General features: G+C 35.7%; 15 protein-coding genes, 1 long non-coding RNA gene and 2 pseudogenes across 31 annotated transcripts; 5 read left to right on the forward strand and 13 right to left on the reverse strand.

The window, feature by feature from the left end:
• Positions 1-6,240: 6,240 nt before the first annotated feature.
• LOC143913060 (uncharacterized) lies at positions 6,241-10,017 on the reverse strand. Of its 2 annotated transcripts, none has more exons than XM_077432576.1 (6): positions 9,517-9,635; positions 9,273-9,439; positions 8,979-9,203; positions 8,087-8,406; positions 7,786-7,997; positions 6,241-7,702 (listed from the first exon to the last, which is right to left on the reverse strand). In XM_077432576.1, the coding sequence occupies exons 1-5, from the start codon at positions 9,536-9,538 to the stop codon at positions 7,952-7,954; spliced, it is 780 nt and encodes a 259-aa protein (XP_077288702.1). In that variant the 5' UTR covers positions 9,539-9,635; the 3' UTR covers positions 6,241-7,702; positions 7,786-7,951. The 2 variants fall into 2 exon arrangements, with proteins under 2 accessions (XP_077288702.1, XP_077288701.1); XM_077432575.1 differs by having other exon boundaries at positions 6,501-7,702; positions 8,057-8,406; positions 9,517-10,017.
• A 2,977-nt stretch (positions 10,018-12,994) lies between these two features.
• LOC143913061 (protein obstructor-E-like) lies at positions 12,995-14,938 on the reverse strand. 2 transcript variants are annotated; one of them, XM_077432578.1, is made up of 5 exons: positions 14,780-14,938; positions 14,462-14,646; positions 14,177-14,392; positions 13,907-14,092; positions 12,995-13,840 (listed from the first exon to the last, which is right to left on the reverse strand). In XM_077432578.1, the coding sequence occupies exons 1-5, from the start codon at positions 14,787-14,789 to the stop codon at positions 13,775-13,777; spliced, it is 663 nt and encodes a 220-aa protein (XP_077288704.1). In that variant the 5' UTR covers positions 14,790-14,938; the 3' UTR covers positions 12,995-13,774. The 2 variants fall into 2 exon arrangements, with proteins under 2 accessions (XP_077288704.1, XP_077288703.1); XM_077432577.1 differs by having other exon boundaries at positions 12,996-13,840; positions 14,462-14,664; positions 14,780-14,832.
• Positions 14,939-16,029: 1,091 nt separating this feature from the next.
• Positions 16,030-19,652, reverse strand: LOC143912546 (uncharacterized). The gene is made up of 9 exons (XM_077431833.1): positions 19,562-19,652; positions 19,328-19,494; positions 19,089-19,259; positions 18,682-19,020; positions 18,271-18,609; positions 17,859-18,197; positions 17,448-17,786; positions 17,027-17,365; positions 16,030-16,934 (listed from the first exon to the last, which is right to left on the reverse strand). Exons 1-9 carry the CDS (start codon positions 19,650-19,652, stop codon positions 16,815-16,817), a joined length of 2,244 nt encoding a protein of 747 aa, XP_077287959.1. The 3' UTR covers positions 16,030-16,814.
• Positions 19,653-20,296: 644 nt separating this feature from the next.
• Positions 20,297-23,131, reverse strand: LOC143913057 (uncharacterized). Its single transcript, XM_077432571.1, has 7 exons — positions 22,539-23,131; positions 22,037-22,215; positions 21,747-21,959; positions 21,224-21,664; positions 20,897-21,157; positions 20,545-20,826; positions 20,297-20,464 (listed from the first exon to the last, which is right to left on the reverse strand). Exons 1-7 carry the CDS (start codon positions 22,543-22,545, stop codon positions 20,390-20,392), a joined length of 1,458 nt encoding a protein of 485 aa, XP_077288697.1. The 5' UTR covers positions 22,546-23,131; the 3' UTR covers positions 20,297-20,389.
• A 1,659-nt stretch (positions 23,132-24,790) lies between these two features.
• Positions 24,791-30,733, reverse strand: LOC143913053 (uncharacterized). Its single transcript, XM_077432565.1, has 13 exons — positions 30,697-30,733; positions 30,404-30,582; positions 30,119-30,331; positions 29,574-30,032; positions 28,725-29,384; positions 28,406-28,657; positions 27,837-28,325; positions 27,237-27,764; positions 26,772-27,164; positions 26,202-26,699; positions 25,635-26,129; positions 25,020-25,424; positions 24,791-24,936 (listed from the first exon to the last, which is right to left on the reverse strand). Exons 1-13 carry the CDS (start codon positions 30,701-30,703, stop codon positions 24,859-24,861), a joined length of 4,656 nt encoding a protein of 1,551 aa, XP_077288691.1. The 5' UTR covers positions 30,704-30,733; the 3' UTR covers positions 24,791-24,858.
• Positions 30,734-38,456: 7,723 nt separating this feature from the next.
• Positions 38,457-42,771, reverse strand: or (AP-3 complex subunit sigma-2 or). The gene is made up of 6 exons (XM_077432739.1): positions 42,622-42,771; positions 42,014-42,105; positions 41,815-41,926; positions 39,937-40,116; positions 39,747-39,854; positions 38,457-39,670 (listed from the first exon to the last, which is right to left on the reverse strand). Exons 1-6 carry the CDS (start codon positions 42,688-42,690, stop codon positions 39,656-39,658), a joined length of 576 nt encoding a protein of 191 aa, XP_077288865.1. The 5' UTR covers positions 42,691-42,771; the 3' UTR covers positions 38,457-39,655.
• A 2,682-nt stretch (positions 42,772-45,453) lies between these two features.
• Positions 45,454-53,741, forward strand: LOC143912547 (G-protein coupled receptor Mth2-like). The gene is made up of 11 exons (XM_077431834.1): positions 45,454-46,523; positions 47,248-47,492; positions 48,884-49,064; positions 49,191-49,269; positions 49,486-49,681; positions 49,723-49,937; positions 51,981-52,171; positions 52,229-52,329; positions 52,450-52,565; positions 53,417-53,489; positions 53,682-53,741. The coding sequence occupies exons 1-11, from the start codon at positions 45,587-45,589 to the stop codon at positions 53,739-53,741; spliced, it is 2,394 nt and encodes a 797-aa protein (XP_077287960.1). The 5' UTR covers positions 45,454-45,586.
• A 180-nt stretch (positions 53,742-53,921) lies between these two features.
• On the forward strand, positions 53,922-62,380 carry LOC143912828 (uncharacterized). Its single transcript, XR_013260661.1, has 3 exons — positions 53,922-54,907; positions 57,223-57,752; positions 61,925-62,380. It is a non-coding gene; the product is annotated as an uncharacterized LOC143912828 (long non-coding RNA).
• A 3,422-nt stretch (positions 62,381-65,802) lies between these two features.
• Positions 65,803-69,552, reverse strand: Ack-like (activated Cdc42 kinase-like). The gene has a single exon (XM_077433128.1). The coding sequence runs from the start codon at positions 69,550-69,552 to the stop codon at positions 65,902-65,904; it is 3,651 nt and encodes a 1,216-aa protein (XP_077289254.1). The 3' UTR covers positions 65,803-65,901.
• A 1,504-nt stretch (positions 69,553-71,056) lies between these two features.
• On the forward strand, positions 71,057-72,442 carry LOC143913392 (baculoviral IAP repeat-containing protein 5-like). Of its 3 annotated transcripts, none has more exons than XM_077433129.1 (3): positions 71,057-71,253; positions 71,463-71,816; positions 71,893-72,442. In XM_077433129.1, exons 2-3 carry the CDS (start codon positions 71,532-71,534, stop codon positions 72,019-72,021), a joined length of 414 nt encoding a protein of 137 aa, XP_077289255.1. In that variant the 5' UTR covers positions 71,057-71,253; positions 71,463-71,531; the 3' UTR covers positions 72,022-72,442. The 3 variants fall into 3 exon arrangements, with proteins under 3 accessions (XP_077289255.1, XP_077289257.1, XP_077289256.1); XM_077433131.1 differs by having other exon boundaries at positions 71,181-71,205; positions 71,893-72,426; XM_077433130.1 differs by having other exon boundaries at positions 71,218-71,291; positions 71,893-72,426.
• A 2,952-nt stretch (positions 72,443-75,394) lies between these two features.
• On the forward strand, positions 75,395-83,114 carry LOC143912900 (cilia- and flagella-associated protein 52). Its single transcript, XM_077432348.1, has 13 exons — positions 75,395-75,443; positions 75,511-75,773; positions 77,220-77,424; positions 77,502-77,637; positions 78,692-78,831; positions 78,901-79,046; positions 79,168-79,358; positions 80,476-80,770; positions 80,851-81,002; positions 81,091-81,235; positions 82,503-82,595; positions 82,672-82,815; positions 82,902-83,114. The coding sequence occupies exons 1-13, from the start codon at positions 75,395-75,397 to the stop codon at positions 83,112-83,114; spliced, it is 2,172 nt and encodes a 723-aa protein (XP_077288474.1).
• Positions 82,466-85,830, reverse strand: Atg12 (Autophagy-related 12). Of its 3 annotated transcripts, XR_013260666.1 has the most exons (4): positions 85,564-85,830; positions 85,358-85,494; positions 84,202-85,278; positions 84,076-84,116 (listed from the first exon to the last, which is right to left on the reverse strand). XR_013260666.1 is itself a non-coding variant. In XM_077432350.1 (3 exons), exons 1-3 carry the CDS (start codon positions 85,703-85,705, stop codon positions 83,362-83,364), a joined length of 396 nt encoding a protein of 131 aa, XP_077288476.1. In that variant the 5' UTR covers positions 85,706-85,803; the 3' UTR covers positions 82,466-83,361. The 3 variants fall into 3 exon arrangements, 2 of the variants coding, with proteins under 2 accessions (XP_077288476.1, XP_077288475.1); XM_077432350.1 differs by lacking the exons at positions 84,076-84,116; positions 84,202-85,278 and adding an exon at positions 82,466-83,478 and having other exon boundaries at positions 85,564-85,803; XM_077432349.1 differs by having other exon boundaries at positions 84,083-85,278.
• A 3,330-nt stretch (positions 85,831-89,160) lies between these two features.
• LOC143912883 (uncharacterized) lies at positions 89,161-90,996 on the reverse strand. Its single transcript, XM_077432325.1, has 3 exons — positions 90,785-90,996; positions 90,289-90,603; positions 89,161-90,212 (listed from the first exon to the last, which is right to left on the reverse strand). The coding sequence occupies exons 1-3, from the start codon at positions 90,914-90,916 to the stop codon at positions 89,376-89,378; spliced, it is 1,284 nt and encodes a 427-aa protein (XP_077288451.1). The 5' UTR covers positions 90,917-90,996; the 3' UTR covers positions 89,161-89,375.
• Positions 90,997-92,377: 1,381 nt separating this feature from the next.
• Positions 92,378-101,921, reverse strand: LOC143913062 (uncharacterized). Its single transcript, XM_077432579.1, has 4 exons — positions 101,696-101,921; positions 101,213-101,539; positions 100,515-100,728; positions 92,378-93,948 (listed from the first exon to the last, which is right to left on the reverse strand). Exons 1-4 carry the CDS (start codon positions 101,819-101,821, stop codon positions 92,684-92,686), a joined length of 1,932 nt encoding a protein of 643 aa, XP_077288705.1. The 5' UTR covers positions 101,822-101,921; the 3' UTR covers positions 92,378-92,683.
• Positions 94,498-98,473, reverse strand: LOC143913064 (uncharacterized). 9 transcript variants are annotated; one of them, XM_077432583.1, is made up of 4 exons: positions 98,376-98,473; positions 97,625-98,305; positions 96,515-97,057; positions 94,502-95,154 (listed from the first exon to the last, which is right to left on the reverse strand). In XM_077432583.1, the coding sequence occupies exons 3-4, from the start codon at positions 96,645-96,647 to the stop codon at positions 94,538-94,540; spliced, it is 750 nt and encodes a 249-aa protein (XP_077288709.1). In that variant the 5' UTR covers positions 96,648-97,057; positions 97,625-98,305; positions 98,376-98,473; the 3' UTR covers positions 94,502-94,537. The 9 variants fall into 9 exon arrangements, with proteins under 9 accessions (XP_077288708.1, XP_077288709.1, XP_077288710.1 ...); XM_077432584.1 differs by having other exon boundaries at positions 97,814-98,305; positions 98,376-98,449; XM_077432589.1 differs by having other exon boundaries at positions 96,717-97,057; positions 97,814-98,305; positions 98,376-98,436.
• Positions 101,922-104,043: 2,122 nt separating the features above from the next.
• Positions 104,044-107,180, reverse strand: LOC143913063 (uncharacterized). The gene is made up of 2 exons (XM_077432580.1): positions 107,067-107,180; positions 104,044-106,893 (listed from the first exon to the last, which is right to left on the reverse strand). Exons 1-2 carry the CDS (start codon positions 107,172-107,174, stop codon positions 105,742-105,744), a joined length of 1,260 nt encoding a protein of 419 aa, XP_077288706.1. The 5' UTR covers positions 107,175-107,180; the 3' UTR covers positions 104,044-105,741.
• Positions 107,181-108,077: 897 nt separating this feature from the next.
• On the reverse strand, positions 108,078-110,109 carry LOC143913066 (heat shock protein 70 B2 pseudogene; annotated as a pseudogene). Its single transcript, XR_013260685.1, has one exon. The product of XR_013260685.1 is annotated as a heat shock protein 70 B2 pseudogene (transcript).
• Positions 110,110-112,854: 2,745 nt separating this feature from the next.
• Positions 112,855-114,842, forward strand: LOC143912548 (heat shock protein 70 B2 pseudogene; annotated as a pseudogene).
• The last annotated feature ends 7,965 nt before the right edge of the window (positions 114,843-122,807 follow it).

The raw sequence follows: 122,807 nt of genomic DNA on the forward strand, positions 1-122,807 counted from the left end.
GTAAGGGAAATATTTACAGTAAAAATGGTTATTTTTAAAGATATAAGATAAGATATATATGAATAATATATATTCGATCGATCCTCGAACCTCCCAGACCATCAGCAATTTCTCCATACACACCTATTCTACATACAAACATGTGAGTTGTTTACTTTGAGCTGTTGTGTTAATTGTGCGACACTTACCATCAGACGGAAGGGGTTTCTGGCGCAATAGGCATAGATACATTTCGAAAATATTATTCCAAGTTAAGTGCCCTTATAGACCCTCTCTAGATGGGTCCCTTGCCAGTGGCAATCAATACATTTAATAAGTAAATGAAGCGGAACCCCTACGAGCCACGAGTCCGTGTCCCGTGGCGAATGGGACGAGGGGATGACAAATGTTGCACTCGCGGGGTTACACCGACCCCAGCTGAATTGTCATCATATCTTCGGACAAATCTTCACTTATTCGAATAAATCGTACGCCGATACACTTTTATCGGATTGTGGCGAATTGGAAACTTTGTGTAAGGATCCAATATGTATGTGTAGATTGCACTCTGTATTCTACTTTATTATACATATGTATATAGGTATGTAGAAAAGGACTGCCTTTTATATATATAATATGATTGATTGATTTATTGGGTGTGTAAAAATTACTATAGTAGAGGGAGAAATGTATTGCTGATAAGAAAATTGATAATATAATAAATTGCTTCGTTTATTTATTTACAAAAAAAGATTTTTGGCATTAAAACAATGTTGTTGAAGTCCAACTATAATCATATCGGCCATATCGCTACAAATTTCAGATTTTATTAAGAAATACATGATTTTAGTTTAATATGCATGTATTTATATGTAGTTGGAAAAATGGAGAACGGATAATGTATTATACATGAAAATTTATATGATATGTATTAAGGTATATTCACAGCACAACACGTACCGGTAACTTCAAGTAACCAGCAGTATTAAAAGTATTCTTTGATACATTTTATATGGACACATTCATGTCTAACGTGGCGTAGACGTAACAGCATGTAACATTAGTAGCCGACAAAATCTATTCATATTATACAGTAGTGCATGTCACGATTACGTATCAAGCAAAACCGGTTTTTTTTACCATTGTGGATTTTTTCTCGCACGTGGTGACGTCATAGTAGCTAGTGTACGCGCACTAACGAAAGTGCGCATGCGCATTTGATTTTTTTCAGCAACGTCATATTGTGACAATATTTACTCGATAATACGACGCAAGCAATATTGCGCCATATCGTCGCGCTCTGTAATGTATATGTAAGTCGATTTTTCCTTACACTTGGCCAAAACTTGTCTGTAGAGCGTGAATAAAAACTGTCGTTTACGTGAGCTGCTGTGCTGAGTTTTAGCCGAGATTTTCTGGATAGACATTTAGAATTAATATTCGAATATATCTAGAATAAGTTGAATATCACGAGACTCAAAATAACGACAGGAGCGGTCTATTGTTATTTAAAAAGCACCAAGCCAACACTCAAGTCTAGTAACGAGTTATAAAAATCATTCCATGTACTTTGATTTTTTTTTAAATTATCCACATTTAATCATCGATAATTTGTTTGTACTATATATCCAATGTTATAAACAACTTTGGACTTTTTATTGAAATTGTATTATTTTACATACATACATATATACATATTTATATACCAGGAAGGCCTCACAGGTAAACCTCAATACCTAATTTTTTATTACCTAAGTCGCTGAATTACGAGACACTGAAAAACTAAAAAATAACGAGAAATCTATGAATTTTAAACTTGTAAATAAATCATATTGAAATAGTGGTGACATAGTAGGTAGGATGGTTTTTAGCCAATTTAATGGAGGAATCGTTGGTAAACTCGGAATAGGAAACGATCGGCTTGAAGTTGCAAATATCCAAGTCTGACTAGCAGCATTACAGATAATATATTCAGAATAAATTCTTTTTAATCGAGGTCAACTCACGGGATCAAACGCCAAACCCCAAAAGCCCAACCACCGACCCATGCTGCTGGCTGAAATGTATGTAAATGTATGTAAATATGTAAATTACACATACAAGCATCCATTAGAAATGCATATAAAAATAATAAAATTACTAAGAAAGACTCATTTTATATGTAAGTAAACAAATACTATTGAAAAAATTTGAAAAAGTTAAAAAAAAAACAAACGAATATCACGTATTTTTTCTTGTGTGAAAAAATACGATTAATTTCACGAATGAAACCAAGCTATTCAGCGTCATTCAAATGTAAATTATATAAATCTGAAATACTGATAACATATAAGGTATGTGCTGATTTTGTATGTATGTATGTTTGTAGAAACATTTTGATAGCAATATTCCTGACCGCTAAAATGAAGGTTATGTTCGTCTTATAAAAGTTATGCGTAAACCAAGTGATTAATTTTATCTTGATATTATTCTAGCTCGATAAAATCAAAAAACATAATTGATGTTTTTCACCTTTGATCGTTATCGACAGATATGGTTAAATTGTTTATTATTTTAATCTCGATTCCTCCTACATATTATCGTACGGCGGCTAAAACGCGACGATAAAAACAGGGGTGGATCGTAAAAAAGGCAAGAATAAATAACAGTAACGATTTCAAGCGGCGAAAGCGCATGAATGCCTTTATTTATGTATTATTCGCAACGAGACACGAGGGGAGCTTTTGATAATTGCTAATTGCATTTGTGACGATTCGCTTGTAATGGACCTCGGTGGAACTATTACCGACCGTAATGTCAACATTGAAACTTTCCGCTCATGTAATTTTGCATAATGATAACTTTTCCCTTTTGGATTCAACTTTGAACATTTATCGGCTCGAGCTCGGTTTATTTTTACAATTGGTATATTGCACGCGTGGAAGAATGGATTTTATTTTTTTTTAGTTCTCGATGTGTACGTTTCTCGAAAAAAGCTTTTACGCGCGAAGGAAATGCGGCGAGGCGCCATTTTGCCGCATTGGTCGGCCATTTTGTTCGTCGCCATATAGACGTGGCAGCGAGACGAAGATGCGAATAGAATAGGGGTGGGAGGGGTTGTTTTCAAGGCAAAAAAGCCTCCTTCATTGGGAATGGGAAGTCGCGGAGCGGTTGATTCCGTTTCGTGCAGGAAAATAGGGAAAAAGGGATGTGAGAGGATAGTCGTCCTGGCGCCATTTGGACACTCGGCCATATCGCTACAAATTCACGTCAAGAGCAATATAACATCTCTTTAAGTGTGTTTTCTACTATAATTATTTTTAACTTTCCGATAAGGCAGCTTAAAATATACTCAAATCTGAATGCTTCGTATTATATTAACTAATATATAATTTCGAAAGAGACTTTGTATGTATATGCAGTGGCGGACTGGCCATACAAGCGTACATGCCCGATGGCATGTGGGCCCCACTATCCGTTAGAAAATATGGGCCCTCAGTAAAATTAAATAGCTTTTTAACTATTTCACGTGTGTAAAAATTTATAGCATATTGCACTTTGGGACCTAGAGTTTGGGTATTTCAACAAAACAAATTTCTTACGATATACACAAACAACTAATACCTGCTTTAACAGCCCAAGGATCGGTTACCTTTTTTTATTAGGCTCGAAATGTAAGTTTCAACATTTGCTTGGGCCCTTTTACCGGGACCATTTCCAACCTCAAGGTTATTTAATATTTCCAACCTATGTAACAACTACCTAATGAAATAAAAATGGGAATAAACAAATTTCCGTGAATAATATAAACTGAATTGCTTAAAACAATTTTGATAGGACGATTCATCATCAACCAGCGATTTAAATTTACTTCATACATACTTTCAAAATAACATTTGATTATACTTCGACGATATAGTAAGATTTAAATACACAATTTTAAACAGTTTCCGAATATAAAATCTATTCCTAATCTAGACACATCCATGTATATAGAAATAAGGATAGGGGCCCCTCCCCAAAATCTCGATTTTCGATTAACATTAATTGAAAATATTATGCATTTTTTGTTTTCAGGGACGTAATTTGGGGGGGGCACTCGCCCCCCTAAATTAAGAAATAGGTGAATTTAGAAAATATTATGAATTTAATGATTAATGAGATACTATGGATCTATGAATGCTGCGTTTATTTCTTATATTATGTTACTTTTGTGTAACTAATAAAATAATCGCTGCTATGTGCTTTGAAAAAAAAAGATTTTATTATTTTGAAGCAAATATATTTTGGTTTTTAAGTGGTATGCCTTGGGTAACATTCTTAGAAACTGTTCATCCCATTGAGCGAATCGTTAGAAAGGTCGCCTTTACTTTATTTTGTCTCAAAAACAGATGTGTATCGTTTATTTTTCCGAAAGTTTGTATATTTTTTTTATATAGTGATACATTTTGATGGTCGACTTTTGTTAACCATTTTGCGACCATGTGTAGATTTTTGGAAAAAAATTTTCGCCTGCGGCGCTTTTTTGGCTTTTTACATAAGATATTTTTATATATATATTTTCAAAAATAAGCTTATTTTTTTCATATTGTATATTTTCCATTTTTATTCCGATATAAAAAAGATTTTTTGAAAAAAAATTCAATTTGACCAATCTTTGCCTGCCCCCCCCCCCCCTCCAAGAAAAAGCTGAAATGACATCCCTGATTGTTTTCTACCGAAAGTAAAAGCCGCTTTTATGCCGCATTCTTTTACGATGCATTCTATTTACCTAGGACAAGGATTAAAACGAAATATACAATGTAATTTATGGATCTATTTTGCTTTTGCCATTTTTCTTGTACCTAAATTTTTTTATTCCCATTTTTGAAAATTTTATTTATTTTTTGCCCTTGATTTTTAGCGTGATGGAAAGAAGAAAATTTTGTTATATGGGGGGGGGGACAAATTTTTTTAACCCTGGGTGGGGCCCCCTTTGACTCCTGGCATGCACTGATTTCAGTCCCAGTCCGCCACTGTGTATATGTATTTGTTTGTTTGGTTCGTAGAATCCATGACGTTCAATTTAATAAAAAAACAAATTCAAATAAATTTAAATAATATAAAACTATTCAAATAAATTTAATCAAATGTTTACTATTAGATTAGTCATGTGTAAGCGGTTTATGCTACAAATACTGAGCGAAGCCGGGTAAAACCACTAGTTAACTATAAGTTGCTCTTAAATATAAAGTTTTATACCTACGTTATATTTTTATAGGTACGTATTGACTTATACACAAGTATTACCTATATCCATATATGTACATACATATGCATATTCCAGCAACATATGATACCTCAGTGGTTAGTGAAAAATGCTAATAACTGAGGGGTCACCGGTTTGAGCTCTGATCTCGTGCTGCTGGCCAGACATTGGATCGACCGTTTCCTATCAGTGATTTCCAACTTGAATGATTTCATTGTTGAAACGGTTTCGACCACATTGACTTTGACATTATTTTTAAATCAAATAAAAATATCAAGTAAATATGTACATATGTACATATGTATGTATACGTTTGCTTTTTGATGCTTTTTAGTCCTAATAGTTCTTTCGTTCAATTATAGTTTTTTTTTGATTATTGCGACAAATAAATTCACAACTAATATAATAATATATTATTTAATTTCAATATGTTATGGGTAGAGTGACCATACGTCCCGTTTTGGCCGGGACGTTTTTTACGTACTTTGAGTTCGTCCCATCGTTTTCACGAAATTATTTAATTTGTCCCGTTTTGTCCTTGTTTTTCCAAAAACAAATATTATTGTATAAATATACATCTTCACACAATATATTAACTTTAAAGTAAAATTAAAATTTTTTGTTACATGATTCATTTTACATTTTCATGACAATTATTTTTAAATAACTGTAAAATACAATACTATAGTCTATATTATTTTCGTTATTTTTATATCGTTTTATTTTCTTCTTTTAAAGAAATATGTGTTCTGGTAAAAGTTGTATTACTAAAGAAATCAAAATTATAGAAATCAAAATTTTTACAATTATTATATGTATAAGAAACCGACAATATATTTTTGGAAAGTTTGTAGTTATTTTATCTGCTAATTTTATACGTGTCAGAAAAAAAATACACGTTTCATTTGCTCGCAGGTGCACGAGCATCAAATTAATTAATTAATTAACTATAAACTACATATAAATAAACTATATTGAACTATAAACTACGTACATGTAATCAAACTATACTTTTTTTATCTTGTTTCTATTTTCCTTGTACACAAGAATTTTACATTCTGAAAAAATTATAATTCCTTGACAATATTAATAGTTATTTGAAAGAAAAATTATAAAATTTTTAGACGAGTGCCACAATTTTGATTCCTAAGAAATATGATCAACTTACCTATAACAATTTGGTTATGCTATGTCTATTCAGAAAAAATGTATTCATTTTAGAATTCTAAATAATATGTATGAGTTGGCATTTAAAAATAATGCTGTCTATCAAAATGATGAAAATTTAAAGAGTATATCTTCATAGCTAGTAAAGCCACTTTAATTTGATAAAACTAATATAAAATATAGCATTTATTTATATTGTAGTCATATAGATAAGTGAAATTACCTACTGAAAAAGTGAAATTAATCATAAATTTCGGGTTATATGTAAATAAGTTTTTCCAATATGCATAAATCGCACACTGCAGTACGGCATAGACAGTTGTAGACCAATTTAGTTTTTATTTCTAGGTCTTAAAAACGGTTATCGCTTATTATACAATACGTGCAGTGGCGGGAAAAAAAAGCAGTGTAACGATGCAATAAAACAAGACATTTTCTCGTATTGTGCGGAGTTTCGGGGATGAGAAAACAGGGGATGGGAATGGATGGGATGGGATGGGAAATGGGGAGGAGGTTGCTTTTGAATGTCGGCAGTTTGTCAGTCGGCGGCGGGGAACAAACATTCCCATGGCGTTTGTTACGAAAACAACTTAACTACCCCGCAGCGAGGGTGATTCTCCCCACCAGAGATGATGGGGGTGTAAGGGGAGGGGAAATGGAGATGCGAGAAACCCCACGCGAACCCCCCGATGAACTGAAAAATAAATTTAATTGATGAGTCGTATTGTTGTGAGCGCGCGCGCCATTCGATCGTTGTAAACCAATTAGGATTATCTGATTTTTCCACAATAGGGGTATTTATGTGATGAATGCATATGCACGTAAGAGACCGGAGCGAAAAGTGAACAATTTCGACCTTCGATGTACCCAATTGATTAATGTAATGTATTTTTTTTTCGAAAAACAAAAATTAAGTTTTTTTTTGTTTTTTATATTCTTTCTATACTTTTTTTTAAATACAACCGATTATAATATGTTGTTGTTTGAATGGGTCGGTTATGAAGAGTCTACTGATTAACGATAGTTCAAAGCCATCGTATCTTTTTAGTTTTTGAAGATATCACTAAGTTTAATGGGTCTATTATAATTGTAAATATGTACATACATAAGTCGATCGACATTGAAATATGAACACTTTTTATTGAAATTTATTTACATACAATGTTTTTTGTTAATATATCATAAATAAATTAAATGTTGTCGTTTCGATGAGTCGATGAGTTAGTTTTTTATTTTGTACACAAAACTGCCATATTGAATGTTCAAGTACTTGTAAGATATTTTCGATTGAGAAGCGGTGCATCCGGTGTCAGAAATCTCTACGCAAAGCTGAAAATTTAAAAATTATTTAAAATCGTGCCATTTATGTATGTATATCCACATTAATTTGAGTGACATTGAAAATCACTTACTTGCAAAGTTGGATCATATTCCAATCCACTGCCGCATTCATAAAGTATTGGAAATCCGCTTAAACAAAAGTAATATTTTTTACAGTCGCTTTCATGGGGAATGAATCCCGAAAAGGATGGGTCCGAACAAGGTGGTGTAGGCGTTGTCGGTTCCGGAGTTGTCGATTCAGGAGTTGTCGGTTCCGGAGTTGTCGGTTCTGGAGTTGTCGGGTCTGGAGTTGTCGGTTCCGGAGTTTCGAGATCTGGAGTTGTCGGCTCTGGAGTTGTCGGCTCTGGAGTTGTCGGCTCTGGAGTTGTCGGCTCTGGAGTTGTCGGCTCTGGAGTTGTCGGCTCTGGAGTTGTCGGCTCCGGAGTTGTCGGCTCCGGAGTTGTCTCATCTGGAGTTGTCTCATCTGGAGTTGTCTCATCTGGAGTTGTGGGCTCTGGAGTTGTCGATTCGGGAGTTGTCGGTTCAGGAGTTGTCGGTTCAGGAGTTGTCGGGTCTGAAGTTGTCGGATCTGGAGTTGTCGGTTCTGGAGTTGTCGGGTCTGGAGTAGTTGTTGAAGTACTGGTTGAAGTACTTGTTGAAGTAGTATTTGGTGTTTGCGCTAAACACCCACTGTCAGAAATCCAATCGCAAATCTATGAAAAATTGCAATAATCATATCAGAAAAAGGATCAAGAAAAAAAAAGGTTTTTAAAATGGTTTTGAGTATTATGGTGTATTAAGGACTAGATAATCAGAAAACTGGAAAGTTTGTTCTTATTTATATTTTATTGTTCATGTTGGATCATAACAAAATTACAGGTTGGGAATATCTGTAATATTCATCGCGATGACCAATTTCAATACAATCTACATATGTACATATGTATGTATGTAAATACATGTATATGTACTTTTTTTATCGCACAACTTTATGTGTGCGAGCAGGATACAAGGGGATTGGGTGACGTCATACCGAGTCCATTGTATCCTGCTTGCTCACACGTAAGTAAGGCTGTGCGATAAAAACAAGGAGATTTCTACGACACGCCACTGGACTATGTACCGTTTTTGATGACAACCAACCAGAAATCTACCGTTTCCCATCGATTTTCAAAACATTTTTAATTCGAAAATTCTTAAAGATATGTATGTTTCATAACATAAAAACTAGTAATGATTAAATATGTATGTATGTATAATAGTTGTTGTTTGAAATTACACTTACCAGTTTGTCAACATTAAATTCTGTTCCTTCGGGACAAACTAACAAAGTCAATATACCGTTCACACAGGAATAGAATAACGTACAAGAAGTTGCGTGTGGAAAATATATTGTAGTTGTTTGATTTCTCCGACATTCCGGAAGATCATCATCTTTCAGAATTGATGAAAGCACTCGTTGCGATCCAAAATGTATTAGTGATTTTTCCAGAACAGGTTCTAGACAAACCTAAAAAGAAAAAAACACGCAATATATTTTATAGTGAAATGTTATCATATTTACACAAAAAGTACTCACTTTTAACTCTGCATGAAATTCTTGTCCATCAGGACATGGCATGACAGTCGCTGAGCCGTCATGACATCGATAGAACTTTGTACTGTCATCGTGCACTATGTCTCCCTTGAAGTTTTTCGGACATGCAAGTGTTGATGTTAATGATATTACTATCACGAGAACTACGCCTAAAAATGAGGATTTGGGTAAGAGCTAATCACTCCCGAAAATCTTTATGAATTTGTTTAATTGTGAAAAAACGTACCGAATGTCAATTTAAATGACATTTTTAATTTGTGAAAGGAAGGATGTTCGAATGGCAAAAGGTCTTACGTGACTGCGTTGAAAGTTTTGCGCACATTTTTTGTATACCTTCAAACACTTATTAGTTATCGATAAAACTATTTGAAAACATCGATAAATCTCATTTTTATCTTTATTTTTTAATTAGTGATAAATATTTGTTTGATATAGACATAGTGCGGCTTAATATAGCGCCAACCAAAAGGAAAATATTTTCACTAAATGGACTCAAAACTATGCATATACAATAGTTTAAGGCAATGTACGCCACGTGGGCTCTTTTCGGATGTAGTTTTTATATTTTGGGGGTAAAGCTTTTTTTCCAATTAATAAAAGACGAATACCAGTCAAGAAATTGATATTGTTCTCGCATATTTTCAAAAGAAATTAATACTTAAGGTACACCTGCTATGCACGTATGTTTGTACATTGAGACTATTTTTGTATGAACTTACTGTTAACTAAATACGCTTTTCTCTAAGCGAGACACTATTTATGTATCTGCTATCAGGGATGCTCATTTTATTTCAGAATAATACTCTCAAAGGAGCCGAATAGTTTAAAACAAGAAATAAATAATATTACGGACAGAAAACCGATGTTGTATTATATAATGTACGTGCAAGCCTAAATATAAAAGTGGGTATAAACCATCTCGATAAATAGAAAAAAAGGAAATGGAAATCTTATCTATAATATTTAACACGGAAATATTTTAATTGTTATTATTTATTTTATTACAATACATAAAACTTGATTATTTATTTTAGTGTTATTTATTTTTATTAAAATACATATTATATTTCATATTGAAAACCCCTGTCGACTGCATCTATAGATAAAAAATATAGGCCAATAGAATAATACTGGAAAAATGAACTATGCAAAAAAAGAAACCGCGTGGCGTACTGTGGCTTAAGGCAATACAAAATTATTTTAGATTTGGATGAAAATGTACGGTAATAAAGTAATGTAGTTATTTAGCTTTCACTCATAAATTACGCCAGGTCCGTGGCGGGGGGGGGGGGGGGGGGGCGAAACTTACGCGAGTAGACTTCGCGTGGCAATTATTTGTATGTTAATAATTATTATTAAGTATCATCATCATCATTTACAGCCATTCGCCATCCACTGCTGGATGAAGGCCTCTCCAACACGCTTCCACTCGTCTCTGTTTTGCGCAACACTCATCCATCTCATTCCGCACATTTTCCTAATTTCGTTCACCCATCTTCCTTGCGGTCTTCCTTTTACTCTTTTGCCTTCTCTCGGGTACCATTCAAGCACTTCTTTTGTCCACCTTTCGTCCATCCTCCTAGCTACGTGACCCGCCCATTGCCATTTCAATCTCTTCACTCTATCCACTATGTCCACTACCCTTGTCATATTTCTCACCCACGTGTTCCGCTTCCTGTCTTTCCTCGTTATGCCAAGCATACAGCGTTCCATACTTCTTTGAGTGCATTGGATTTTATTTTGCATCTTGGCGTTCAGTGTCCAAGTTTCACATCCATACGTCATCACTGGCAAAACGCATTGATCAAAGATCCTTTTCTTCAGGCAGAGTGGCATTTTTGATTTAAAAACAGCATTCATCCGTCCAAATGCACTCCACCCTAATTTCATACGTCTCTTTATCTCTTCATTTTTACTACCAGACATGTCAATTATTTGACCTAAATATAAATAATTATTTACTACTTCTACTGGTTTATCATCTAAGGGGATGCTATCAGGCATGCAATAACTATTGAACATTAGTTTAGTCTTATCTACGTTAATTTTTAATCCTACTTTTCTACTTTCCCTGTCCAGCTGTGTTAGTCTGATAAGTAGGTCAGCTGAATCACGAGCTACTAAAACTATATCGTCTGCGAACCGAAGGTGACTCAAAAAGCGACCATTGATGCTTACTCCGGCTGTATCCCAATCCAATTTCCTGAAAACTCCCTCAAGCACCGCATTGAATAACTTGGGCGAGATTGTATCTCCTTGTCTTACTCCTTTTCCTATGCTAAATCTATCTGTACCTGAAAAAATTTTAACCGAAGCTGTGGCATTCTTATATATTGCAGCTAACAGTCCCACATAGGTTTCCGGCACTCCCTGTGTTTTTAGAGCGTTAAGTACTGCATTATGACTAACTGTATCGAAGGCTTTCTCATAATCGACGAAACCTAGGCACAATGGCCGTTGATATTCGTTGGCGCGCTCGATTAGTTCGCCAACTACTTGGAGGTGGTCCATTGTGCTGAAATTTGCCCTAAACCCTGCCTGCTCTACAGGTTGGTTCTCGTCGAGGATATTCTTCAGCCTTTCTGTAATAACCTTCGTGAAGAGCTTGTAGACCGCTGAAAGTAGACTAATGGGTCGGTAGTTCTTGATATCGCTTTTGTCGCCTTTTTTGTGTATTAAAATGATAGTTGCGTTATTCCATCCTTCTGGTATAGCTTGGTTCTGGATGCATTTGCTGAAAAGCCTAGCTAAGATATTAATTAGGGGGGGGCCGCCACATTTTAGTAAGTCAATGGGAATATTATCTTCCCCTGGGGATTTACCGTTCTTTGCAGTTTTTAGCGCGGCCTCTACTTCGCTAGGCAATACTGCAGGAACCCTTTGGCCGTGTGTCGATTCCAGAGCGGGGAATTGGCCGTTGTCGTTCTCGTATAGTTTTGCATAGAACGTGTAAACTCTGTCTATGATTTCTTCTCTATTCCTAATTATTACTCCGCTCTCTGATCTGATTGCGATCATTTGGTTTTTGCCTAAGAAAAGATCCTGTTTGCACTTTTTCAGGCTACGGTTATTCTTAATGGTATTTTCTATTAGCTTGCTGTTAAAATCCCTGACATCCCTGACTATTCTCTTTTTAATTTCCTTATTTACTAGATTGTATTCTTGCTTATTATTATCCCTATCTAAATTCCTTTTATGCTTAATATTATTAAGTATATATATATATATATATATATATATATATATATATATATATATATATATATATATATATATATATATATATATATATATATATATATATATATATATATATATATATATATATATATATATATATTGATTTAAATTTTAATTTAGTATTGATATTAAGATTAAAATTCAGTAAAATATATCGCGAGTCATCATTAAAAACTGTGTTAACGAATCACTTGAACTTTGCATTTATCGTTAACTCAATCGGATTTTTTTTTCAGTTCTCTCTGATAAAATTGCTTGATTATTTATTAATCACCAATTACAAGAAACACCGACGAGCCATTAAAAAAATCTTTTATATATTTTATTTAATCATATGTGACATTGGTTCCATTATATGAGCCGTTATAATTGAAAGTAGCATAAGTTCACTTTTCTCCATTTCGAGAAATATCTCGCAAAATATTAAATATGTTTGGCGTTTAAAAATATTTAAAAATACTGGTGGCCTTTAATATATTTATTCTTCTTTTCCGAGATCTTGGACATATCGAATTAAAAGAAGCGATAACAATTTGTGAACAATAACAATTTGTCAAACAGAAATAGTATTTTCGAGACTGAAAATTGGAATTCCCCCACTTTCTAATATAACAGCTCATATATGTACATACATATGTATGTACATAATAAACGAAATATAAAACTAGTCAGTTTCAATTTACAAATTTACAATTTTACAATTTACAAATACGTTTTATATTGGTACAAATTGCAGTTTATTAAAAAAATATTCCATTGTATGACCGATATTCCATCATATTTTTTATTTTTTACATATATGTATATATACCAGGAAGGCTTGACAGGAAGACCCCAATCCTAGACAATTAATTATAAACAATACAGCATTTTATTATTACATAAATCACTGTATTTCTAGAAGCTTGAGAACATGAAATAACAATTAATTCATTCATTCATTACATAATTAATCCATTGAGACATCTATGGATTTTAGATTTGTACATAATTTTTACAAATTGTACATACAATAAATACAGAAGATTTGTGACGCAGGAAAGATGATTTTTTGCCTATTTTGAGGAACCGTTTCAACAATGATCAGATATAATTGGCAAACTCTGACAAGAAACGATCGATTTGGAGTCACAAATACCGCCAAATCTACCAGCAGTATAGCGGATTGAATCCACTGATCATACACGCTACCATTAAGCCATACTGCTGGCTATCTCATATACATATATACATACATATGTATATTAGATATTTTGATCAAATGTAGTCTTAGAAGCAAAGCATCCGCTGTCAGATATGTAAACGCATTTCTGAAAACAATCATAAATTAAAATTCGACTTAATTTAAGGTAACAATTTTTTTTTAACATATTTACCCGCAGTTCAATATCAAACTCTTCGCCATCTGGACATTGCATGTGCTGCGGAATTCCACTGAGACAGAAGTAGTATTTTCCACAGTCACTCTCATGAGGCACAAAAAATATATTTGGATCGTTGCATATTACGTGTTGATTAGTTGTACGAGATGAGCAACCACCATCAGTTATCCAATCGCAGTACTATTAGAATGGAACTTCAATTATCCAAATGTACACATGTATATATGTATGTAAACAGAAAAAAATTACAAGAATAGATCTTACCCCCTTCTCAGGGATGAATTCAGTTCCAGCTGCGCAATCTAGTATCGTCAATAATCCTATGTTACAAGAGTAAAATTTGGTACAGTAGGTCTCGTGAGGATACAGGATTGTTTCACTCTGATTATAAGGACAATCGGGACGTTTGTGTAGTTGATCGATTTGAGAATCTAATTTAAATATATTCCTACATCCAAAAAACAGTGGCTTTCTACACGTCTAAAAATACACCATGCTTCTAACTTCTATACATATGTATATAAGGAATATTATATATGATTGACTCACTTTTGATTTGGGATCGAATTCTTGACCACGCGGGCAAAATTTTAGCATCAAAACACTGTTAGAACATTGATAATACCTGGTGCAATCTTCGTCGAAGACGATGCTCCAACTTGTTCCAAGTTTACATTTTTTCAGTGCTGTTGTTGTAGCAATCAATCCTACCGTTGCCAGCAATAAAGTACGTACTGAAATTTGGCCAAAAACTGTTTCATATGAATGATATATAAATATATATATATATATATATATATATATATATATATATATATATATATATATATATATATATATATATACATATGTATCGTTTAATTATACCAAAACTCATGTCCGTTGATATACGTATGTTATTACATACGTAATGTTGAGAGAATACTGATAATAAAATAATGTTCTGTCATAACTTCAATTTTTATTTCCAATGTATACACATATGTATGTATGTATGTATGTTCATATGTCTATACGTATTACGTTACATATCAAATAGATTGATCGGTTTTTTTTAACAAAATTAAGAGATAAGGTTAGTATCATATTTTTATGACGTGGAGTGATTAATATAATTTTTTTGTACAATAACTACATATATACATATATACATACATATGTTTGTACTATATATATTTCGATATCTTTCTAGTGTCATGTATTGAAATTTAGATTAAATGTACTATGGGTGATGGAAAATGTAGATGAGTGTAATTTGAGAAAGCAGGGTTGTAAAAGTACATTGTTCTGCAAAAAGGATTCAGTACAAGATTCAGCACATATTTTATTTAATCATTGTAGCTTCGTGAATTTATTCTGTATAGTATTGTTGCGTACGGGTGGGTGGAGGATCCAAGTAAAAGTCGTTTCACAGCATTTATTGATGATTAAGGAGCTACACGCACTGTCACTGCTCCGTCCAGAATTACATGATATCGCCTACGTACCGCCTTATAAGGGGTAGATCTCTCAGGACGTCTAATCTGTTTACCTACTGTATAGTCACGTATTCGGATATGTATTCCCACGGTATGAGAAGTGCAATCATTGTTTCATGCACTTAGCTTGTCGCTAATCCTTAAAACCACTTAACCCGGTCACACGATCTCTCAGGACGCTACCCGGTCTAATCCGATCGCAATTACTCGGCGGCTCTGTTTAGTATACGTTACAGTATTAAAAACCAATTAGTGCTTTGCCCGTTGATATATCAACGAGTGGTTTTGAAAATGTATTGATATAATAATTTAATTTATGTAGATGTCGCATCGGTTGAAGAGTTGATTTCTCACGGTATAATTTTGAAATAATATATAATATGTACATAAATATTGTGGAATTGATGCGTCGAATAAAAAAACTAGGCGGAAATAATTGGACAATTATTTAGTTTAAAATAAAATGTTTTATTGGTAATAAAATATTTACTGGCTGAATAATAGGAAACTCTGTATGTATTTATGTATGTATAAGATGATGTGCCGTCATAAGCATAAGAAAAAAAGTCAGTTATTTTTGTCAACATTAAAATCGATTTACAATTTTTCTTATTTTATTCTTCCTTAATACAATACTTTTAAGTTTAATACATTCCTCGCAGGTAGTATTTGAATACATAAAGTGAAATACTAGATGAGAAACGAAAAATTTCATAATGTACATAAAAGAAAGACCTAGTGAAAATTTAATATATATTTTTTTACATTTTAATTAAATCAAAACTAATAATTTTTTTTTGAAAAATGGATTCAAAAAATTATAAAAGATTACTGTAGAAAATGATAGAAATCAAAATATAAAATAATTTTTGTAATAAAAGTGAAAAAACTATTATATAATTTTGTATTGTGCGCTAATGTCGGCGCGATTTTGTCAGGGTACCTTACTGAGCACCCTATTCTTACATGCTAATGTCAGGATGCCGTATAAGATTATTTTAAACAATAATTTTTCCCCTTTGTTGATTTTTTTGTATTATTTTATATACTGTTGGATTTCTCAGCGTTCCTTGGTCGGATTAAAATTGGAAAACAAAAGTAAATACGGAACTTTTTTAGAATATTTCATGAAGTCTACGGTTATTAAATATCATATTAAATATGGTGATTTGAAATTAAAAACTGGTAATTTGTATAGCGGAAAAACAAATAGACCCAATGTTGTGTAGGTATTTCTGTATATGTATGTACATGCCCTTTGCATCTTCTCAATTCAATAGGTTTGTTTTTTCATTGCGATGAGGATTTATTAAATTGCATCTGTCCAAATAATACTTGTTTGGATCTTTGGATCTTATTCGCAGAATTATGAATAAACAAAAACGATTGAAATTGAAAAGTTATTATATTGTATTTTTCAAAATTTACACACGTAGTATAACTTTGAGAACTAAGATTGTTAATAAATTAAAAAATATGTGCATTGAGCCAGGCCATGCAACATTACTTGATGAACATCGATCGCCTTTGAGTTCGACACATTGCTAAAAGAAAATATTATATAAAACATTAATTGAAATAAATTAAAAAATATATAAAAAAAATGTATGTATGTAAATATCTAAAAATAAATTACTTTAGCGTTTGCATCGAATTTGTGCCCACTTGGACACTGCAACTCATATGGGATACCATTCATGCAAATGTAATACTTGGTACAATCGCTCTCGTGTGGTACAGCACCAAACTCTATTTCTGAACAAATTAATTTTTGAGTCGTGGAACTTTGCTGCTCTGTTGAGTACTCCATTGTTGTGGTTTCAGGATCTTCGGTTGAAGATGTTTCATCTGTAGTACCATCAGTAGCAGGATCTTCTGTTGTGGGTGTTTCATTTGTAGTGCCATCGGTCTCAAGATCTTCAGTTGTAGGAACTATCGTTGTAGTACAGCCACTACCAGTAATATCAACACACTCCTGAAATATAAAACATTTATGAAAGCGCTAATAGCATGTGTGTATATACATATATATAAATGTTTGTGTAACAATAATGTACTGTGATATCTTCATCAAATTCTTGACCATCGGAGCACTGAAATTCTTGTGGGATACCATTCGTGCAAAGGTAATACTTGGTACAATCGCTCTCGTGTGGTACAGCACCAGATTGTGTTTCGGAACAAATTGATTTTTGAGTCGTGGAACTTTGCTGCTCTGTTGAGTACTCCATTGTTGCGGTTTCGGGATCTTCGGTTGTAGGTGTTTCATCTGTAGTACCATCAGTAGCAGGATCTTCCGTTGTGGGTGTTTCATTTGTAGTGCCATCGGTCTCAAGATCTTCAGTGGTAGGAGTTATTGTTGAAGTACAACCGCTGCCCGTAATAGCAACACAACCCTGAAATACAGAACATTAATTAAAGTGCTTTCAGCATTTGTACTAATGTTTACATATATAACAATAATATACTTCGGCATCTTCATCAAATTCTTGACCATCGGGGCACTGTCTTTCTTGCGCAGTACCAGCAACGCAAAAATAGTACTTGGTGCAATCGCTTTCGTGTGGTACAAATCCGACTATTATTCCTGAGCAAAGTGATTTTTGAGTCGTGGAACTTTGCTGCTCTGTTGAGTACTCCATTGTTGTGGTTTCAGGATCTTCGGTTGAAGATGTTTCATCTGTAGTACCATCAGTAGCAGGATCTTCTGTTGTGGGTGTTTCATTTGTAGTGCCATCGGTCTCAAGATCTTCAGTTGTAGGAAATATCGTTGTAGTACAGCCACTACCAGTAATATCAACACACTCCTGAAACATATGAAAGCGCTCATAGCACGTCTGTATATACATATATTTAAATGTTTGTGTAACAATAATGTACTGTGATATCTTCATCAAATTCTTGACCATCGGAGCACTGAAATTCTTGTGGGATACCATTCGTGCAAAGGTAATACTTGGTACAATCGCACTCGTGTGGTACAGCACCAGATTGTGTTTCGGAACAAATTGATTTTTGAGTCGTGGAACTTTGCTGCTCTGTTGAGTACTCCATTGTTGTGGTTTCAGGATCTTCGGTTGTAGGGGTTTCATCTGTAGTACCATCAGTAGCAGGATCTTCCGTTGTGGGTGTTTCATTTGTAGTGCCATCGGTCTCAAGATCTTCAGTGGTAGGAGTTATTGTTGAAGTACAACCGCTGCCCGTAATAGCAACACAACCCTGAAATACAGAACATTAATTAAAGTGCTTTCAGCATTTGTACTAATGTTTACATATATAACAATAATATACTTCGGCATCTTCATCAAATTCTTGACCATCGGGGCACTGTCTTTCTAGCGCAGCACCAGCAACGCAAAAATAGTACTTGGTGCAATCGCTTTCGTGTGGTACAAATCCGACCATTATTCCTGAGCAAGGTGATTTTTGAGTCGTGGAGCTTTGAGGCCCTGTTGAGTACTCCATTGTTGTGATTTCAGTATCTTCGGTTGAAGGTGTTACATCTGTAGTACCATCGATTACAGGATCTTCAGTTGTAGGTGCTTCAATTGTAGTACCATCGGTCCCGATATTTTCAGTGGTAGGAGTTATTGTTGAAGTACAACCGCTGCCCGTAATATCAGCACAACCCTGAAATACAGAACATTAATCAAAGTGCTTTCAGTATTTATACTAATGTTTATGTAACAATTATATACTCCGGAATTTTCATCAAATTCTTGACCATCGGGGCAGTCGTATTGTGTTTGGATACCATCACTGCAAAAGTAAAATTTAGTACAATCGGTCTCGTGTGGTACTAACCCGACCGTTATTCCTGAGCAAGGTGATTCTAATGGAGATATTTTCAGTATAGATTTCAGACAAACCTAAAAAAAAACTCATAATTTATTTTAAAATAAAATTTTATCAAATTTGAATGAATAAAAACACTTACTTTTAATTTGGGATGAAATTCCTGTCCATTAGGACATGATATTATAGAATGTGAGCCATAATGACATCGATAAAACTTATTCATATCCTCATGCACCATGTCTCCTTTGAAGTTTTTCGGACATGCTAATATCGTTGTTAATGACATCAATAGCAAGAGAACCACACCTTAAAATGATAAATTGGTTAATCGATGAATCGTAAAAACTTTTAGAATAATTATGAGAAAACTTACGGAATGACAGTTTAAATAACATTTTTAATTTACAAAAGTTGGGTTGTGCGGTAGCCAACAACCTTAAGTGACTGGTGAAGGTTTCAAACATATATTGTAGGTATATTCTATTTGATAAAATACTGTTGGGATTATCGATAAAATTATTTGAATACATCGATTAATTATATTTTAATCTTCGTTTTTAGTATTATTATATACAAAATGTATGCATAATCTGACAAGACCATGGCATGATTTCGTCGAAAAAAAGCAAAACGATTGAAAAAAAAAACGATTGACTTTACTTTAAACGCGATAAATAACTTTAATTAACAATTAGAATTTAATTTTTAAAAAGTAAGCATTTTACTAAAATTTACAAAATCTCTTTGGTTCAATGACAATGCAGGTAGAAAATAATGTCAAGCTTAAAATATTGCAAAAAATTAAACGGAATTGAATATTAAAGTTATGTATGTACATATATGTTTTCCATAATGAATTGTGAGTTACGTTTTTTCTTATTTTCTACTAATATAATATTAAACTTTTATAAAATTTTCGGAAAGTAATTGATATCTACGTGATTTGTTATTGAAGTGAAATTATATTTTCACTTACATGCATACATACACATGTATGAACGTACATACATACACGATATTTTAAAAGTTTGCTTTTTATAGTTAAAAAGTGTAATAATTCTCATGTAAGTTAGATCGTTTTCGTAGAATTAATGAAATAATAAAAAATAATTTGAAATTAAACAATATTTATTAAATTCACACATACATATGTACATACATGTTTGTAATTTATCTTTGGATACAAAAATTAAAAATTATTTCAAATATATCCTAAAAATCCAAACCAAGCTTCATTGTTTGATGAACATCCGTCACTCGTAATATCGACACAAATCTAAAATAAAACAAACATAAAAGAGTAATAAATTTTTTTAAATCATCTTTAAATACATATTTTATCATAAGATAACATACTAAAGCATTTGCATCGAACTCTTTTCCATCTGGACACTCCAACACTTGTGGAGCACCATTAAAGCAAAAGTAATATTTGGTGCAATCGGTCGGATGCGGTTCAAATAGTCCAGCTCCTGAACATGGCGCTGGTCCAGTTGTGGTTTCAGGGACTACTGTCGGAACTTCAGTTGTAAGTGCTTCAGTTGTAGGTTCTTCAGTTGTAAGTGCTTCAGTTGTAGGTTCTTCAGTTGTAGGAGCTATCGTTGTAGTACACCCGCTTCCCGTAATATCAATACACCCCTGAAATAAAAATAATTTATGATAGTACCTACTAATAATATCTTTATGTACTCATATATCAGCGACATACTCTGGCTTCCATATTGAATTCTTGCCCCTCGGGGCATTCGTACATTTGCGGGATGCTGTTTATGCAAAAGTAGAACTTGTTGCAATCGGTCTCGTGTGCTTCAAGACCAACCGTTATTCCTGAACAGATTGGTTTTTTAGTGGTGGTGCTTTGTGGCTCTGTTGTGTACTCCATTGTGGTAGTTTCTGGTTCTTCGGTTGTAGGTGCTTCAGTTGTAGGATGTATTTCAATGCATCCGTTACCCGTAATATCAATGCACCCCTGAAATGAATTTCATTTTTGAAAAAGAAATATTTGTTTAATAATGCCTTTATGACCATAACATACTTGAGCGTTTATATCAAACTCCTGTCCATCGGGACATTGAAACATTTGCGGAGTACCACTTAAGCAAAAGTAGTACTTGGTGCAATCGCTTTCGTGTGGCTCGAGACCAACCGTTATTCCTGAACAGATTGGTCTTTTAGTCGTGGTACTTTGTGACTCGGTTGTGTACTCCATTGTAGTAGTTTCAATTACTTCAGCTGTAGAAGCTTCTGATGTAGATGTTTCAATTGTAGTTTCTTCAGTTATAGCTTCTTCAGTAGGAGCTTCTTCAGTTGGAGTGTCTTCTGTTGTTGAAAGTACTTCAGTTGAAGCTTCTTCTGGAGTTGAAGGCACTTCAGTTGTTTCTTCTTCTATTAAAGTAGAATCAGTTACACCATCAGTCGTAGGAGCTTTGGGTGTTGTACGGAGCGTACATCCGTCCTCAGAAATCCAATCGCAGTTCTATAAAACCCAAGTTACATATGTTTTGTATAAAAAGAGACCGTACACATGAAAAAGTTACTCCCTATTTTGAACTACTTACTCCCTTTTCTGGATCAAATTCAGTTCCGCCAGCACAGTCAAAAGCAGTCAATACACCCATATAGCAGGAATAAAATTTGGTGCAGAGAGTTTCATGCGGTAAATAAATCGTGGTATTTTGGTCAAGAGGACAAAATGGAACTCTAGGGCTCCCTTCAACCAATGAGCTTAAGAACAAGTTCAAGCATCCTGGAACAATCGGCGTTTGGCAAACCTGAAAATATTTCTCTGTTAAAAATGTTTCCTGTATTAATTGAATGAAGAAAATTCTATGCAGAAATGTTGACGTACTTGTAATTGTCGATTGAATTCTTGACCTCCATTACAATACATCGTTTGTAGAGATCCGCCATCGCAAAGAATATATCTAGAACACTCGGAAGGATCGGCTATCCTTCCAATGGAATTCGCAGGGCATTCTAATGCCGATGTTGCCCCAATTAGTAATACAATACAAAGTGAAATGATTCCTGCAATAATCAATATTAATTATAATTTCATAGAATAGCTTATTTTTATTATATTATATGAAGGGTATTCAATCAATAACGGTTATATAATTTTTTTGACGAATTATTGCACAAATAATGCACCTGTTTTTGACACCATTTAAAAATATTTGCACGATTTCAAATTAAAAAATATAACCACTCGAATAAGACAACATATACTATAATACTTAGTCGAAATATATATATATATATATATATATATATATATATATATATATATATATATATATATATATATATATGTATGTAATTTTATATTCTTAAACACTAGTAAAACGTACCGTACATAGTTAATATAGTGGCGATCGTTTGTATATGACTATACTATCTCAGCTAAACTACCTATATTTGTAGATAAAATTAAGTAGAATGTTACGTGAGATAAATAAGCGATAGATTTTATCATAAAGCATGTGCTAAATCGAAGTTGCTGAATGGGCAACTGCGTGTTTAGTCTTAAGCCTACTTACATATGTATATAGATTTACCGTCGTAACCTACCTAAATTAATTAAAAATATCTCGAGATTAAATTTTCACACCCTCACAATACCTCATCTATTTTGTATATAAATTACTAATAAAGAATGGTAGAATTTTTTTTAAATATTTAAACATATACATGGTATATAATATATCATAAATCCGTTTGAATATGAAAACTTTCAATGAATGAGTTTTGTCAGTAATGACGTAGATATGTGAAACTTGTATGGTTCCATCACAGTTATCCAAAATGCGCATAGAAGGTTTTGATGACATAAATATCCTGTATAATTTCTCAAATTTTGGGTTTTTGATGTTTGGATTCAAAGGTAGGGAGTTCACAGTTTTTCCGTTTGCGTAATTAATAATGTACTTTTTTTAAATACAGTTCCAATAAACAATTGCGGAATAGTCAATTGTCGATTGGACTTTTGTGTAATCACTCATTTTTGGATGATAATAATACGTATGTACATATTTGGATGATAATAATTTAGATAGAGAACACATTGTGATTCTTTTATATTCTTGAAAATGACTCAGTATTGAAATCGAATTTTCAAATGATTGATGAACAGAATAGAAGTTTATCCTTTTACAAAACAATGATAATTTTTAAACAATGAAAAATTGCAGCTGCGTAAAAAGGATTCAATCCATTTGTTACGATTACGATATTTTACCGAGTGCACAATTATGTGCACACAGGCAACTATTTTTATAATAAAGTTTTGTAGGCAACGACTTTTATTTTTTATTTTTATTTGATTTATACCAGGAAGGCTAACAGATAAACCCAATGCGCCTTCCTGGCCAAAGACAATTATATAAACATATATGTACACCATCCATTTATACACAAATACTTACACGTATACATAAATACACATACATACATACATAAATATAAAAATACACATATATACATACATACACACCTACACACACATATATATATATATATATATATATATATATATATATATATATATATATATATTCACATATACATATACACATAGATACATACACATACAAATACATACATCTATATACATACACACATTATATAATACATGCATATACACATAAACACATAAATAAAGATAAATTACTCATATATAAAAAAATAAAAAATAGCATACATATATAAATAAAGATAAAACCAACATAGATACATACACATTATGCTAAATAATAATATTACAAAATGAAAACAACATGTGTAAATATGTAGCTAGAAGTCATTTAAAATATGCTGCCTGACAGTAAAAACATCAAGGCTCCCAGAAAGCAGGTTAAATAATCGAATGGCTCTTGAAAGGGGCGAGTCATCAAGCACATTAGTTCTGGCCCGAATAGGCAGAAATAGAGTTCTGGAGTGAGATTCTCTCAGTTTCTCAGGTACCCTAAGTTTAAGATTAGACAGAACTTCAGGAAGATGACATTCACCCCTTAGAATTTTTAGAAAAAGCTTACCAAGTTGATTGTTTCTACGTGAAGCTAAGGAGTCAAAGCCCAAGGAGCCCATGACAAACTTACTGGGAAATAAGTAGGGATAGCGCCCAAACTCTTTCATGTACAGATAACGCAGATATTTTCTTTGCACTCTCTCTAACATGAGCGTGTACCTTAAATGGTTAGGACTCCATATGGCCGAGCCAGATTCAAGCAAACTGCGCACCAATGTACATATGTAGTATACAGTAAACGTATCACGCTGGTACTATTAAAGGCGCCTGAGTTTCTGACAACGAAGCGTAATGTTTTTGTAGCCCTATTGCACACATCTTGGACATGAGAATTAAAATTCCAGATATTTGAAAAAGTAATTCCCAAATCATTGACATGTGTGTGACGGGCAAGAATAGAGCCATCAATCTTGTAACCAAATTCAATTGATGATCGAGATCTGGAAAAAGAGACAATGTGACACTTGTCAACGCTTATCGGAATATGTACATATGTATGTACTTGTTTTGTAAAAAATGATTGGTGAAATTTCAGTGATTAATTTATTCAAAATAAGGAAGAAAATAAACAAGTTTAAATAAAATGATATTTATTACATAATATTTTTAATAATTTACACATATAATTTATCTTTATGAATTATTTAAAAGTTATATTCATTGAATCCATCAAAAATTTGGCTGATCGATGAGCATCCGTTTCCCGTGATTTTAACACACTTCTGAAAGAATACAAGAGAAAATATTACTGTATATACGTTTAAAAAAATCTACGATAATATTTTCATATTTAATTGTAACATACCCTAACGTTTATATCGAATTCCTTTCCCTTTGGACATTCCATTTGAATGGGAAAACTGTTAAAGCAGAAGTAAAATTTGGTGCAATCCGTGGGATGTAGTTCAAATACTTCATTTCCTGAACAGAGAAGCCTTCCAGTTGTAGTTTCAGGGGCTGATGTGGTGGGAAGTTCAGTGGTGGTATCCTCGGTATAAGTCACCTCGTCGGTAATAGGTTCGTCGGTGATGGGATCTTCAGTGATAGGAACTTCAGTAAGGGGCTCGTCGGTAATAGGATCTTCAGTGGCAGGTTCCTCAGTAATAGGTTCTTCCGTGATAGGAGCTTCAGTAGCGGGTTCCTCAGTAGTAGGATCTTCAGTAGGAGCGTCAGTAGCTGAACATCCACCACCCGTAATATCTATACAAGTCTAAAAAAAAAATTCATTGATTGAAAAAACACACGAACATGGATTTATATTTGTATATACAAATAGTTTTACAAAAAAAGGATCTAGTTCATATGAGTAAAAATTTAACTTGTATATTGTACAAAAAAAAAATAAAATTGGTATGGTCAAAATACTTCTCATATGATTTGGATCATTTTTCAGAGCTACACTAATAATATGAGAGCATACTTTGTCAATTGGATCGAATTCTTGTCCATCATTACACTGGAATTCTTGCGAAACACCATTCATGCAAAAGTAGAACTTGGTGCAGTCGCTCTCGTGCGCTTCTAGACCAACCGTAATTCCCGAACAGATGGGTCTCCGAGTCGTAGTAATCAGTTCAGTAGTATATTCAACAGTTGTAGGTTCATCCGTAATGGGAGCATCAGTTGCAAGATCTTCAGTTGTAGGAGAATCAGTTGGAGGATCTTCAGTTGCAGGAGCATCAGTTTCAGGATCTTCAGTAGTAGGAGCATCAGTAGGAGGATCTTCAGTTGCAGGAGCATCAGTTTCAGGATCTTCAGTAGTAGGAGCATCAGTTGGAGGATCTTCAGTTGCAGGAGCATCAGTTGACGGATCTTCAGTTGTCGGAGCATCAGTTGTCGGAGCATCAGTTGACGGATCTTCAGTCGTAGGAGCTATTTCTACAGTACATCCACTACCCGTAATTTCAACACACCCCTGAAAGAAAACTCACAATTGAAAGACATAATGATATTAATACATATTAATGTTAATATGACAATAACATACGCCGGCGGCAATATCGAATTCTTGTCCTTCGGGGCACTGGAATTCTTGTGGAACACCATTCATACAAAAATAGAACTTGGTGCAATCGGTCTCGTGTGCTTCGAGTCCAGCCTGTATTCCTGAACAGATTGGTCTTCGAGTGGTGGTGGTCGATGGTTCTGTGGTATATTCATCAGTTGTAGGCTCTTCAGTTGTAGGATCTTCAGTTGTAGCAGCTTCAGTTGTTGGCTCTTCAGTTGTTGGCTCTTTAGTTGTTGGCTCTTCAGTTGTTGGCTCTTCAGTTGTTGGCTCTTCAGTTGTTGGCTCTTCAGTTGTTGGCTCTTCAGTTGTTGGCTCTTCAGTTGTTGGCTCTTCAGTTGTTGGCTCTTCAGTTGTTGGCTCTTCAGTTGTAGGAGCATCAGTTGACGGATCTTCAGTTGTCGGAGCATCAGTTGACGGATCTTCAGTCGTAGGAGCTATTTCTACAGTACATCCACTACCCGTAATTTCAACACACCCCTGAAAGAAAACTCACAATTGAAAGACATAATGATATCAATACATATTAATGTTAATATGACAATAACATACGCCGGCGGCAATATCGAATTCTTGTCCTTCGGGGCACTGGAATTCTTGTGGAACACCATTCATACAAAAATAGAACTTGGTGCAATCGGTCTCGTGTGCTTCGAGTCCAACCTGTATTCCTGAACAGATTGGTCTTCGAGTGGTGGTGGTCGATGGTTCTGTGGTATATTCATCAGTTGTAGGCTCTTCAGTTGTAGCAGCTTCAGTTGTTGGCTCTTCAGTTGTTGGCCCTTCAGTTGTTGGCTCTTCAGTTGTTGGCTCTTCAGTTGTTGGCTCTTCAGTTGTAGGAGCATCAGTTGACGGATCTTCAGTTGTCGGAGCATCAGTTGACGGATCTTCAGTCGTAGGAGCTATTTCTACAGTACATCCACTACCCGTAATTTCAACACACCCCTGAAAGAAAACTCACAATTGAAAGACATAATGATATCAATACATATTAATGTTAATATGACAATAACATACGCCGGCGGCAATATCGAATTCTTGTCCTTCGGGGCACTGGAATTCTTGTGGAACACCATTCATACAAAAATAGAACTTGGTGCAATCGGTCTCGTGTGCTTCGAGTCCAGCCTGTATTCCTGAACAGATTGGTCTTCGAGTGGTGGTGGTCGATGGTTCTGTGGTATATTCATCAGTTGTAGGCTCTTCAGTTGTAGGATCTTCAGTTGTAGCAGCTTCAGTTGTTGGCTCTTCAGTTGTTGGCTCTTTAGTTGTTGGCTCTTCAGTTGTTGGCTCTTCAGTTGTTGGCTCTTCAGTTGTTGGCTCTTCAGTTGTTGGCTCTTTAGTTGTTGGCTCTTCAGTTGTAGGAGCATCAGTTGACGGATCTTCAGTTGTTGGCTCTTCAGTTGTTGGCTCTTTAGTTGTTGGCTCTTCAGTTGTAGGAGCATCAGTTGACGGATCTTCAGTTGTCGGAGCATCAGTTGACGGATCTTCAGTCGTAGGAGCTATTTCTACAGTACATCCACTACCCGTAATTTCAACACACCCCTGAAAGAAAACTCACAATTGAAAGACATAATGATATCAATACATATTAATGTTAATATGACAATAACATACGCCGGCGGCAATATCGAATTCTTGTCCTTCGGGGCACTGGAATTCTTGTGGAACACCATTCATACAAAAATAGAACTTGGTGCAATCGGTCTCGTGTGCTTCGAGTCCAGCCTGTATTCCTGAACAGATTGGTCTTCGAGTGGTGGTGGTCGATGGTTCTGTGGTATATTCATCAGTTGTAGGCTCTTCAGTTGTAGCAGCTTCAGTTGTTGGCTCTTCAGTTGTTGGCTCTTCAGTTGTTGGCTCTTCAGTTGTTGGCTCTTCAGTTGTTGGCTCTTCAGTTGTTGGCTCTTCAGTTGTAGCAGCTTCAGTTGTAGGAGCATCCGTTGACGGATCTTCAGTTGTCGGAGCATCCGTTGACAGATCTTCAGTTGTAGGAGCATCAGTTGTAGTGAGCTCTTCAGTAGTAAGAGCTTCAGTAGTAGGAGAGTCAGTGACTGTAGGAGCTAGAGTGGTTAAACATCCATTACCAGTAATATCCACACACATCTGAAAATTACATAATCGATTGAAATAAACGAAGAAACATCTATAGCGCTAGATATATGTATGTATTTAAAATAATTTACATTCAAATTTGGGTCGAATTCTTGTCCTTCGGGACATTGAAATTCTTGGATGAAACCGTTTACGCAAAAGTAAAACTTCGTGCAATCGCTCTCATGTGGCTCAAATCCGACATCAACACCTGAACAGATCGGTCTTCTGGTGGTTGTAAATTCCGACTCCGTTGTGTATTCAATTGTAGTATCTTCAGGAGCTTCTGTGGGTGTAGGAGGTATCGTTGTAGTACATCCACTACCCGTAATATTAACACACCCCTAAAATAAAGCTCATTGATAAAAGTGATAAAATATTTCTAAATCCTATTATATAACAATAACCTACTCTGGCGTCCATATCGAATTCTTGTCCATCGGGGCATTCATACATCTGTGGAATGCTATTTATGCAAAAGTAGAACTTGTTGCAATCGGTTTCGTGTGCTTCTAATCCAACTTGTATTCCTGAACAGATTGGTCTTCGAGTCGTCGTACTTTGTGGTTCTGTGGAATATTCAATAGTTGTAGGTTCTTCGGTGCTAGGAGCATTAGTTGCAAGATCTTCAGTTGTAGGAGAATCAGTTTCGGGAGCATCAGTCTCGGGATCTTCAGTTGTAGGATCTTCAGTTGTAGGAGCATCAGTTGCAAGATCTTCAGTTGTAGGAGCATCAGTTTCAGGAGCATCAGTTTCAGGATCTTCAGTTGTAGCAGCATCAGTTGCAGGATTTTCAGTAGTAGGAACTTCAGTAGCGGGTTCTTCGGTGATAGTTGTAGTAGTTTCAGGGGCTGATGTAGTGGGCAGTTCAGTGGTAGTATCATCAGTATAAGTCTCCTCGTCGGTAATAGGTTCATCGGTGATGGGATCTTCAGTGATAGGATCTTCAGTGGCAGGTTCCTCAGTAATAGGTTCTTCCGTGATAGGAACTTCAGTAGCGGGTTCAGTAGTAGGATCTTCAGTAGGAGCATCAGTAGCTGAACATCCACCACCCGTAATATCTATACAAGTCTAAAAAAAATCATTATTAAAAAAATACATGTACAACACAAGTAGTTTTACAAAAAAAAACGATCTAGTTCATATGAGTAAAAAGTTTATTTTTATATTGTACCGAAAAAATGAAATTGCGATGGTCAAAATAATTCTCATATGATTTGGATCATTTTTTAGAGCTAAAATAATAATATGTTAGCATACATTGCCAATTGGATCGAATTCCTTTCCATCATCACACTGAAATTCTTGCGAAACACCATTCATGCAAAAGTAGAACTTGGTGCAATCGCTCTCGTGCGCTTCTAGACCAACCGTAATTCCTGAACATATTGGTCTCCGAGTCGTAGTAATCGACGGTTCAGTAGTATATTCAATAGTTGTAGGTTCGTCGGTAATGGGAGCATCAGTTGCAAGATCTTCAGTTGTAGGAGCATCAGTTGCTGGAGCCGTAGTTGGAGCATCTTCGGTTGTAGGAGCATCAGTTGCGGGAGAGTCAGTTGGAGGATCCTCAGTTGCAGGATCTACAGTTGTAGGAGCAACAGTAGGAGAATCTTCAGTTGTAGTATCAGGAGCAGGATTTTCTGTAGTATCAGGAGCTGTTACAGAACCTTCAGTTGTTGTATGATATGTACATCCATTCGGAGAAATCCAATCACAGTACTATAATATAAAAAAAATTAAAATTTTGAAAAGTGTATACATATACGCTTATAAATATTATCCAATTCTTAAATCAACTCTCTTACTTTTTTTTCAGGATTGTACTCAGTTCCACTGGGGCAGTCAAAAGTAGTCAATATACCCATATAGCAGGTATAAAATTTATTGCAGGCAGTTTCATGTGGTATATTTATTGGGGGTCTTTGGAAATTAGGACAAATTGGAGCTCTAGGGCTATTTTCAGCCGATGGGCTTAAAAACAAGTTGAAGCATCCAGGAATAATTGGAGTTTGGCAAACCTGGAAATATTTATCTGTTAAATGTTTCTCATATTAAATTAATGAGCTATTTCCATTTAGATTATCACATACTTGTAATTGCTGATTGAATTCTTGACCTCCATTACAATTCATCAGCTGTGGAGATCCGCCATTGCATAGAAAATATCTAGAGCACTCGGAAGGATCAGCTATCCTTCCAATGTAATTTTCAGGACATTCTAGTGACGACGCTGTACCGATCAATAATATAAGGGAGAGCGAAATGATTCCTAAAAACACGCAATACAAATTTTAAATTGTTACAAAACCAATATACACGCAAAGTGTCGTATTTAATAAAGCAAATATGTATTTTAAAATTAATAATTGCTAGAAATACGTACCGTACATAGTTTATTGTAGTAACGATCGATTGCATATGACTGGTCACAATTTAAAATTTGTCTTAACTATACCACATATATTTATAGATAAAATTGAATAAAGTGTAAGATGAGATTGATTGCGAATCTGCAGATTTTATCTCAAAACATGTGTTAAATCGAAATATATGAATGGATGGCATGATTTAATGTTTGATAATATACTTGAATCACGTGTTCAGCATTGCTTAAAGTTTTTGCTACTTTTATATTTGAAAGCTGCATATTTAAATGTCACTAAAATGTCACTAAATGGAAAATATCACTAAAATAGAATATGAGCATTTTAAGCACTAAATTTGGATTTTCAACTGAAAAATATTATTTAAACCCACGCCTGATGTACGCACAAAAAAATCATTGAACTATGTAATCATCATCTACAGCCATTCACCACCCACTGCTGGATGAAGGCCTCTCCAACACGCGTCCACTCGTCTCTGTTTTGCGCAACTCTCATCCATCTCACTCCACACATTTTCCTAATTTCGTCAACCGATCTTACCTGCGGTCTTCCTTTTACCCTTTTTCAATCTCTTGGGTACCATTCTAGCATTTCTTTTGTCCACATTTCGTCCATTCTTTTAGCCACGTGGCCACTCATTGCCATTTCAATCTCTTCACTCTATCCACTATATCCACAACCCTTGCCATGCTTCTCACCCACGTATTCCATTTCCTGTCATTCCTCGCTATGCCAAGCATACAGCGTTCAATACTTCTTAAAGAATTGAATTATGTATGCCTGGATTAATAAGAATAAATCAAAATATATAAACTTCGGTGAGAAATGTCATCAATATAGAGTGATATTTCGCTAGAGTGGAAAATACTGGACAAATTAGCGTATAAGATAATGATGAATGAACCATCAGTATACATGTTAATAGTTTTGAAGATTACTCAAGATTGATTGAAAGAGTCAAAATCGGATTATGATGTTGATGATATTGTACATTAATTTTTAATTCATAGTTTCTTTTGACGTGTTCCTAACTAAATCTAAGTATATTATAGATTCCTCATACTTAATATTTGAGTTAGAATATTGAAGCTTGGGAACACTCTATTCTAGAAAATTCTTTTCATTTGAATACGTTTGTAAATCAATTCAAAGGTTGTTCCAATAATAGAAGCAGAATATGTCAATTACTGATTAAATTCAGCAATACGTTAATTGTCATCTAATCCCTAATCACTCATTGTTCCCATCATACGTATAATATTTGTACGATAGTGATGAAAATATTTAAGATACGTTGCCAGATTTTGAAATTCCTCAAAACGATTGTTGATTGTACGTACGTACATATGATTGATGAACGGAAACGGTCTTATTTATATATCGCAATAATCGTTTTTAAACAATGAATTTGTCAGCCAGTAGCTGTAAATCACGCGTTAAACATATTTCCATACATATATGAGTTGTATTGTTCTTATTGAATTTTTAGTTTTTTTTTTCTCTTACGTTTCGCTGGGAAGATGGCGGTGTTGTAGTTATCGATTGCATTTGTCATATTGCGGTTTTTCCGCTGCTATTCGCGTATGCTGAGGTATATATGTATGTATGCTTGTGTATTTTCCGGGCGTGGCTACGAGCACCAATAGCCGTGGAAAACCTTCGCTAGCACCGCCCACCAAAGGACTTTTCTCCTTTTTAGGTAATGCCGGCATACGCACTCACACTGACAATGTCCTGACACAACAACAACAACAACATCAGCGTTTCGCAATATTATTCTGCTTCCATTATAAAGCAAAAAATAACTGAGGCATAATAAAAAAAATCGTATTATATAAGAGGCTTTTCGACCTGGTTTTTAAAATCATAGTTGTGAAAAATTAAGGAAATAATTTTTTATTTTTTATTTATACCAGGAATGCCTGATAGGTAACCCCGGGTACCAGACGGGTGCGCCTGATAGGCCTGATATGTACATATGTACATAGGTGCGGCCTCCGCGCCAGAAACATTGTACATTTGATACAAATATTATTATAATCTAATATATAATTTGGAAAGAGACTTTGTATGTATACTAAGCCCGCTTTAAAGGTCAAGGAATTTGATCCTTAAAGCCCTCAACATGAGGCCACCACCCCCCCCCCCCCAACGAATACAGTCTAAGACAGTGCTTTCCAATTACTTTCATGTCACGCCCCCCTAAATCTGAAAGAATTAATTCCCGGCCCCCAAAAAAGTTTTTTTTCTAGTTAAAAGGTTTATTTGGCGGTAATTATTACAATTATAATACACATATTTATATTCAGCACAAAATTAAAGGAACTTGCTGAAAAACATTTTTTTTTAAATAAAAACTATACACACATGAAACAATTTAATGCGATAGATTAAGGTCGCATGTTTTTACATAACAAATCAATATCGGGTTCAATGTCAGAAATGCTAACTCGCAAAGCATCTTCCAAAGTCTCCGTGGAAAGACATAACCTTTGCTGATTTTTTAATATAAGTAATGACGAAAATACTGTTTCGCATAGGTACGTAGTCACGAATGGAATAAGAGTTACCAGGGCTTCTTTTCCAATAGCAGGATATTCTTGCTGTCGCCTTAACCAAAATTCTGAAATACTTTTTTCATTAAATTCCACTTCAAGCAAATTATCTGATCTGATATCGATCAACTCTTCTTGGATTGTCCACGTAATATGATCATATTTAAAGGACTTGGCAAATGGTGTTCTTATCCAATTATTCCTTTCATCCTCATTCAAGTTTGGGAAATATTTCCTTAAATATATATGTACATTCCCTAAATATGTAATGTGGAAAAATATTCATAAATGAATATTTGTACTTTCTATTGAATATTTTCGCGGCCCCCGGGAGAAATACTACGGCCCCCCAAGGGGTCGCGACCCCCCAATTTGGGAAACACTGGTCTAAGAGACCCTTTCGTCGGAGAACGAGACGGTTGTTCATGAATATCGCACAAGAAAAACCGCATATCACTGTTCTAATAAAAATTAAGTGGTCGAAAAAAATTGTGGAAGAAAAATCGAACAAGAGCAAACTGCCAATTGAGGGATGCTTACCAAATTTTATCCATAACTTGCTATTACGCTTAAACTTCTAGATATGAAATTTCAGTTCAATAAACCAAAAGGTTTCTGAGAAAAACATAAAAAACCTCGATTCTCTAGAGTAAAACTGCTACTTCTGGTTCAGATAAAAATATTTAAAAAATATAAAGTTATAAATATTATTATTTCTATTACATTTAAAAAAAATTAATCCGATTTAGTTGGCGTTTTGGGAGATAATTGAATTCAAAAACTTAAAAAAAAGAGGACACCTATAAGGGGAGGTACCATTTCCGGTCATCTTAAAAATTTGAAAAAAATTAACGTCATGTCGATAAGAATTTCAGTAACTGATACTAAGTTTCAGTTTGATAAGACTAGCGGTGTTCAAAAAATCCCCAAAATACACAGACACACACACACATTTTTTCTAGATCATGAAAACGTGATCAGTAATCGATTCTGAGTTCGAATCAGTCAAAATCTCGAGTTCGAATTTTCGCATGATCACAAAACTTCATCTATTGTTACTACGTACGTAGATAAAGTAAAAACCACACTGTACATAACCAAGTACAAAATAAACAACAACGCATGAACACATAAAGCATGCATGCGTTAGGAAATAATACCTGAAATGTGCCGTGCGAATGCACGCACACCTCAAGTAAACATATGTATATATGTAACCTTCGTTCGTTGGGTCGTAAACAGAGAAATGTTATAATAATATAAGTGACTTTAGGCGTTATATTTTTGTCAAGTGACGATTGTCCACAGATAATCCTAAATAATTTTAGCATCAGTCGTATTTGATGCTTGGTGGTCGACGTATGTATGTCCGATAAAAACTTCTCTGGGCAAGGGCAACGGGCAAGTGCATCATTAAAAATTGCACGATGCATTCAAAAACACACAAAAAACAACATGGGATATATTTTTATAAGTAAATTTATCATTTAAGTAACATATTATTCAATTAACATTGTATATGAAAGTTTTCATGAAAGCGTCTTGGCGACAGCTAGCATACGCATACGCGTACAATATTGCGTTGTTATGGAAACGGTACGCGTGTATTGAAACAAGAATTGTATTCCAAAGGGCGCTTTTATTATTATAACATTCTCTGGTCGTAAATCCATGACGTCATCGAACAAATAATTCGACTTTTTTCGATTCAAAGGATTCGAAGTCCCCGGGGGCAAAGGCGCCGAGGCGAAGCCTAGGGGGCGTAGACGCCAGGGCGGAGCCCTAGGGGGCGCAGGTGCCGGATTCTGATATACATATAATTTTTTATAAGAGAGTTACTACATATGTATGTTCGTTTGTTCGTGACAGTCAATTTAATAAAAAAAACAAATGAGTATTCAAATAAATTGAATAAAATGTGTACTATTAGATGAGTCATGTTTAAGCGTTTTATATTACAAATACCGAGTGAAGCCGGGTAATACAGCTAGTACTACTATAAAAAAATAAATCGAAAACGTTGTTGAAGTTCTGAAAGTAGAGTATAAAAGAAAGGCGATTTTCTTACCAATGAACATTGAAAATTACTTAATAAAAAAGACGAATAATTTCCGATTAATTTTATAAATACTCGAATTTTTTAATATTGAAAAAGCAGCGAATATATTCGCCTATCGAATATTCTAATATTCGATTGGGACCCCTAACTGAGACACAAGGATACCGACTGTCACTGACTGAGGGGGCGAGAGCCTGTAAACTGATTGGAGAATCATCCCATATCTGACCAATAAAAGGACCCCCTGAATTTGGACCTCTTATGACTAGAGGTAGGATAGTCACAGTGCTATCCATTGTTCCATTGTTGTAAATCCTTTGTAAAAAAGGTTCGGCAAACCTTTAACAATGCATTTACAACCTTTGAACAATACGCGGCACCTTCTGGGTCCGGTGACTACTTATGACATTAGTGCCAATGGGCACTAATAAGAAAAATAAAATAAAAGTGTCGAATATTCTATGAGCGATAGATGGCAAAATTAATAAAAAAATATATAAGATAAATATTGAAATTTTATAAAAATACTTTAATAAATTTTATAAAAATGCTCATGTCACATTTCTTTGAGGGGGAGAAAGAAGGGGGTTGGAAACGAAGTCATATTTTTTTGGAAAACGTGTTGAATATCACTGTTATTTTGTACTTATTTAGATGTCGTAACTAATTAGCTATCGAAAAAATGTGTTTTCGAACGTGTGTAGGTTATAAAACACATAAAATCGTAGAGATTGACTATGCAAAGACTGATAACGATTCGTATGATAACGTAGAACAAATAATCGGATGTAATTAAAAATAATATAATACATTATCGTTGCTAGCATTTATTTTTTCATAAATATTTTCATCGCAAAGTTATTGCCTATGGTTATTTTAGATAGGACATTGATTAGATACTTTAATTATATAATATACATATCTACATATGGTTACCAGAAGTGTCGAATCTTCCCGGACGTGTCCTCTTTTTTTGTTAGTATCGTCTGAGGTCGTTCTTAAACTGAAGGCAATATTGCTTTGAATGCCAATCATCATCATCATCATCATTTACAGCCATTCACCATCCACTGTTGGATGAAGGCCTCTCCAACACGCTTCCATCTCACCCCACACGTTTTCCTAATTTCGTCTACCCGTCTTCCCTGCGGTCTTCCTTTTACCCTTTTGCATTCTTTCGAATGCTGAGCAACGCCGATCAGCGTTTTGCCGACAAGTGGGCCTGAAAAACGACGATAGGCGTTGTATATTGAGCATGTACAAAGTAAACAAGAATACTTCCTGTTGAGCCTTTTCAGTTAGCATTGAAAAAAAATGCATTGAACACGGGTCGTGTAATCCGTTCAATTGTTTTGTCTACGTTTATAATGACAAGTTTACACCGGAGTTTCTAAATTGTGGCTTGGTCTGAGTATTCTAGATTGTTACACATAGGAACGATTAGATTGAACAGAATAGAATATTGGAAGTAGCATCACTCATTTAATATACCGGCATTTTGCCAATACAAGTCACGCGATCGATCTTTATTAATTTTAGAGCATTACATTTTAACAAAATGAAGAAGATGGAACTAGTTTTGGAAAAAAATATTGATAGACTTCTTTGTTTATTATATATTGTTGCAAGATATACATATGTATTAGGGAGGGACATACCTTTATAAAACACGAAATCTTCGGCTGTAGTTATATAGGATTTGTTTGTATTAATTACAATTTTTATAATTGCTTTCTATTGGATTTCTAAATAATTCTAGTTGGAAATGTTGGCGCAATTTTCAGCGTAGCGGGCTTTGAACACTGTCGATCGTTTTTATTTTTACATACCTCCTTTACGTTTCACTTACGATTACAATTCAGGAAAATTTTTCCCTCTTATCCGATCGTTTTCATACTTTGCCATATTGCTCATTTTGGTCATCAATATAAGTAAATGGATCCTCCGCCATTACGATGGTGCAAAAATATCGTGTAAAATGCGTTTGATATCTGCCCGGCGAGATAGTCATTGACGTTTATCCATCGTTTGCTTATTAGTTTTAAACATAGATGCCGGTAGTAAAATAAAATTATTGTTTTTATTAAAAAAAAAAGTTTTTTTTTCTTTTAAGCACGAACGGAAATCAAGCATCTGATTAGACAATGATTTGTCGAAATCATTGACAAATTGGTCGACTAGAGATTTGACTTCACGATATGCATACATACATACATACGTATGTAAATCGTCATCTGATAATTCAACAACATTTTTGCTTTGCAGGAATGCGAACTTTGAAACAATGTCATTAAATGACGTGAAACGAACCTCCAATTGCACTAAGGTTATTTCTATGTATATAGTGCCGCACAGTGGCGTAACTACTATGTAGCGGGGGTAAGCAATACTTACGGGCCCACGGAGATAGGGGGCCATAAATCGACAAAATAACTGTTCAAATTAAAACACGTTTTGCGGGAATGCAGGCAGTGAAAAACTATTGCGGTTTTCTTGAACCTAGGAAAATTATTAATATGCTGAAAACAGATAATCAAGACCATTGTTTGAATCTCAGAAAAAAAGTATGCAAATAGGTTGAAAAATAAGAGAGGTTTTTAAAAAATTAATCACAAAGAAATTACAGAACAATTTTAAAAATTAGTGAAAAAGGGGCGCCCCCCTATCTAATGACGAATCTAAGAGAGAGAGAGATAGAGAACAATAGAAACCTCGGATTAGGCGAATGGGACTCAGTAAGTGCCCGGACAAAGGATACGCTGGAGTTCTCAATGACCTGGGCGAGTATATGCGTAAACAAAATACTCGCCAGGGTAGATCTTTAAGTGCCTAGACAATAGACATAGTAATGGATCAGAGAAGCTGTGATGGGCAACTTGTCCTTGTCCAAGGACAAGTTAGATCAGAGTATTTTGGAGTGAGTGAGTGGTTACGTGTGGACCTCCTGAATCGTTGAATATATTCTGTGAATCGATTTTGGCCTTTCATTTGGATCCTGAACTCACCCCTACGCAACAATATGTAGTTTTATTTTATTTTCAGTTTAATTTTCGCTTCCAAGATAGAACCTACATTTAATCGAAAAATGGATTTTGTCAAATGTTGGGACTCAAATCTAAGTATTAAGAACACAAAAGCAAATGTCATATATTTTATTTATAATTTGACTTCATTATATATATATATATAATTATATTAGATACATAGTGATAAATCACACACTGAATATTATGCTAAATATAATATTACAAAACGAAGATTTGATATTAAAATATCCATGAGGTTATTTTATTTTTATTTTCATAAAGGCGTTGAAAACTCGTCGAAAATTCAAAATGGAATGACGAAATATTTTAAAAAGTACAATTTGCACATACATCATCACACCTTGGCCAATTTAAAATTGTAATAAAATATACATAACATTGCAGATGGATCAACAATCGATACTTTCACACGTAAACATATTCATATTCGATATAAACATATAGAGTAAACTAACAAAATTAACAAACGTACTTATATAAAAGGCCACACCTAATCAATAAGAGTACGCTCTCGATTCAAATACATTAAAATCATGAATGAAAAAGTTTTGCATCGGTGGCATTGTGAAATATGCGGCCTATGCAGATTTTATCGACACATATAATATAATAATTAACATCAGAAAATTGGAATACAAGTCATTAACAAATTTAACAAGCTATAGTATCATTTGGAATATCGTTTAATGTCGCTCTTCTTTTGACTGTCGGATATGCTGGGGTACATGAGGGTCGGTCTGCACAGGCTGACGAGGTCCGAAGACGTCGACGATTTCTTCTTCACCTTTTCGCTCTTCTTCTTCCGCCTGTCGCACGTGTTGTCATCCGAGTCCGGCTTCGAACCAAAGTTGCTGGTTAAATGTATAACGCTCTCGGCATACTCGTAATCCATAGACTGCTCGGAAATGTCTTGATAGCCCGAGAGCGTTCCGAGCGATTTTCCGCTGTTGAACGAGAAATCTTTTCCTTGATTTTTCTGATAACTACCGCTACTAGTGCTGCTGGTGATGCTGCGATTACTTTTCGTTTTGGAATCGTTCGGGATTTGATATTCCAACGAAGGCGGGGATGATATGTGAGGTAAGATTTTCGGCGCGAAGGGCTTTTGCACATCGTGAAGATCTTCATAATCCTGATGAGACCCACCCGTATATAGCGAATTGATTACATTTGCTGCCATGGTGATCGGTGTGGACAGAAAACCCGATGCGCCGGTTTGACTTTGGGATTTTTCGAGAGCGAATTCCGGATTAAAATAGGTTCGATGATCGGCTACTGGTTGACCGGTGATTGGTCAGAATTTCAAATCCTAAAAATTGACAAATCAATCAAACATATGTACAAAGATAATCAAAAAAATACGAATTTAATTGAATGTATAATACTTTGATTGCTTGTGGAAGATCTGGAAGTTTCATATCTCTAATTTGCTGTGGAAGATTCATACTTTTAACGGCAGAGACGGCTCTAGCTGGAGCCGCTGATAGGCCAGCCTATATGAAAAAGGAACAAAATCGAGTTTAAGTAAATCATATATGTACATATGTATACGTTTTAAGCGATGCAATGTGTGACCTCTTGCTTTTGTAATTTGTTCTGTTCTTCGATGCGCGCTAAAATATCAGCCATGTTGGTCTGCAACACCATGCCTCCCATAACGAGTTCGCTGAGGATGTGGTGGACGCAGTCGGCATGAAATATCAAGTCAAGCTCGCACACATTCTCGAAACATTTATCTAAAGTTTCTACGAATACCTGTAATTAGAAACAAAAGATTATAGTACAATGGAAAATGCTAATCAACTTTTATATTCCATTCTCCTATCACAAACTACTTTCATCAATATGATATGGTAGTAAAATTCTAAGCCCACTATGCAATTAAAGATCTATTCAAACTGGCACAGCAAAGACCGGTAACTGCACTTAATCGTTTTCCCGCGGCCGTCCTCTATGGAAGCTTTGGGCGACAAGTCTGTAGCGCAGCTGTCTTCCATAGAATTTCTGAACTTTGCACGGGATTTTGAGGCTTATATGCGCCTATTTCAACTGTTTTAAGGTTCAAAATTGGTTGAATATATTACCGAGAGTTGAATGCCATCTATTCAATTTGCTTAAAATGAATATATACCAATCAAAAATTAGTTTTTTGTGGAACCATACTGAAACCTCGTTTATGTAACGTCACATCTTTATTTGACAATTAATCCAAAACTACGAGATATATTATGTATTTTATTGTATAAAATAATACTTTATGTGTTAATTAACATATCTGGTTACTTGAGTAAATATTAAAATCTGTATTTAAGGACGAAAACTCGATTGCCAAATTCGCGAAAAAGGTGCCGCATACAGGGCTTGTTCGCTATATTTATTGCCACGGGCAAAGGGTTAATCAATATGATATGCTAGTAAAATTCTAAGCCCACTATGCAATTACTATTCAAACTGGCACAGCAAAGACCGGTAACTGCACTTACACAACAATACGAAAAGTATTCTTTGATACATTCATATCTTCCGTAATGTGTATGCATATGCTGTAGACGTACTAGCAGTAACTGACAAAACCCATTCATGGTGTTGAATTGAAGATGGTGGATGATTTTAGCGATTTGGGAGTCTTGTTCTCGAGGAATTTTTGTTTTAAACAACGCATTGATAATTAGCCAGCAGCATGGCTTGCTGGTTGTGTTGATACTAATCCCGTGAGCTGAAAATAATGTATTCCGAGTATAATCTTTAATGTTGCTGGTCAGACTTGGATATTTGTGACTCCAAATCGATCATTTCCCATCAGAGTTTGCCAATTTATCTGATTTCATTGTTGAAACGGTTCCTCACATAAAATTGGCAAACAATATCGTACCCACTATGTCACCACTATTTGAATATGATTTCAAAAATTTATTATCTATGACATACATATGTCTGGCTAATTTTCTTATATTTGTATTACGTTTATGTGTCTGGTCACATTGACTTTTGTAATGTCACTGTGGCTAATATGTAAATAAATAAATTTGTTTATGGGCTTGTAAAATTCTAGGATTCTTACTAAGAGTTAGTAAACCTTTCCAGAGTTTGTTAGTGCTTAAAATTCTTTAATTCTCTAGTATGCAGCATCCAAGAATTTTCTTCCATTATATGTATGAAGTCCAACTCATACGACTCATTCATTGAAGATTGAAAGAATCCAAAAACGTTTTCTCAGATATCTTTATATGAAATTGTATGATTAATATCCCTGGCTTTTCTATTCTCAGTGCTTTTCTACTAGGGGCGTTAGGCTTTAACTCATTGGAGCCACGTCGTGTTACTTTTCTGGGTAAGCATTTTTTTAAGCTATTAATTTAAGCAGGAAGGCGCATTAGGGTTACCTGTTAGGCCTTCCTGGTATAAATTAAAAATAAATAAATAAAGTGTGGAATTTATAAGAATATTTCATACCTGTATTAAATCTAGGATTCCTAGTTCACTCTCGGACGAATCCACACAAAAGACAAAATACAACGTAGCATAATGTCTATATATTAATTTATAGTCCGATCCTCCAATAAGGCTGGAAATATATAATTAAAGAAAATATAAATATAAAGTCTTGTATATTATTTTTTTTTTGCTTTATTTCCAATGACACTTGTTTTACCTTCCTCCTTCTAAAAAATTGCAAACGTTATCATCCCGCTTGGAGACTAGTTGGAACGTCTCTTTAATGATTTGTTGTTGCATATCTTCATTCTGGAAAGCAAAAATAAATGATTCCGATCATAAAAAATCAAAATTAAGACCATATTGTGTAATTGAAAGTTTAATAAAAAAAATATATATATACATTATAAGCAATACGCTTACGAATTAAGAGCATAAAACGATAATTTAAATAAATTAAAAAATTCCGAATTTAAAGGTTATACTTGAATTTCAAAATTGCAGGCGAAGATTATCATAATTCAATTAGAGATTGCACGTAGAAAATGCAGAGCAGCGATTACAACTGCACTCGAATGATTTGTCATCAATTACTATATAAACTTTGATAACAATATGTTTGGTATTTAATGCTTCGATAACTAAGCATATGTTCATCCAGCCGTATAATTCAATGCTTTCAAATAGTACAAATATATATATGGTGGATTTTATGGGTTAGGTTAAGGCCAAAAAATAAACCCGCGTAAAAAAATACCATATAAAATAATCGATAGCTATACGATGACAGATTGTGATTGGAGCATATTGTAAATTTTTACTTACGAAATATTGATAAAATTTAGAGAGTCTAGGTTTGCCATGATTGTTGAATACTAGGATAGCTTTTATCATTTTGTCGGCTGACAGATGTCAGTGACGACGAGAGCTATTCAGAGCTCAAACTAGTCGCGTCACTTGACAGCTGGCGGCCGTAATACACTTGAACACGGCCAGCTACTGATCGATATTGTCGATGATATTTTTCTGGGTTCGGTGAATATTGGTCACAAAGCGCTCGCCCAAAAGTCTCTAAAATCTTTATAACGGAACAAGTGGCAGCCGAAAAGTCCATCATACTAACGAAAACTCGAGGGCAAAAGTGGGGATTCTCGACAGGGTGGACCCTCTAAGCTCGGAAGCGAGGCTCGGTTGACCCGCTCCTTCCTCTCATTGGTTGCTCTTTGCGACTACTCTAGTATTGCCGTGCCCTGAATTAACTCGACTTTTACCTGATGAAATACTCCGACATATACTGCCTGGTTCGCATATAATTTCAAACGGTTGGGCAGCGTACGGAAATAGTCCACATATTGCTAATGGAATATTCACGCATTTGTTTGTGGTTTAATACAAATTCATCTAAATATGAATCAAAACGGGCACGCGTTGTGCCAAATTGACGCTTCATCTTTCTTTTCACACGCATTCACATATTTTCCACATTTTGCGTATGTATTACACTATCATTTGGATCCACGAAATTATAACTACTTTTACCGGAATTCGGAATATTTCCGTACGCTGCCAACCGTCCGACATTATATGCGAACCAGGCAGTATATGTCGGAGTAATTCATCAGGTAAAAGTTGAGTTAATTCAGGGCACGGCAAAACTAGATTAGTCGCAAAGAGCAACCAATGAGAGGAAGGAGCGGGTCGACTGAGCCTCGCTTCCTCTCATTGGTGGCAAAGTGGCAAATTTTCCGTATTCGCAATTTTCATGGCAAAAATTGGCTTTTGGGCGATCTTGATTTGACAAATAATCCAATTACCATTTTTCTGCTATGTGGCCGTCGTTAGAGTTCCGAAAAAAGGTCCTGAAAATACTACACGTGTGATGAAGCCAAATACATTTGTTATTAAAACAAATTTGATTTCAATCATCTTATTAAAATGGTTCGGTGATTATTCCGCATACAGCGATCTCGCACACGTCACTAAAATCTCGATCACGGAACATCTGGCATCCGATAATTACATAGAACTTGAGTGCCAGATATTACTTATTCGCGATTTTTATGGCAGCGATTTTCGTGTACTAGTGGTTAGCATATATGCTTTCGAACATAGTGGATTTGAGTCCCAATGGCAGACCTTGATTTGTGACTCCAAATCGATCGTTTCCAATCAGAGTTTGCCAAATTATCTGATTTCACTGATTTCATTAATATTAATTTATTGTGAATGTTAAGAGGGCTAGACACTAGCGCCGTGTCCATACAAACGTATTAGACTTCTCCCTTCCTCAATTATGGCACTAGAGAAATTATTTTTTAATATGCTATGGATATCCACCATCGGCATGTGGTTTAGGAGCTAGGAGCCACCAAACATCTATAAAATCGCCTCTTTTTTACACGCACTAAAAGAGTCCAGCGTGCTTATTTAACGGTTGATTCTTAAAAAAATACGAGCACACAAATATCTTTCTCATACGATGAATTGATGAATTATTTTTAAATTGGTCCAGTTTCGGCGGAGAAAACTGGAGAATACGAAACCTCGATTTTGCCGATTTAAAATACGTATTATCTGGTCGAAGCGCAACTGTCGCATTCACTCAATATATATATCTAAGAAAGGAACGGCAACAAAATTAAGGTTTCGGGTGTACAGCCCTCTTAAGCATTCATCGTATGTATATGTACATAAGAAAAAAACGACTCGCGGGTCATAAGTTTATTTAGTATATATGCAAATAATCAATATGGAAACTTAAATTCCAAAAAATAACGGGGATGAAGACAAAACGAATATAAATATGCAAATTGAATTTTTATGTATATATATGTATATTTATATGGATCTACCTCACGGGCCCGAAAGTGAAACACCCGAAAACGCAAGTATCGTAAGGCAAAGATCGAAAATCGAAAGATCTTAAGTCGAAAGATAAAAAAAGGGTCTCTCTCCCCGTCGTACATACTCACTTAATTTGCGCGAGCAGGATACAACAGGAACAAGAGGAACAGGCTTTTCCTACCGTATTCTGCGCGCGCACATTAAACAAGGCTGTATGAATAAAAGAGAGATAATTTCACCGCATGCCACTCATATATATTATATATACATAGTACTGTTTACCATGCACCCTTTTATTTTGATCTTTCGACTTAAGATCTTTCGATTTTCGATCTTTGCCTTCCGATATTTGCGTTTTCGGGCGTTTCACTTTAGGGCCCGTGAGGGAGACCGATATTGATATAGGTATATTGTCGCTCAATATATGTATATATCGAAGAAAGGAACGGCAACAAAATTAAGGCTTCGGGTGTACAGCCCTCTTAAACATGACATCCGTGAATTGAGTAAAATTTCATACAAAAATATATCAATCTTTTTTTCATGAAATACATATACAAAATTTGCCTTCTTTTACTAGTCTCTTCCTATTTTCAAATTGTTAATAAGTAAATAAAATCTTACATTAAAAAATCTAGCAAGTAAAAGCCGCTAAATCATATGTGTAATAATTGTAATAATAAATGAAACGTAAAGGAGGTTTGTAAAAATACATGTGTATAAATAAAAATGATTCTCTTCAAAATTAAGGAAATAAACTTCCTACGATCGAATGTGATGTAAATGAATAAGACACCGTATTACAACTTATTTGCAATCTTCGCCGGGATTCCAAACGAGAAGGTCGTGTGCATTCATCTACTGGTTCATGGCTATCAACAAATAACTCCACTATCTTCCGGTTATCGACAAATAAATCCGACGAAGCAAGCTAGAATACCACAAAATGTGTCACCAGCAGAAGCTGCAATTAATGTGCTTTTTCTTTGTACTCGCATATTGTCAGTGCGTCGTCTTAAACAAGTGTTGCAACGATAATGAGGGTATCATCAAGTACCGAACCCCAGAATCTGATAACATAAATTATGAATGCACAGAAGTATTCACCAACAACGATACAACGCTCCTAAGCAGGACTTTGCATCCATTGCTGAGAGGAAGAGATGATCAAGATTTTTCACACGGGTTTCCTGAGAGATGCAGCAACGAATCTTACATCGAATTTATCTTTAACCAAAATAAACCGTTACCAGGTGAGTATTGTATCGACAAAGTCCTGGCTGAAGATAGTGAAAATGGATCTGTTGTGGGTGATGGATCTGTTGTGGTTTTAAAGTGTCCTGGCGAGAATTCCGAATCGAGTGGTGTAAATTTCAATATGACTACAGTAAATAAATGCTGTTTGGATAATATGGTCTACAATACTGAGAAGCGCGTGTGTGTCAATAGACCAGAAGCGATTGACCAAAAGGGAGTGTTCTGGGAGTTCGTTGAGGGGGAAAGTTCGTTATTGAACATCGGATATGGTTTATCAAATTGTACCGCACCAAAAGTGGTTTACGAATACATGAGAGATTATTATAAAATCGAATTGAACCAGAATTTTTTAAAAGTGATTCGACCGGAGAAATCTTATAACTTGAAGCCAGGAACTTACTGCTTGGATGAGACGATGGACGGTTCACTTGTGGCCAGAGGATGCAGAGATGAATGTGATGGTGGACCTTGTGTGTCCAAGTGTTGTCCACATGGACACATTTATGCATTCAGTACCCAAGACTGCTCTGATAATGTAATGTGCGTTCCCAGAATGGATTTAGGAAATCACATAGAATTCTTCAATGTTTCCGACAAGGAATCACCAGTTCGAGTTTCTACTCCGGGTATGTACATAACTTTGATCTTTTATTTTTATCAATTTCTTGCTGATTTCCTAATGTTTGTAATGTGAAATATCACATGTGTTTTAGTATATTTTTTTTATCTATTTGTGTCCGAAATGTCAATAAATGATGTTTTCCGATCATTATAAAATTCAACATCGTTTTTTTTTTAATGTGTATTTAGATAAAAATCTATTCAGAAAATTAATCTATATTTTAACTAAGTGGGTGTCCCAACACAAGCACGCAGACATAAGTGCGTCAATATTTAAATTAAGTAAACGAAGATTTATTTTAAAGTATTTTGAAATTAAAAAATACCCATTATGTGAAAAACATCAGAAACATTATTTTAGTCAACATTAAAATCGTTTAGTAAGTATTTTATTTAATTATTTCTTAATTTTACATTATATACGTACAATGGTGCATCTACCCCCAAGTTTGCAATGTTGACAACTAAAAACGACAGTCGTTGTAAATTTTGTCGATGAACAATCCTGCGAAATAAAATTAAAAATAAGCTTATTTTTTCAATGTATTGTTTTGCGCGCTTTTGTCCGGGTACATTTCTATGTGCTCAAATCCTGCGCGCTTATGTCGGCGCGGGTCTGTTATTTTTGAGGGGGGAGAGGCGCTATTGTACGCCAAATTTGTTGTTTCTAAATTGATAACTGTAGATATGCAAACAAAACACTGATTTGATATTGTATTTTGTCGATAGATACTGTGGGTATACGATATTCAACACTGTGTCCCAACAATAAATATATAAAGGATGATCCGAAATATTTAGATGTCGTCAGTGGAGATCTAATATTCCCTGGAAAGGTCAATGAAGGCTATTGTATTGAAACATTCGAAAACAGATGTTTATCTAAAGAAAAAGTGCAAAACCTTGTATTTGTTTGTTTCTATCCAGCCACAGAATTCCTCCTGCCGCGAGCGAAAATCGCCAAATTGAGCATAGTGAGTTTTTAACAGTTATATTATATGTATGTAATAATTTATTTTCCTACGGATTCTATTTTTAACCACTAAACATGACATCATTGATTTTACGCATCACATCAACACATTAATAAATATTATGAACAGTTATGACGAGGTAATCGAACAAAATTTGGCACAGAGTTTGTTTTTTTTTTTTCACCTTTCCTATTTAGTAAGTCAACTTTGCTATTCATATAATACACGTGTTTTCATTTATGTAATAACCAGAGATCAGGTTCAAAGTTGTTTTTATTAATAAAAATAGTTCACTATCGTCAATTACTATTGCCCCACAAAGCAAGAGAGCAAAAAATGGTTAAAAATAGTAATTGACAATAGTGAACCATTCTGTGTGCATTAAAGCTACCTTGACGCCGATCCATGGTAATAATAATCAGACTTCAGCGGCCAGGATTCTTTTACACACAAAAAATGGTTCCCTATTGTCAACCTTTTTTTGCTCTCTTGCTTTGAAATACAATAGTAATTGACAATAGTGAACCACTGTTTGTGGGTAAAAGCTCCTGGCCGCCTAAGTCTGGTAATAATTAAGCTAGGAGTCGGGGCACCATTGTTAATCTATCAAAACAAAATATTTTCTTAAAAGGTTTTTTGTTTTATTGCTTTGAACAATTTTGCCTATTGTTATTTGCGGCACGTTGACAAAGCCACGCACGACAATGCCGCGCCAACATACCCGCCCAGTACAAAAGTAAATTACCATATATTATATTTTATATCCAATCAAAATTAAAACAAATTTACTTATAATTAAATATGTTTTAATTTTGGTTAATTAATGGTTGCAACATTAACAGAAGAAAACTTTTGCAAGAGCCTAATTGGGGACATTTTAATATTCACAAAATTATAAAATAGTATTTATTTCTTTAAATACTATTTTAAAGCAATGATTGCAATGAAAATATTCAACGGAATCAAAGATGCCGAACTGGATATAAGGGAATATATAAAATAAATGCCGACAAAAGGCAAACATTTTACTTTCGCGAGATCATCATGAAGCTTCATGGCGGTTGTAGTTTTAGCCTAGTACGTCCGATTCTTTGTACAATATATTGAGTCCTTATGAAATAGTTGCATTTGGTTGCATAACATTAAAGACAACGAATCTTCCGTACCAGTGCTTTTAAAATAGACATTTTTCTCCTAACTTCCTTTCTCCTAAGAATATCTTCTGTTTTATTAAATTAAATAAAAATTTGTAGTTTGTTTTTGCGCGGCATTTTTATGCGCGAGTTTGTCGGGTCCACGTTATTTGCAATTGCCCCGACGACCATCCGATGTCTAGTAATAACCAAAACATTATATCTTTTTCAACATTCCAACATTTTTTTTTCTTTTAGTGCTTAATGATATCGTGTGTTTTCTTAGCTGCTACACTAATAGTGTATATAGTTTTACCATCATTACAAAATCTCCATGGCAAAACCATAATGTGTCATTTAGCAGCTATGTTGATTGCATTCTCCTGTATGGCTAGAGTGCAGTGGGATGAAGTACCCCCTGAATATTGCGGAATATATGGTAAATAATGGATATCCCGGAAATGGTTATTCCATGTACATATAATATATGTAAAACAGGTATAAACAAGATTGTTTCTATTAAAACATCTCGTTAACTTAAAGCATTTTTTTTTTTTTTTTTCAGGATACGTTATACACTTCAGTTTGTTGTCGGCCTTTTCTTGGTTGAATGTTATGTGCTTCGATATTTGGTGGACATTTGGGTGAGATAATTTCCTATCTTTAACCACTTCCATGCTTAGGCATATTTTTAACATTTAAGACTAAAAATTTGTACCCGATTCTGATTGTAATTTTGTTTTCATCACACACACTTTTTATATTAGTTCAAGCAATGAGTGAAAAATCTATTGCACAGTTCACCAAAAACTTCTTCATAAAACCGGTATGTTTATTTTCTATATATGTTATGTACATAGGACCATTCGTACAGTTCAAATGATGAAGCCTAGTAAAGTTTGGATGTGGTTCTTCATATACAGTTTGTATGCTTGGGGAGTACCAACTATCCTTACCATTTTCACCCTGCTGGTGGATATTTATGATGTAGCTCCAGGATGGTTGGATCCGAATATAGGCGTTTCTCAATGTTGGATATCAACTACTGAGTACCTGGCTTGAACTTCGTGTATTTATGTAAATGATATAACCTTTAGATCTACATATGTATTAAATGCAACGTTTCAGGTACACACAAAAGTCCAATATTATTATTGTTCGTTTTACCAGTGGGGATACAGATATTTTTCAATATGATATTTTTCATATTGACTGCACATTATTGTAACAAAGTTAAATCAGAAATACATCGCATGCAGGCTGGAGGCAATAACGAAAACTGGCAAGCAAAATTTTCGGCATATAAAGAAAAGTATATCTTTCATATTTTCAAATATATTTTTTATGTGAAAATGTTTTCTAAATATGCAACATGCTTTATTTAGTTTATTTAAAAAAAGGTAACTTTTGCATACGGGCCAAATTTTTATAGTTACATGCTAGTACTTCCGATGCGTAACGTGTGCGAAATGTGCGATGCACATAGGCGCCACAAAAAAAAGCCGCGTAAAATGTGAGATAAATTTTTAAACAAAAATATTATGAAGGTATCGGAACACCTGAATTTTTTTAGTTGGTTGAATATATTTTACTTATTTACAAGCTACATACGGGAAAAATCACTAATTCGGCGAGTTGTTCATTCGCTTTTCCAAATCTTGAAGAATTTTTAAGAACTATTTTTATATGTACTGTTTAAAGTTGACAGCTCTCCAAAAAAAGGAAAAAGTCTTTAAAATTTACCTTGAAAAAAGCAACTCAAAATTGTATAATCAGGACTAGGTATATTATGTAAGATCATAGTTTATTTATTTATATTTTATTTACATTTCACTCTACCACAAAAATTGTATTTGGAAAGCCGTTAAGAGGGCTGGACACCAACGCCTCGTCCATACAAACGTATTACACTTCTCCCTTCCTCAATTATGGCACTAGAGAAATTATTTTTTAATATGCTATGGATATCCACCATTGACATGCATCTGTCCTTTTATTTTTTTTGATTAGTTATTTTTTATAGGGGCTAGGAGCCGCCAAACATCTATAAAATCTCTTCTTTTTTACACCCACGAAAAGAGTCCAGCGTGCTTATTTAACGGTCGATTTAAAATAAAATACGCGCACAATTGCATAGAAAATATCTTTCTCATACTGATGATGAAATTTTTTTAAAAATTGGTCCAGTTTCGGAGGAGAAAATTGGAGAATATGAAACCTCGATTTTGTCGATTTAAAATACGTATTGTCTGGTCGAAGCGCAACTGTCGCATCCACTCAATATATATATCGAAGAAAGGAACGGCAACAAAATTAAGGTTTCGGGTGTACAGCCCTCTTAAGCATTCATCGTATGTATATGTACATAAGAAAAAAACGACTCGCGGGTCATAAGTTTATTTAGTATATATGAAAATAATCAATATGGAAACTTAAATTCCGAAAAATAACGGGGATGAAGACAAAACGAATATAAATGAATATGCAAATTGAATTTTTTTATTGCAGACAGCATTATCTGTTGGTATATCCAACTAATACGTTACTAATACACAGTTTATTTTTGTAAAATTTATACTGTTTGTATCAAATTCAATTTTAATATTTTGTAAACATTGAAATTTTCTATACATTATCAATTGTGAATGGTAATTTTTATTTTGAATTTGAAAGTAGTCATCGACTGTAATAGATTAGTAGAAAAAAAAAGTTATCAAGTTATTATGCTATTATGAATTGATATTAGCTCATCATGTACATATATACATATGTACATATGTATGTATATATGTAGTTGTTTATAATTTGTCTTTAACAACGAACAAATATTATATCATATATCTTCGTGTCCGGTAATTTCATCGAATGACTATGTCATCGCAGAGATAACTCACTGATAGATTTCATGCAAATATTTTTATTACAATATTAATCTTTAATTTTTATGTTGACTGTACTTTTTGAAATGTTTATTGAAACTGATATTCAAATATTTGGAGCAATGATTTTTTGAATCATACATACATATGTATGTAGATATTCTCGTTTAATAGAATCAATTGAAAACTTTCTAGCTTTCTTCTATCAACAAAACGATAAATTGTATATTTTGTTCGAAATTTTTTATTGTCATATAGTATAATTAAAAAATAGTTGCATTAAATTATGTCGGCGAGTTGTCCTCGCGGTGAAATGTCCTAGAATCTATATCTCTCGTCGTAAAAGACGGAAATAAGTTCCTTACACACATATTTTGTTTTTTAATCCATAATTTACTAGTACATAATGTGTACTAGCCATTACTAATGAGGTTTTTTTTAAATAAAATTAACCAACAATATACTATGTATTTCAGATATGCCATGCTTTTGAAACTATTCGTTGTAATGGGCATGGGTTGGATATTCGAGATAGCATCATATTTGTATACTCCTTTAGAAGTGTTGTGGAATATCACTGATTTCCTAGTCGTGTTGCAAGGGATTCCCATATTCTTCATATTGGTATTGAAGAAAGAGATCTTACGCCTAATTAAGAAACGTCTCGGTAAGACATATTTCTTAAATACTTTTTAAGCTACGAATTGAAAAATGTGATACTTAGAATATTTGATTTATATGAACTCCTCTATAAATGTCAGCAACACTGGTATTGACCTAACACTTGCACCGCGAGATGAAACTTACAAATCCGGTGGCTTTAAGGTCATCAACAATAGACTTATTTCGCGTGTCGTATCTAAACTTGTCTGGACATCACGATTGGAATGTGAAGGTCAATGCCTTTTTTGCATTAAATTTACACATTTTGCTGAATTTTTGTAGAATCCTCAAGTGAAGTTTAAAAAGTTTCATATTTGCTTATTTCACAGTCGTAGGCAGGATTTTTTTAGGGGTGGGCCAAAACACAGGCAGACTTTTACTGATGTCTTTCATATGAAGTATGTACATCATATATGTATATGTAAATTCACGGCGTTCAAAGAATTCATTCAAGATTAATATTTATAATATTAATAATCCATATTAATATTAATAATTCATAATTATAATATACTATTATCAGTAAATTTCTATTTATTATATTTTATCTATATATATATATATATATATATATATATATATATATATATATATATATATATATATATATATATATATATATATATATATATATATAAGATATATATATACATACATACATACATACACACATATATATATATATATATATATATATATATATATATATATATATATATATATATATATATATATATATATATATATATATATATATATATATATATATATATATATATATATAAATGAATGTCTGTGTGTGTGTCTCGAATAGGCTCCTAAACTACTGAACCGATTACGATGGAACTTTCAGAATTTGTTGTATGCATATCCAGGAAGATAACTGTGAAAAAAAAACGGGAACAGAAACGGGAAAAATGGGAATGAGTGTCATTGCAATGCAATAATTTCAAATGTGTTTGCTACTTGCGTTTTTCCGAAAAATGGGAATGGGAACGAGAACGGGAACGGGGATTGCATGCGTTATTGGGTAAACGGACTACTTATCATATGTGAACCAGTCACAGGACAACCGGTCGCTCTAGATCGGTCACACGTGATCACCCGTCAAACTAAAACTGGTCACACCCTAAAACTGGTCACGAGAAAACTGGTCACACCCTAAAATCGGTCACGAGAAACTTGGTTAACCTTAGTTTGCAACCATTTGTAGCGGAGCGTTGTTTGCTATTTAAAAATGTATTTTTAGTGACAGGCGTCAACGGATGACTACAAAAAGTTTAAAACAGTATTTAACACTTTCCGCTTGGAATTTATTTCAAGTCTGAGTATTGAAAATGCGAATTAAACCAAAGGGATCTTCTTTTTATTTAATTTTGTGGTTATATTCTGCGCGACATTTACGGGGTTGTTCTGGGTGGCTTTATCGGGGCATCCTGCATACTTAGTAGCCAAAAAAGTGTACTTTTAAATTTTTACTAAACTAAAATTCTGTAATTATTTCTTTATTTCAGGATTTGACAGACTTTCGAAAACGTCAAAGAGCAATCCTACAACATCTACGCACCAAATGAGCAGCTCGTCCGATATAAAGAACAATTCTACAATGGAATTATCTAAACTTTAAAAATATAAATGAGAGTTATAAGTGGTTACGTGCTCGCTATTTTATTATAGAAATACATGATAATATTTCTATAATATTTTTTTTTATTATCATTTTGATCTGATTTGGTCTTATATAATAGGGCTTAGCACAGCATATATTATGGTATAATCATTTTAGCACAGCACATACCGGCAACTGCACGTAACTAGCCATACGAAAAGTATTATTTGATACATTTTATATGAACACATTCATGTCTACCGTGACGTAAGCGTAGCGGCAATAGCCGACAAAATCTATTCATACTGTACAACAGTTCATGTCACCGTAACGTATCAAACAAAGCTGATTTTCTTAGGCCAATACTTACGAAATTGCGCATGTGCATATGAATATTTTCGGAAACGTCATATTGTGACAATATTTTCTCGACGATACGAAGCAATATTGCGCCATATCGTCGCGCTCTGTAATTTATATGTAAGCCGATTTTGCCTTGCACTCGTCCAAAACTTGTCTAGACGTGCTGAAACCGTGAGCTGCTGTATAGTATGAATAGAAGATGTCGTTTACGTGAGCTGATGTGCTGTGCCGTTGCCGTGAACTGCTGGATATTATTGTTACGTAGGGGTGGGTGGAGGATCCAAATGAAAGGCCAAAGTCGCTTCACAGCATTTATTGAATGATTCAGGAGGTCCACGCGCAGCCAGCGCTCGTTCCAGAATGCTCCTTGTACCAAGTGTACCTCCCTTTAAAGGGCAAGCTGCTCACTACAGCTTCCACGATCCATTTATTTATCCATTGTCTAGGCACGTACAGTTTTACAGTCTAACGCTCTTGTCAGAATTCTGAGAACTCAAGCGGAAATTGACTGAGTTCCGTTCTAGGAATACTACCGACTACTTAGAGTCCCGTTAGGCCAGTTCGGGGGTCTCCATTGTTAACCCCCGAATGCACTTCCCGGCGGCTCTTATTTCCCACGTTATTTTCACATACATATATACAAATATACCAGGAAGGCTTAACAGGTAAACCCCAAATGCGCCTTCCTGGTCCACATAATTAGTACATAGATACATGTAAATCTAAATATCTGACATCTATGGTCAATATACATATATTACAAACATCGTATTAACCTTTCCCTTACGGTGCTAAAAAATTACGCGTGCAGCAGTGATGTCGACTCAGTCGTTCTAGAAATTCGTGATTTTAAAGTCTGATAAATATGAATATTTAACCATTTTTCCTTCTATTCATGACTATAGTAATAGTCCGTATCTATATAAATTAATATATATGTATCAATATTGGTAATATACTGCTAAAAACGATCTAAAAAGCATGAAATTGAAGACGCGTGAACGACAATCCCAGAGGGCCGCCCATCTCCAAGTGAGGACGAACACTAGGCCCCCACTCCGCGACTTGCTGATCAGAAATCACGCCACATCCGCCAGAATTACGCGATGATTCAAAACCTATGCGTAAAAATATATTCAATTTTTTCATCAAATAAAATAAAATATGTTTATATGTACTTTTCATGTATTTATTTTCACAATAATAATTTTAATACACAAATACATAAATTGATAAAAAAAAATGAGAAGTAAACGTAAATAAAAAAAATACAATATTGGGCATAGCTAATTCCAAACTAAGTTCTCTAATAAATAATTTTCGTCGACTTCTGTTATTCGCCTTCCATTCTGGATATTTCTGCGCCCATAGCAAATATGCATTTAGCGCAGCTATATCCAGCATCTCCATAAAAACATTTTATCGCCGGTATCTACTGCACCTTTTGTTTTATTATAAAACATTATTATTTCCGGCTTCTTTTCTTCATGACTACTCACTTCACTGTCATGAAATTGAGTAGACAATAGCAAAACTGCTTTATTTTTTTTTTGGCACATACGAAACTAATGTCTTGGTTGATGTAAAACCAAACAAGCTACTGTGTAAAAGTCTATGTTTCGATGGTAAAAATTCTTTAGGAATTTCCCGTTTATTTTTACGTAGGGTACCAGTTAGAGTTAGCCCTTTATCTAAAAGGTTATCAGCTAATGCCACCGAAGTAAAAAAGTTGTCCGTTGTTACACCTCTATTGGTGCCATATTGCGGTTGAACTTAATCCATCACTACACGATTCCCTTGATTTATCTCTCGGCAATTATTAACCATACCTGTATATTTAATATATATGCTGTTGAAGAGTCAGCCGATACCCACATTTTTATTCCATATCTACCGGGTTTCGACTTCATATACACGCGGAATGGGCAATTGCCTCTATAGGTAGCCAAACGTTCATCCACAGTAATGTTGCAACTTGGAGAATTATTACGTTTACATTCTTCTACAAATTTATTAAAAATTGTCCTGATAGGTTCTAATTTATCAGACGACACGTGTATTCTTTCTTGTCTGGTTTCTTTGTCGTCAAAACGAATTTGACTGAATATTGTGATGAACCTATCCCGAGACATAGATGCCGTAAAAAATGGTTGGCAAAAAGCGCTGTCATTAGACCACAATTCATTAAAGCTTAATTTTCGGGTCCTATTTCTGCCAGACGCAAGCATTATTCAAATGAATGCAAGCAATTCTTCTGCCAATATCGGCTCGATAATTTTCGTGGATGTACGATGTAACTGACGATTCGTTTGTTCACATATTTCTCTCACCATATTTGAATTTATAAACAAAGAGAACATTTCTCTAATAGTATTTACAGTAGTGCTACCATTTATAAGTCCTGAATTTTCGGTAACAATATTGCACTCTCTACGTCTTGAGGATGATGGTGGTAATGAATTCCATTGAAATCCATGATTCGATGTAAACACTTCTTCGTCTTCATTTTCACTGGCCTCTAATTCCGAATCTGTATCTTCCATATCTTCAATAAAATCTTCCGTATCAGTAAAATAATCATTTATTTCAAAATCGAGATCGCTATCATGTTCCTCTTCATTCATCAAATTTCTTTCAGCCATTTTTTTCAAAAATTAAAATTGTCTTTGAAAATATAAATATAATATACAATGTAGCATAGCAAATTAAAAAAAAAATAACATTAAATAATTATTACCGTATTTACAATATAATAATCAAGAAACACAAATAAAGTGCTGGTCCACACGGTACAAAAAAGCTCCGAAACGAAAAAAACAACACGCGCGCACCGAGAACGGGACACGACTGAAGGAAAAAACGTAATAACACACACTGCATTTGCGCATTATGCCCGATTCTTCGATAAAATATTTTTTTCTGTTGCGTCAGATAAATACGTGTATATTATAATAATTCTATCTAATACATTAATGTATTGCTGAGGAATACCCAAAATATGAACTCTGTATTTAGTATATTTAAAGAGATATTCATACAATTAGAGTAAATGTCGACTATGTTTCTATCACCGGTAAGGAAAGGTTAATACGATAAATAACGATGAATAACTTTCATGTAACAATACGAATTTTATATTCGATAAACAACCACAGAGATATCTATGGTGAGCAATATGGTGAAACCTAAGATATAACAATAACTAAAGGTTCGCGTAAAGGTAAACAGAAAATTGGGAAGGAAACGCCAATTTTACAGGAATCGTTTCAATGAAAATCAGAAAAATTGGCAAATTCTGATAAGAAACGATCGACCTAGACAAATCGAGGTCTGGCCAACAACGAGACTTAGCGGGGAATCGAACTCGTAACATCAAGTACGAAATAATTCAACATTCCCCACTAGACCACGCTGCTGGTTATAATATGAATAGAGCTTTTTTAAGCAAGCGATCGTGTTATAGAAAAACGTGTTGCGAGGAATCGTTTTATGGGGGACAAAGACGGCCACTTTGCGTACATTTATATATATTATTGTAGCGAATGCTAAAAGAAGCCACCGTTATAATTGGTTTTCGTGGATTATGTATCTCCAGGCTAAGTGCAAGTAGGCTGTACAGACTCCAGGGATGTTCAACTCGAGAGCACCCCGGAAGTCGGTTTTGTAGAAGCTCGTGGTAAGCGTGGGCGGGGCTGGTTTCCTCAAGGTGCCTTCCTTCGTCGTCGGTGGTCTGGTCTCTGCTGATGTCGGCTGCTCTGCTATGTCCCTTTCTCCTTCGTAATGTGCGTGGGATGCGTGATGTGGAAAAAGGGGGGAAATTGTAATAATGAAAACAGGTTATAATTCTGTTTGTATGGTGACTGTATTTTATATATGTATAAATACAGAGAATAAGCAGGGGGGGGGGGGGGTCCGTCGTGAAATTAGCGCGCACGTGTTCGAGAGGTTATGATAACCTCACTCCTCACGTGACTACGTGATCTGACTTCGACGAAGAAAGACCAGGATTTCCTCACTTCTCACCGGACGTATACTGAAGCTGTACTTCCAGTATCGTCTGCCGATCCAGGCTGAGCTGATCGGGACTCGGTGGTGGGAACAAACTCGGTAGCGAACAGAGATGTTCACTCGACCGAAGCGGAAAACGAATAGGGGGCGGGTACGCGCGCTCGGCGCCGATCTCCCTCCAAAACGGCTCCTTTGGTCGTAACGCCACGAAAGCTGACCATGAAGACTTGGTCGGAACATACTCCCCCCGTTGGAAGTCAGAGGATCGAATTCCAAAACAAACAAGAATTAATGGTGCACAAGCGACTAATGAAATACACAAAAACCAAGCAAATAAGCAAAAAAATAACAACAAAATAACCCAATCAGCAAACAAAATAACATTAGTCCACCGTCAGTTTCCCATCCTACATAAGCAGCTGACTAAGCCGGCAAGAAACAAACAAAAAATAGACAAACAAACAACCAAAACACCAACAAATAACCAACACCAATGCTAGGTAACAATATTGTTCAACCGTTATATGTCCCAATCTATACTGATAGCTCCATTACAAAGCACCAATCAAACCAACAAGAGAAGCATAAAAGAAAAGCAACTCAAAAACTTAAGTTAAAACACATAAACTGAATCCACAACACAGATACAAACAACGCGCCAACTTTAATGTGGGACGTTATGAACGCTCGCCACACCGTTGCACAAATTCACTGAGTGCTGCTCGACTGGCAGTCGAGCTACTCGCCGGACTGCTCGCTTGGTGTTGCTGATGGATGAGTAGTAGGACCTACTCCTGTGCCCCTGTCTGCCTGGGGCCGCTGCTGCATGTGCTGGTGTGGTAGCACCCTCGCTCCGGGTTGATCGACCAGATCCTCCTGCTGTTGCGCAACTAGTGGTGCGCCAACTAGGAACTGGCCAGGAGTTATGGGAGCTAGGTTGGGAAGGTCGAAAGATGTGAGGGTTAAAGGGCGCGGGTACATTGCGCTTCGGCAAGCGGAATCTTCGTTCCGCGTAAATACGCGATTCGTCCAGGGGACGCGTAACTGTCTTGACTGGACGTCTCGCGCCAAAACAAGATAACGGATCACGACCCGTTGTGTGATGGCAATTCCGAGAATCGCTTGAAACTGTGGGCGCTTCTAGAGAGCCGCCCAATATCCAGCCGAAAGCTGTATTCATCATCGCGATGCGTCCTCCTCTGTCACCGCGTGACTTGGAGGGAACTAAAATGGTACGTTTGCCATTGCGTAACATCGCATGATAGGCGTCGCTGCCTATTACCATATCCACTGTACCGGGAATATCGAATGACGGATCGGCAAGGGGGAGATGAAGCGGCAAATGGCTCCGAATCTCGGACACGTTGCGCGATGGAAGTTGATTCGCGATCTCGGGCATGATTGCGCAATCGAGATCAACACTGGAGCCCTGATTGGGGATGCGCGGTAGAATTCGAATTACCGCGCCACTAGTAATGGACGTCCTATTTGAACCTATTCCTACCAGGTTGACGTCCATCCTTTTCGACTTTAAGGCGAGTCGCCTTCTTAAGTCTTCAGAGATGAGGTTGAGTTCGGAGCCGTTATCTAACAATGCTCGAACCTTGTGCGAACGCCCATCTCCGCCGCGAACTTGTACTTCCACGGTGGATAACAGGACAGTTCGGGCGTGAGAAGGCGATACGCGTCTCACCGAGTGTAAAACCAACGATGATTTTACGGGTTTGGCGTTCTCTGATTTCTTGGGGCTCCGATAATGTTTGGCCTTATTTGAAGGCGAAGTTTGGTATGGAGTTGAGTCATGTAACATGGTGTGATGGGCATGACCGCATTTGAAGCATCTCTGCTTTGTTTGGCACGCGTGAACTATGTGCCCTGGCCTCAAGCAGTTGAGACATAGTCGACGTTTTATGGCGTTCGACCTACGCTCATCACCGCTCATTTGGCGGAATGATGGACACGCTAGCAGAGAATGACTTCCGCTGCAACTGATGCAGGAAGGGCGTTCCCTCCTCACATGCAGAACTGCTGCCTTCGGATTCGTAATGGTTCTTGGTCGAGGATTCGACTCGCCTTTTAAGACGAAGTCGGCATTTTCCATCGATTGGCACTGGCACGTTAGAAAATGCATTATTTTGCTAAACGTGCAGTCTTCATACTTGGGAGTCTGAAGCTCCCATTGCAGAAGTGTACTCCGGTCGAGTTTTCTGGTGATAAACATCACCAGAATCTCGTTCCAGGTCTCGACCCGGACGCCCAAGTTAACGAGCGCACGTACATGCATGTTGGCATCATCTATGAGACGACGCAGACTGACGTGATTGTTGCTCACGACTGGCTCGGCTTCAAGCAATGCCTGAAGGTGATACTGAACAACAATTTTTTTGTTGTTATAGCGTTGATCCAAAATGGACCACGCGCTCGTAAATGAATTTGAAGCTAATTCCAAGCCGTCAACTAAACGTTGGGGCTCTCCTTTTAGGCTTCCTAGTAAGTATTGGAACCGAGCGATTTGCGAACTCTCGCCGGCCATAGCGGCCAAGAAGCGTTGTGAAAAAAGCGGCCAATTTTGGACGTTGCCTTCGAAGGTGGGCAACTCCAAACGGGGCAATTTTATTGCCGAATTTGATTGCGGTACAGGTGACATTGTGAGGTTAGCGCCATCTAACGGTGAAGCGCTCAATTGCGGCTCACGCAAATTGATTGCTTCGGTGCATCGCACGAAGGCGGCCATATGCTCCCTATCAAATAGGTCCACGACGGATTCGGAGGCCTGCGCCTCTTCTTGGTCCAGCTCGTTTATCTGAGCTTGGATCGCTTCGAATTCAGACAGTAATGGTCTGATTGTTTCGAGCCTGATTCTGAGCTCGAAGATGCTCAGATCGTCCCCCAATTGATTCGCGTTTCTCGTTAACCGAGCGCGAATTCTTTTCCGCGTATTTTTAAGCGTACTCAAAGACGCCATTATTGAAATGCGACGAAATCAAACAAAGGAAAAAATGGACGCGGGAAAAAACAAAATGGACGTTGACGACCAAAAAAAATAGCAACAACAACAGAAAAATGCTAATTACGACCAACCTGGATTCGACGACGTTGGAAGACCAGCTCTGAAGACATACGGAATCGAAGGACCAAATGTACAGACTCCAGGGATGTTCAACTCGAGAGCACCCCGGAAGTCGGTTTTGTAGAAGCTCGTGGTAAGCGTGGGCGGGGCTGGTTTCCTCAAGGTGCCTTCCTTCGTCGTCGGTGGTCTGGTCTCTGCTGATGTCGGCTGCTCTGCTATGTCCCTTTCTCCTTCGTAATGTGCGTGGGATGCGTGATGTGGAAAAAGGGGGGAAATTGTAATAATGAAAACAGGTTATAATTCTGTTTGTATGGTGACTGTATTTTATATATGTATAAATACAGAGAATAAGCAGGGGGGGGGGGGGGTCCGTCGTGAAATTAGCGCGCACGTGTTCGAGAGGTTATGATAACCTCACTCCTCACGTGACTACGTGATCTGACTTCGACGAAGAAAGACCAGGATTTCCTCACTTCTCACCGGACGTATACTGAAGCTGTACTTCCAGTATCGTCTGCCGATCCAGGCTGAGCTGATCGGGACTCGGTGGTGGGAACAAACTCGGTAGCGAACAGAGATGTTCACTCGACCGAAGCGGAAAACGAATAGGGGGCGGGTACGCGCGCTCGGCGCCGATCTCCCTCCAAAACGGCTCCTTTGGTCGTAACGCCACGAAAGCTGACCATGAAGACTTGGTCGGAACATAGGCTAAACAATGACCACCGAATTGGCTTAGTAAAGGCACCCAGTCCCTTCTCAGAACTGACAGCGATAGCGTGGGACTGGGTGTCGTGGGAATACATATCCGGGTACACGCCTAAACAATAGGGAAGTAACCAGACGTCGAAGATTCCCTGAGCGACCTGTCCTTTATAAGGAGGTACTTAGACCATATCAAGACATTCTGGACGGAGCACTGGCGGTGCGTGTACCTCCTTAATCACCAATAAATGCTGTAACACGACTTTGGCCTTTTACTTGGATCCTCCACCCACCCCTACACAACATTATTTTGTTTTTGAATGTATTTTACCAATATTTCAGGATGTAAGAAGGTATTATAAAAATAAATTCGCAACAGAAAATGATTGAAATCCCTTTATTTATTACAAAACCGTAAAAACATACAAACAGTTATAAAAAAATGTTAATAAAGGCACTCTAAACAATATGAACGGTACATTGATCTTATTTATTATAATATACGTCTACACAAAACGTACGTAGTAAAATCAGTCTTATCAAAAGTATTAGTACATATAAAAAAAATTAAATCATGCGTTTACAATTTCCTTTTTGTATATAAGCGAAAAATAGTGCACCTACAAATATATGATTATTATCATAATTAATTTTTAATATATATTATATATATAAATTTTAAATTGACAAGGGATTGTTCGTGGGGATATCTCGCCGCAAACGTTCAATGCTTTTTGGTATTATTCCTACAACTAAAACAGTATAAACAGCATCCACTGTTTAAAATACTTGGCATGAGATTTAATATTATAATAATATAATAAATATAAAATACATCCAAAATTTGAACGTGTAAAATGTTATAAAAAAACTACGCATCATATTTATGTATATTCTCATAAGAATATTTTTTGACACATGCTACATAAATTAAGTAAATATTATTACATAATAAATTACGTACACTAAAACTGTATTGTAAAATGATCCAAATATTATTCAACTTGCAAAAATAGTGTCTATATCCATACAAAGTACATCAAAATAATACTAAAACTGAACAAACACACTTGATAGAAAATATTTTCAATTAAAATATATGCAAACGGTTAATTTGAGTTAAAATTTTAAAACAAACAAAAAACATTACACAATTAACAAACGATAAAAATCTACGAAGTATTAAGTTTTATGGCATAAATCCGTCAATCAACACCTTTATTATATGAATTTAAAAAAAACCTTACAATATAAGGCAACGTCACACTTTTTGCTTCATGAAAGGCATCGCAAGCGAACTTCAAAACTGCATAAGTTGATTTAATATATTTATACGTATGTATATAAAATGAGTATCAATACTAAGCACACAAACTAATGCACATGTGTATATAAAAATTTGTATATTTCGATTCATTGCATCGTCGGAAGACACAGTTCTGTGTTTACTATATAATATTATTATTATATATATATATATATAAGATTCATATATGGGAAGCTCAAAGCGGCAGCGACTTTAAACCTACAAAAAAATTAATAATTTAGCACTGTAAGTACATTGATCGTTTTAGTTTTGTGCTAATTCAAAGTGATCACAGAGTATGAGTAGATCCATACGATACAACCGAGATTATTATTGCTATTCGTTACTAAGTTAGTACCGCTGAGGAGTGCCAGGTCGTGACACGACCCATCAACTAACTCTAATTAACATTCCTAAGATAACAGTATTAAGACGAATAATAAATTATTATTCTAAAGTTGATGGGATTTGAATTGCAATTTCTTTTCAGCCGCAGTTTGACTCTGGCTTGGAAAGAAGCCCCACAAACTTTTCGTTTTTCAACCAACTGAAACACATACGTAGATGTAGTATTGCAATAATGATGCAATAGTTTCACAAAAATATGTCATTTGTTACTGTATTAAGGTTGGATCGATTTTGCAAAATTACTTTTAATACACGTCACTCGTAAAGAAAAAGGTTCCGGTTGACGGAAAAGGCTAAATGTGCTAAATTCCACATACACAATACAACTAGTGAAAGTACCCAGTTCAGTTTACATTTCGTTCGTTCGTGAACATATTAGTTTGTTCATACACGAACCAATCTGGCAAGTTATAGTGTAAACAAAAGAACAAATTGACAAACGGACTAGTTCGTTCATGCACAAACTATAAGGCATAAGTTTAAGTATTCTCAAATTGTTTGTCCCATCCTCTATGTATGCATGCTTACTCTGGATTGCAATATTTTAAAAATATCGGAAACGGAAATCATAACAACGTTATAATGCGACTTCCATGGGATTTCTCTTTTGAATATTTGGCGTTTTAACATCTCAAAGGTTTGAAGATATCTTTTAATTGTCAAAAACCAACAGTTCGTGTATCAATAAACTAGTATATTCATGAACGAACCGGAGTGAAGACTTGAACTGTAACAGATATATCAAATTCACGTCGACGGATTACTAAATTTCTATTTTGATGAAATTCTAATTGCATCATTATCAAGGTATCAATACAATAATCATTACAGTGCGTTTAAAAACGTGTATACAAAACATTATGGAGATTCATCAAGCGGATTTTTCGCTTATTAAAAATATTTAAATACATAAACAGACCAACTTTCTATTATCTGCACTTATTGCTTATATATATAGTATACACACTTACACTAAGATATACAAATACACGGTAGTTACATGAATGGCCTCTAGGTGTCGCAAAAACTGTAATAGTAAAGTGACAGTACGCAATCAGTGATTGACGTTACTAAAAATCATAGATATTGTATGTCTATGAATTTCACATATGCTCTGGCGGAGGCCAGTATTGCCTTATTAGAGAAATAGGTTTGTAACTATCGATATTATTCGATGGTTCGATACTGTTATGTACTTTACTTCAACTGATTGCGACACCTAGAGGCCATTCATGTAACTGCCATGTATTTGAGTAAGTGTGTATACTCGATGCTGAGATGCGCCCGTATAACCAATAAGTACCCTTTCCTCTTTATATATCTGTATACGTAGATACAACTGAAAAGATATTACAATTAGAGACTCACCCTCATATTACAGAATAATTAATATAAAAAATACAAAATTACATTCAACTTCGTTTACCAAGAAACTGTGGAGGTTTACATCATAGGTCTAATTTTCGACACTTTGTGTATAAAAACTTCAATATACATTAGAATAATAGACGTTATAAAAAGTCACACGTCACATTCATATTTTCTATATAACATGCAATAATGTATATGTTACAGTCGAAGTGTATTTTTAGTTGTAATATATTCTATCTGGCGTTTTAGGTCATTCATATCAGAATACAATTCAAGTAGTAAACTCTAAAAGCGCAAATAAACTTTCAACAATGTGCGCCAGTTGAAATATAACAGTTGAATTTTGAGAGCTTTTACGTTTTTAAGAATGCTTTAGAATTCAATAATGCGTTAATATATGCTAGGTATTACGAATAAAGGATTATCGTTCAAAACATAAATGTGACTTTCCAACTCAGTTTACTAGTCGTAGAGTGACGTTTTCACGAAAACCTAGCCTTTCCGTCTAACCTGATACAAAGTTATAATTGAACTGTATTTTCAGTCGTAGTATATTGTGACTAGTTGGAATGTAATTCGCCATATGAATCAACTTAGGTGGGTTAGACGGAATATATTACAACAAGTCAAAATATATTACAACTGAAAATACACTTTAACTATAACGGTAGTTGGTACCAGGTTAGTTTGAATATATGTATTCTAACTAGTCAAAATACATTACAACTGGAAGATACGCAACAACTGTAAAATATATATAATGTATAATATTCCTTTATTTTTTTTTGTTTTACTTTGGGCGATTTGAAAGTTACGTTGTACATATGTGAGATTTCTTACATCCCGGATACCAAATCTTGTATCCACAATACCTCGGCAAACGAAAGAAATTGCAGTTTAGACTTGTGCAATGTCGACGGAATCAGCGAGCATAGCAGCAGCTCTGGCCACGTCCCACTCGCATCCGTCCAACGCCACGGAGCACTCGTACAGCGTGGGACTATCGAGCCCCATAAGCTTCAGCTTGGCTAGTTTGATGGCGCGGTGAACGTTCCAAGAGGCGAAGTCCAAAGCCGACAGACACGCCTCAGGCGAGACCTGTTGATTCAGCACCTTACACATGATCCGGACCTCGTCTGAATCGGTGCCTCGCTGCCGGCCGCACGGCTTCTGATCGGCGAACTCGAGTAAATCTTCAACCGACACTCGATCGGGAGAATTCTTCATGAGATTATTCGTCTCCAGCGGATCGCCCACTTTCAGATCATCCTTCGTCGTGGGAAACAAGCAAAGTTCCGGATATTGCAACGGCTTCGTATCTTGAGTGAACGGTGACGGCTTGGCTTCGAATGCTATAAACGGTCGCAGCGAAGAGTTCGGACTCTCGTCGATGAAATCCAACTCGACGTTGTCATTTAACGACAACGCAAACCCTTCCCTGTTCCCGGTCTTCATCAGATTGTGTTTGCCGCCGAACGGAACGTCCAGGGAATTGTCCACGTTAGATTTGGAACAACCTTCAAAGTCGAAATTGTTTGTCAAGCCGTCGCAACAATCAGCCGAGTTAAAGTCGGTCTCGATTTGAGCTTCGAAGTTGAGAGACGGAGTATCGAACGGATTGAGACTAGTCGTAGGAAAGTTGTTTGTTACATTCTCATACTGATTCGCAGCGAAGATGTTACGTTCGGAGATTTTATCCTCAACGTTTGGTGTCACAATCTTAGACGTGTTTACTTCGAAAGTGAACACATCGTGCGACGGAGCCGGAGCATGCAGAATCAGCGGATGTTTACGTGTGTGTCTTTTACCAACGTCTGTATGCTTCGAAGGATCTTTCGGCGGCAAAGGCAACGGGTTCACATTCTTGACGGTGTTCCTAATAGGCGAGGCCGTATCTGGTGTGTCTATAGATATCAACTTGTCGCTGCAGTGATGATGCTTTCCGAAGGTTTCCATCTCGAAATGCGAGTGGCTGTTTTGCATCGCTTCTATATGCTTGTTTTTGATCTTCATCAAAGTCGTTTCCAATTGGCACGGTTGCTCAATGAGACTTTTATACGCGAGTTTGCTCTCTTCGGTGAGGCTTGTTTGAATATCCGGTACGCTTTGAGCCTCTTGGCTGAAGTTTCGCTTTTCCATTTTGACGTCGGATTCTTTTATAGTGCCGTTTCTAGAGTGGCTGCCGCTCGAGTGTCCACCGAGCGGGAAACGAAATGAGAATTTAGAGCGTTCAGCAGGCGATGTTGGAGTACGGGGCGGTTCTTCCTGCTCCAAATCAGTCATCGACTTCACAGTGATCTTGTTGGCGAGGGCTATAGCCGAGTCTAGCGTGCGTGAATCATGAGCCGATATAGGTTTGACTGTTTGCTTCTTTTTAGACGTCAACGAAGAGTGCGCCAGCTTCGAATTCAGCTCCGTAAGTTCGTTGCGGTGATTAGTGTTGATGAAATCTTGATTGTTAGAAGTGGATTTAGACTCGCCATAGCTTCTAAACATCATTTCCATTTCGTCCAGAAGCGACTGACCGAAATCGGACGCCCTTTGATCCTCGTCATCGGATATCTCTTGGTAATTATGCAACTGGACATCGGACTCGTCATCGACCACCTCATTAGACTTGCAAACGTCCAAGCTCTGACTAGACGCTTTTGAATTAGACAAAAACGGTTCATCGGCGTTTCTACCATCCTTCTTTTTGCCCCATTTGAATATCCGCTTTTGCAACGGGAACGTTTCAAACGTGAAATTATGGCCGTTATTACGATCGTCGATATTACCATACTCTCTAATGTCTTCTACATCGGCCGTCGGTATATCGGTGACATTTATGGTATTCGGTTTGATTGTCTCTCGTAATAGAATCGAATTATTACCGGTGAGGTGAGACGGCGAGTTCGGATTGATCAGTGGAGTCTGTTCCAAATCCTCCGACGGCTTATACGGCGTTACAACTTGTCTGGGCAACTTATTGTATTCCAAGAATGAAACGTCGCCAAAGTAAGCGCCGTCCAAACCGATATGTCCGGTGTGTTTGACTTCGCCTTGCGGCGCTGATATCATATCGCTACGGAGCTTCCGGCGAGTGATCGTTGAACGTTCCTTATCGTTTCGAATCAAAGAACTACGCAAACCCGACCCGATCAATTCATTAGATGGTGAGTATGAAGTTTTAGTACCGGCCGATGGGAGACTAGCTCCTAGATATGATACAGTGTTCAACGGATTGAACAATCCAGTCGAGCCATTGTTCAACGAGCCCTTCCATTGAGTCACCGATGTGCTCTTATCGAGCACGGTGATAACATCGCCGATTCTATAATGCAACTGGTCTGATTTTTTATTCGACGCGTCAAAGTTGCTCGAAGCGGCGGCTTGAACCTGTTCCGGTTTACAATCGGGCAATATCGAAACAAGCTCGGAGAACTTCGGCCTCTTGGTCGGCTCATGATTCCAACACTTCATCATCAGCGCGTAATACTCCTTCGGACAGCACTCGGGCGGTTCCAAGCGTTGACAATTCGGCGTATCAATAGCCACAAGAATCTGATGGCCGGAAAAAGCAGCCCACGGTTGAAAACCATACGAGAACATTTCCCATAGAGTGACGGCGAAAGCCCACACATCACTACTAGACGTGAATTTTAAATAGCTTATACACTCTGGGGCGCACCAAGCGATCGGCAGTTTGAGATTAACATTGAAATTAGTCTGATAGTAATCCTTTCCGGCACCGAGAGCCCTCGACAAACCAAAATCAGAGACTTTAACTTTATTCTTAGTGAATACTAAGATATTGCGTGCAGCCAAATCTCGGTGTATCAACCGTTTATTTTCCAAATAGGCCATCCCTTCGCATATTTGCAAAGCAAAGTCGCATAAAGTCAATACGGGGAAGCTCGTTCTTAGAGCGACTTCTTTCAAGCATTCGAGGAGTGAACGCAGAGGTGCCAGTTCAGTGACGAGCATCAACGAATCCGGATGGAGTACAACGCCGTACAATCTAACGATGCTTTTATGTTCGATTCCATGCATGATGGCAGCTTCTTTTAAAAATTCCATGGCGTTGGTGTGCATCTGCTCCCGGTAGAGGCATTTGATTGCAACTTGAATTCCGTGAGCGCCGTTGGTCCACACGCCTTGTTGCACTACGCCGAACTCACCCGTGCCTAATTCTTTATTGACAGTTATATTTTCAGCTGGTATGATGTGTTTATTAGCAACCTTGTTCAAGGTGTCGGATGTCGAGTTGGTTTTGGCATCGGGTGATTTATCCTCGGAAGAGAGCGAAGACGTCGATAGATCGTCTCGTTTGGTTGGTCCGAGTAGGCGTTTGATTTTCGACAGATAGTTTTGACTGTAATACTTGGCGTAGAACTTCTTGAGACGTCTCTGTTCAGGCCGGGACATACCCAGTTGATTGAGATCCTCGTCAGTGACATACTTGAGTTGGGACGTCTTCTGTATCTTGAGGTCGCTCTTGAAAGAGTCGTAGTACTGCTGGAGTTCGGCCTCGTTTAAGAACTCAAACAGGCCTATGCCATTCTCCATGTTTCCGGTTATATGTATATATATATATTTATATATACAATAGGTTATTTAAAGTACATAAGCTTATGGACGGTGTATTCGTATGTTAAATGGATGATACGTTGATCCCGGTTGAGGTTCTGGAGTGGACGATCATGGTATGTCAATCTGTGTTGTTGTTATTGGGATTCTTACGGGCAGCTGTCAAAACACTGGGCCACCATGTTGGCGCGCTGCTGTCTGAATGTCAAACTCGGGGACGTGTCAATATCAATTTTTACTGGGTGGAAATTCAGCGAGATATACATTGCACGAAAGGTTGAGAATGCTTGAATAATATTGTGCGTAAAATTCAAAGGTCGCTAGACGTGATATTTCGGCCATTGTCTATAATGTTATACAACTGTTTTTTAGAATATATTTGGAAGAGAAAGCAGGAGGCGTTTGAAAATATACGACTTGATTTTTTTCCTCGTTTTTGTTTCTCTATATGTAAGACTTTTTCGAGATATAAATAGTTTCACTAACATATGGGCAACGAATGGGATAACTTTCTAATACGGAATGGTGCGGTTCCCGGAAGAATGCACTGAATTACACGGAATAGTGGCGCAGTTTCGAAAAATCCTAATTTTACGTTAAAAGTTACGCAATGGAATTCCATAAAAAAGGGTTAGAACCCTCGGATAACATATAAATACCCCTTGGCGCTGTTTTGTTCCAAGGGGTATTTATGTTCTTGAGCATCTTTGAAAGATTGAATGTCTCGAGAGTGCGAAATTCAAAATATGCGAAATTTAAGTCAAGTCACTCAATTTTTAACGAATCCTACTCTGCAGCACGAGAAAAATACATTTTCTATACTCCATTGAGCATACGAAAATCGATGCCCACTTGAATTTTAGCCTCTCCTTATCGAACTTTTATTCAAAGCGTACACGATAAACAATAATTGCATATTGACAAAATTAGGTTTAGCTTACGCTTTTTTTTATATTTAGGTGGATTTCATTTAATCTGAAACTAGCATATTAAATAAACGCGTAGATTTTTTTAACACTGCAAAGCGAAGGTTAAACATAACAAGTCAAAATGTGTTGTTCATATGTAGAAGTTTTCACCTTCCCGGTAAATTCAAGTGGCTTATGACTAAAGCCCGGACCCTGAGGGGGCCGTTTATTGTTCAAATGTTGTAAATGCATTGTTTAAGGTTTGCTGAACCTTTTTTACAAAGCATTTACAACAATTGAACAATAAACGGCACATTTCCGGTCCTAACTCTACTTATGACTATCGCATGGCCAATTAGTCAATAACCATAGTGCAACGAACATTTATATTTTTACATGTGCCCTTGGTAAACGGACTACTAGTCATATGTGAACCAGTCACAGGACAACCGGTCGCTCTAGATCGGTCACACGTGATCACCCGTCACACTAAAACTGGTCACGAGAAAACTGGTCACACCCTAAAATCGGTCAATCAGTTTTCTCGTGACCGATTTTAGGGTGTGACCAGTTTTAGTGTGACGGATGATCACGTGTGACCGATCTAGAGCAACCGGTTGTCCTGTGACTGGTTCACATTTTTGACTAGTAATCACCGAACCGTGCCCTTTATAACAGAAATATTTCGAACTGGCAACACTTGCTCAGAAATTTGAAACAGCCGGTAAACGATTGTAGCAGTTGTCAGATTCGATAACTTTATTCGTGTGCAGTAAGTTTTCGTTAAACCGCACGATTTTTAGTTTAATTGTTCATATCAATCTATAAATATATCTGTAATCACGCATAAATGTAAATATATATCAATATTTCCAAACTTGACAATCCGTTGCTTGCATTGTTGTCATAACCTCAACGTATAGCATAATTTAACTGGATACTAAATGTACTCATAGATTATTTAATTTTGAAAATTTACAGATTCCTATTGGAGAATCATTTCAGAATTAGTCTTGCACAAAGAAAATACAGGACATATTATTTACAAAGATGACTAACGAAGCTGTTCCTAATGAAATGGTGTTCGAAGAATGCCGCTATGAAACCTACAAAAATTGGCCGTTCGACAAGTCTGATTCGTGTAACGCCGAAAAAATGGCCGAAGCCGGGTTTTATTTTGTCGGTTCTCCAGACGACCCCGATTTAGTAGAATGCTTCCTTTGCAACAAGCGCTTGAACGGGTGGGAAAAATTCGACGATCCGTGGAAAGAGCACAAAAGTCATGCCGAATACTGCATGTTTGCTCAAATTGGAAAAGCCCAAGACGATATGCTGGTGAGTTTTCAATTCCACATTGATATATAATTTACTATGCGTTTGCATATATATAATTGCTTGATTTGTTTTGCAGATCTCCGATCTATGTGCTGTGTTGAATCAATTCCGGTTAAACAAATTGGAAAAGCAATTTCTTTTCAGCATGGATAATTTTAAAAACGAATTCAAAATGTTGAAATTAGTCTCTGGTAAAGGGAAATAGATTTATCACTTGTTTATTATAAGAATTTGTATAATATAGAAGCAAAAATATTGCAGTATACGAATATTTTGATTGAAACACTGCTGTCTTTGTTTCTAATGTGTATTGAATTAAGATATTAATATGATTCAGGTCGAAAATGATCTAATGACTGAATTTTAAATTATAAAACGTCTGCATTACTGTCTATGTAGAAATGTTATATTGTGCACGGAAAGGCATGTTTTCGTATGAATGTGGAATAGATTAATCGTTAGATGACGCTACTTAAAATATTTATTTGTAACTGGTGAATGTTCTAACACCATTCAAAAGCAGTATCCGTTTAATATGTGTATATATTTTTTTTATAAAATTGATGCAAGCTTGTTCGATGAATAATTTAAATTAAATACATACAAACACAATGAGATTATTATTTAAATCATCTGATTTTTAATGGAAATTGTGTTGAAAAATGTTTTGTATTGTGTATTCATATGACAAATACCACAATTTGGAAATTTTTTGATACATTTCATCGCTTTTTCGTTACATTTCACAATATTGGCGCTTTTTACAGTGTATGGGTATACAAGACTCCTGGTCTGCTCTAGAGTATAGTCGATCGTTTGCTAGGAGGTTTAAAAACATGAAATCGATTGCTATAAAGTAATTATTTATGTTACGAGTTAGGCAGTTCGATCAAGAGTAATTACACTGACAAATGACGACTTTTTTTTGGTTCAGAGACGAGATATGACTTCTTATAGATCTATGCCCAGTAAACACGAATCTGGTAATAAAAATGTTGATTGGCTCGAGATTCGGAGATATGTGTTTTTTAAATCGCGCGATTTTTCTATATCTTGGTGTTGTTCGGTCGATGTCTCAAAATCTGTCAATTTCCTGTTCAAAATGAATATTGGAATCTATAGTCGGTTATTTTATCTTTCATTTGTAATAATTTTCAGCTTTCAAATATTTCCGAGTAGTCGTCCAGTTCAAATCAAAAGTCAAAAGTACGTATTTTCATTTGGGATTAAATATTCGAACTCCATCGCCTCACGAGGATCCAAATCTGCAAATATTGTAAAATTTCTCATATATGTACATGTGTAGAACCATTGTATTAATACGAATGAACTTTCTGAAAAGTTGAAATTCTCACCGATTTTGCCTTTGTAGAAGTAAGCAACAGCTTTGCTCACCGTGTCCAGAAGAAAATCGTCACAATTGTCCAAGACAATTACCTCCGGTGTTTGGTTTAAACGGTCCGCCAAATAGTCACTGTTACACATTAAAATTAACTTGTGTACATAGAATCTGCAAACAGCATATTTTGTTACAGAGTTATGTAGTTCGTATTTTTAGTAAACATAAAACCTCAAGTTAAATATACAATACATAATATTTGAAGCAAGACTAACCTTCTATTCTCGACAACTAAGACAGCATCACAATTTTTTTGCTTGATGTACAAACGGTACATGTGTTTCGACAGAAACGATGCATGCTGCACACGTATTTCTTCACCAATTTGGCTCATATTGTTCACGGTTCAATCTTTTCTAAAAATCAAATATGGCCAATTTATTATTATCAACAATTAGGGCATAGATAAGATTGTGATCGATTTTTAAACAATGAAAACATATACTTAGTATTGAAAAGTATTAAAATCCTTCCGACGCCGAACACTAACCAAGAGCCAGACGGAAGCTACTAATGGAATGTTTCAAATCTGAGCCTTTTTTTCACCAGTGCTGTCATTATCACATACTTCGTGAAAAATTTATATTTTTATGTAAAAATAATTATCTTATGGGGACTGGTCTAGTTGTGAAGGTGTTCTTCACCACCAGTCCAAATGGGTTTATAGACAGGTTCCTCTGTGTTCTGAGTTTGAAATACTGTATGTTTGGGTAAAGCCTTTTATTTGGTTTCGAGTATACAAGTGTATAAATATGTTTTTGAAGCAGGTATGTTCTGGAAGTCCTCGTTGGTTGTTGCAGGTTGAGTGAGTCTGGCTCTGTTGCTGGTTGGCTGCTTCTAGCTGACTGGTTGTTGGTGTAGCATGGTCTGCTGCTGGTTGTTGACTGACTGTTAAGCCCGCTGTGCGGGTTTATATAGTAGTCCGCTGTATGCGGTTCGTGTGCAAGAGATGCGAGGAATGCAGTTCATTCCGTTTGATTTGTTAGGGTGGAATATTCTCGAATATGTGGCGTCGTTCCACTCGATTTAGTTTTTATCACCCTTTGTTCCAGTGAGTCTGGATGTTTGTTCAATGGGTTACAATGTAGTTGTTGTTTGTACAGCTGCACTTTAATGGATGCAGGTGTTCTTCGACTTCGCGTCGTTCCGCTTGATTTGTTGGGGTGGAAGTTTCTCGACTCGAGATGACGTCAATGGTTGAGCGTGAGAAATGTATCCTCCATCGCAATAGATGTTTCGATTGCGGTGACGAGATTCCTACAATCTATAATGTAAATGGAACTAAAAATGACGATTCTCTTCTCCAATACCAGATTTAAAACTATAAGTATTTATTTCAGTATTGTGATGAAATACAATATTTGCGGTCCTTGCTTACTGTCCATGTACAGACAGAATGTCACTTGACAACAAAAGAACACCTAAGGGCCGGGCCGCACCGCTCAACTCGCGAACAACTTGGTTGAGGGGGACCAGACCAATGCATTCGTGTCGCGCAACAAGTCGGCCGACAAAGTTGCACCGTGCGGCCTGAAAAAATGTATGGAAATGTGTGCGACAAACAAGTTGACGGGTGTGGCATGTCCCATCTACCTGCATGCATTGGTCTGGTCCCCCTCAACCAAGTCGCTCGCAAGTCGCACGGTGCGGCCCGGCCCTAAAGCCACTTCTATTAATATTACATTTCTCTTAGTTGTAATGACAAATGATCTAGAAAAGGAAGAGATAAAGGTATGTTTGTTAAAACAGAATCTAGCCACTATCACCAATGAGATTATTTAACAGCGTGCGGTTTCTTCCCAGTCGTTTGAAGGATAATTTGTATTCATCGATATTACCCAGGAACATCTGAATGGAAATACAACGAATTTCAAAGATGATGTTGTACATTACGAGATTGCTACTAGGTAAATCTATGCTCACTTACAAGCCAAGTTACAACAATAGTTTCCGCCAAACAAACTAATATAAAAGTACTTCTATTTTAATCAGATTAAACATTATTAAAATCATTCAAGCATATCTTGAGTATCAAATATGTTGTTATGTCTATATATTAAACATTCAACAGATATATCGATGTTTACACATTGTGCACGGTTGCCTTGGTTACAATAAAGCATTTTGATACATTAAAGATTGCATTCTAACTAACGTCTGATTCTGAAACTCTCGAAAAATGGATGAAATTAAACAACTGGAAATATACGCCATGATCGGCTTCAATGGTAAGTCTAATTGAATATCATAAGAAAAGATCCCCGCGGGAATAATGACACTCGTGCTAAATTCCAGGCTCGACATACAGCAGTTTAAAATATCATCCGGACGGTACACACATTGTATACCCGATGGGTGATAAAATATGCATACAAAATTGGATCACGAAGAAGATGGACTTCTTGACAGGTCACTCGAATCCAATATCGGCATTGGACGTGTCTCCAGGGGGGCAGTACGTCGGATCAGGCCAGAGTAACAAAATCGGATTCAAGTCCGTTGTGATACTGTGGGATTTTGAGACGAAGAACATTTTGGCCAAGCATGAATACCACATGGTTCATATCACATTATTATTTTATACTTACATATATGTCATAGTATCATCCAATTTCCACAACAATTGTTTCTTCATTTGCAAGATTAACTGAATTCGAAATACATATCTACATAGATTCATTTTTCTAAAAGGCATTATTAGAGACCCGTATTTTGGGCATCTATTTTTGTCAATTTTAGCATTTTCATTTTGCATTTTAGCGTTTTAGGACATTAAAAATGTTCAATTTAGCATCTATTTTTATGAAGAGTTTAATTTTAAATAATAAAAAATTTCGATGAATTTTAATAAAATTTATATACATATATACAATTTAAAGATAACACAACAATTAAAAAATAATATAAAAATTCAAAAATGTTTTGGAATTAAAATTACAATGAAAAAAACATGAATATAAAAATACAAAGACAAAAAATATGAATATAAAAATATAATAACAATTAAAATTGATTAAAACTTAACATGGAGCATATTTCTACAGATTCTTTTTTGAGATTCGTGCGACGATCGGTAACAATTATATTGTATTTACTAAAATACCTTTCAGCATCCACACTATTAACGGGACACCAAATAGATTTTAGAGCGGCACAACCAAACTCTTCATATTTAATTTTTGTTGCCATCAATAATAGCAATGTTTCCGGCGTGGATTCACTTTTTATATTCCCTATTAATTTTCTAAAAAGTGCTGATATCCTTCCAAACATTGAGCCTGTGTTAATACATTAAACAATGGCAGGTTTCTAAAAAACAAAACTGTTTCTTTATCATTAATATTAGATTTTAAACCTGCCACAGATGGATTGAATAGTTTACTCAACGTTCGGAGGAATAGATTTGTCTCATTTCGTCTTGAGTGTGAGTCTAGTTTTAAAACGCTTTTTTGAGCAGCCTTTTGGATACACAGCTCCAACTGTCGTCTTTTATTTACAGTAGTAGACAAGAGCAGTTGCTTGGTTTCGACAGGAAAAACACCGTCTATTGTAAACTGCAAGCTCTGTTTTATCCCCTCAATTTCTTCACATAATAAATGGGCAAAGGGATAGGAAGACCCTTCTAAATTGTCTATTAATTTTATAAATTTTATGCAAATTTCACTTTTGTTTGTTATTTTAGCATCTATTCGCATATTTTACGAATTTAGCATCTATTCCGAATTTTAGCATCAATTAATCATTAATAGCAAAGTGCCCAAAATACGGGTCTACTTATATGTCATAGTATCATCCAATTTCCATAACAATTGTTTCTTCATTTGCAAGATTAACTGAATTCGAAATACATACATATGTAGATTCATTTTTCTAAAAGACATTATTAACATGTGGAGATCGATACCAATTAAAATTTCTGTATAAAACAAAACTGCGTCTATGTAATTATTTCATAGATAAAGATGTGTTGTTTTTTTTTTATTTTATTATTTATTTATTGCAAGGTTCGAGTGGAGAGTCTAGTGTTTTCATGCGATGACTCGTTCATGATATCGATTGGTGGGGAAGATTGCGGAAAGATTTGCGTGTGGGATATCCCATCCAAAACTGCATTATGCACAATGACCGCTGCTAAGATCATCACCGGAGACGCTCGGACTCTGGCCTCTATGAAGCGGAGACCCAATTGTTTCGTGACAGGGGGAGAAAGTGTGTGTTTCGCTCAGTCTTTTGAATCACTTACGTGTTGTGTTATGATTTTGATTTAATTTATTTCGTATGTTCAGATAATCTTCGTGTTTGGAGTGTGAATAAGGCTACAAAGGGCGTCGCCGTGAACGATGTGTCCATGGGAAAGTTGAAGAGATATATCGTTTGTGTGGCCCTGAACAAAAACGACGATTATGGCTACTGTGGAACGACGTAATTATAATAAGAGAGACGTGCGAAGGGTGTTCACTTTATAAATATATACATATATGTACAATAGCAGATATACTTGACATTGTCCAGAGTCAAAAGTTGAAAAAAAAAAAAAAAAACTGAATTTTTTAAGAAAACTTTGCTTTCTACAGCTTAAGTTTAGAATACTATGAAATGTAATAGTATATATGTTACAGTGAATCTGTGTTCCACAGTGAACTTACATATACTTTCACCAAAAAAAAAGCATATTACACAAATCAGGACATTGGAATAGCACCATGGAAGTAGAATGCATAGAATTGTCATTGTTAACAAAAGTATCGTCTAAAAGCGAGCCATCGAAGAGAGACGGAAAGTCAGAAGAGAGACAAGAGAGAGAGAGAGAGAGAGAGACGAAGTTTAGCAAACAATGAACAAACTCTGCCGCACAGAGTTTTTGTAGCAACATTTTTAGAGGCTGAGAGCGATTCTATGCATTCTACTTCTATAAATAGCACCAATTGAAAGGCAGGACTAAGGACTGTTCAATTTATCAATAATGGAGCATTTCATTCAGAAATCAAATGAAGCTGTATTTGGATAAACTAAAAAAAAAGTTTAACATTATCGAATTTTACTTCTGGTGTAATTAAACATTTATATACTGAAGAAGTTATCGGAAAACTTTTATTGGAGGTAGAAGAAGGGGACACAACGTTGATATAAGTATCCAAAGTAAATATAAAGTACATATTCTGAATATAATTCCCTAAAATGTCAGTGAAAGTATACTTTCACAGCTAGTATGAAATCATTGTAACATGTGTACATATTAAATTTGGTGATTCTAAATTGAAAACTGTATATTTGCATAGTGGAGAAACAAACAAACATTAATCTTTAAAAAAAATAATACCAAATAAATTTGTTTGAAGGATGCCTAATATATCTGCTAGTTCCTAAAGTCAAATTGGATAACGATATTATGAAAGACTATAAAAACTTACTATTGCATATTTGAACTAATGTGTTCTAATGGTGATGTTGTTTAATTTTTTTACCATACAAATAGGTCAGGCGATATAATAAAAATAAAGTTTGATCTCTCGAGTGAATCGAACGATATCAGAGCTTCGATGTCCGGTTGTCTGGCAAAGTGTGGCATTTGGAGAAAAAATTGTCCACGACCCGAGACTGTATTCTACAGCGCCGGTATATTTTGATTCATTTCCACGTTTATAATAATTATATTTGAATTGTAATACGATTTATATCGATCAGGCGTTGCTTGCATTGCTATATTGGATGATGAAACGTTAATCGTCGCAGCCGGCGATGGTACTGTCGAGCATCTCGAAGAGATGAAGTGGACTAAACCGCTGCCGAAGAGCAAAGTGTACACGCCAGTGACTCCACATTTTAAATCTGTAGGTTTAGAATGATAATTATATACATAATTTTGCTTTTATATACATATACATATATGTAATTTATAATTAATTTTAATATTGTTTTTGTTGCTATTATATATACTTATTATATATGTAGATTAGGATGAAAAGGCTCAACGGATCGGTGACGTCTCTGCAAATCATGAAAAACGACGATCGCAAAAAGGATAATACGTTCTTGGTCGGCATGAAGTCTTGCGAAATATATCTGGTGAACTTAAAAACGTTTCAAGTCACTCTAGTAGTCACCTGCCACACATCGACGGTCCACGATATAGCGTTTCCTCAGTAAGACATTTTTTGATTAAGACAGTTTGAATCACTTTGAATGCAATTTGACATAATTTTATCTTTCAATCTGCCTAAACAAAAGTTTCCGTACGATAGTTTAGTGTGTTTGTTTATTCTCCCTTTTCAATATACAGTATATGAGCCGTTATATTTTGATTTTTAAATGCTTTTTATTATTACTAAATTATGTTCACAATACATCTTATATCTATTTTAATAGCTACTGATCTACTGATCATTTTCTATTTTACAATTTTAAATTAATTTTGTTAGTAATCATAGTATTATATTATTATAATGTTAATATGTACAGCGTAATAGGAAAAAGAGCTCAAAAACCTATTTACAATTTATTCTTAAAATATATTTTCACTTGAAATATAATTTCACTGTGACATATACATACATATGTAGATAAATTATTTTATCAATAATATCGAAAAGATGTTTTAGTACGCGGGACAGATGTGCTGACCGTGTCCCGGTCTAAGAAAACACCGTTTGTGTTTCTAAGAAAATCGTTTATTTTTGTTCAATCGTTACAATGGTTATTGTATGTACGAAGAGGTTGGGCTTCGGAGAAGTGATCTGGTTGAACTCCAGAGGTTCACTCTGGCGTCTGGAGCTGCTGCGTCGCTTTATATACGTTTTGGCTTGTAGCGTGCCGTGTGCAGACGCTTTGTCTTCGTTTCCAGGACACGTGTGTTAGAGACACGTGTTGACCTATTTTCTTTATAGCTGTGGGGTCAGCGTGCCACGCGTAAATGACTTTTCAGACATGTGTCGCGGTTGCCTGATGACACCACTGTTGGGCTTCGTTCGTTTTACGATCGAGCGATGAACTCTTTCTTCTGGAATGGTCGAAGGGGTCGTTGCTCTTGAGCTATGCATGTTTGTACAGGATCGATGATGAGATCACTGGTTTTGATTCGTAATAGAACTAGTTGTGTTAGATTCCTACGATGTTTTTAACTTTTCTGATTAAATTATTCAATGATGAAAAAAATTTATTTTTCCAGTATGGAATATTTAAACAGTATATACAATAAAATAGTCAATTTAAACCGATTTTTTTTTTTTAATATTATAAGTATAATAATTTGATAATCTTTAGCGGTATATCAGAAGTCTTCGCTACTGCCGGAGTCGGTGACATCCGAGTCTGGTGTTTAAAGACGTGTCAAGAGTTGCTACGGATCCAGGTCGCCAACTTCGCATGCTCGAGCGTTCTGTTCACGCACAACGGTAAAGCCATCGTTTCAGGTTGGGACGACGGATGTATCAGAGCATTTACTCCGCTCACTGGACAGTTGATGTATTGCATACTGAACACCCACAACAAAGGAACGACAGCCCTTGCAATAACATCCGATGGGAGGACCTTAATATCCGGAGGCTACGAAGGACAGGTGATTGTATAGTCTGATAGTTGGTATAGTCACGAAGCCGATGAATTTATTCAACGGTGTTGAATGTGTGAATGTTCCAGGTGAGAGTTTGGCACATTGAAGCCGACAAACAATCGCTGAAGGCCGTTCTGAAGGAGCACAAATGCCCCGTGTCGGCGATTCAAGTCAACAATATCAACACGGAAGCGGTCAGTGCCGGAGCTGACGGGTCATGTATAATTTGGGATATAATGTAGGCAAATTGTGTGTGCGTGTGTGTTGTATATATGTACATATGTGTTGCCATTTTGTGGTTTTGTATTGATTTTTATGGATTTTAGAAAACTTTGTCGACGGCAGATTATGTTTTCCAATACATTGTTCAGAGGAGTTTGCTATGAACCGACCGGATGTCAGATTATAACGGTGGGCACTGATCGAAGAGTCGCCTATTGGCAGACCAGCAGTGGTGTATTGTTGAGAGAGGTGATTTGATTTACGTTATTAGTAGGTTTGTATTTATTAGTGCAATAAAATATGGCAAAACGAATATTGTCGGGTCTAAGGTATCTGGATCAGGTTTTAGCTTCTTCCATATATGTACATATATTCCATTGCTTGAGAATTGAGAGAGTATAGAGAAGGTTTCTCAGATATACATATATGATAGTTTACGGTCGCTATCCTAGTGCCTAACTGCTGAGAGCAATAGGTTATAATTCCCTTACAATAACAACGTAGAGTTTAGTTGAGGTAGCATGTCTTTAATTTACTGGTTGGTTTGGTGAGCAAGTCCTGTAGGATTGAGCTTCAATGTTCCCAGCTAGCTCAGGTACATTAGATGCCGCAGTTTGTTCTTTTCTCCCGTGGCACGTACCAATGGCTTTGATGGCTTCGTCACCTGTTGCAAGGGATATCAAGCTCATCAATCAGATTTCTGTTAATTTGGATTTGTCAAATCTAAGATATGCTGGTCTGGTTGAGGGACTGTTTAACGATAACACTTATGTATGTACAAGGATGTTTCGATCGGTAGAACGCTATGTTTAAACTCAATGGTTTAAAATGTTTTAAGGTCATTAAATATAATACTTTTTATGTGATTTAATTATTGAGATTGTTGTGTATACAATTCTCATATCTAAATATCTAAAAATTGTTATATCTAAAAATCCTTGCCCTTACTCTTTTTTTGTAGCGTTTATTCCGTATTGTGTTTAACCCTTTGCCCGCGGCAATAAATATAGCGAACAAGCCCTGTACGCGGCACCTTTTTCGCGAATTTTGCAATCGAGTTTTCGACCTTAAATACAGATTTTAATATTTACTCAAGTAACCAGATATGTTAATTAGCACATAAAGTATTATTTTAAACAATAAAATCATTCTTCATAATTGTATGATGACGGAACGTCACATAAACGAGGTTTCAGTATGGTTCCACAAAAAACTAATTTTTGGCTGCATTCAACTCAATAATATATTCAATCAATTTTGAACCTTAAAACAGTTGAAATAGGCGCATATAAGCCTCAAAATCCCGTGCAAAGTTCAGTAATTCTATGGAACACAGCCGCACTACAGACTTGTTACCCAAAGCTTCCATAGTAGACGGCCGCGGGCAAACGGTTAACAATCTTTTCCATTTTGCTGAAAGTTCATATAAAAATTAGGTATAATGTCTTGGGTAGTTGATAAATAAAACCATACTGAATTAAAATATTTTAAATGTCTTTTAATACAAATATTACAGTTGGAAGCGTCAAATAATGGCGCTGTGAACGCTCTCCATATAAACAGTTCCGGAGAGTCTTTCGTGACCGGTGGAAATGATCAGATACTTAAAGTAAACATAAAATTATATATAAAATACGCAATATATACATGTTATTGAAATTAATTCAATAAAAATAAACGTTTAGCTTTGGAAATATCACGAAGGCATATACACGCATATTGGAATCGGGCATTCGGGAGTTATATCGACGGCGAGCTTCTCTTACGACGGCAAGTATATCGTGAGCGCGAGCAGATCTGGCGACATCTTCGTGTGGAGGTGTCCTTCCGTGAGTGTAGCGTGGTTATATATATATATATATATTCAATTCTGATTTCATTGTCGTCGTATCGCTGATTTAAGTTTAACGGACAGGAGCATTCGTGCGTCATCAGCGTTCCGAACTCGGCGAAGAGTAAGAGAGAGTCGCCGAGGATACCGTTGAAGTTCAGTCCGCACAAGGAGGAGAATATATCGACGATAAACACGGCCCGAAGCAGCGTTATCGCCAACTGTCCGTGTACTTGTAAAGAGAAATCGCTCGATAAATCTAAACCAGGTAACTTTGCCGCTATTTCAGTATGTTGATAACAGTCCTATCTTTATGGGCACGGTTTAATGTTCAATCAAGGAGTTTTGTAGTCTATGGTTTATGAGTGGGTCATTTAGTATAGCTGTGTATGTATATTGAATCTGGTGAGCACCTCTATTTGAAATGCCAGTGGTGCTCGCAGCATATAAGATGCTACGTTCTGCAATTGATTTGCCGACTGTCAGATCAATTCAGTGAATTCCATTAACAATGCTCAATCAATACAATGTTTAGAGTCGTCATTTAAGGACTTTTGTTTAATTCAATGCTCGGATTGTAAAATAAAACAAAAAACTCTTTTCTAATGTGACAACGTTTTGAAATTGATGCGGTGCAAACGATCGACAAGCGCCAGACAGACTGAAGCACAGATTAACGACACGTGTATCTTATGCGTGCGCACTGCTCGCACATACACTAAGCGAAATCTCCCCGAAGTCCCGACATACCTACTCTGTATACGTTCTGTGCTTCTGATACTTTAGTTCGGAATTTTGCCTTATTAAACTCGCCAGAAAGATCCAACTCAATTTTAATAATTGCATCTGTGCACATCGAAAGGTTACTCGTCATCTGATGTGCAATCTATCATTCGTGAAGTCGAGAATTAAGTTTAAAGCAGCAATCCAGTTAATCTGTGGTTCAGTCTGTCTGGCGCTTGTCGATCGTTTGCACCAAACCCTTTTGAAATATGTGTTTGCTAGTTTTGTATTTATACAAAGTTCTATATACATGTATCTATGTATGTGATTTTAGCTATTTCAGGAAGCGTATGCACATCATGCGAAAGTAAAAGCAAAAAATGTTCAACACCGACGACCATGTGTACACCTCCGATATCGGCAAAGGATTAAAATGTTAAATGTTAACAGAAGATTAATTTTTCACTTTTTAATGTTTCGATGGTTTATATGTATATTTAATAAATTAAATTTGGAAATTTTATTTTGTTTTATTATATTTTGAAAATATTCTATATGTACATAGGTTCTATCTGGCTTAGCCGCTTAGACGCCCAGCCGACGCGCTGAGCGTAAAATAGATACGGCTGTTTGCGCCTTAAGGCGCTTTGGGCAGCTAAGCGGTTAAGTAATTATTTTCGAAAACACATTTAAAACTTCTTGAAAAAATTGATTTTGTGCTAAATTAAACGTGCCCTGAATAGTCTGTGCGCTGATAGGTCGGCGCTAAGTTGTCAGGCTACCATTTTTTTTATTAATTCTAAAGAATCTAAAAGAATGAATATTTCACGACAGCCAATCAGAAACGAGTTTGACGACAGCCAATCACAAATGAATTTGACGACAGCCAACCAGGAACGAATTCACACACACACACACAACGGTCTTTGTTTTATGATGATGCTTTAAATCTACATACATACATATAATATATTGATAGGTAAATGGATTATTTCGCACATTGCGATCGTGTGCACGACAATCGTTGCCACGAATATCGCGAATATGGAATATCTGACACTCAAGTTCTCGTTAGTATGATAGTTCACGTGAATAACTCTCGATGTGTGGAATTTTCGGGTGCAACATGTTCCGTGATCGAGATTTTAGTGACGTGTGCGAGATCGCTTTGTGTGGAATAATCACCGAACCATATTGATAATATTGAAATGTCTTAAGTATGGTTTATATATAGATAATGTTTCACTTGAATCGTACAACCCGATGCATTTAAAATTAAAAGTTTAATTTCAATAAATTATAAAAGTTTTTTCAGTTTCAATTATAACAAATTAAACAATCATTATGTATAAAAAAAAATTATTTCGGAATGTTGAGTTTAAATTGTGACAAGTTAAAGATTCTCAGTAGAGATTTACAAAATCAATATATAAATAAATCAAAAAATCATACATATGTGACGATGTTGTACCTATTGCTATGAATTCTCGTATAATACGCATATATTTCCGTTGGCAATTATTATAAAATATGTATTATAGTTAAAATTATAGTCGAAATGTACATAATATGTGCGGCATAATTTAGTATACGTATGTATTGATTTAAAGCAGTTTCATCCCCACGCTTGACTCTTGCAATAGTGAAGAATTAATTTCCCGTCGGTTCCGAAGCACTCGTACAGATTCCTCACGATCTGATCCGGAGATGGTGCAAACGTTTGATTCACGTATAAAAACTGAAATTTAAAAATTTGCACATGAGTACAATGACTTTGAATAAATGATCACATTGAACAAAATTAATGTGAGATTAACCAATTTTTCGTTAGCGTCTAGTTTCAAATATTTCTTGACGAATTCCATTATCCATCCGATGGGTTTCTCGGCGTCAACGGCCCATTTTTTCTTCTTCATTATTGGGGCATTTCCAGTCGCCTTCAGCAGTATATCAACTGAAATTCGTTTTTGTTAATATACATATAGCAAATTTGAAATGATTAAATGTGTGGAGAGTTGTATACTTTTAAGTTTATCAGTCTTGACTACGGTTCCACCGTTGGAATCAGATCTAGGTGTGTCCTGGTTGGAATCCAAGGACATGAGACCGACGCCAAGCGATACGTCTGCAGGTAAACTCTCATCGGCTGGATTATCTTCACTCATTTTGTACGGTTTGAGACGTGCTGCGTATAAACTTGGTTAACGCTTACTTTCGATTTATGTCTATCGACGACCGAACTGTCAAATTTGACAGAAAACTCGGAGGTTATTTAGCGATAATAGACTGAAACACAGGCATATAATAAAAAAAATTATTTTCTTTTTTTATACGAAATTCAAGTAGCCAAAGATCCAGTAAGCGTGGCCAACAACTATTATGTTTTTCCTAATATATATATATAGCTTTTATTGAAGAGCAGGTCTATATTTTTAAAACTTGCTTTTTTAAGTTTGTCTTTCATTGCCCTTTTTATTTCTTTGGATAGGCCATGTTTTGTGGGGTAAACGGATTATTCCGCAAAAAGCAATCTCGCGGAAGTTAATTGATGAAGTTTTTCGGTGCCAGATGTTGCGTGATCGAAATTTTAGTGACTTTGCTTTTTTACATACTTCCTTTATGTGGAATAATCACCGAACCATTTTGTGGTCTTATTTTGAGATTAATAGTAGAATAATATTGCTCTGTAACAGGGGCGCGCCTAATATATGTACAAATTCACCCAGGTGGCCGAAATAAATGAGAGTCGAAATTATATTCCTTAAAAAATACGAAAGAAGACATCATACTTTTTAACCTTTCCCTTACGGTGCTAAAAAATTACGCGTGCAGCGGTGATGTCGACTCAGTCGTTCTAGAAATTCGTGATTTTAAAGTCTGATAAATATGAATATTTAACCATTTTTCCTTCTATTCATGACTATAGTAATAGTCCGTATCTATATAAATTAATATATATGTATCAATATTGGTAATATACTGCTAAAAACGATCTAAAAAGCATGAAATTGAAGACGCGTGAACGACAATCCCAGAAGGCCGCCCATCTCCAAGTGAGGACGAACACTAGGCCCCCACTCCGCGACTCGCTGATCAGAAATCACGCCACATCCGCCAGAATTACGCGAAGATTCAAAACCTATGCGTAAAAATATATTCAATTTTTTCATCAAATAAAATAAAATATGTTTATATGTACTTTTCATGTATTTATTTTCACAATAATAATTTTAATACACAAATACATAAATTGATAAAAAAAATGAGAAGTAAACGTAAATAAAAAAAATACAATATTGGGCATAGCTAATTCCAAACTAAGTTCTCTAATAAATAATTTTCGTCGACTTCTGTTATTCGCCTTCCATTCTGGATATTTCTGCGCCCATAGCAAATATGCATTTAGCGCAGCTATATCCAGCATCTCCATAAAAACATTTTATCGCCGGTATCTACTGCACCTTTTGTTTTATTATAAAACATTATTATTTCCGGCTTCTTTTCTTCATGACTACTCACTTCACTGTCATGAAATTGAGTAGACAATAGCAAAACTGCTTTATTTTTTTTTGGCACATACGAAACTAATGTCTTGGTTGATGTAAAACCAAACAAGCTACTGTGTAAAAGTCTATGTTTCGATGGTAAAAATTCTTTAGGAATTTCCCGTTTATTTTTACGTAGGGTACCAGTTAGAGTTAGCCCTTTATCTAAAAGGTTATCAGCTAATGCCACCGAAGAAAAAAAGTTGTCCGTTGTTACACCTCTATTGGTGCCATATTGCGGTTGAACTTAATCCATCACTACACGATTCCCTTGATTTATCTCTCGGCAATTATTAACCATACCTGTATAAACCTGTATATTTAATATATATGCTGTTGAAGAGTCAGCCGATACCCACATTTTTATTCCATATCTACCGGGTTTCGACTTCATATACACGCGGAATGGGCAATTGCCTCTATAGGTAGCCAAACGTTCATCCACAGTAATGTTGCAACTTGGAGAATTATTACGTTTACATTCTTCTACAAATTTATTAAAAATTGTCCTGATAGGTTCTAATTTATCAGACGACACGTGTATTCTTTCTTGTCTGGTTTCTTTGTCGTCAAAACGAATTTGACTGAATATTGTGATGAACCTATCCCGAGACATAGATGCCGTAAAAAATGGTTGGCAAAAAGCGCTGTCATTAGTCCACAATTCATTTAAGCTTAATTTTCGGGTCCTATTTCTGCCAGACGCAAGCATTATTCCAATGAATGCAAGCAATTCTTCTGCCAATATCGGCTCGATAATTTTCGTGGATGTACGATGTAGCTGACGATTCGTTTGTTCACATATTTCTCTCACCATATTTGAATTTATAAACAAAGAGAACATTTCTCTAATAGTATTTACAGTAGTGCTACCATTTATAAGTCCTGAATTTTCGGTAACAATATTGCACTCTCTACGTCTTGAGGATGATGGTGGTAATGAATTCCATTGAAATCCATGATTCGATGTATACACTTCTTCGTCTTCATTTTCACTGGCCTCTAATTCCGAATCTGTATCTTCCATATCTTCAATAAAATCTTCCGTATCAGTAAAATTATCATTTATTTCAAAATCGAGATCGCTATCATATTCCTCTTCATTCATCAAATTTCTTTCAGCTATTTTTTTCAAATATTAAAATTGTCTTTGAAAATATAAATATAATATACAACGTAGCATAGCAAATTAAAAAAAAAATAACATTAAATAATTATTACCGTATTTACAATATAATAATCAAGAAACACAAATAAAGTGCTGGTCCACACGGTACAAAAAGCTCCGAAACGAAAAAAACAACACGCGCGCACCGAGAACGGGACACGACTGAATGAAAAAACGTAATAACACACACTGCATTTGCGCATTATGCCCGATTCTTCGATAAAATATTTTTTTCTGTTGCGTCAGATAAATACGTGTATATTATAATAATTCTATCTAATACATTAATGTATTGCTGAGGAATACCCAAAATATGAACTCTGTATTTAGTATATTTAAAGAGATATTCATACAATTAGAGTAAATGTCGACTATGTTTCTATCACCGGTAAGGAAAGGTTAAAATGCATTTAGGCTGTCTGGTTGTATATTTGTGAATTGCTGTTGCAAGTTATAACTTGTAACACCCGAACTGTAATTCGGGGAAATAACGGGATACCAGGTATAGTTTCGGTCCGCAGATTACCAAGTGACTCAACTGACAATTTCAAATGACCCATTTGAATTGTATTTTTTTCGTATAATTGTCAAAAAAATATATAAATTTTTTAAATATTTTATTTAAGAATATGCATCAGATAAAAAAATGATTTGTTATTTTAGTGACTTAAAGGCATGAAGAAAATTTATTTGCAAAGGCATCTAATCATCAAATTGAGGATGTAATTCAAAAGATTTTTAATATTGTAAACAAAATGATCTGCACACAGGCTTCTTTGAAAGAAATTGAATCTAAATATGAAGATATGGTGTTGCATGCTAATATGATGGCTTATTCGAAGCAATGTACTTAATCGATTTGTAATACATAGAAATGTATCTTAACGAAATCGATACAAATGATCTCGAACTCAATGATAAACAATGTTTTTTACAAACTTTTTATTAGTTTTTTAAACACTGTTGTTTTTAATAGACATAACTTAACATTAACTCCAAGGAAATAACTGCACAATGTTGAAAATGTAAGAGGAATGAAAGAGTTTTTATCTCTTAATAAAATTTATCTACTATTCACGAAAATACAATTTTCAAATGAAAATACCCTAAACATCGTAATAGTCACGTTTTGGTTGATTTTTTTTTGGTATGATTTTCCCCAGTATGAGTTTTACGGTGTTTGACGACATAAACTTTTCGAGCGAATGATTTTAAACAAATGCTACATTCATATGGTTTTTCCCCGGTATGAGATCTCATATGTGTTGTAAGGTCAGCTTTGTCAAAATATGATTTGAAACAAATATCACATTTGTGTGGTTTTTCTCCAGTATGGCGTTTTTCGTGGCTTGTAAGATGAGTTTTTTGAGCAAATGATTTCAAACAAATGTTACATTGGTATGGCATATCACCAGTATGGTATCTTTCATGCCTGACAAGCATATATTTATGAGAAAATACTTTATAACAAAAATTACATTTGAACATCTTTTCCCCAGAATGAATTCTTTTATGTGTCTTAAGGCCAGCTTTTTGACTAAAATATTTTAAGCAAATATTACATTGGTGTGATTTTACCCCAGAATGAATTTTAATGTGTCTAGTGAGAAAAACTTTTTGAACAAACGATTTCAAACAAATGTCACACTTGTATGGTTTCAATCCAGTATGAGTATTGATGTGTACAATGAGATAAGTTTTTCTAGTGAATGATTTTAAGCAAATGTCACATTTGTATAGTTTTAATCTAGTATGAGTTTTAATGTGATTAATGAGATACATTCTTTGGGCGAAAGTTTTCATACAGATATCACATGTATATAGCATATCCCCAGTATGCGTTTTTTTATGTGTCCAGAGGTCAACTGTTTGATTAAACGATTTTAAACAAATATCACATTTGAAAAGATTAAGCTGTGTTGCTTTCAGGTCACTCGACGTAATCTTTTCACTGCATTTCTGAAAAAAAAAAAACAAATCTTATAAAATTTCAATGGTTGAAGTATCTTCATGGAACTGTTAGAAGTCAGTTTACCAGTGAATTTATATTTCCAATTGAATGGATTTTTAGCTTAGAATCAATTAATGCTGAGGTACTCAATTCACATTTATTCATCTCGCCATTAATAGAGGCATTGTAAGCGTTTGGTGGCGAATGAACATCAATTTCATTTTCCCATATTAAATCTTCCAGTAAAACTTCTTCCGGTTTGATATTTAAACAACTGTTAAGCCTCATCTTCGACATTCCATCACTTCGAAGACAAACTTTTCGAAAGCTGATGAGCAATTCCAGATTGTTGTTACACGAAAGACATATCGTATCCGGCAATCCGTCATCTTTCTTGACCTGCAAATTAGAGGTTTAGATTAGAATGAATTAAGATATATGCAATAAGTACTCAAACAGCCGTACATATAGACGTAAACGTCAATTGGAATTTCGAAATTATAGTTTTGAGTCTTATTAAAAATCATAAAACCATTACCATACATTACATACGTGGGGTAAAATGTAAAAGGTAAACGACCTGTATCTGACAGTAGGTCCAAATGCGTTTCGCCAAATGTGGATGAGGATTTACATGGATGGAGACGAAAGAGTCTGCTGGAGCAAAACACAAGCATAATCTGCACTGCATTGGAAACTCTTTTAAGTCCATTGCCAAAAGGATAAGTGACGACTGTTGACTGGAAACTGTCAAGTGTAAAATTGACAACTGCTTCAGTTTTTCTCTTCGTGAGATTTGGTCTAAAGCTAAGTTTTTACCGAATAGTACAGAGAAATGTAATATTAATAGAAGTAGCTTTAGGTGTTATATTGTTGTCAAGTGACATTCTGTCCACGGACAGATCTAAATAATTTTAGCATCAGTCGTATTTGATGCTTGGTACTCGACGTATGTCCGATAAAAACTTCTCTGTTTGTTTATATTACTCGCAAGATGGGCAAGCATCGGTAAAAGTTGCACAATACATTCAAAAACACACAATAAACAACATGGGATACATTTTTATAAGTAAATTGATCCGATTGTATTCCATGCGATGTAGCGTATTTATAGAGACGTACCGCGTAAAATTGACAACAATTATTTATTCGTAAGGGCCCCTCTATTCTTATTACTAGAGGTAGGATAGTCACAGTGCTATCCATTGTTCGGCAAACCATTAACAATGCATTTACAACCTTTGAACAATACACGCCCCCCTCAGGCTCCAGTGACTACTTATTACATCTCTCTGGTCGCTCGCCTGGGGGGATTCGTTGACTCCGTCCATCTTTTCGATCTTTCGACGTTCGTTCTAGTAACATTCGATGCAGTGACCTAGACGCATTATGTACATACACAGCTCAATTACCCAAAAAAACGAACACGTTATTAAACTATCATTCCTCTATGCTGAAAATCGATTTGTTTTTGATATAGTTCGGGAGATAATGATGCTAATCTTCCACCTGCCAATATTCTCCATATATGTACATATGTATGTATAATACATATAGAGCATCACAGTTTGACAGAGGCATTATGCAAACTCACTAATTCATATAATAAAATTATTTTTAATGTCCCATATGAGATCAAACACCTATGGAAGCCATTTTCTTCCCAACTATCATGGCCGAAAATAAAAAATGATATATTACAAAATAAATTAATTATACATTAGAGAAACCAATGATTTATGAGATTTATTATTATGCGAGCGCCTTCAATGGGTTTCCTGAATGTATACATATATATGCTACGCTCTTTTACAACTGTTCTAATTATTTTTGTTTCTTCTAAAAATATATTACTTGAATCCGAAAATGTTTATTTTTTATTAAGTAATTGTCCTATTTCTCGCAAAGTTCGAGTTTACAGCATCTCGAAATTTGCCGATTTATAAAATGTTGCAAATTTGTCCACATATGTCTCTATGATTGTTAATCAATGTTTGTATTGGCTTTGTATTACAAGTATTGGCCCTGAATAATATTGTATAATATTATTCAGGGCCAATACATGAATAATACCTGAATAATAATACTTGTATATTATTTTTGAACATACATAGATGTCGTGTAAAATAAAATAAATGGGTGTACACCTGTATAAATAAATAAATTCTTACATAAGGTTTAAAAATTAATTTTAGCGCAGGTTTTACAACGCTGATATATTTTAAATCTGTTTTGTGAATAAAAATACAAAGTAAATATAATAAGTCCTAATTTTCTTCAAATATAAAATACATATGTACATACAATTAAGCAAGAACTACATATAAACGAATTATTATATTGATAATAACCTATATTTTTAGAAAATGAAATAAATCATTTTTAATACAGGTTTAAACAAAGTGGAAAAATATAAAACTAAAAATGATATGTTCTTGAATATTTCATTCGCACCGATCGGGAACGAACGATATGCGAATTAATGCAAATCGTATGAAGAATTTGAATCGCCTGATTGCACTGAGTCATTAGAATTTGGTGAAAGTGAATAAGTCGGAGTAGATGTGAACATTGAAGCGTGCGGTTGTTGTTGGGTTCGTGATTGTGGTTCCGAAGGAGGAGGATAGTTTTTCAATAGTCTCAAAATTTCAATCTTGGCGTCCAATTTTGTGATATAATCGAGTCGTTTGAGCGACGGGACTAGGGATATGGCGAAGAGCATATCTTCATCATTTAAATTTTGTGAATGTAGAATGTTGGGCGACGTTTCTTCATCATTTATTCTTTCGATTGCCCGTTTTCGATTTCGGTTGGTCGCCGATAGCTCTCTAATACCATAATTTACTTTCTTGTTTCCTTGTCTAGGATTTTGGCAAGCCTCAGAGTTTTCCATTTTTTCTCTTATGTCATTTGGGATAAGTGACTTAGAGACGTTAAGCATAGATGGTTTATAAATTGCTTTTTCATTTTCCTGTTTTAGATTTTGGTCAACCCCAGAGTTTTTCGTTTTTTCTCTTATAAAATTTGTGTTCAGTGTTTGTGAGGTATTGGGCAGAGCTCCATCATTTGACTTTACCTCTTTTATATTTCGATTATCCTCAGAGTTTTTATTTTTTTCTTTTCTGTCATTTGTGTTTATTGATTGGGAAATATTGGAAGGAACTTCTACATAATTTAATTTTTTATTTCCCTGTTGGAGATTTTGGTCAGTCTCAGAATTTCTCGTATTTTCTCCTATATCATTTGCGTTTAGTGACTGCGACATGTTAGAACGGGCTTCTTCATTATTTACATTTTCGTTTTCCTGTTCTGTATTTCGTTTAACCCCAGAGTTTTTCATTTTTTCTCCCCCATCATTTTCATATGGTGACTCTAAGTCGTTGGGCATAATTCCTTCATTATTTTTTTTTTCCATTTCTAGATCAATATTTCTATTAGCCTCGGAGTTTTTCCTTATTTCTTTTATATCGTTTGCATTTAATAACTGTGAGATGTTGGCCAGAGCATTTACATAGCTTATCTTCCTGTCTACCCATTTTCGATTTTGGTCAGCCTCGGATATTTTCACTTTATCTTGTATACTTGTGTCAAATTCTTTATATTTTTTGGACGTAATACTTGGAATCAAAAATTGTAATTGCTTGTAATACACGTATTTTCTCTTTTTTGTTTTTGTTTTTTGCGACCGTATCTCTCTACAAAAACATGATCTCAAGTTCGCCCATTTTTTTTGTATTTCTCGACCTGAAATTTTCAAAACATATGTATATAGTTTTACATTTTAGATATACCTGATGAAACCGAATACGTGGATGAGAATTATAACAAGATAAGTTGACATAGAGGAGAGAGTGAAGAGATTGAGATGACAATAGGTGGGTCACGTGGCTAGAAGAATGGACGAAAGGTGGACAAGGAATTGGTACCCAAGAGAATGTTAGCATTCGTGTGAGCGGGTCACTTTTTTCATCATGGCGTCGGGGTCGTACGACATTATTGATATGTATTTAGAAGAAAATGTGTGGTTAAAATATTTTTATAACTCCAGACAAGGTCCAAGTGAGATAATTAAACAAAGAAGGCTGTGTGGGGAGTTTTCTACGTTGTATGAAACTTTGAGATTAAAAAAGATAAATTCTATGAGTACACTAGGATGACGGTGACAACTTTTGACTATATACTAAAAAAAATTGAACCACGATTAAAACTGAAATTTTCATCCATCGGATTCTATAACCCCTGCAGAAAAATTGATAGTGACTATAAGGTAAGTTATAAATAAAACTCATATTTATTTCGATATAACAGATGTATTTAATCAATATACAAGTCACTAGTGTTGGGCATTGGTATTATTATTAGGAAGGGAATAATATAATTGATTTTGATAAAGAGCACGTTCATTTTCAGTACATGCTTCTAGTAGCCATTCATTAATTTTCCCACGAAAACGTAATTTTTGAAGTTCGTTTAATTTCTTCATAGTTGGTAGTATGCTTCTAAGAAATAGAAAATCCTCGTCATTTTTTAGTTTGTCATCTTGTTGGCTGTCTTTAAAACGTGTTTCCATTAACAATAATTTTTTTTTTTCTATCTCTAACATGGCATCTTTGATAGAACGTTTTCTGATTTTAAAATTTGATGATGGTTGAGAACCAGAAGAGCCAGCAGGTGACTGTACATTATAAGATCCCGGGGATGACACAGACTCAATGATATCAGTATCACGTTTTTCAGTTTCATGACTACTCTCTGTTTCATTTACGGTTAAATTGCCTGTATATGAAGCAGGGGTTACTTCGTTTTTCATGAATGACATTAAGTTGAAATATTGCCACGTCGACTCCGATTTCATTTCCGATTCTGTTCCTGATCTGAGAACTGGTTGCTTCTTTATCTCCTTTCTATACTGGTCTTTCAAGTGTTTCCAGCGTTTTTTTAATGCATCTTCTGTAAAAAATATAATAATAATAATTACTTTCATTTGATTACAGGTACCTCGCTATAGGAACCTCTTTTCGATCACCGGCGTTTAGTTTTCGAATGGGAAAAACAACAATAGCAAACATTGTATATTTAACTTGTTCAGCTATATGGATGGAACTGGTTGATGTACATATGCCACATCCAACCCATAACGACTTAAGGAAGATAGCAAGTGATTATTACAGACTCTTGCCGTTCCCAATGTGCATTGGTTCTATTGACGGCAAGCACTGCAGGGTGAAATGTCCAGCTAAGTCTGGTTCTTCATATTTTAACTATAAAAATTATTAAGGTGTTCCAGATGCAAATAAAAAATTTATAGCCATAGAAGTGGGAGGAAAAGGTAAACAAACCGATGGAGGCACCTATCACTATTCAACTTTAAATATGTTAATGGAGAATGGTCAAGTAGATATTCCTCCACCGGGTTTGGTGCATCCGCTCTAAAATCGCCAGATTAACAGAACGGCAGCTTTAAACGTAATTCTCGTTTTCTCGAATGATAGATTGCACATCAGATGACGAGTAACCTTTCGATGTGCACAAATGCAATTATTAAAATTGAGTTGGATCTTTCAGGCGAGTTTAATAAGGCAAGATTCGGAACTTATCGAATCTTGCCTTATAAACTCGCCTGAAAGATCCAACTCAATTTTAATAATTACCATTTTAATAATTGCATCTGTGCACATCGAAAGGTTACCCGTCATCTGATGTGCAATCTATCATTCGAGAAGATGGGAATTGCATTTAAAGCAGCCGTCCGTTAATTCTGTCGTTCAATTCGTCTGGCAATTTTAGAGCGGATGCACCGCATCCTCCTCCACCCGATGTGATACCAGGGACAGCTATACGTGTGCCATTTGTTTTAATAGCTGATGAAGCGTATCCTTTAAAAGAATATATAATGCGACCATTTTCTTCCAGAAATTTGGATATAAAAAGTGAATATTATAACAAACGCCTGTCACGTGCACAGAAGTCTATTGAATGTACTTTTGGCATTTTATATGCGAAGTGGCGTATTTTAAATAAAGCGATTGAAACTAACACAGAAAATGCTTGCCTCATCATAAAAACTACGTGTTTATTGCATAATATCGTACGTGACCATGAAGGATCTATTGCTATTGACAATAATCTTGCAAACATTCAGATCGAAATAGCGTCTAATAACTCCTCAGGTAGGAGAAACAACAGTTCATCACTGATTGCGAGAAACATACGCCAACAATATCCTGACTATTTTTGGGATAATAGAATTTAAAGTATTATAAGTAACGTACAATCAATAAATAGAATTATATATAAAATAATTATTTACCTTCAATTCCTAGTTTAAATGATAATTCCTTCCACATTTTCTGTTTAATTATCCTATTTTTACATAGGGCATGAGTTGTTGACCACAATTCTGGTTTAATTTGGATTTCTAGAATAATATCTTCGAAAGACATGGCGCGCACGCTTTCGTCACCGCTGCGAAACACAAAATGGTTTTAACTTGCACGCAACGTTCCGCTTACCGCAAACAAGCACTCGCCGCGACGCTCGGCTGCCACTCAGGACACTCACGAGTGTTTGCATCTGTTTAAAGGTCTGTTCATACCTAGTCGGCACGAACCGACTTCAGCAGGTATCCGGCCGTACGAAAAGTATTCTTTGGTACATTTTGTATGGGTATGTTCATATCAACCGTCACGTTTACGCCACGGCAGGCTTACAGCAGTACCCGACATTTCCTGTTCATACCTTACAGCAACATCCGTCATCGTATCGTATCCGTCTTTTTGGCCATCGTGGACATATACACGCGAATTACGTGCCATGAGTCTGCCGCTTTGCTGTTTTGGACCAATTGAGTCGTCTAGTTCCAAAACCCGGTAAAAGCATTTCACTCATTTGTTGGTAAACGCAGTTTTTCTGCCACAACGTTATTTAGTGGATTTCATTTACAAAGTTTTATTTTAATGGAAGATATACGATTTAAAGCTATTTTGCAATTCAGTTTTTTGGAAAATTTTTGAGATTAAATGAAATATTAAGACTTGAAAACGATTTTGCCGGTGTTTGTTTCCGAGTTGTCCTTTCACGGCGATTCCGTAAATAACAGCAATTACGAAGGAAATGCGGAATGACAGTTGCACCCAGGTGACCGGCCGAAATGGCCACCATCTTGCCATATGCAGTGTTCTGATTGGCTGTCGGCAGTTTTGCCGTTAATTCGAATAAACAGAGAATTTTTGCCGTTCTTTGGAACAAAACAAGATTTTAAATATTTTTTTTTAGTCATTTAACTTAGTTTTAGAATGAATTCAAGTATACAGTATTGTGTGAAAATATTCCTAGAATCGGAATACATTTTTATCTCAGTTTTGACCAAATATGCAGATACCGGGTTTTGGAACTAGACGACTCAATTATCGATAGTGACAGTTGACAGCTGTTCAATCTTTCGACATGGTTTTGGCGCTGACAATGACTTTTTGACAATGCTTCTTTAAATTTTGTAGATTTTTTGGTGATTTGTGTTTTTATTTTATCCAGTATTGTTTCAAATTGGTATCGGTTCATACGGAAATATTTAAAAAAAATTTGTCCATCATCCACAAGCTCCTTATACAGTGTCCAAAACTCTCCTTCGGTTTTTCTATTTTTTAACATGGGATGCACATCAAAACCCCTCCGTGCTTTTTTATTGCCTTCTTGAGCTTCTTCTTCCAACAACAACGCGATTATACATCATTTTTCGTTCGATAAACGCCGAAACATTTTTGCTGACTTGTATTCTGACGCGTAGCTACGAATGCAAGTGTATGCATTCATATTGTAAGTACTCGACAATACGACGTAAGCAATATTGCGCCGTATCGTCATGGCCTGTAATGTATAAGTAAGCCGATTTTGCCTTGCACTCGGCCAAAGTGCTGTAAACGTGACGTGACCGCGACGTGTACGGAGATATTAATAGAAATGTAATAAAATGACATATTTGAAACGGAGTCGTGCAGTGCTGAAGCCGTGCAGTGCTGTTAAGTATGAACAGACCTTAACACGAACGTTGCACGCTCCGCCCCGCCCGACAATTAAGTCGAGCGTGCACTCAGGCCGTACACTAAAAGAATTAAAAAACTAAATGTATGTAAGCTTATTGTAAATCATATTAACAATTAGATACAACATACAACTTCTTATTGAATACTTATCTCGCAGATAAAACCGACTGAGGAGATATACAGTGAAATGTCAGATTTGACATATTTGGCCAAAAATCAATATATATCGTGTATTACATTACATAAAGCTAGACTAGGGCTGCCATACGTCCCCGTTGACAGGGACATGTCCCAGTTTCGAGGTCTGTGTCCCGGTGTCCCAGTCCGAGAGTCATTTGTCCCCGTCAATTTCAAAATTTAGACATTTAAAAAAATTATTCAATTATTTTTTAATATCTATCGAACAAGACCTTTTGAACCAAGAAATCTCAGGATGCGCTCTCTATACTGTGGTCCAAAAAGGAAAGACGTTTACACGTCAAAAATTGTACCCACATAATATCTAATATGGATACGCGCGCGCATATTGGCAACACCGACAAAGAGAGCGGCGGATGCCCACTGCCCAATTTTGCCAGCTGGCAGCACCGACAATGACACTGACAAGTACGAAGCGCGCGCAGTTCGTTTACTGTCTGCTGATAATATCAGTTTGTTCTGTTTGTTTCTGATCGAAGAGGACTGATATTTTGATGTAAGTTTTTCAATACATAGTAAATATCTAGGTATTCAAGCAACCCAGGCATACAATAAACTGAAAAAACACATCGACACATCGACGACAAAAGTAGAAGCATTTGAAAAAGATGTAGAGAATTTTTACAACGTTGGAATTAATTATTTGGCAAAGTGGTCAGTTCCACTGGCGAAATATGATGTTTTTTCATGGATGCTTCTCCATGAAGTACCCGAATGGGAACATGTTGAAAAAACTATTGCTTATTTAAGTGAAATGGGAATATTGTTCACGGATTCAATCTATGAGGAAGTAATGTATATGAAGTCATTTATCGAAAATAAAAAAGCCGAAGAATGGAAAACGAAAGATGTGCATGATAAATGGTTATACTATTTCAAAAAAACTGAAGAGACAGAAAGAAAAGCTAATCTACTGAAAATGTGCCAATACTTGTTCGCCATCCCACTGCACAATGCATATGTTGAACGTATGTTCTCATTAATTAAAAACTCAATGGACAGATGAGCGCAATTCGCTTTCTACAGTAACGTTTGACACAGTAAAAAGCATAATTCAATGTACTTTAAATTATAAAATGTCATGCATTGAATTCTATAATTATATAAAAGGGGAAAAAGAGTTACTTCAAAAAACGAAAACATCGGAAAAATATGATTGGGCAAAGAAGAGCGATGATAATGAAGTCACGGAAATCAAAGAAGAGTGAAGGCGATAGAAGAATAGGCTACTGTACATGAAATAAAATGTTAATGTAAGGTTTCATTTAGTTAAATTTATTTGAATCGTCCAATTATCTATATTTATTTATTTAAGATTTGGTACAGACTTACAGCTTCCACAAAAAAAACCTATTATCAATCTTTAAATTTTTCTTCCAATTCAATTTTTGTTTAGTTCCAATTACTTGTGTTGAAATGTTGTTTATTTTTTTTATAATACAGCTATGAATATCGATAAAAATGTTTTTTTTTTTTTTTTTAGGGGGTTGTCCCCGTCGGTGCTCCGACACTTATGGCAGCCCTAAGCTAGACGCCAAATTTGAAATTTATATATACATATGAGAGTTAAAACTATAAATATTAAAATATTAGAGATAACGAGAACCTATAGAGCAAATTTTATAAAATATAGAGTGAATTATAGGCGTTTAAACAATTAAAATCTGAAATAGCATATCAAGGCGAAAAGGTTGAAGATAGATTATGGTAGCCTTACGTACCGTCATAAAAGTCACCGTATCCGAGATTCTGGATATTTGTTACGCATTGTATACGATATTTTATCTCCAACGTAATGGCAGACGATACATTTACGTATATTGATGACCAAAATGAGCAATATGGCAAAGTATGAAAACGATCGGATAAGAGATAAAAATGACCACTGACACGAAAGCCATGTGAAACGTAAAGGAGGTATGTAATAATAATAATAAAAAGGCTGCAAGGAAGGTGGGAGGATGAAATTTAAAAGTGTGTGAGGAGAAGAACGGATTAAAGGAAATATGTTGGCGAGGCCTATCCAATAAGTACCTTGACCCATTAAAACAATTGAATAAAAATACAAACCAGCTTCAAATTTAGTACAGGATGATAACTTCTTCCATCCTGGTATTACTGCGATAAAAATTTCATTCCATAATTGTTTTTTAAGAGCAATGTTTAAATAATTCTTGTCTGCTCTGTCATAAATAGCTGGGCGTGCTCCTACTTCTTGGATGAGCCGTTCGATCGATTCTTCATCCATCCCCTCCCATGGTTGTATCACCGAAGAGTCACAGGGCTGTGAATAGAGATGGTATGACATCTTAATTGCATGTTTGTTCTCACTTATAATTTATTTCAATTCGTTTGTGAGTTTGGAGAAAAATCAGTCAACAATCTTATCGGCGAGATAAGATATTTTGATCGATAAGAATGTGTATGCTAATGATTAATTGTAAAGCTTTTTGACTATTAAAAATCTACATATATTCAAAGTATTGTCAAATTAAATGAAATTGAGTATAAGACAAAACAGTTGCTAGCTCTCTGCAATAAGGACATAATTGTTGAACGAAATATCGTCTCTGTCGTAATTGTAAGCTACATAATGGATAAAAGCAGTATGTATGCACATATAAATGACCAATCATTTCAATTCTTTTTGTCCAAAATTTTTGAAACCGAAATATATCTTTATGTTTCAAGAACTGTTTTTAGATTAGAATTAAAAATATGAAGTTTTGCCAGTTTTGTTACTCTACTCCTTATATATAAAAAAATACCAAGGAATTTTCTTCAGTATCATCTTCATCGCCTGTTGAAAACACTTTTGAAGTTTGTGGTTTCAGGTTGCCAGCATTTATCGTGCTCGATTGTCGGCTATTATTACTCTCATCACAAATTAAGGACAACAAACAAGCATGACGCTCATCTTCCCAATTTAAATCATCTAGTATAACTTCTTCCATTTTGAGAATGGAATGTTCAGCCTTGTTCAGTCTTTTTATATTATCGTTTTGAATACAGACGTTTTTAAAGTTGATTAACGATCGCAATTTATATAGACAAGAAGAACATATTATATCTGGCAGGCTATCATCTTTCGTAACCTGGAAAAGGAATACCATATACAACTTATATTGGATAGTTATAATAGTTAATAATACAACATTTTACTTCAGTTTACACACTAATAAAGTCAATGTTCTGTAAATTGTGTTCTATGCTATTGGTATTGAATTAAACGATAACAATAAAGTTAAAACCTGTAGTTGACAGCACATCAGAATGTATTGTGCCAATGGTTCAGTACTGTCATGGATGGAGACAGACGATACAGCTGATGTGGGAAATAAACAAAGTCTGCAATATATCGTACTGCTCTGTTGCATTCCTAATTTTCCTTATAAATGAAAAATTATTCTATAAGGTTATCATGCACAGATTGACGTTTGTTGGTTTGGTTGACTTTTGCAGTAAAGTTGCCACTGTAAAAAAAATATTTATTTCATTTTAGCGGTAGGGAAGCACTGGTAAACGGACTACTAGTCATATGTGAATTAGTCACAGGACAACCGGTCGCTCTAGATCGGTCACACGTGATTACCCGTCACACTAAAACTGGTCACGAGAAAACTGGTCACACCCTAAAATCGGTCACGAGAAAACTGATTGACCGATTTTAGGGTGTGACCAGTTTTAGTGTGACGGGTGATCACGTGTGACCGATCTAGAGCGACCGGTTGTCCTGTGACTAGTAGTCCGTTTACCATTTTACCACGTGAACGATTTTTTGTATTTGTGTACTTATAACTAGAGATGAGGTGACCGTGAAAAAGTCGAAAATATTCGTTTATCATGCATACATATGAAAAACGGTATCAGTGGCGTGCGGTAAAACTCTCTTTCCCCCCGTCGTACATCCTCACTTAATTTGCGCGAGCAGGATACAACAGGTACAAGAGGAACAGGCTTTTCCTCCCGTATCCTGCGCGCGCACATTAAACAAGGCTATATGACAAAAATAGAGATAATTTCACCGCATGCCTCTGGTATATATTATATATACATAGTACCGTTTACCATGCACCATTTTTTTTGATCTTTTGACTTAAGATCTTTAGATTTTCGATCTTTGCTTTTTCGACCATTTCACTTTCGGTCCCATGGGGTAGACCCCTAGAGATGTCCCAGCGGGAAAAAACCCGGTTTATTTCCGGGAAGAAACTGGGTTTTTTCCCTGGAAAAATTGGGCGATGAAAATTTTGGGAAAATTGAAAGAAATGTATATCAATCAGATTTACAAATCGACATTTTTATATACTCGCATTGAGTCAATGCCATTGACAAATGCAACACTTGAATGAATCTAAGCGTTTTCATTTAATGGGCAGCACTGTAAATTTCCAGTTTTGTGTTTGAGTCGGATGCTTTACGCAAATAACCTATTAATTATTATCGCTTGTTCGAAATACGCGGTTTGCAAGTGGCAACTACGACGGTTTTGGAATTTGGAATCTTGGATATAAAGAGTTTTCATCCCAGGTAATATATTCTTTTCAATATCATTTGGTTTCATTCGTTCAAAAATATAATTTTATTATTTATTCATATTTTCATCCCATTAGAAAATGGAACGACTAAAATCAAAAGTTTGGAATCACTTAAAAAGAATTCAACAAGAATCCAGAACAAGTAAGAAGTTTGCAGCTGTATGTAGATATTGTGAAACGAAATATAACTTTCCAAATGCTACAAAAATGACAAATTATATATCTACGTGCGCTTAATATCAAGACAATAGAGAAAAAATCACGTAGTTCAGACATCACTTTTAATGGATACCAATATTATTGACTTATGTAGATGCAATAGATCAGCCCACTACTTCTGAATCTTCATGCCTTGCATCTACTGTACGTTTACCTAGCATAAGACGTAGGCGAATAGAATCATATTTTGACAATATTACTTACTGGTTCTGAATGTCATTAACTTGATAGAGCATTTGCTAAAGCAATATATGCATCAAACAGTCCTTCATATATTGTTGAAATATAAATACATAAAATTTTCAATGTTAAAGATGGTTTTGTATTATATTAAATGTATCATATGAATAAATATGATATTTGGCATCCAAATAATTTTATAAAAACCCTTATGTTTAAATGTACTAAAATATGTTGTATTATTTTGGTCAATCTCAATTAAAAAAATACAGTTTTATGTAAAAAAAACTCCAATTTTCGAAGAAGATAAAGGTACAATATAACAACTGCTACTGTGCTCTATTCAGGCTACCAAGGGGCTGCAGCGCATCGAAAATGTTTGTGGAAGGGCATGTGCCTGACTTTGAGGTCATTCTCAGGATGAGAGCGGCCTCTCTACGTCTTCGTATATTTTTATCTTCAATTGTCTTCTTGCTGCTGCATCTTCTCGTTTACATTCTTCACTGTATGTTCTATGGATGGAGCTACTCCACCGCCCGCCTTAAATGGACATTGAGCCGATTGATAACACTGAGCAACAAACAAAAATTACCAGAGCGGAGACTAACCAATCTTTACTAAGTTTGACCCACTGTATTCGAATATGATAATGATTTTTTTTTGGTTGGTGATTGTTTACGAGATATGAGCGTTTAAAAAAATGCGTGATTTTTACACTTTTTTGGCTTTTGCGGTCTTTAACTCAAAATCTAGTATTTTTGTGCTCAAAGTGAGTATTGGAATCAATAGTCAGATGTTTTTTCTATTGATTGTGATTTTTTATTGTTTTAAAAAACTTATAATTAATTGTCTAGCGAATTTTAAGTCAAAAATATATATTTTTTACGGATTTTTTCTCCGTGCTATTTTGCGTTTATTTGCCCACTTTTTTATTTCACCGCGTTTAAAAAGATTGGTTTTCTATCTCAATACTTTTTTTTATCTAAACGTATTAACCCGAGCGGTTTTTGCGTAAGAAATACTTACGTTCAGTTCCCGTATGCGTATAACAGAAGCATTGACGCTCACCATTCACTGTACCATTCTAGCCACGTGGCCTGCCCGGTTCCCATTTCAATCTCTTCACTCTGTCCACTATATTCACTACTCTTGTCATACTTCTTACTAGAGACCCGTATTTTGGGCATCTATTTTTGTCAATTTTAGCATTTCATTTTGCATTTTAGCGTTTTAGGGCATTAAAAATGTTCAATTTAGCATATCTATTTTTATGAAGTTTAATTTTAAATAATAAAAAATTTCGATGAATTTGAATAGAATTTATATACATATCTACAATTTAAAGACAACACAACAATTAAAAAATAATAGAAAAATTCAAAAATGTTTTGGAATTAAAATTACAATGAAAAAAACATGAATATAAAAATACAAAGACGAAAAATATGAATATAAAAATATAATACCAATTAAAATTGATTAAAACTTAACATGGAGCATATTTCTACAGATTCTTTTTTGAGATTCGTGCGACGATCGGTAACAATTATATTGTATTTACTAAAATACCTTTCAGCATCCACACTATTGACGGGACACCAAATAGATTTTAGAGCGGCACAACCAAACTCTTCATATTTAATTTTTGTTGCCATCAATAATAGCAATATATCCGACGTGGATTCACTTTTTATATTCCCTATTAATTGTCTAAAAAGTGCTGATATCCTTCCAAACATTGAGCCTTACACATTAAACAATGGCAGATTTCTAAAAACCAAAACTGTTTCTTTAACATTAATATTAGATTTTGAACCTGCCACAGATGGATTGAATAGTTTACTCAATGTTCGGAGGAATAAATTTGTCTCATTTAGTCATGAGTGCGAGTCTAGTTTTAAAACGCTTTTTTGAGCAGCCTTTTGGATACACAGCTCCAACTGTCGTCTTTTATTTACAGTAGTAGACAAAAGCAGTTGCTTGGTTTCGACAGGAAAAACACCGTCTATAGTAAACTGCAAGCTCTGTTTTATCTCCTCAATTTCTTCACATAATAAATGGGCAAAGGGATAGGAACACCCTTCTAAATTGTCTATTAATTTTATGCAAATTTCACTTTTGTTTGTTATTTTAGCATCTATTCGCATATTTTACGAATTTAGCATCTATTAGCATCTATTACGAATTTTAGCATCAATTAAGCATTAATAGCAAAGTGCCCAAAATACGTGTCTCTTCTTCTCACCCACGTATTCCATTTCCTACCTTGTATATATATATATATACATATATGAATATGATACTAGATTCATCCAAGGGGGAAGGGGGGGGGCAGCAATAGTAAACTTTTAAAATTACATTTATACAACATTTCCTGTGTGAATTTTCATATGACACACCAATTTAGACCTCACCAAAAACGACTTGAAGCAAACGTTACACTTGTGCGGCTTGTTCCCAGAGTGCAGTTTCATATGTGCGTTTAAATTAGATTTCTTTGCGAATGATATGAAACACATATCGCATTGATGCGGCTTTTCCCCGGTGTGAGTATAATAATGAGACACTAATGCTGATTTCTTTGGGAACGACTTCCCACATACATCACATTTGTGCGGCTTTTCCCGTTCAGACCATTCGAAACAATCGCATTTGTCATGATTTCTGTTAGTACAGACTTTACAATTTAGTCGCTTTTCCCTAGCGTGCAGTTTCATGTGTGCCGTCACGTTAGATTTACTCGCGAACGATCTCGGACATATCTCACACACGTATGGCTTTTCTCCGGTGTGAATGTTCATGTGGTCCATCAGATAGTATTTGTTCGCGAATAATTTCAAACACGTGACACATCTGTGCGGTTTTTCTCCCGTGTGAGTGTTCATGTGTACTTTCAGCTTGGATCTGTCGGGGAACTTCTTCGAACAAACGTCGCATTGATACGGCGTTTGGCGTTTTAGTCCCATGTGAAATTTAATGTGCGTCGTCAAACTGCATTTGCTTGCGAATGATTTCGGACACCATTCACACTTGTGAGGTCTTTCTCCCGAGTGTATGTTCATGTGACTATCGAGTCTGTTTCTGAATATGAACGATTTGAAGCAGACTTCACATTTGTGCGGTTTCTCTCCAGTGTGCAGTATCTTGTGTGTCATTAGGCTTGATTTTTTTGAGAAGAATTTAGAACAGATTTCACATTTGTGTCTTTTTTTTCTGATTTGAGTTTTTGTACATTTTACTAAGGCAAGATTTTCTTTAATATTATCTACGTTACTTACAACTAATGTACTCGATTGACTGCTATTATTTACAATGTAAGAATTAGTACCACACTCATCCTCCCAATTCAAATCGTCTAATATAACTTCTTCCGGTTTGATATCCGAATGTTCAGCTTTCAGTCTTTTTAATTTATCACTTTGAATGCAGATGTTTTTGAAATGGGTCAAAAGTTCAAGGTTAGCTACACAAGATAGACATATTATATCTGAAAGGCTATCATTTCTCGTCACCTATAAATGGAATACAGAATTTATTAGTGAGATTTGATTCAATACTATATAATAATTTTTAATTTAATAGTTAACTGAGAAAATCACTTTTGCAAAATAATTTTCGATTAACAGTATCCCATGCTCATTAGTATTTAATCTATAAACAAAACATGTAAAAATAAACAAAAAACCTGTATTCGACAACAGGTCCAAATATTTTGAACCACCGTCTTGTGATAGTCATGGATAATGACGGACGATATGGATGATGCAGGAGACAAACAAAGTCGACATTCCATAGTGCTGCACTTATGGAATGTCGACTTTGTTTGTAACAAACTACTATACAAACGCATTTCACTGTCATAAAATCGGTTCGGTGATTACTAGTCAAATGTGAACCGGTCACAGGACAACCTGTCGCTCTAGATCGGTCACACGTGATCACCCGTCACACTAAAACTGGTCACGAGAAAACTGGTCACACCCTAAAACTGGTCACAGTTTTCTCGTGACCGATTTTAAGGTGTGACCAGTTTTAGGGTGTGACCAGTTTTCTCTTGACCAGTTTTAGTGTGACGGGTGATCACATGTGACCGATCTAGAGCGACCGGTTGTCCTGTGACCGGTTCACATTTGATTAGTAATCACCGAACCAGTGTGACTTCAAAACTTTGTGCGTTTTGATGGGAACAATATTCTGTAACACACGTAATTCTTTATATTTCCCCGACTGCCCAATTAATAGGGGGGACACTAAAATCATCTATGCTAAGTTCACTTGGATTTCAAAAATAAAAATAAAAACCGTATGACATTACCAAAGATCGACGTTGGGACGATGCTTTTGGCACATAAATGGTTCACTATTGTCAACCATGCTTTTTTGCTCCCTTGCTTTGTTTTCTGATGGAGCGGTCTATTGTTATATGGTGAGCACTCAGCCAACGCCGAAGACTAGACATTACTGAGTACCTTTTGTGCTCCTGTTTATTATTCATAGTAACGTTACTTATTATTTCTGATGAATGAAATACTAGTAAGCGTTGTAATGTAGAGCAATGACAAGAAGTAATAAATAAAAGATTTTTATTATTTTAAAACAAATAAAAATTTATTTTTAATTAATACAAAGGATTGTATTACGACATACACACATTTAGATATAATTAAAATTAAACTAAAGGAACTATGAGTTTTAAAATAAATTAAAATGCAACTGGATAGTTCACGGTAGTATAAGTGCTTAGCTGACTTCTTCGACTGTGGGACCCTGGTAGTTCTGGGCTCCAGCTTGACGGGAGCAATTTTCTTGTCCCTTGGTCTGCTGTTGTGATTGATGGAGACGTGTCATGATTGGACTACAGACGTTGGTGAGTTCCCGCAACTGATGTTCAAACTCGTCTACTTCTGCCGAGCTGTTGCTGTCAACCCAGCGAAGCACTCCTTCCACAGCAGAAGTCGCAGTGTCTTTATCTTGCGGAGACAAACGATCACCACATTCGTTCAGCGTTTGCCGTATTCCCAGTGCGTATCCTTCGAGTTGGTTTCGCGAAGCAACACGTTTTTGTTGACGCTCGTCTTCTTCGCGATATTTCTCGGCTTCGGAAACCATTCGCTCGATATCCTCTTGTGAAAGTCTTCCCTTGTCGTTTTTGATGGTGATATCTCGCATTCTTCCTGATCCCGTGTCCTTGGCTGATACTTTCAGGATCCCGTTAGCGTCTAGATCGAAAGTGACTTCAATCTTGGGCACTCCACGAGGAGCCGGCGGAATTCCAGTCAGCTCAAACGTACCCAAAATGTTGTTATCTTTAGTCATGGCTCGTTCTCCTTCGAATACCTGAATGCTAACCCCCGGTTGGTTGTCAGCGTACGTTGAAAACGTTTGGGTTTGCTTGCATGGGATCCTAGCATTGCGTTCGATGATTTTGGTCATCACACCTCCAGCTGTCTCGATGCCCATGGACAAAGGAGTAACATCTACCAACAACACATCGCGAATCTTCTTGTCGTTTTCTCCAGATAGAATGGCCGCTTGAACGGCTGCACCGTAAGCTACAGCTTCGTCTGGATTTATAGATAGATTCAAATTCTTGCCGCAAAAGAAGTTTTGCAATAAGCTTTGGATTTTTGGAATTCTTGTGGATCCGCCGACTAAGACGACGTCGTGAATTGCACTCTTATCCAATTTCGCATCCACCAGCGCTTTCTCCACTGGACGCAGCGTATCTCTGAATAAATCGGCGCAAAGTTCTTCAAATCGCGCTCGAGAAACTTTAGTGTAGAAATCTATTCCTTCGAATAGAGCATCAACTTCAATAGTGGCTTCAGTGCTTGAAGATAATGTCCTCTTAGCTCTTTCAGCTGCTGTTCTGAGACGTCTCAATGATCGCGGACTACTACGAATGTCCTTTCGATTCTTCCTCTTGAACTCATCCACGAGATGATTGACGAGACGATTGTCAAAGTCTTCTCCGCCGAGGTGCGTATCTCCAGCAGTCGACCTCACCTCAAACAGAGAACCCTCGTCCACAGTGAGTACTGACACGTCGAAAGTTCCTCCACCCAGATCGAAAATGAGAATGTTGCGCTCTCCACTCAAGTTCTTGTCAAGTCCATATGCCAGAGCAGCAGCCGTGGGTTCGTTGATGATCCTCAAAACTTTGAGTCCAGCAATGGCCGCTGCATCTTTGGTGGCCTGTCGTTGAGAGTCGTTGAAATATGCCGGCACCGTGACGACAGCCTCGGACACTGCCTCACCCAAATAAGCCTCGGCAGTTTGCTTCATCTTTCCCAAAACCATGGCGCTTATCTCTTCTGGGGAGAATTGCTTCTTTTGTCCTTGAAAGTCGACTTCGATGGTTGGCTTTCCGCCATGACTGATGACTTTGAAGGGCCAGTGGCGCATGTCTTCTTGCACCTTTGAATCGTCTATGTTGCGGCCGATGAGTCGCTTGGCATCGAAAATGGTGTTATTGGGATTGAGAGCGGCTTGTCCTTTGGCAGCATCACCGATGAGTCGCTCGGTGTCTGTAAAAGCGACGTAGCTGGGAGTCGTTCGGTTTCCTTGGTCATTGGCGATGATCTCGACGTTTCCATGTTGCCAGACTCCAACGCAGGAGTAGGTGGTGCCCAAGTCGATTCCGATGGCAGGCATCTTGATTTGATTTCGTTGCACTTTAACTGATATGCGTTGGTAAGTATCGATTCGTAGCTCTGAGTGCGCTTGTCGCTCGCTCTGAGTTTGAATGTGACGCTGTCGCCGCGCGCTCTGCTTTTATTCTGATTGGTCGAGCGCCAGAAAATTCGACCAATTACTAGTACGTTCCAGTTGCTTCTCGTTCTCACTATCAACGCTAAAATGTTCTGCACGCAACTCGTTGCCAATATTAGAATGTTACATTACTTTCTATAGTACACTATTGAATTCGAACAAAATCAAATCTATTTAAACATTCACAGTTAAATCTTTTCTCCAATATTACCGCTTTAGTAAGTAAGACGAGGATCTTAAAGGCAACTAGAGGTTGTGATTTCTCGACTTTTTTTTTGATTCTCGAGATTCGAGAATCTCATTTTCTCGGAATATTTGAATCTCGAGATTTGAGAATCTTATTTTCTCGAAATATTTGAATCTTGAATTTTCTTTTTTGTTTCGAATCTCGAGAATTCTCGAGAAAGTATAATTTTTTTTTTAATATAGTGAATTGATGAAGACACAAACACGATATAGTAAATACACGAATAAATAAATAATAAATCAAAAATCTTTGTTTTATGTGTGTTACAGTGGGGTCATATTGTCAGTGAAAATATATTTATTACGAAAATAATTATTTACGAGTTAACAAGTATACAAATCAGTCAGTTTATTGAACAAAAACATGTAGTGATAAATTTAAAATATTCTCGATATTTTCGAGATTCTAATAAACGATTTCTCGAGATACGAGAATCTCAAATTTTCACAATAAAATATTCTCGAGAAACGAGAATCAAAATTTCTCGAGAATTCTCGAAATTTCTCGATCACAACCTCTAACCGCTTAGCTGCCCAAAGCGCCTTAAGGCGCAAACAGCCGTATCAATTGTACGCCCAGCGCGTCGGCTGGGCGTCTAAGCGGCTAAAGGCAACCAAAGAGCACCGAGACGTTTTGATGTGCATCGTAACAAAAAATATATCCTTAACTCAGAATCTATTCTAGAAACGAAAAACACAATCTTAAAGATATTATTCCCAAAAATATTTTTATCTGCAGTGCGTTTATCGTATGTTTAACGGAGAGCTGAATGAGGTTGATCTATTTGGTATTTCCCTAAATCAATTCAGGTCTAACATCAAGAGGATCTTGACCGATTGATTCATTTCTTCTCCTATTATATTTTTCCAATATTTCCAATATTTTTATACTTTAGTTTAGTTATGTAATGTGCTATTTAATCATATTATAGCTTTCATTCTTTTCCTTTTCATTTGTTTATTTTGTATTTACCTTTTTCATTTGTTTTATATTTGTAAATTTCAATTTCTTCTTATATTCTATTTTATAACCTTTTCCAAATATTTTAATACTATAGTTTAATTATGCAATGTTCTACATATTTTGTCATGCCTTTATTCTTTACTTTTTAATTTGTTTTCCTTATATTTATCTTTTTCATTTTTGTAAAAATCTATTATTGGACTCGGATGTTACATATATTATTTATTTACTATTTGTTTTTTTATACATATCTATGTACATCCTGTCTATTGATTTTTCAATTAATAAAATAAAATAAAAATAAAAATAAAATAAAATATTATACAGGTAACTTTATCTTAAACCATAATATGTATATATGTATATACATATATAAGTTTTATATTGAAATTCAATTGATTTTATATTGAAATGCAATGCAGTGTGGAATTAACATAACAGCAAAATGCTCTTAATAAAGTATATAAAGTATTCATAGACTTGATAATTATGATATAGTATTTATTTTGGTAATCCATTGGAATTCACATAATTGTTGCAGTGCTTTTTACAAATGCTAACAAATGAACAAACAAATCCACAACTTCTTTCGCATGGGTCATGGTGTCATGGGTCAAAGTAAAAGTCATTACTTTTGACCCATAACTGACCCATATTTTTTGCGTCTACAAATGCAAAAGAAGTTCAAAATATTAATTTGGAAATTTTGGAAACTTGTTAAAAATGCGTCATTTGGAATATTTCCAGACCAAGAGTTACTAAATTTCATTGGACGCAAATTAATATTCTGCAAAATAAGCATAGAACTCTAAAATATCTAACCATTTATATATATTAATAAATAGCAGGAAATAAGTTAGACTTACTCGGTAATATTGGAAAAAGTTCGGGAGTGACCAACCATAACTTGAATTTTGACTTTCACCCATAATTTTTGCGTCTACAAATGCAAAAGAAGTTCACAATATTAATTTGGAAATTTGGAAACTTGTTAAAAATTCCGTCATTTGAAATATTTCAAGGCCAAGAGGTACTAAATTTCATTGCTAACTGCTTTATTTTTTAAATACGACATTTCCAAAATTGTAACCATTTACATATTTTAATAATTAGCAAGAAATAAGTTAGACTTATATATTCCGAGAAAATGAGATTCTCGAATCTCGAGAATCAAAAAAAAAGTCGAGAAATCACAACCTCTAGTTGCCTTTAAGATCCTCGTCTTACTTACTAAAGCGGTAATATTGGAGAAAAGATTTAACTGTGAATGTTTAAATAGATTTGATTTTGTTCGAATTCAATAGTGTACTATAGAAAGTAATGTAACATTCTAATATTGGCAACGAGTTGCGTGCAGAACATTTTAGCGTTGATAGTGAGAACGAGAAGCAACTGGAACGTACTAGTAATTGGTCGAATTTTCTGGCGCTCGACCAATCAGAATAAAAGCAGAGCGCGCGGCGACAGCGTCACATTCAAACTCAGAGCGAGCGACAAGCGCACTCAGAGCTACGAATCGATACTTACCAACGCATATCAGTTAAAGTGCAACGAAATCAAATCAAGATGCCTGCCATCGGAATCGACTTGGGCACCACCTACTCCTGCGTTGGAGTCTGGCAACATGGAAACGTCGAGATCATCGCCAATGACCAAGGAAACCGAACGACTCCCAGCTACGTCGCTTTTACAGACACCGAGCGACTCATCGGTGATGCTGCCAAAGGACAAGCCGCTCTCAATCCCAATAACACCATTTTCGATGCCAAGCGACTCATCGGCCGCAACATAGACGATTCAAAGGTGCAAGAAGACATGCGCCACTGGCCCTTCAAAGTCATCAGTCATGGCGGAAAGCCAACCATCGAAGTCGACTTTCAAGGACAAAAGAAGCAATTCTCCCCAGAAGAGATAAGCGCCATGGTTTTGGGAAAGATGAAGCAAACTGCCGAGGCTTATTTGGGTGAGGCAGTGTCCGAGGCTGTCGTCACGGTGCCGGCATATTTCAACGACTCTCAACGACAGGCCACCAAAGATGCAGCGGCCATTGCTGGACTCAAAGTTTTGAGGATCATCAACGAACCCACGGCTGCTGCTCTGGCATATGGACTTGACAAGAACTTGAGTGGAGAGCGCAACATTCTCATTTTCGATCTGGGTGGAGGAACTTTCGACGTGTCAGTACTCACTGTGGACGAGGGTTCTCTGTTTGAGGTGAGGTCGACTGCTGGAGATACGCACCTCGGCGGAGAAGACTTTGACAATCGTCTCGTCAATCATCTCGTGGATGAGTTCAAGAGGAAGAATCGAAAGGACATTCGTAGTAGTCCGCGATCATTGAGACGTCTCAGAACAGCAGCTGAAAGAGCTAAGAGGACATTATCTTCAAGCACTGAAGCCACTATTGAAGTTGATGCTCTATTCGAAGGAATAGATTTCTACACTAAAGTTTCTCGAGCGCGATTTGAAGAACTTTGCGCCGATTTATTCAGAGATACGCTGCGTCCAGTGGAGAAAGCGCTGGTGGATGCGAAATTGGATAAGAGTGCAATTCACGACGTCGTCTTAGTCGGCGGATCCACAAGAATTCCAAAAATCCAAAGCTTATTGCAAAACTTCTTTTGCGGCAAGAATTTGAATCTATCTATAAATCCAGACGAAGCTGTAGCTTACGGTGCAGCCGTTCAAGCGGCCATTCTATCTGGAGAAAACGACAAGAAGATTCGCGATGTGTTGTTGGTAGATGTTACTCCTTTGTCCATGGGCATCGAGACAGCTGGAGGTGTGATGACCAAAATCATCGAACGCAATGCTAGGATCCCATGCAAGCAAACCCAAACGTTTTCAACGTACGCTGACAACCAACCGGGGGTTAGCATTCAGGTATTCGAAGGAGAACGAGCCATGACTAAAGATAACAACATTTTGGGTACGTTTGAGCTGACTGGAATTCCGCCGGCTCCTCGTGGAGTGCCCAAGATTGAAGTCACTTTCGATCTAGACGCTAACGGGATCCTGAAAGTATCAGCCAAGGACACGGGATCAGGAAGAATGCGAGATATCACCATCAAAAACGACAAGGGAAGACTTTCACAAGAGGATATCGAGCGAATGGTTTCCGAAGCCGAGAAATATCGCGAAGAAGACGAGCGTCAACAAAAACGTGTTGCTTTGCGAAACCAACTCGAAGGATACGCACTGGGAATACGGCAAACGCTGAACGAATGTGGTGATCGTTTGTCTCCGCAAGATAAAGACACTGCGACTTCTGCTGTGGAAGGAGTGCTTCGCTGGGTTGACAGCAACAGCTCGGCAGAAGTAGACGAGTTTGAACATCAGTTGCGGGAACTCACCAACGTCTGTAGTCCAATCATGACACGTCTCCATCAATCACAACAGCAGACCAAGGGGCAAGAAAATTGCTCCCGTCAAGCTGGAGCCCAGAACTACCAGGGTCCCACAGTCGAAGAAGTCAGCTAAGCACTTATACTACCGTGAACTATCCAGTTGCATTTTATTTTTTTTTAAAACTCATAGTTCCTTTAGTTTAATTTTAATTATATCTAAATGTGTGTATGTCGTAATACAATCCTTTGTATTAATTAAAAATAAATTTTTATTTGTTTTAAAATAATAAAAATCTTTTATTTATTACTTCTTGTCATTGCTCTACATTACAACGCTTACTAGTATTTCATTCATCAGAAATAATAAGTAACGTTACTATGAATTATAAACAGGGGCACAAAAGGTACTCAGTAATGTCTAGTCTTCGGCATTGTATTAATTAAAAAGAAATTTTTATTTGTTTTAAAATAAAACTAGATCATGAAAACGTGATCAGTGATCGATTCTGAGTTCGAATCAGTCAAAATCTCGAGTTCGAATTTTCGCATGATCACAAAACTTCATCTATTGTTACTACGTACATAGATAAAGTAAAAATCTTTTATTTATTACTTCTTGTCATTGGCTCTACATTACAACGTTTACACAAATTTCATTTAATAATCAAATTAATATTATTCAATTCAATGTTTTTCAACTGCACGTCTGCACCCGATTCTGACAAGCGGAATCCAATGTTAAAAATGCATTGCTTCTTTTAAACCTCGATGTACACACCGAATGTTAAAAAGTCGAAAATGTTCGTTTACCATGCATACATATGAAAAACGGTTAGTATACATATCAGTGGCGTGCGGTAAAACTCTCTCTCCCCCCGTCGTACATCTTCACTTAATTTGCGCGAGCAGGATACAACAGGAACAAGAGGAACAGGCTTTTCCTCCCGTATTCTGCGCGCGCACATTAAGCAAGGTATGACAAAAAGAAAGATAATTTCACCGCATGCCACTCATATATATATATATATATATATATATATATATATATATATATATATATATATATATATATATATATATATATATATATATATATATATATATATATATATATATATATATATATATATTATATATACATAGTACCGTTTACCATGCACCCTTTTTTTTGATCTTTCGACTTAAGATCTTTCGATTTTCGATCTTTGCCTTCCGATATTTGCGTTTTCGGACTTTTCACTTTCGGTTCCGTGAGGTAGACCCATTATACTATACATATATGTGTAAAACCGTTGGCACTTACGGCATAAACTCTGGGTTGACGAAGACACGAAAAATGAACTCGCACCAGGAGAACGTCCCAAAACAGGAAGGTAATACGGGACAAGTACGCGTGTATGCGTGAGATTCATGGGAGGAAGCGACGAAGTCTTCTACTCCCACTCCTAATCTTAGAGCTTCTACACACTCGATTTCATCATTTTTCGAGTCTTCATCAACTCAAAGTTTGTTCCGTAAGGTGGACCCGTGTAAAGGTCTGTTAAAACGCATTCATACTCAATTGGCGCATGCGCATTCACGGTTCGTGCTGGATAGGTATGAACAGACCTTAAAACGTATTTTTATAATAAATCAAACTACCTTTTCAATTTTGTAACAGTAAATACATACAAACAAAAATGAAACAGCAGTTATAAACAGGTCATAAATAAATTAACATTAAATTGTTTAGATGTACATATGTAGGTATATTGTTAATTGATTCAATTAACCAAAAATTTTGATCAATAGAATGAAACTCCATAATGAAAATGAGCATAGTGTATTTGAATCGTTTTCTGTTTATGCTATAAATCACTGAATAATATCTTATTATATAATACGAAACTGCAAACTGAATGCATTGAATCATTGGCATTGCTCATTTTGTGACGTCATTCTCGTACATTGATATAAATTAAATAAATATCAATCAAGGCAACATACATAGCACCACTGAAGGTCTTGTTTATCATCTTACGTTAGTTGATCGAGAAGCGCATGGAAGCTTATCATACGCATTTAATAGTAATCGTAAGTAGTAAATGCACCTGCCATATTATCACTACGTGCGATTAAATTTATACATTTAAAAAATTCAAATAGAATGCTTCTTTGCATTCATTTGTTTTGTTCAAAATTATTTATGAAATCATTTTATATTAGGCATTATTATCATTACCAATTTAGTGATTATGATGGAATACTTTTAATGGTATGAAATATTTGGGATATTCAAGTGATTTATAAAAATCATATACATATTAATAACTAGCCGACGTTGCTCGCGTGGGTGAAAATCGGAAATAAAAATTTCAAATAATAATAATGTATTTGCTATCTCCGTGGTATTTAACAGTTATGTAACAATATTGAAATGTAGGAATTTTTTAATGGCCGTGTAATTTTTCATTATTAAAATTGAAAATTAGATATTATATAAATTAAGTACGCTATTTGAATATCTCAGATTTATGTCAAACACACCAACGCTGTCAACAAAACAATCGATACAATTACCACTGGATACTGTGTCATATTATAAATGTCACGTGTTTTGAGCAAAATCTCAATTTTACGAACACGTGGCATTGTGGTGACCATGTTTCATATATTCCAATGAAATCTTATACATTCAAATAATTAAATTATTAGATCAATGCATGTTTTGTAAATACATACGTATGTACATATGTACATATGTATGAAAACTGTATGTTTGATATATCTAGGTAAAGGGGCCGTTCAAGTATTACTTAAGCACTATAGGGGGGCGGGGGGGTCTTTGCTTTGCTTATTTTTGATGACATGGGGGGTGGGGGGGTCGAGATGGTGATTACGTCAGCAGTAGTTATTTTTTTTTACACATTGGCAACCCACACATTGTCTATGCTTGAAAACCAAACACATATTCGGGGATTCCCACAAATAATGAATATGCATATAGGTACCAATGTTTACGTAAGCATGGGAGGGGGGGGGGGGTAAGAGCTTTGCTTACTTTTGCTGACAAGGGGGAGGAGGGGGTAAATAATTGTAATAAATCTACTTACGTAATACTTGAACGGCCCCAAATACGAATAACACTATTTTCTTTGCCATATATGTATACCTTCCAATATACATATATGTACATATGTAAATTTGTTTTATTTCAATAGTTCTTTTTATTTTTTCATTAAAGATTTTAGTTAGTCATTTTTACATTGAAAATTGCTTAAATTTAGAATCCTTTTATAATATAAGGTGGGCTGAAAAGTTCGTAGGCTGACACATAGATGGCGCTACTAGTATTAAATCCATATGATTTTTAGTTAGCCCTAACCTTCAAAATACACGTGTTTAAATTTGACAGCCGTCGTACTATTAGTTTGTGAGTTATAGCATTTTGAGTGAAGCAACTTTTATTAGTTTGAAAAAATGGATAAAAAGAAATTTCGTGTGTTAATAAAGCATTGCTTTTTGGCGAAAAAAAATACTATTGAAGCCAAGGCTTGGCTTGATAAACATTATTCGGACCTTGCACCAGGAAAATCAACCGTTGAGAAGTGGTTTGCTAAGTTTAAACGAGGTGAAATGAGAACCGAGGACGATGCACGCAGTGGACGCCCCAAAGAGGCTGTTACCGACGAAAACATCAAAAAAGTCCACAAAATAATTTTGGATAACCGTAAAGTGAAATTGATTGAAATAGCTGAGACCCTAAAGATATCAAAGGAACGCGTTGGACATATCGTGAATGAATATTTGGGTATGCAAAAGTTCTGTTCAAAGTGGGTGCCGCGCGAGCTCACAATCGACCAAAAATAACAACAAATTGATGATCCTGAGCAATGTTTGGAGCTGTTCAATTGTAATAAACCCGAATTTTTGCGTCGATATGTGACAATGGATGAAACATGGCTCCATCATTTCACACCGGAGTCCAATCGACAGTCAGCCGATTGGACTGCACGTGATGAAGTGACTCCAAAGCGTGGAAAGACGCAAAAGTCGGCTGGCAAGGTTATGGCATCAGTATTTTGGGATGCGCATGGTATAATATTCATCGACTATCTTAAAAAGGGAAAAAACATAAACAGCGACTATTACGTAGCGTTATTGGAGCGTTTGAAGGACGAAATCGCGGAAAAACGGCCCCATTTGAAGAAGAAGAAAGTGCTGTTTCATCAAGACAATGCACCGTGTCACAAATCAATGAAAACGATGGCAAAATTGCATGAATTGGGCTTCGAATTGCTTCTGCATCCACCGTATTCTCCAGATCTGCCCCCCAGCAACTTTGTCCTGTTCTCAGACCTCAAGAGGATGCTCGCTGGACAGAAATTTTGCGCCGATGAAGAGGTAATCGCCGAAACTGAAGCCTATTTTGAGGCTAAAGACAAATCGTACTATAAAAAGGTATCGAATTGTATGACCGCTATAATCGTTGTATCGCCCTCGAAGACAACTATATTGAATAATAAAATCAAATTCAAACAAAAAAAATATTTTTTCTATGCTAGCCTACGAACTTTTCAGTTATAAAGCGAACTGTTATAAAGCGTATTTTTAAGTTTTCCAAAAAAATATTTTTCTTAAACACACTAAACACCACGGCCGTAACCGGGATTTTTTTAGGGAAGGGGGCCGAAACACAGGCGCACCCCCCCCCCCCCTCAAGCTTTAAAAAAAAAGAAAATCTTTAAGGCCTTTTTACGTTCGGAAAACTAGGGTTATTATTAGAGCGGACAAACTTTGCGCAGTTCATTGTTCATTGTTCTCCGTGCTTTGTTCGTTTTTATGATGAACCTTTTTTTATGCTCTCTAGCTTTGTAGTTTGCCCTGTTTCCTGGAAAATAGACCCAAAACGCCTTGTTTCATGGAAAAAGTACGCTTCCGGTCCTACCTCTAGTGATGGCTATTGAGTGATTTTCATGATTTTTTTTTTCAAAACAGAACAAACCTGTTATATTATATTTACTAAAAAGACAGGATATATACATACATATAATGATGTTTTTAAAATCACCGGATGGTCTTTATTTAAGATAGAATATGCGAGAGTTTTAAAAAGATCAGTACAGTAACTTTGATTCGTTGATGAAATAAACTGATTTAAATATGATAAAAATTTCGCTAGCCTTTTCGCTCGTTTCAAAATGTAGTTTTTAAGTAGTCGCCCGTTTTCAAAATGCTTTTTTTTTATTAAATCAAATTATATAACTAAATACTGGGTTTGACGGTCGGATAATCTGCACATGGATAATTGAATGTTTACTGTAACTGTTATTGACAGATTGGAAAATTAAGAAAATGAATAATATATTTATATATTGTACGTAGGTGCCTATGTATGCATGCCCTCATATACTATTTACATATACATACATATAAAGATTGGACAATACAACATTGCTTCTCATACTAATTGGATTATAGAATTAAAGCTGTGTATTATTTTACAAACGTTAAGCCTTTTCACCAATTAAAATTTATTTCACAGTGCTTTGATTGACTGATTAAACTTCCGATAAATTTGTTTATATGTATATGTATTTGCACCAGATTTTTAAAATTTAATTTAGCGATGGATCATTTTGCCTATTGTACATATAACACAGGCCCGGGCACAGTGTGGCCCGATTCAAATATTTGTGCGGCCCCCCCAAATTGTTTGTTATTAGAGGATAACTTATTTTTTATGTTGAAATTCTTTTTCATGACAGTTAATATATCTATTATATAAACAGTATTTTACTCGCGGCCTAACGTTCATTTTTAATTCCTAACGCAGCCATTTATTCGAAAAGTTTGTCCAGACCTGGTATAACATAACTAAAGCCCGAACCCAGAGGGTGCCGCGTATTGTTCAAATGTTGTAATTGCATTGTTAAATGTTTACCGAACCTTTTTAACAAAGGATTTACAACAATGGAACAATGAGCGGCACCTTGGCTATCCTACCTCTAAACATAATATAACTATTTAATTTTTAGATAAGTCAAAAAATACCCTTTTATAAAATGCGACAAATGAAAACATCCAGGGGAGGGCAATCACATGCATTGTCCATTTAAATAAATTAATAATAATCATTAAATCAGTATACGTACATAGAAGATTGGTTCAAATTATAGAACTGGTTGTTATTCAATTTTTATTTTAACAATCTAATATATAATTTGGAAAGAGACTTTGTATATATGTATGTATGTATGTACGTGTGTATTTATCCTTCGTTCGTAGAAATCCGTGATGTCATCGAACAATTATTTCGCTGTTTTCCAATTCAAAGGATTCGAAGTTCCCGGAGGCGTAGGTGCCGAGGGCAAAGCCATAGGGGGCGCAGATGTCGGGGGCGGAGCTCTAGCGAACGCCAACGGCAAAGCCCATTGGCCAGAGGCGGAGCCCTGGGGGCGAAGCCCTACGACTCCGCTCCCAAGGGGCGCCGAGGGCAAAGCCCTAGTGGGCGGAGACGCCGGGGGTGTATATATATATTTTTTTTATAAGAGACTTACTATACATATACATATGTTTGTTTTTTCGTGACATTCAATTTAATAAAAAAAAAAACAAATGAGTTCAAATAAATTTATATAAAATAAAACTATTCAAATAAATATAATAAAATGTTTACTATAAGATTAATCATGTTTAAGCAGTTTAAATATACTACAAATACCGAGTGAAGCCGGGTAATACCGAGTAGCTTATAAATTATAATTAGAGATCGGCGAATAATTTTCTTTAGCCCACAAAAAATGGTTCACTATTGTCAACCTTTTTTTTGCTCTCTTGCTTTGTAGGTTCTTTTGTTCATTACTAATTGATGGTGAATTTACCATCACATAATCCCAAATTATTGTTTTATTATTTTAAAGTGGCTAAAGACCATCATCACATGGATAACATCTGTGATGTTTCTCTTATGCATACAAAATAAGGTCGTCATCGATTATACATAGGCACGTTTGTCGTTTTAGAAATTGCAATCTCCGCAGAATAGATGCAAATGTTTGAAATGCTATTAAAATATACTTGGAAGGTGACATAAATAAAAGATGAGTAAAATGCAGATCGGCAGCCATTTTGATTTAGTTTCGTTTTAATAGTGCTTTTGAAATGAGGACTATTGGAAATGACGTTGAGAAATGTCAATACAATTTGCAGACTAGGGGCTTCATTATATTCCTGTTTCACTCCTGTTTTGTACACCCGATTATATACGCAAATACATATATCTGTACTTACACACACACACATATATATATATATATATATATATATATATATATATATATATATATATATATATATATATATATATATATATATATATATATATATATATATATCGATTTGTGAAGGACTAAGGCAGTGCTACTCAAACTTTTTCAGCTGGTGGACCAGTATATATTTTTCAATAATAATGTATGGTTGAAAACTTGTAAACAAATAAAAATAAAATAAAATCTAAGTATTAAAATTTATTTTATTGAATTCAAAGAAGTACAATAACTAATGAGACATACATATGAGCTTGTTTGTTATTATAACTTATCCAGTCGTGGTTTAATCGAAGACAATGCCACACGCAATGGATCATAAATATCCACACTATTACGATATTTTGTTTTAATTATACTCATGGTTGAGAAACCAGTCTCGCAAAGGTAAGTTGATGCAAATGGTAAAAGAGTTTTCACTGCAAGTTCATAAATATATGGGAATTCTACTTTTAATTTGATCCAAAAGCCTGCAAGTGAAGTTGTAGTTTCAAAACATTTTTTTTTAATTCTTGATTTGCAGTCAGATCAATTAGTTTATCTTCCAAATTAGGTGATATATCATCATTCCATAGCGAAAATGGATTTCGTATCCATCCTTTTCATCTGGTGGAAAATAGAAATCGAATCGCTCTGATAAATTCGTCAAATGACAACTGATTATATCGCGCAAAGACGTCATATTAAGCTCCTCTCCTCCTTCGTAAATAATATCAGCCAAATTGTGAAACATGTCATAGCAATCTTTTGAAACACGAATCTTCCATGATTTTAGCTTTCGTTTCAACCCA

The sequence above is a fragment of the Arctopsyche grandis genome, chromosome 6, assembly GCF_051622035.1.
Source record: "Arctopsyche grandis isolate Sample6627 chromosome 6, ASM5162203v2, whole genome shotgun sequence".
In the NCBI taxonomy this organism is placed as follows: domain Eukaryota; kingdom Metazoa; phylum Arthropoda; class Insecta; order Trichoptera; family Hydropsychidae; genus Arctopsyche; species Arctopsyche grandis.

Bases quoted from the DNA above. Each gene is read 5' to 3' on its own strand.
- LOC143912883 (XM_077432325.1), bottom strand. From the start codon at position 90,916: ATGGACTTAAAAGAGTTTCCAATGCAGTGCAGATTATGCTTGTGTTTT. The intron at 90,604-90,784 runs GTCGTTTACCTT...TCTAATTTGCAG, and splicing joins GGACCTACTGTCAGATACAG to GTCAAGAAAGATGACGGATT. The intron at 90,213-90,288 runs GTAAACTGACTT...TTTTTTTTTCAG, and splicing joins TTGGAAATATAAATTCACTG to AAATGCAGTGAAAAGATTAC.
- Ack-like (XM_077433128.1), bottom strand. From the start codon at position 69,552: ATGGAGAATGGCATAGGCCTGTTTGAGTTCTTAAACGAGGCCGAACTC.
- LOC143913062 (XM_077432579.1), bottom strand. From the start codon at position 101,821: ATGCAACAGAGCAGTACGATATATTGCAGACTTTGTTTATTTCCCACA. The intron at 100,729-101,212 runs GTATTTTTTTAT...CTCTATTCACAG, and splicing joins ATACTGAAGAAAATTCCTTG to CCCTGTGACTCTTCGGTGAT. The intron at 93,949-100,514 runs GTTTGTATTTTT...TGAAAATTTCAG, and splicing joins CTGTACTAAATTTGAAGCTG to GTCGAGAAATACAAAAAAAA.
- LOC143912547 (XM_077431834.1), top strand. From the start codon at position 45,587: ATGTGTCACCAGCAGAAGCTGCAATTAATGTGCTTTTTCTTTGTACTC. The intron at 49,270-49,485 runs GTGAGATAATTT...TTATGTACATAG, and splicing joins GATATTTGGTGGACATTTGG to GACCATTCGTACAGTTCAAA. The intron at 52,330-52,449 runs GTCATCAACAAT...GAATTTTTGTAG, and splicing joins ACAAATCCGGTGGCTTTAAG to AATCCTCAAGTGAAGTTTAA.
- LOC143913061 (XM_077432577.1), bottom strand. The intron at 14,093-14,176 runs GTAAGATCTATT...CCATTCTAATAG, and splicing joins AATTCATCCCTGAGAAGGGG to TACTGCGATTGGATAACTGA. The intron at 13,841-13,906 runs GTAAATATGTTA...GATTGTTTTCAG, and splicing joins AGTTTGATATTGAACTGCGG to AAATGCGTTTACATATCTGA.
- or (XM_077432739.1), bottom strand. From the start codon at position 42,690: ATGATAAAAGCTATCCTAGTATTCAACAATCATGGCAAACCTAGACTC. The intron at 42,106-42,621 runs GTAAGTAAAAAT...TTTGCTTTCCAG, and splicing joins CTAAATTTTATCAATATTTC to AATGAAGATATGCAACAACA. The intron at 40,117-41,814 runs GTATGAAATATT...TTCTAATTACAG, and splicing joins GAATCCTAGATTTAATACAG to GTATTCGTAGAAACTTTAGA.
- LOC143913053 (XM_077432565.1), bottom strand. The intron at 27,765-27,836 runs GTATGTTATTGT...GTTTTCTTTCAG, and splicing joins AATTCGATATTGCCGCCGGC to GGGTGTGTTGAAATTACGGG. The intron at 25,425-25,634 runs GTATGCTCTCAT...TTTTTTTTTTAG, and splicing joins AATTCGATCCAATTGACAAA to ACTTGTATAGATATTACGGG.
- LOC143913064 (XM_077432582.1), bottom strand. From the start codon at position 96,647: ATGTCTTTCGAAGATATTATTCTAGAAATCCAAATTAAACCAGAATTG. The intron at 95,155-96,514 runs GTAAATAATTAT...TATTTTTTACAG, and splicing joins ATTTAAACTAGGAATTGAAG to AAGATGCATTAAAAAAACGC.
- LOC143913060 (XM_077432575.1), bottom strand. From the start codon at position 9,538: ATGTCATTTAAATTGACATTCG. The intron at 8,407-8,978 runs GTAAGTGTAATT...AATTTTTCATAG, and splicing joins AATTTAATGTTGACAAACTG to ATTTGCGATTGGATTTCTGA. The intron at 7,998-8,056 runs GCCGACAACTCC...CGACAACTCCAG, and splicing joins CCAGAGCCGACAACTCCAGA to ACCCGACAACTCCAGAACCG.
- LOC143913063 (XM_077432580.1), bottom strand. From the start codon at position 107,174: ATGGAATGTCGACTTTGTTTGTCTCCTGCATCATCCATATCGTCCGTC. The intron at 106,894-107,066 runs GTTTTTTGTTTA...TTCCATTTATAG, and splicing joins GGACCTGTTGTCGAATACAG to GTGACGAGAAATGATAGCCT.
- LOC143912546 (XM_077431833.1), bottom strand. From the start codon at position 19,652: ATGTTTGAAACCTTCACCAGTCACTTAAGGTTGTTGGCTACCGCACAA. The intron at 19,260-19,327 runs GTAAGTGTTTTT...GTTTTTTTTTAG, and splicing joins AATTTCATCCCAAATTAAAA to GTTTGTCTGAAATCTATACT. The intron at 18,198-18,270 runs GTACATTATTGT...CATATGTTTCAG, and splicing joins AATTTGATGAAGATATCACA to GAGTGTGTTGATATTACTGG.
- LOC143913392 (XM_077433129.1), top strand. From the start codon at position 71,532: ATGACTAACGAAGCTGTTCCTAATGAAATGGTGTTCGAAGAATGCCGC. The intron at 71,817-71,892 runs GTGAGTTTTCAA...TTTGTTTTGCAG, and splicing joins AAGCCCAAGACGATATGCTG to ATCTCCGATCTATGTGCTGT.
- LOC143912900 (XM_077432348.1), top strand. From the start codon at position 75,395: ATGGATGAAATTAAACAACTGGAAATATACGCCATGATCGGCTTCAAT. The intron at 77,425-77,501 runs GTGTGTGTTTCG...TCGTATGTTCAG, and splicing joins TTTCGTGACAGGGGGAGAAA to ATAATCTTCGTGTTTGGAGT. The intron at 81,236-82,502 runs GTGATTTGATTT...CAAATATTACAG, and splicing joins GTGGTGTATTGTTGAGAGAG to TTGGAAGCGTCAAATAATGG.
- LOC143913057 (XM_077432571.1), bottom strand. The intron at 21,665-21,746 runs GTAAGTAGTTCA...TGGGTTTTATAG, and splicing joins AATTTGATCCAGAAAAGGGA to AACTGCGATTGGATTTCTGA. The intron at 20,465-20,544 runs GTATGTTATCTT...GTTTTATTTTAG, and splicing joins AGTTCGATGCAAATGCTTTA to ATTTGTGTCGATATTACGAG.
- Atg12 (XM_077432349.1), bottom strand. From the start codon at position 85,705: ATGAGTGAAGATAATCCAGCCGATGAGAGTTTACCTGCAGACGTATCG. The intron at 85,495-85,563 runs GTATACAACTCT...AACGAATTTCAG, and splicing joins CAAGACTGATAAACTTAAAA to TTGATATACTGCTGAAGGCG. The intron at 85,279-85,357 runs GTTAATCTCACA...TTTAAATTTCAG, and splicing joins TAGACGCTAACGAAAAATTG to TTTTTATACGTGAATCAAAC.